Source organism: Mustela nivalis, assembly GCF_964662115.1.
Source record: "Mustela nivalis genome assembly, chromosome: 1".
NCBI lineage: Eukaryota > Metazoa > Chordata > Mammalia > Carnivora > Mustelidae > Mustela > Mustela nivalis.
Genome location: NC_139020.1, coordinates 28,437,559 through 28,581,737, shown reverse-complemented (window position 1 = coordinate 28,581,737; position 144,179 = coordinate 28,437,559). Strand labels below are relative to the sequence as shown.

General features: G+C 37.3%; 1 protein-coding gene and 2 pseudogenes across 3 annotated transcripts; 1 reads left to right on the top strand and 2 right to left on the bottom strand.

Annotated features, from left to right (window-relative positions):
* The first annotated feature begins 34,358 nt into the window (after positions 1-34,358).
* On the top strand, positions 34,359-34,982 carry LOC309841713 (gametocyte-specific factor 1 pseudogene; annotated as a pseudogene). The gene has a single exon. The product of its transcript is annotated as a gametocyte-specific factor 1 pseudogene (transcript).
* A 36,041-nt stretch (positions 34,983-71,023) lies between these two features.
* LOC309841144 (transmembrane emp24 domain-containing protein 2 pseudogene) lies at positions 71,024-74,309 on the bottom strand (annotated as a pseudogene). Its single transcript has 2 exons — positions 73,704-74,309; positions 71,024-71,137 (listed from the first exon to the last, which is right to left on the bottom strand). The product of its transcript is annotated as a transmembrane emp24 domain-containing protein 2 pseudogene (transcript).
* Positions 74,310-89,489: 15,180 nt separating this feature from the next.
* Positions 89,490-143,440, bottom strand: LIPI (lipase I). Its single transcript, XM_082692027.1, has 10 exons — positions 143,221-143,440; positions 126,866-127,251; positions 124,642-124,750; positions 121,590-121,691; positions 115,785-115,874; positions 113,988-114,155; positions 112,207-112,296; positions 104,566-104,677; positions 97,373-97,549; positions 89,490-89,741 (listed from the first exon to the last, which is right to left on the bottom strand). Exons 1-10 carry the CDS (start codon positions 143,264-143,266, stop codon positions 89,654-89,656), a joined length of 1,368 nt encoding a protein of 455 aa, XP_082548153.1. The 5' UTR covers positions 143,267-143,440; the 3' UTR covers positions 89,490-89,653.
* Positions 143,441-144,179: the final 739 nt, after the last annotated feature.

Below are 144,179 nucleotides of genomic sequence, written 5' to 3'. Positions count from 1 at the left end.
ACACAGTGTATTATAGATTAATAAAGGCAATACTAAATATCATCCATGAGAAATTGTTATGAGGTAACTCCAAAAATATCAAATACTAATAGTCAGAAGTTTGTGGGGTGGGGTTTTTGTTTGTTTGTTTGGGGTTTTTTGTTGTTGTTTTTGTTTGTTTTCCAAAATTTTTGTGGCAAAGCTACTTAAGATTAAACAAGAGAGCCTTTCTACTTAGAATTTCTACCTGCCATTTCTCAATGGAATAATATTATTTAAATTACCCCCAAAATTCCACAAGCAGCCTAAAAGCAGAGAATATGAATTATGAGAATATGTATAAGAAATTATGAGAATATGTATAAGAAAAAAAAATGAGTATAAATATGTCACATGAATGACATCTGTAAGAATCATGGGAATTATATTTGGTATTTAGTATTTAGTTCCACTCTGCAGTGTGATCACAAAGAAATGTCTATATGATTCACTGTGCATTATGGGACAATAAATCACCTCATTAGGCTCAGAGATATGTAAAGATTTACAGTCTAGGAATGTCTACTAGACATTATTACTCATTTCTTAGACTGTACCTCCACCAATATTCTTTTTTTTCCCCCTCATAGGGGGATGCACATGAAAAGGATTTACGTTAAGCCGAGCAATGAGGGGGACTTCTGTGTAGCCAGACATTTTAAAGGACAGATCAGCTTATAAAGGGGTAGAATTGTGACCTTGGTCTTTTTGTTGGAGGGAAGTATTCCCCCGCCTTACTGTATTTTCCCCAAAGTACCCTTGCATTGTTTTTCCTTAATCCCTTGCTCCTAACACATCACCCCTCTCCCATAGGAGACTAAGAAAAATGCAAAATATTACTCAGAACAGCAAAATTCATATTAATATTTTCACATGGAATTCAATATGCAAATAAAGATACTGACATCTCCCCCCTAGAGCAGACATCATAGAATCTTAAAAGTAGAAAGGTTTTAAAACCCTAATAAATGGCATTTGTCAAAAGTTTCTTACTAGAGATGAAGGAGATGAGGTCTAGACACACTAAGAAATTTGCCTGAGGCCAAATAGCTAGCCAGGCTGTAGCAGATTTTTTTTTTATTATTATTCTAGGATATGCATTATCTTTATTCCTCTGTGATGTGTATTATCTTTGTTAGTCCCTAGTAGGAACACAATCTCCAATTCAGGGGCCTCATTTTCTCTGTGGATCCCTTTCACATCTCCATTAATATCCCTTAAGAGTATTACAGGAAATGATTTGGATGTTTTAAGCATTTGGATGTTTTAAGATACACTAAAAAAATGCACGAAGTATCAGGGATGAGAACCTCAGAAACTAAAAAAGTAAATACCAGATAAAATTACATTTAAACTTCCTTGTGACATAAATGGTAATTGACTCTCATTTATGTAGTTGTACCTTTCACATTTCTGTATAAAACATTTGGGAAAAAAAAAACATTTCAACACACAAACTGTAAATACATAAAGATGAGGAATGAAAGACAAATAAAAGTAATCAAGCTAAAAACATCACAGCATCATCCTCGGATGATCATAAAAGGTTTCTCAACTGAAGAAACAGGAAAACACAAACATGTGAAGCATGCTCACCTAACTATACTGATAAGGGAACATGGTTTTAAAAGGTTTTTAGAGGGTGGAAATGTTTTATTATGTACTCAGTTAAGTGCTATGGTGGTGTTTCTTCACTCTCAGCTATTTTTAAAATTCCCATAATCTCTATAGATGACAGTCCCATAAATATGGAGGAAAAGAATAAACCCTATAAAGGTAATAATACAATTCTGTTTTCAACTATAAGATATTTCTAAGCACACATTTGCGAATCATGTTGATATGTCTTTAACTTCTTTTTCACCCCACCTGTCCAAGTGGCTAAAGCAAACCTTCACAAGAGGACAGATCTTTTTTTTTTTCTAGCAAAGATTTTTTTTCACATAATACTCCAACATTTCCAATTTCATTTCTCTTGAAAAATATTTCCACTATGTATGTACAATATTACCAGAAGCCAGGCTGCATATATAATCTAAACAGACTTTTTAAAAAATGATACTCATATGTAAATATTACAAACCTTTTAGTTTTCAACTAATTAAAATTATACTTATCAAAAGGATTTTTCTACACATTTACCATGTGGAATTTCATTCAGAATGCATTGTCAAAAAATAAAAAATAAAAATAAATAAAATTTTTAAATAAAGAACGCATTGTCAGTGTAAAATTTAGTAGCTCAATTTCAACATAATTTTTGAATTGGATTTTACATAAAGTTGTAAAGAATTTTTAAACAAAATTTTATTTATGGCTGAAAAATTGAGGAAGTAAATAAAACCTCTAAAATAATTAGAACCCTGATTCTAACCATGTCTACAACCTCACATCATGCATCCCTCCCTTGTTTATCATGCTACAGCCACACTAAGCTTCAGTTTCCCACACATAACAAATAGTCTCATGTCACAGCTCCTTGTCATGTGCTTTTCTCATTCCTTGGAATTGCCTTGTGATCTTTTCATCTCTTAGTCCTTAGTTTGTATGCTCTTTCTTCAAAGTGACCCTTCTTAATCCTAGTCTATTTCACTCTGTCTTCAACCCTTTTTTTGAGTCTCTCTCATGTTTCTATTCATAGTACTTATTATACTATGAAAATATCTTACCTATTCATGTGATTACTGATTTTTGTCTGAGAGACTTTTTAATGATATTTCAATAGGTCAGAGTTCTATAGCTTTGTCTATAATGTTCAGTCACCAGCACTTGGCACAGAATCTGGTGCAACAAATGCTTATTGACTATACAACAAGCTAAAATCAAATAAACCTCAGAGACTAAAGCATGTTCTTGTGTACTCCTACGCTGAAGGTGAAAACAGATTCAGGCTATAAAAGAAAAATACATCCAACTCTATTAGTGCCAAAGTGGGCTGTTTTTTAATCCTCAAATTGGGTTGGGTTTCCCAAAAATCTGAAATGAACAATAGGGTACAAGAAGTTTTTAGGCACATCTTAAAGACTAAATTACTTCATATAAGCTCCAAAATAGTGATAACTTGAACAAATGGAAAAGCAAAAGTTAGATACAGAAACCTTTGCTAGTGACCTCATTCTTCTCCCTGGATTGTTTTAGATGGTTTTTAAGATTCTTTCCTTAACCTTGACATTTAATAAGTTTACCAGAATTTGTCACTGTTGCTGTTTCTTATGTTTCATCTAGGAGTCCTCAATGCCAAAAGGCAAGTGAAAAAAATCTCTACAAAGCTTTAATCTGAGAACAAAAAAATTATATGCCCAGTGCAGTTGTCATTTATGTAGTCTCAAATCACAGAAAAGTATTGTTCAGTAAGACTAAAACTCAGGAAGCATATCACCCAAGTACACTTCTCCTTTAAAAAGTCCATTTGAGGGGCGCCTGGGTGGCTCAGTGGATTAAAGCCTCTGCCTTCAGCTCAGGTTATGATCCCAGGGTCCTGGGATGAAGACCGGCGTCAGGCTCTCTGCTCAGTGAGGAGCCTGCTGCCTCCTTTCTCCTCTTTCTCCGCCTGCCTTTCTGCCTACTTGTGATCTCTGTCAAATAAATAAATAAAATCTTAAAAAAAAAAAAAAGTCCATTTTGGTGGCTTTTCATAAACGCTAGTGGCTCAGTGGATTAAAGCTCTGGGGTCCTGGGATCAAGCTTATGTTGGGCTCTCTGCTCAGCGGGGAGCCTCCTTCCCTTCCTCTCTCTCTGCCTGCCTCTCTGCATACTTGTGATCTCTGTCTGTCAAATAAATAAATAAAATCTTAAAAAAAAAAAAAGTCCATTTGAAGATGAGAAACAGACCAAAATAAAGAATTCACAAATAATTGTATCACAGAAAAAATATTGATCTTAACATTGTATTAGCAAATATAATTAAGTCTTTAAAAAAAAAAAGGATTATACTTAACACGGTAAAAGGATGTAACTTAACACGGTCAACAATCTATGGTCAAGATTTCAATACACATCTGCCCCCAAGAAAGGAGCAGAAAAGACTTGTATGTGTTAAGCATTCTTCATTTTACAAAAGACTCTTTCATTCTTATGTTGAAATTTGAGAAATATGTGTTTAAATATATAATATAGAAGTGTAAATTTAAACATTAAATTTTTTTAAAAATTTCCTATCTTTCAAATTACTGGCAAATGATAAAAAAAAATGTATATGTGACCTAGTAACAAAACAACATGGCATAAATGAAGCCAAAACAGAGAGCCTTAGAAATAAAAAACAAACTCGTATGTCAAAAATTTGGCAAAACTACCTATTATAACAAAAAATGAAAAAAAGAGAAACATGAAAAAATAGACCATTAGAATCCACTGTAAAAACACATGAAGATACATAATCACTATATCATGTGAACACAGTAAGGGTAACTACAGCTACAAACAAGATGATGGACAAAGACATGGTATGGAAATAAAGGAAGAAAGCAAGATTAAAACAATGGTACAGGGGTGCCTGGTGGCTCAGTCAGATGGGCAACTGCCTTCCGTTCAGGTCATGATCCTAGAGGCTCACGACAGAGTCTGTCATTGGGGCTCCCAGCTCTGCTGGGAGTCTGCTTCTCCCTCTGACTTCTCCCCTCTCGTGCTCTCTCTCACTCTCTCTCTCATTCAAATAAATAAATAAAATTTTTTTAAAATTAAAAAAAATAATAGTAACAGAAAGGGATGACTCAGAAAACCTAAAATGCTGAAAGGTAAAATCTATAATAAATATATAATCTTTATGTTCCAAACAGTGCTGAAACATATAGAACCCAAATTCCATAAATACAAGGAGAAATAAAGAAACAGTACAGAGAAACCTAAACATCTGACAGACTAAGTAGAAAAATAAGAAAGGATCCTTGAATAATGACATCAATAAACATGATCAAATAGCTATATACTAAACTTTGTACTACAGCTTCTTTTTAAATGTCGGTCGTCTAATTATAAAAATTACCACTATACTGCCACAAGGCAACTTCAGTAAGGTCCCAGAATAAGCAAGCACAATGTGTAGAACATGGAATTATGGTGCAGTCATAAAGAACATATTTCTCATGTGTCCACAATTTTACCTAGGAGAGGGCCTCCTGGGGCCAAGAATTTTTTTTACTCCTTTGAAGGTTTACAGTTATAACTTAGTTGAAGACCGAGGCTCTGATGCATGACCAAGACCAAATGGGAGGAAAAGGCAGTGAGGCCTCTTAGAGAAATTACCATAAGATTAGGAAAAGGATAAATGTGCTGATGGCTTATCTGCATCGAAATCTGGATGAAGAGGATGTTCTAGGTAGATATATGCAAAACAACTGACACCCCAATCTCTTCTAATCCCACCATCCTATTGGCAGTGTTGTACATCTGGGAAACGGATGCCAAGTGAATTCGAAGGCTTCAACCAAATTAACACTGGGAGATCAGCTGTGGCCTGCAGTCTTCTTAATTAAATGTTAATACTGAAGGAGAAAATATCCCTCCCCTTCTAGACACTGCTGTGCCAGGGCAGAAACTTGGACAATATACAAATCAAAGCTCTTGCTGTGGTCCAGGTAGTCCCATTTCCTCTAAGACAGTTTGCATGGGAGGCGATGTCAAGACTCCCACACCCCACCCCAAGAATCACTGAAATTATGGGTGACACACTTATGTGGAGAAAAAAATTTATTAAGCCATGCATATTACTGGTGACAATAAATCACATTTTTAAAACTTACACAAGCACAACAGAAAATCATTAGTAATCTGTCTTTTATACTTGATAAGAAGACATTGGCAGAAAGTAAGGAAAACAGTCTTCCTTGAAATTGAGGAAAATGTGAAACCTAATGTCTTTAGACATTAAGAACTGGGAGAATTCAAAATGTTAGTGTTACTTTTTAGTTAAATCATAGTGTCTCTGAATATTTACTTTCAATGGAGGGAAGCCAGTACATGAATATAAAAGGAGTTTATTAAGCAAATGTCACTAATTTGCTTCTAGAATATCTTGATGTGACCTTCTGGTAGTTGATTCATCATCCTTATTTTGTTTTATTCATGCTAAAATTAAGATAAGCTTCACTGTATAGGAAGAAAATGTTGGTAAGGGTAGCAGGGGGAAACCAGAGAACAGTTAAGAAAGAATACACCAAAATACTTATTTTCAATAATAAAAAATAAAACTGTTGATAAAATATGAATTAGACAATTGTAAATTTAAAAAATTATGTTTTATTTTAAAACATCTCATGGGTACCTAGGTGGCTCAGTCAGTTGAGCGTCCAACTCTTGGTTTCAGGACAGGTCTTGATCTCACAGGTCATGAGATCCAGCCCCCACCTGCACCCAACAGCCTTCTCACTCAGCAGGGACTACACTTGAAGATTTTCTTCCTCTGCCTGCCTCACACACATGGGAGTTCTTTCTCTCTCTCAAATAAATAAACAAATCGTTAAAAACTAAATAAATAAAAAAAAAATCTCAATTAATTTATCATATCCTTAAACATAAGTCCCAAGAAGAATTACCAAGCTCTCTCCTTGGTGCTCTCACCCTATCACCTATAAAATTTTCATTTCACCTAAATAATACTTTTTTAATGTATCTGTCTATGAATCTATTATATTATAAAGCCCTTAAAATGAGAAAATGTCTTATCTATAGTCCCTAAATAAAAATATGAAAAGAGGGGTGCCTGGGTGGTACAACCAGTTAAGTGCCAATTCTTGGTTTTAGCTCAGGTTGTGATTTCAGGGTCACGAGACTCGCCCCACAGCAGGCTCTGCACTCAAGGCAGAGTATGCTTGAGTTTCTCTCTCCCTCTTCCTCTCTCCTCCACTCCTCAAATGAATAGATAAATCTTTAAAATAATAACCTTTAAAAAATATGTAAAGAATAAATAAATGATTTTACCAATCTTCCTTGATTTCTAGTTCCCCCACCACAAATATGCAAAAATTGTTATATACACAGTTACCTAAAGGCCTATAGTTTAGAGTTTTATTTTGTAGCCTACTGTACTGTTACATGGAACTCAATTTATAACATGCCCATCAGTTATCTCCTCCTCAAGATAGTAACCACAATGTATAATTTTGTAAATGGCATTGGCATTGTAATGTAAATGTAATGTAATGTAAATGTAAATGGCATTGGGCACTTTGGCTCAAATTTATCATTGAGACTCTTAAATCAGGATGAGTAGGATCTAGAGAAGAAACTTCCATTTAAAGAGCCATATTTAATTTTGGTTTAGCAAGAGGTAGATGCAAATTCAAAATTAAGGGAATACGTTCTTTATATAACTATAAAAAAAGGTATGGAGAAGTTCCTCAAAAAATTAAAAATAGAACTATCATATGATCCAGCAAGTCTACTTAGGGATATTTATCAAAAAATGAAAACAAGAGACAAAGAATCTATACTCAGAAAACTATGAAGTACTTATAAAAGAAATTGAGGAAGACACAAAGAAATGGAAAAACGTTTCATGCTCATGGATTGGAAGAACAAATGCTGTCAAAATGTCTCTGCTACCTAAAGCAATCTATATAATCCAATCCCTATTAAAAAACCATCAGTTTTTTTTTTTCAAAGAAATGGAACTAATAATACTAAAATTTATGTGGAACCAGAAATGATTCTGAATAGCCAGAGGAATGTTGAAAAAGAAAGCCAAAGTTGGTGGCATCAAAATTCCAGACTTCAAGTTCTATTACAAAGCTGTAATCATCAAGACAGTGTGGTACTGGCACAAAAACAGGCACATAGATCAATAGAACAGAAGAAAGAGCCCAGAAATAGACCCTCAACTCTATGGTCAACTAATCTCTGACAAAGCAGGAAGAATGTCCAGTGGAAAAAAGACAGTCTCTTCAGCAAATGGTGTTGGGAAAACTGGACAGCCACATGCAGAAAAATGAAACTGGACCATTTCCTTATATGACACACAAAAAAATAGACTCAAAATGGATGAAACACCTCAATCTGAAACAGGAATCCATCAAAATCCTTGAGGATACCACAGGCAGCAACTTCTTTGACCTCAACCACAGCAAATTCTTCCTAGAAACATTGCCAAAGGCAAGGGAAGCAAGGGCAAAAATGAACTATTGGGACTTCATTAAGATCAAAAGCTTTTGCACAGCAAAGGAAACAGTCAACAAAATGAAAAGACACCTGACAGAATGGGAGAAGATATTTGCAAATGACATATCAGATAAAGGGCTAGTATCCAAAATCTATAAAGAACTTATCAAACTCAACACCCAAAGAACAAATAATCTAATCAAGAAATGGGCAGAAGACATGAACAGACATTTCTGCAAAGGAGACATCCAGATGACCAACAGACACATGAAAAAGTGCTCCACAGCACTCGGCATCAGGGAAATACAAATCAAAACCACAATGAGGTATCACCTCACACCAGTCAGAATGGCTAAAATCAACAAGTCAGGAAATGACAGACGTTGGCGAGGATGCAGAGAAAGGGGAACCCTCCTACACTGTTGGTGGGCATGCAAGCCGGTGCAACCAGTCTGGAAAACAGCATGGAGGTTCTTTAAAAAGTTAAAAATAGAGCTACCCTACAACCCAGCAATTGCACTGCTGGGTATTTACCCTAAAGATACAAATGTAGTGATCCAAAGGGGCATGTGCACCTGAACATTTATAGCAGCAATGGCCACAATAGCCAAACTGCAGAAAAAGCCTAGATGTCCATCAACAGATGAATGGATGAAGAAGAAGATATGGTGTGTGTACACACCCACACAACAGAATACTATGCAGCCATCAAAAGAAATGAAATTTCATCATTTGCAACACCATGGATGAAACTAGAAGGTATTATGCCGAAAAAGGTAAGTCAATCAGAGAAAGATAATTATCATCTCTGATATGAGGAATTTAAGAAGTAGGGTGGGTAGTTGTGGGGGGTCAGGAAGGAAAAAATGAAACAAGATGGAAATGGGAGGGAGACAAACCATAAGAGACTCTTAATCTCACAAAACAAACTGAGGGTTGCTGAGAGGTGGGGTAGGAATAGGGTGGTTGGGTTATGGGCATTGGGGAGGTATGTGTTATGGTGAGTGCTGTGAAATGTGTAAGCCTGATAATTCACAGACCTATACCCCTGGGGCAAATAATACATTATATGTTAATAAAAATAATTTTTTAAAAAAATTTATTCTAAAATAAAATAACTTTATAAATAAAGAAAATGAAAACAATCTGATGAGATGTATACATCTCTATGTCCACTACAGCATTATTTACAATTGCCAACATATGGAAGCAACCTAAGTGTTCATCAATAGATGAATAAGGAAAATATGGTATGAATATTTATACAGAGACACTATATATATTATACATAACATCTATTATAAATAACATATTAAATATTACATATTATATATTATAATAGATATTATGTATACGCACACACACTGGAATCTTGCTCAATCATAAAAAAGAATGAAATTTTGCCATTTGCAAAGCATGGGTGGATCCAGAGAGTATTAGGCTTAGTAAAATAAGTCAAACAGGAAAAGATTAACACTATATAATTTCACTTATATGAGGAATTTTAAATCGAAACAAATGAATAAACAAAACAAAACAGAAACAGACTACCAGATATAGGAAATTCACTATTGGTTGCCAGAGATGGGTATTGTTGGGAGGGAAGGCAAAATAGGTGAAAGGGATTAAGAGGTACTTCTACTTATAAAATAAATAAGTCATGAGGATGTAATTACAGCATAGGGAATACAGTCAATAATATAATAACTTTGGTTACAGATGGTAACTAGACTTATGGTGGGGATCATTTCATAACATAAAATAATTGAGTCATTATAATATATACCTGAAACTAACAGAATATTATATGTCAATTATATTTTAATAAAAAAGGAATATATCACTACAGACCAACTTTTTTCATCAATTGTTTTGCCCATATATTTGTAAAAAATTTTCCCCTATAAAATTTTATAATGTGGAAATAATCCATTATGAAATAAAATCAATATGAGATTGGTCCTGATGGATCTGAGATGCATGGGTCAGGTTCCCATCAGTTTAAGTGCCTAACCTTACAAGCCCCTAAGACTTCCTGAAGCTATTTTTCACTTGAAAGCATCATTAACCCAATAATCTAGCAATATCAGGTGTATTGAGCTCATTGTATTAGATTACACTTTTATTTTTATTTACCTATCTGATTTTTAGTGTCATAGAGAAAAATATTAACAGAAAAGACTTCGATCAATGCATTAGTACTGTTTCTTTTTCTTTTTTTTAAAGATTTCATTTATTTATTTGACAGAGAGAAATCACAAGTAGGCAGAGAGGCAGGCAGAGAGAGAGAGAGGAGGAAGCAGGCCCCCTGCTGAGCAGAGAGCCCGATGCGGGACTCGATCCCAGGACCCTGAGATCATAACCCGAGCCGAAGGCAGCGGCTTAACCCACTGAGCCACAGGCGCCCAGTACTGTTTCTTTAAAGATGGCAATATTTTGATTAAAAAAGTCTCTTGTGACTGTTAACTTCCAAATAATTAAAAATGTTTCCTGTGTCTTGCCTCTTTAAATCTTACAGTAGCGCAGTAAGACCTGCATGATGCCTATTTTTATTGTCCACTCATTTCAAGTTTACTTTGTGGAAACAGCTCATGAATCCTGATTCATTCTGCACCCCCAATCCATGCATTCCAATTTAAGGTATTATTAGCAAATTTTAAGTGTCCACTTAAATAAGGAATCTTACTAGTTTGAAGTCATGAGAGGTTTATTTATTTCTCTTATGATAGCAGAAAAACAGCAAATATGATAATGGAGGATTATTACATTTTTCTATGAAGGCATCAATCAGTCTTTTAGAAAGTTCCTCAAGGACCTCTGCTACTAAGCTACTATGAGTTGGTTGATTCATTCATTCTTTCATCTATCCTTTGAAAAAGCATGTCAGAAGCATCTACTAAAAATCAGCATCAGACTAACTGAAATATTAACTCAGCAACTGCCCTCCCTCCCTCTAGAATATGTTATGCAAAAGTAATTTTTGACTGAAATGATGGAGTGTTCATTTGAATCATGTTTGACAGTGTCTAGGATACTGAGCTTGAGAAACATTAAAGTAACCATTGAATAGGATGGCTCCTTTTTTCAGCTTTTATAAACATGACTTGGGAAAAAAATCAATAGTTAAAAAAAAAATGGCCTTCAGACATGGGCAAACCTGGTTTTCAATTTCAACCCCCCCAGTTAAGAGTAGTCTCAGGAAACTTAACTTCTCTGAACTCTAGTCGTTCATGTGTAAGCAAACTAAAAATACCAGTCTCTTGGTTTATAATAAAAATAAAGTGAACTATATGTGAATTTCTAAATATACTAATTTAATATATGAAATTAACTTGATAATTATTAAGGGCTTTTTTAAAAATTATTGCTCTAATCTTAGTGACATAAAATAGCAAATAGTTTATGATGCTCATGAATCTGTGGGTCAGGAGTGTGAAAGGGGCACAAAGGGGAAGCCTTGCCCCTGCCTGCAAAATCTGGAGCCTTCGTTAGGAAGATCCAAGTAGCCAGAATCACCTAGAGATTTCTTCACTCACTTGTTTGGCACCAGGGTTGGAATCACTCAGAAACTGAAAGTATCTCCTGGAGCACCTATACAGTGCCTTTTCTGTGTGGCATTGGCTTGTCACAGCATGGCACTCAGATCCCAGGAAGGTATACCAAAAACCATTCCGAAAGCAAGCAATCCAGAAGAACCAGACGGAAGTTGCATGGTCTTTTTATGACCTAGCCCCAGAAGACATATGGTGTCACTTCCTTCTAAGAACTTTCTTCTAAGTGAATCAAGGTTTCCATGGGAAATCCAGGAGAACACAGACCCCACTTACCAGTGGGAAAAGTTGCCAAGAACGGGCAGAGGCCAATTCCTAACATGCCACATTTTCCTGTTCTCCACCCTAAAATCAAACAAGCTGACCACTGCCAGCGTTTGCTGGAATTGCTTAGAAGCATTCTGCAATCAGGTGAGAACATTTTTTCAGTCACAGCTATTAGAAGTTTGACCAAGTCAGTCCCAGAAAATCAGATTCCTGATTTCAAGCCAGTTAGAAGTAAATTCAAGCTGCTTTAAAAAGGGATGTGTTTATTCTCTAAATAGAGGCTTTAAATTTTTTCCCTTGAGACTTTTTTTTTCCTGTAACCTTAGGCGGTGAAAATTATGTCTAGTCACATGGTATGTACTACATACATTCACTACATGTACTTTTATAAAAAGAATTCGTATGAAATTAAGGACTACACTCTGAATTTCACTGATGTCTTTAATGCCTGCCAGTTACAATGCTATAGATCATCCTAAAACATGGAAGACATTTCCAAATTTTAACAATTCAGTTAGCACAATAAAATTACACATTCCATGTAACACATGTCAATATTTTTTTGCCTTTCTTAGAGCCACTATGAGGTTTGAGGCTTTTATATTTTAAAATAGTTACTAAAAGCATAGTTTCACAAAATCCTTACTGTATTTTTTATAAGATGACTTGAAATTTGCGGAGACTAATTTCATTATCTTTTAACTATGTTCATTTTTCCGTTACAGTGAACTAGAGGACTATCTTCCGAAAGGCACATTTGGTGTGATTGGATGGTTTCAGCTTATTCTCCAGTGACAGGAAAAAGCTCAAATGACAAGCATATGGTAGAAGTGTTGCCAACTGGTGAAGAGCACTCTTGGATCCCATAGACCGTTTTTAGACTTGGAATGTGGAGCTGCTACTGCAGGACACAAAGTAGTAGCTAAATAATTTCTTCTTTCTCATGCTTTGACTTTTGCTCATTTTTGTTCATCTCTGTTTTATGCCATTTCTATTCGTTTCCATTCTACCTGAAATGGTGGTAAATGGCAGTCTTCTCTTTCAAAGATGGTAACTTTCTGACAATTTGTTTATGTTAAGAAGCCTGACACTGATGAAATTTTCAACCTGACATGACTAATCATGGCCTTCTTATGACCGCTAGCTTCTAAGAGCAATGGTGCTCCTTATTTGAACCAAATGGGATGTCATATTAATACGCTGAAATGTCCAGCAGTGAATCACTTTGATCTAGAACTGTGTTGTTCAAGATGAATGGAGGAGGCTACGGACAGCCATGAAGGGTAGGCGTTCATGCTCTACCCAAGATACGAGAGCTACAAAATAGGTTTCCTGAAATTATTTATTTCTTCTGACTCAACCATGTTGCTTGCAAATGGCACTGGATCTGATGCTTTATTCCCCACGTTTTCCCAGGCAGAGGCTGCAGAAATTGCTTCCGTTCAAATGGTTTCTTCTCTTTGTTACTAATACTTCTAAGGTGGCTTATTTGAAAAAGTGTAGCTAACAGCTTCTATGACAGTTAAGAATGTATCTTTTTCTAAAGGCTAAACTACTTCAAAGAACAATTTAATATGCATCATAATTTCTTTTTGGGACCTGACAGTCGCTATTTGGTCCATGTCACATTCTGTGGTCATGAAGTTATGCATCATATTAGTTCAGTGCCACTTTCTTAGGAGCTGGGTGGTTATTGCAGTTGAATGAGGTTTGATTCAAAAGTGAGCAAGATTCCATCCCCGCCCTTCACTGTAGTCTGGTGGGAAGTGGGGAGAGATATGGAGGGCTATTTGCAGATATGTCTGATGCTGTATATAGTTTATCTAAGATATATACAAAGTTAGCCTCAGGATGCCTGAGTGGCTCCGTTGGTTAAGCGACTGACCCCTTCATGATCTCCGGGTCGCGAGACTGAGCCCTGCATCAAGTTCAGGACTCAGCACGGAGTCTGCTTGTTTCTCTCTCCCTCTCCCTCTCCCCACCCCCCACTCATGTATGCTCTCTCTCTCTCAAGTAAATAAATAAATCTTTAAAGAAAAAAATTGGCCTCAATGTTTTTTTGAAGAGCAGGGAGAGACAATATCAGACCTGAAAGTTAGGAAGATTATTCTAAGCATTGTGTGGTATATATCCCTGGGAGTTTGGGATGTAAGGAGGAAATTAAAAGGTTCTTAGATTAGTCCTGGAATGGAGTAATATCAGCTACAATCAAATGTATGGAAGTAAATGCAAACGTTTGCAATGAATACTGTTAAAGCCTAGCATTTGGGTATTTGTGATAGAAGGTGACTTTGAAATATCATGCATAAAAGGAACTGGCATTTGCCAAAAATGAAAAGGAGTGGAGAGGAAGGCACAGAGACAGAACTTGGATTCTGAAGAACTGAAATTCCTAGTTTTATACCCCACCAATTATGTGCCTCTCACAAAAGACATTTTGTACCATGAGACAAATAAATAACTTTAAATGTTTTCAAAATACACCATCTTGGAAAGAGACCTGAAAAATGCTTGAAGTTGCACAAAATACACAGCCAGATGTGGTGGTCCTGAAGGCGAAGAGAAAGGGAGAGGAGGGTTCCAGACCGAGGAAATAAGATCTCATGGGTCCAGGAACAGGGCCCATCGTGCCAGAGGAGACTGTAGTGCCTTATCCCCGCCATAAACACAGCTCTCTTACCCTCATAATAAATAGGAGCCACTGAAGAATTTTTAAATAGCCACGTCTTTCAAAGTGTGAACAAATTTAAAGAGACTGAGCAGGACACAGGGAGATCTGAGAGACTATAGCAAGAGAGCCACCAAGAACCAAAGTGTACACCTAAGGAGAGACAGAACAAACTCCACAGACAAAAAGATTGTATAAATGGCATCACTTAAATTACTGCAGACTTAACTATTGCTATTGTTAGGGGTAACTGAGCTCTGTTAGAGTCACAGCGGGGGGGAAAAAAAAGCTCAGTGTCCAACCTTAGGTAGTTATAACAAAAATGATAACAATTACAATTTTCAGGTCTCAGTGGGTCAAGCCTGGGTGGCTCAGTGGGTTAAGCCTCTGCCTCCAGCTCCGGTCATGATCTCAGGGTCCTGGGATCGAGCCCCGCATCGGGCTCTCTGCTCCGCAGTAAGCCTGCTTCCCCCTCTCTCTGCCTGCCTCTCTGCCTACTTGCAATCTCTGTCGAATAAATAAATAAGATCTTTTTTAAAAATTACAGTTTTGATTTTTTAAATAAACTCTGCTTGCCCAAGACTCATCACAGTACTTCTCATTTATTTCTTATACCAATACAGAGGGGTGACTTTTATTAGCTCAGTTGTATAATAGAGGCCACTGAGGCTCAGAGAGGTTTAAAAACTCGGTCAAAGTCACACAGGTAGGAAGTTATAGTTTAAACTCCTCAGTTCAGACCCAACTTTCAATGATGTGCTGACATCCGCCCTATTCTCTAGCCTCAATGACATCATTCCCTGCAATTCATTTTAACCCACTTACAGAGAAGATGTCATTTTTCAGAGTTTACGGTTTAGTTTGTATCATATTGATTACTTTTTAGGTTGCCCATTACCTGGGGGCCTTTGGGGAGGTTCCTTAATTTATTGGCAACAATATTAAATGAGATGTTATATTCAGTTCCACCCCTGAGACATTTTCTTAAGGTCAAAAAATCCTATCCCAAGTGGGATGATACAGACTGAAAGAGCTGAATATGGTATGCTCACATCTTTCTGTTTTTCCCTTACATATTGATTTTTTCGGAGCTTCGAAATCCATCGACTTCTGGGCCTATAGAAATCTACCCATTAACCACAAATTCTATACTGTACTTCGTTAATCTTGTAAATTCATACATCATGATACAGGAAGAAAAAAGGTAAAGGTAAACATAGCCGTAATGGCTTTTTGTTTATTAGCATTTGTTATTGAAGCCCAGCTAACCTTAAAATGGTCTCAAATCACAAATGAGTCATTTACTTTAAAAGCCTAGCCTAGATTAGCAATAAACAAGGGTGCCCTAGCCTTACTCCATTCAAGTGTTGTGACTGCAAAATAACCTTTAAAAAAAAAAAAATAAGGATGAATAAAAACGCCTTGCTAAATTTCCTTCTTTGTGTCGTCTTGGTTTAGTTGGCTTCAGTAGGTAGTAATCAAAGTGTACTAGGACCGAACTTTTGAAACTATTTAAGGGTTACAATTTTCATCTGAAAAATATAGATTGTTTCCAGGGGGAAAAAAATAAATTAAAAGTGGTTTCTCCTGACATGAAGTTTAATAATAGTTTTCCAAAGTCTCGTCACACACACACACACATACACACACACAAACTAGTTTTCCATTACACATACAGCTTGGGGATCATTCAAAATTTAAATGTAGCCTTTCTCTTAGTTGTTTGGGCCATAATTTATGTTGACTAGTACAAAGCAGGATTCCTTCAATTCATCAGTATTTAAAACTTCCACATGTTTTTTTTTTTTTTTAATTCTATCTATTTATTTTGACAGAGAGAGATCACAAGTAGACAGAGAGGCAGGCAGAGGCACGGGGGGGCGGGTGGGGGGGAACGGGAAGCAGGCTTCATGCTGAGCAGAGTGCCCGATGTGGGGCTTGATCCCAGGACCCTGAGATCATGAGCTGAGCCGAAGGCAGAGGCTTAACCCACTGAGCTAACCAGGTGCCCCCACCTGGGTCTTTTTAAATCCCCATAGATTACAATGTGGAGCGTTGCAACACTCACACATACCCACACACCTCAAATCATGTCTATACTAGGGAAAGAAGGTTATCCAAAAGAAGGGAAAGTTATATAAAGATATTTAAGATATTCATTTTAAAGCAGACATCTAGGAAGCATTAACAAAGTTTTCAGAGTTAATTCTAGGTACACAAGGCAAACACTCCCCCAACTGTCTGCACTTCTACTGTCTGCAACAAAAGTGGTATTAAAGTATACAATCAAGGTCTATAAAATTTACATAAAGGGATGTCACATGAGTTTGTTTATTTCCAGTATAACGAGTAAAATTTATAATGAGATTTTCCTAGGGAGAAGTGTTTTTAAAATGTATATAAACAACTTTGCTGAAATCTGGAATAAATTCATGGTTATTTCTTTGACAGAAACATTTAAATGATGTGTGTTAGTGTGTATATAATATTTTAAATCTAGAAAGTTAGCTACATGGTCTCATCCTAAAATCTGCCAAAGAACCAAGCTTAAATTTGTGAAAAAAAAAAAAAAAAAGTAACACATAACATTCTATATTGCTTACTGTATGCCAGGCACTGGTCGAAATGCTTTACATATATTAACTTATTTAACAGAATGAGGAACATAATCTGTTTCAACATCAGTTAAGTAATTTTGACAACCAAGCAGCTGATATAGAAATAACTGGCTACAGATGGAACTACTGAGTTTACTCAGAAGTAAATGTTTGCCAGCTATTGGTGTGGTGAAAACATAGCCATGATATGACACTTTTATGGAGGAATGAAATGTACTTGCATTTGGAAATATATTAAATGTGAGGACATTTTCGAGTTTTTCACTGGCATTATAGTTTTTAAGAATCTGATCATGATACTACATATGATGCTTTTTAGAAGCTCTCTTCTAGCTCTATCATCATCTTAGCAAGAGCATGGATGACTCTATCTACTGCTATTCAATCAACTGAAGATATATCTGGCTACCTACTACAAATAAGAAATTCAATAGAAGAGCTTAACTGGATAACTCCACCATGAAAATTAGCAGGTAAGGAACGTACATAATGACAAAGTGCTTTGAAATTATTTACCAGCAGAAAACATAATTAACTTATGATTAGGCTTCTCCTTTCATATTGGTTAAGGTAGATGGTAATTATTTGTAAGTAGCATGACTCGATAAAATTATAAATACAAATCAAATCAAAATAAAATAGACACATAAAATAAATACAACATGATTAGATTTCCATACATGGAATTTCATACATGTTTAATTATAATAAGGATGCAGATTCAGTCAATACCTAAAATGGTGCCAACACCCCCAATCATGTCGAAAGCGAACTACCAACTAATTTATGATAATATTGAGGGTAAACCTGCCTCTGTGTGTACATGTTCCCAATTATACTCAACGTCGAATTAAGCAGTCATTATTTTTTCTTTCAAAATCAACATTAATTTATATTTTAATATAAAAAGTACAAACTTTGAGAAAATATAATTTAAAACATTTTCAGTATAAAATATGTTTAATTTAGAATGTAGTAGATAAAATATCCCATCACACATTGAACATAAAAAACAAAATAGAGTATAAAATATTTATGTACAACCCTCTTATAAATAGGTCACTAGTGGAACTGCACTATTTGCTTAATCCTTGGCATCACAGACGAGCTTTAGTTGCTGAATAAGAGCTGGCTACAACACAGGCATCAGACAATCAATTCTCCTTAATAGCAACCATTATAGATTCTGCCTCTAAATCTGAAGCATCCATAAACGTTTTTGCTAATGAGATATTTTTAAAGGCTGGCAAAGGTTATTTACCAGGTTATAAAGAGACTATACTATATATACAATATATTGTGTAGTATATACTGTACAATACCAATATATACATGTATATAAGAACATGCAGAGAGTCAGATTTCCAGAGTTTGAATTTGGCCCCACTGCCTGTTTAAATTACACAGTCTCTGCATTCCTCTACTTCTCCATCTGTAACATGGACACAATCCCACACCCACCTCTTTGAAACATTGTTATTACAGAGTTAAAAACTCAAGACTTTAAAATACTACTACTAAGTATTTACTATTATGAATGGATTTAGTATCAAAATGGTAACACAACTCTGAATGGCAGTAGTTTCCCTCAGACAAATTCATTCTAATAGAAAAAACAGTCAAGTGAACAGAGCTAAACTTGGAAGAAATACTGAATGAAGGCTGAATGTCATTAACAGCTGATTAACTTAAATTCTTACTAGGTAAATGCACTGAATTTAGAATCATTTTCCTTAAATATCATTTCCTCCCCCAAGTCAAGTTTTAGGATACCTTCTATTTGTCCTTGCCCCTTCCTTTTATTTTTTTCCCCACTTATGCAGTTGGTCTTTAGTGTATACCATATGTCCTGATCTTAGGACGCTTTCTATGCTTTAATTTCTCACTAAAGAATATAAGCTTATTATTTTTTATAAAAATTTTTAAGATGAAGTGGGCTATCAATAGCAATATTAGATAATTATTTTCTATTACCTGATCCTTCATTTTTTTAGTAGCTCACACCAATAGACACACATGCAAATCTAAATGGCAAAATTGATTTCCATTGAGAAATAATCATCATAGGATCCAAAATGCTTTAGCAATCTATTCCCTTCCAAATTATAACCACTTAACTTTGATCAACATCAAAGCACAGGACATTTCCATCTCTGTTTCTAAAAATCTTCCAATTGTCAACCTTTCTAAAGGAAAACAAAACAAACAAACAAACAAAAATTTGCATGGACTCTTAGTGTTGACTTAAATTCTTCCTTTATGTGGCCAAACATAAAACTGCTATCAAGCTCCTTATGTTTATAACTCGTAAGGAATTACAAAACAGGGGCACCTGGGTGGCTCAGCTGGCTAAACATCCATCCAAATCTGGGTTTCAGCTCAGGACATGATCTCAGGGTCATGGGATCAAGCCCCAAGACCAGCTCCCTACTCAGCAGGACTCTGCTTGAGATTCTCCCTCTCCCTCTGCCCCTCCCCCCACTCACACTTGCTTGTTCTCTCTCTAAAATAAATAAATAGAATATTTTAAAATATAAAAACTTAAGAAAAATTACAAAACAAATTCAATACATGTATGATCACACAAATTAAAATTAATAACAAATATAATATGATGAATAATACTTTACTGAAACCAGTTTGACAATTAAATTACAGACAGGTATAATTACATATATTTTAAACAGTAAAAATGAAATAATTGTTTTGAATTTTAAATTAGAAATCAATAGTTCTTGTAACATTATGTGTTCTAATGATGGTATAGAATCCAAAGCAACTTCTTTTTAAGTTAACTCTATAATAATGTGTATTTTAAAGAAGTGTTATATTAGGTGGCATGCTATAGCAAAAGGTTAGGATACTGAATTAGACAGCCCTTATTTTCAATTTGATGCATGTTATTTACTCAAATAATCTGAGAAATACTACTGAATTTCTCTGAATCTGCTTCCTCATCTATAAATAATAATTACTACTTGAATAAATCCCAAGGCTTATGAAATTTAATTTATACATATAAAATATCAGTATGGTCACTGTATTTAGCAGGTATTCTGTAATTATTAGCCACAATCAATGTACTTTCTTTTGGATTAAGAAATATTTAAATATTTGCCATATATGCTACAATGTAAAATTACATTTATGTGATTTTTTTAGTAATGTTGTTTTAGGACTTTCCTATATTTCTATAATAAAGAAGTGTAACTTTTTAGGAATTCTATTAACATAGGTAGTTTTTCCTCAATGAATGTTAGTAAAAGAGACTACAGGATTTATATATTAAAAATTTAAAACTTCAAAAACGATGATCTAACTTGAAGTATTTCAAATATAATATTTCATATAGCCACAGTACTTTCTTTTTTTCTCATAACAGAAAGTTAATAATGAAAATATATTTTTTTAATTTTATTTATTTATTTGACAGACAGAGATCACAAGTAGGCAGAGAGGCAGGCAGAGAAGAGGAAGCAGGCTCCCTGCTGAGAGAGAGCCTGATGCGGGGCTCAATCCCAGGACCCTGAGATCATGACCTGAGCCGAAGGCAGGGGCTTAACCCACTGAGCCACCCAGGCGCCCTTATAATGAAAATATCTTACCAATTTTTTTAATTTTAATTTTTAAATTAATTTTAAATACACTGAAATGCCCTAGAACTGTGGGCACTGATGAATAATAGCAAAAGGATACCGGATGATTGCAATAACACAGAAGGGATTAGATTGTTTCTTCGGACTCCTATGAATCAGAAAGCTCATCCATTTGAGTTTTACTAATTTCAAGGAAACAATCATGAGATAAAGACAAAACAGAGCCAAGTTTAAGGCCACCAATATAGCTGTCCAGGCCTTTTCTAATCACATTGGGATGCACCCTAAGCATAGATTTAAAAATGTGGTCTCCAGAACATATATGTAACCACATCAACGACACAGAAGGAGCCATTTTGGGAATGAAACTTCTCCACTTTGTATTTAGATGATCATGTTCCATAAATCCATGGATTCCATATTATTCTGCTATTGGTAATTCTAGACAATCATGCAATTCTTGCCAAAGAGTTCCCAAAATAAAAATTCTTCCATCAGACAATGCCTCAATTTATCTGCTGGGATTTCTCTCATTAGTATGTTTAAAAGCAGGTCTGATTCAGTAACTTTCACTCTCAGTGATCAAACACCAATAAAGGGAGAGAATGTATTTCACACCTGCTGCTTAATTATCTCTTCTAAATTAAATAGTAGAATAAAAACAAAATTTGTCACAAAGTAGGCCTTTAAATGAATGAAAAGCCATGAATGAACCAAATATGGAGAAATAAGCCCATGGAAATTGTGCGGAAATTGTGATCAATGTAATGGAGAGTCAGGATCATTACACAGAACAGAGATCAAGATGTGGCTAGAAAAAAGGGGAGTCTACAACCAGTGCAGAGGTTATACTAGAAATGAACTTGAGACAGAGGAGTGTATCTAATTAGGAGAAAAAAAAAATGAAGACAACTGGAAGATGTAGGTATGGGAAGGAAAGACCAAGGGATCTCTAGAAGTCAGGTGGTAGTTCAAGGTAGAGCTCAAAACCACTGTAGCCATCTGGGCATTAATGGCACGTTGAGCAACAACCTTCTACTTAACATTCTGCTAGAGCAGAAGCCTGTTGCAAGCAGATGGAAGTATATATGCCATTGCTCCAGCCCAAGAAAGGAACTGGACACACAGAAACTGTACCTTTATACCAAGCCTTTATAATAATATATCACACAATCTGCAACCAATGAAAGTGAGTTTAGGGAAATCAAAAACAGAATTTTCTTTGATTGCCCCTCCTTTGCTCCTGTTTCCTACTCTATGCTTGTGCTTAACTATATTCCTTCTTCTTTGGTAATATTTTAATCTCATTCATAGCACTTTGCTAACCATTTGACTTTTATAATAGATTCAACTCCTCTAGACTTTGCTTTCTATACCTTCCATAGATAAAGGTTGACACTTACCAGAAGGTTCTCTTCATTCCTGTCTCCTCTGGGAATCTATCCTATCCTACGTGACCTCAATCCTGGAATCCAATCTGTAATATCTAAGTGGTGATATCTTCTCCCTCAGAAATGGCATTTTCCCAGCTGCCATTAAGAAAAAATCTGACTTTGACCCAGCCGGTCTAAATAGGTTTTGATATATCTAATTAAAACTACAGCTATAGAATCTTAGGTTAGCTGATTCAGAGAACACACACCTTCATTCAGAATGAACCAAATGCCGGGTTCCACACTACTGCTTTTATTTATATATGTTATCCAGGAACCCAATTCATTTTTTTAATTTTATTTTAAGGAAAGAGTTTTATAATGCTTTTACTGGTCTATTAGATACAATTTCTAAAATATCTGCAAGTCTCTGTGCATTTCCATACTACGGGGAACCAGGACGTGACACTAATTGAATAGAATCCTTGGAGACCTAAAAGCTGTCAAGTGTATAAAGATTTCTTTTTGTAATGCAGTATCTCAGTTCATTGCACACAACATCAAAACCCCAAGATCAGAGAGAATGCAAATTATATTTTAACTGATACTTACAAAGAAAAAAGTGCACTCAATCCCTCAAAGTGTTCTTGAAGAAAAAGGATTTATTCAAAATATTGTCTATATTCATCCCCAAACAGTAGAGGCCTATAGTTAACTATCATTTAAAATAGTGGCCTGGTAATTATCTTTGAGTCCTTGGTGAACATTTATTTTTCTTGTCACTATTATTATACACTGAGAGCTTAAAAATACATAAAGTCACCTACCTACAAAAAGCAAAAAGAATGGGTAGTATGAACCCACGAGACTACCTGGAAGAAAGTCATGAACATTAAAGACATTTGCATGCATTTGACTATCTAGTGAAGCATACCAATTATAGAGTTCCCCAAAGGCAGTTTAGTGATAGAAAATTACTTCAAATAGCTTTTTGGTCTCTGTGATTGATTATGTATGACCCAATGATAGCAGTCTGATTTTTAGCATAGACTGAAAAGTAAAAGAAAGCAAACTCAAAAGAACAAATAGATGGAGGACTACATATGCAAATACTTACTGCATAGTGCTGAAAATTAGATTTTGAGCAACCGCAAAATATATTGCTTTTTATTTTCAGACATTGATTTTCATATGAGCTGAAATAACATTGTGTCACCCTGGAAGAAAGACTGGGTAAACATCATCATAACCAGCTCACAAATGAAATTTGCACCCAGAGCAGCTTAACTTGGAAGATAGATATCTGTAAAAAGAAAAGAGCCTGGGTGGCTCAGTGGGTTAAAGCCTCTGCCTTTGGTTCAGGTCATGAACTTAGGGTCCTGGGATAGAGCCCCACATCGGGCTCTCTGCTCAGCAGGGAGCCTGCTTCCCCCCCACCTCTCTGCCTGCCTCTCTGCCTACTTGTGATCTCTCTCTGTCAAATAAATAAATCAAAAGAAAAAAAAGAAAACAGTTTTTTTTTTTTAATTCCTTTGGTTGTTTTTGAGCTATGGACGTAGAAGAAAACTCATTTTACTTCCTTGATAGTTTTGTGCCATCTACAGCTTTCATTACCTTTTGCTCTGAAAGTAAGTTTTGAGGGCCCAGATTCTACTTTTGGATTTCATTTGCTAAAGGAGTTCTCATGACTCTTCTTTTTACCTCATGTGAGGTAACTTCACCCCCCCTTTTTAGCCTTTTTCCTGATTCAACTTATATATTTCATTGAAGGGGTTAAGGAAATAATTATTGAAAAAAAAGGGGTGGGGGCAAAATGGAATCACTTATGCTAAGTCCCCACATCACCAAAGCAAAAATTCAGGACCATTTCAGCTCCAGGTGCAGAATCGTAAACCAGTTAATCAGTAATCTCCTGAGCAGCCCCTACTTAAGTCATCTGCCCGAGGGAACCCTACCATCCCCTAAAGGAAAGTAACCTAGCAATATCCAATCCGCTTTTTTTTTTTTGCCCAGTATAACCACTGTCGCTGCTGCTCCCGTCTGCTTACAAAAGTCCTTCATTTTGCACAACCCCTTGGAGCTTCTTTCTATCTGCTAGATTGGATGCTGCCTGATTCCAACTGATTTCCACACAAATTAACTCTTCAAAATACTTAATATGGTTTCATTTCACTTTTAAAACGGTTTGTTGTTTTGTTTTGTTTTTTTTTTAGGACTTTATTTATTTGACAGAGATCACAAGTAGGCAGAGCAGGCAGAGAGAGAGAGGGAAGCAGAGCTGCAGACAGAGTGAGAGAGCCCTATGTGAGGCTCGATCCCAAAACCCTGGGACCATGACCTGAGCCGAAGGCAGAGGCTTTAACCTCCTGAGCCACCCAGGCGCCCTGTACCGATTCTGTTTCAAAAGAAGGCACAGAGGGAGAAGCCCGAAAGCCTGCAGGAGCCATGAGTGAGTGTTCAGTGGGTAGGTACCTGTTGAGTCCCTGGAGCTCACTGCTCTCCTGCTGCCTCTGGAGGGTGGTGGGTCAAAGTCCCTCTCGCTCTACTCCACGGCCTTCTATGTTTTGAGCTTTCTGACTAGTAAACATTTCTTCCCCTGCCCCGGTAGGGAAGTCAGCTGGAAACACCAGGTCTGACTTGGAAACTGGACCAGCTGCGGGGAGTGGAGGAGTTGACAGTGTCAGACTGGTCCGACCTAGAAACTGGACCGGGTGGGCGGGAGCGTGGGAAGGTCAGACCAGGTCCCACCTAGAAACTGGACCGGGTGGGCGGGAGTGTGGGAAGGTCAGACCAGGTCCTACTTAGAAACGGGATTGAGGGGCGCCTGAGGAGCTCAGTTGGTTAAGTGGTTGCTTTCAGGTCATGGCATGATCTCTGAGTCCCACATGGGGCTCCCTGCTTCTCCCTCTGACCCTTCCTACTCTCATGCTCTTTCTCTCTCTCTCAAATAAATAAAATCTTTAAGAAATGGGACAGAGTCGGGGTGTCAGACTGAGTCCGACTTAGAAACCAGACTGAGGGGCGCCTGGGTGGCTCAGTGGGTTAAAGCCCTCTGCCTTCGGCTCAGGTCATGATCCCAGGATCATGGGATCGAGTCCCACATTAGGCTCTCTGCTCAGCGGGGAGCCTGCTTCCTCCTCTCTCTCTGCCTACTTGTGATCTCTGTCTGTCAAATAAATAATAAAAAAATAAAATCTACAAAAAAAGAAACAAACAAACAAATAAACAAGACTGAATCCGTGGTTGGACTGGGTTCACCTTAGACGAGGACCACGGTGAGGCTTCAGGGGGATAAAATGGTAAAGCTCAGCAAGCAGGCTCATCTTACCAAAGACAATCTTGAATTACAGTGGCCACAGTGGAGAACTTTTCACCTAGAAAAACGCTCATTTATGAGGTGCCCTGGAGAAAATGGGGCTCGGCCAAGCACCCAAGAAAAAGAAAAAGGAAAACTACTTTTCCTCCTCTACAGTTTCTGGTGACCAGATTGAGACTGGCTGGGACTTCCACTTCGCTCCTTAGTCTGCAGACAGGATGCTGGGGAGACTGTCAGAAGGCCAACAAGAGTGGGAATGCTTGCCTAAGTCAGCTCTCCCCATCTCTGTCTGTGCCTCCTGGTTTGTTTGTTTTTCTTTTTTCTTTTTTTAAGATTTTGTTTATTTGACAGAGAAAGAGAGATCCCAAGTTGGCAAAGAGAGAGAGGGAAGCAGGCTCCCTGCTGAGCAGAGAGCCCGAAGCGGGGCTCAATCCTAGGACCCCGAGATCATGACCTGAGCCAAAAGCAGAGGGTTATTCCACTGAGCCACCTAGGCCTCCTGGTTAAAAGAAAAGTGGGTGGCTCAGTCCGTTAGGCCTCCCACTCTTGATTTCAGCTCAGGTCGTTATCTCAGGGTCCAAGATAGGTGCAAAGCTTGCTTGAAATTCTTTCTCTGTCTAGGAGGCCTGGCTGGCTGCTCAGATCATCATCCTGTGGTCCTGGGTTCGAGCCCCATAATAAGCCCTGAATCAGGCTCCCTGCTCAATGCGGCATCTGCTTTTCCCTCTCCCAATTTCCCTCACCCACAACCCCCTCTCCCGTGTGCACTTTCCATCTCTCTCTCTCTCTCTCTCAAACGAATAAATAAAAGATCTTGAAAAAAAAAATTCTCTCTGCTGCTCCTTCATCTCCTCTCTCTCTCTCTCATAAGAAAAAAAAGAAATCTAACTTTAAAAAAAAGAGAGAGGAAGGTAAAATTTTATGTTGTCCCTGCCTTTCTTAATTCAGATTGGCAGGCCAAAAAACCTTTGTAGGAATTAGATCTGTGAATTGTGAATCTGCCTTTGGGTACCACTGATAGTGGATGCTTTCTCTTTTAGGGACAACTATTGCCTTCTTATTTGTCTCATTTTGTGTCCTGAGAATTCGGTCTAGCAACCATCAAGTTGGGCCCCCCAAACAGGGCCTACGCTTTCGATCACTATACCACATATCCTAGAATAACAGGCAGGATTGCAGAGAGATAGTATAATGTTATCACAACAGACATAATAAAGGGAAATTCGGTAAATACTGTTTCTAAAAGGAATATTTTGGTTTTATCTGTACAGTACAATAAGGTACACAGACTGCATAGGAAAAAAAAAAAGGGTTTTGAGCTCCGAGTGATTTTACCTGCTGTGATTATTAATTGCATATGTCAACGTGGCTGGCACTTGGGGTGCCCAGATTAAACATGATTGCTGGCCATGACTGTGAGGGTGTTGCTGCCTGAGATTAATGATTCACAGTGGCCTCAGAATGCCCTCCCCGAGGGGGTGAGCACCACCCAACCTGCTGATGGCCTGAGTGAAGCAAACAGCAGAGAAACAGAGGATCCCTTCCCTCCCAGCCTGTCTGACTGAGCTGACTGAGTCTGCTGCCCTCTGACTGGAATCTACACCACCCACTTGCCTGGTTCTCAGGCCTTCCAACACTCGTTTTCCTGGATCTCCAGTTTGCCGACACCAGATGGTGGGATTTCTCAGTCTTCATAATCACAGGAGCCGATTCCTCAATAAATCTCTTAATAGATCTTATTTTAAAGGCCCTAATTGGTCCTGTTTCTCAGGAGAACTCTAATACACCTGTTTTAATGGTGATACATGTCTCACATACGCTTGTTCGTCTTCCTTTTTCACCTTGGAAAGAAGTTTCTAGTAACATCTTAGGGTGCCACTCTTCTTTAGACCTTGCCTATTCATTATTTTTATCAATGGCATGGATAAAGATATGGGCTGTAAACATATATTGGATTGCTTAACTGAAGATTCAAAAATAAGATGCCTAAGAACTAAGCATCTTAATCAAATTTAATAGAGACAAGTATCAAGTTCTATGTTTAGGTTTATGAAGTGTATTTTTTTGAGAAACCCAAACTTGAAACACGTGACACAGCTTCCTGTAAGTTTCGGTTCGTTTGTCTTGGTCTCCTATTTATAGCAAGTATAAGATCTGTATTTTTTTAAAAGATTTTATTTATTTGATAGAGAGGGAGAGATCACAAGTAGGCAGAGAGGCAGGCAGAGGCGGGGAGAGGCGGGAAGCAGACTCCCGACTGAGCAGAGAGCCCAATTCGGGGCTTGATCCCAGGACCCTGAATTCATGACCTGAGCCAAAGGCAGATGCTTAACCCACTGAGCCACCCAGGTGCCCCTTAGATTTGCATTTGCTTTTTAGTATCTTTTGCAACTGTAGTGGTACTTATAACCTGGGATTTGCTCAATAATAAATGTTAGATGGATTACAAATAAATGAATACAGGAAGGAAAACATAAAAGTATTTTATTTTGCAAAGATCAGAATGAATTAGTTCACCATAAGCTAAATTTCTGCTAAACTTAGGTTAAAACTGAAGAAAAAATAAAGTAAAACTGTAGTAAGAGCTATTACAAAGTTATTACACCATAAAAGAGTAACTAGTAAATTGTTACACTACAAGCCAAATACTATTTTCTGAAACTCTCATTTCAAAAGATACATTAATATAATGCAGAGTATCAAGAAGATACTTCAAAATATGAGGAGTGCTTTAAAATTCATGAAAAATTTAGATAACTTTAGGTTATCCCATGTTTAATTCAAAGAAAAAATTAAGAAATTTTTCCTTATATATTTGCAAGCTATCCAAAGTTAAAAATTCTGTTTTTTTCAGCAGTCTACAAATTTCTGAAAGCCAATTACCTGAAGAAAAAAAAAAAAAAGCATTTTGTCTACTTCATGAAGTGTGTACTTTTGTTTAATAAGATTCAAGCAGGCCACCAAACCCGAGTGTTAGAAGAGGTCTGTTTTCTACTGAATGACCTCTAAAGGGCTTCACAATTCCATACTCAAAGTTATATAAAATTATATATAAATTTATAAAAGTTATAAAAAATTATATAAAATTTAAGTTATAAGTTATAAAAAATTATATAAAATCGTAACAAATTTCTTCTTTACCTTACAGTTAATTTTGGTACTCCTACTGTGATATGAATACACAAGGGGTGACTGACATGGGTATAGTAAATAGGAGAACATGGCTTAAAAGCTTGGAATGTTTTTAATGTAAAGAAAAGTCATGGGTAAAAATAGTGTCATAAGCTTCCAAATAATGATGTGAGGTCAGAGAGACAGGACCTTACACAGACAGACTAACAAACTTGGAAATGTTATTTTTTTTTAAATTTTATTTATTTGACAGAGAGAGAGAGATCACAAGTAGGCAGAGAGGCAGGCAGAGAGAGAGAGAGGAAGAAGCAGGCTCCCCGCTGAGCAGAGAGCCCGATGCGGGACTCGATCCCAGGACCCTGAGAGCATGACCTGAGCTGAAGGCAGAGACTAAACCCACTGAGCCACCCAGGCACCCCCAGAATGTTACTTTTTTAAAAAGATTTTATTTATTTATTTGAAAAAGGGAGAGAGTTCACATGCCTAGGTGGGCAGAGGAGCTGAGGGGGCAGAGAGAGAGAATCTGAAGCAAACTCCATACTGAGCACAGAGCCCAATGAGTCAGTCCCAGGACCCACAGATCATGACCTGAGCCAAAACCAAGAGTTGACTACTCAACTGAATGAACCACCCAGGCACCTCAGGAATGCTATAATTTTTTAAAACGGTATAGTGGTGAGTTGTAAATGGTAAAACAGTAAAAGTATTCTATTAACTATAAATGGGCAGGACTCACAGGAAGGAAGACTGAAAGTAGAGAAGTAAGCAGCGGCAACCATTTCTTGCCTGAATGTCTTGAACATAGCACTGGGCTAACAAGGTTGAAAAGTATCATACTATATGTATAAGCAGACTACATGCATAGTAGCTGAGGTAGAAGATTCCATCTCAAAATCATTATGATTTCAACTATCAGTTTTGACTTTTTTTTAATAGCTTCATATTACAGTTGACTAATTTTAGTTAGTATCTTCTAAAGGCCAAATAAAGGTTGATACATTTCATTCGGTTAAGATGGTGAGAAAACTATAAAGCTTTTTTTCCCCCACCCCTACCAACAGTAAATGGGAATGTGCATTGTTCTACCCCTCACCAACATGAATGATTGAGTTATTCAGAAAAGTATAAAGCTTTTATAGGGTCTAAAATGACATGCAAAATGCTTAGGATACTGCATGGCACAAAATAAGCACTCAAAGTATTAGCTGTCCTTATTACATTATTGTAGTGCTTCAGGAAATAGGTGACCAAGATGTGAACAGTGATAGTAGAAAATGCAAAGACAGACCAGAATAGACACTCTGTGTCAAGAAAAACAGAAAAATGATTGAAAATGAAGGTTTAAGGTTTTATTTTTGAAGATTTTATTCATTTATTTGACACAGAGAGAGAGAGAGATTACAAGTAGGGAGAGAGGCAGGCAGAGAGAGAGGGGGAAGCAGGCTCCCCACTGAGCAGAGAGCCTGATGTGGGGCTCAATCCCAGGACCCTGAGATCCTGACCTCAGCCAAAGGCAGAGGCTTAACCCACTAAGCCACCCAGGCGCCCCAAAAATGAAGGTTTAAAAGAGAAAAAAGTGGGGTTCCTGGGAGGCTCAGTGGATTAAACCACTGCCTTCGGCTCAGGTCATGATCTCAGGGTCCTGGGATCGAGTCCCGCATCGGGCTCTCTGCTCAACAGGGAGCCTGCTTTCCTCTCTCTCTCTCTGCCTGCCTCTTTGTCTACTGTGATCTCTCTCTGTCAAATAAATAAATAAAATCTTTAAAAAAAATCAAAAAAATAAATAAAAGAGAATAAAGTTAGAAACAATAGACTAAAAGCACACAAAAACCAACCAACCAAGATGAGAAAAAAAAAAAAATCAAAACACAGGTAGTGCCACTAATGTGTTAAAATGGATATAAGCTCCTTGCTCAGTATTCACCATTTTAAGGCTCATGTGTTCAAGGGCATTAAGGTAAATACAGAGAATGCCTGGAGATTGGCTAGAGACGTCTAAAGATGAAGTTGGAGAAGTCAGTCACTCACGAGGTATCGTTGATAGTGCCTGGGAAGTGAGTGACATAGAATTTATCAGGAAGCCAAGACCAGAATTTATAAAATGATGACAGTAAATGCAAGTTAATAGCATCTGTAGTGGTAACAAAACTGACTGGCTCTGACTGGCTCAGAGTTCAGTCAAACAAAAAAAGCATGGTACCAAGTAATGGAATAAGGAAAATGCAATGCTGAGAAAGCAGAGGTTAAGGATTTCTCAAAGAAGGGAATAGTTAGGCATACTAAGCAGATGACATAAATCATTTTATTTCTACCTGCCTAATTTTTTTTCTAATCTACAGAAGAAGTTAATGCTGACCTCTCAAGGACATAGTCTAGAAGTTTAAAGGCATTTAAATCCCTGTGAAGTGTAATGAAATTCACAGTAAGATTTTGAAAAATTACAGCTATACAATTGGTATTTAATGAATATTTACTTTAAATCAAAATATTAACATACAAATATTTCCAATGAGTAAAATACCATATGATAGATATAGGACAAGTAAAAATGAGTAAGAACTTCCATGATTATAAGAGAACTGAGCTTCTGAAATTTCAGTAATAAAAGTCACTTTTATTCATTTTTTAAAAAAGAATATTGAAAATTTTCCTGAGCGGGACACCTTCTTAAGCATCTGCCTTCAGCTCAAGTGATGGTTTTGAGGTCCTGGGATGGAGCCCTACAAGCCCCAGCCCTTTATTGGACTCCTTGCTCAGCAGGAAGCCTGCTTCTCCATCTCCCTCTGCCCCTCCCCCCTCGTTTTCTCTCTCTCTCTCTCTCTCTCTCTCTCTCTCTTGTGCTCTCTGTCTCTCTCAAATAGATAAAGAAAATCTTTAAAGAAAAAGAAAAGAAAAGAAAAATCTCTTGAGCAACCAATTTTAGGGTTAGCGTTGTTTTCAAGTCTACATTCTGGAGTAGAAGGAAATGAATGAATGAGCAAACAATATAAATAAGGTAATTTAATACAGCAAGAAATTTCATAGAGGAAATACAGCAGGGATAAAAAAAAGTGGAAGGAGCTGGGCTGAGGGGCTATTTCCATAAGGTTAACTAGAGAAGGCCTCTTTGAGATTACATTTGAACAGAGATGTAAATAATGTGAATGAATGAGCCATTCAAATATATTGAAATTGTACCGATTAGCTCTCAGAAAGAGCCAGTACAAAGGCTTTGAGATGCAAGGGCGAACAGACCAGTTAAGGTCTATGATAGCCTCAACTGCAGGCTGGGAAGGTGGTGAGAAGTGGGCTGGACTTGTGAATTATTTTGATATCATCCAACCCTTGATAATATTAGACACAGAATCCAATCATGTAGAATACCTTCAAGTCAATTTTAAAATCTTTTAATGTGTACTTACTGTGTCCCAGCCCGTGGGATAGATTGAGAACTTCAGAACAACGCATTCCCTTCTTAAAGGACCTCACAGCTCAGCAGAGGTGAACAATGTAACAATTACAATAAGTGTACCTCCTTCAATAATAAAATTTGAGGGTAATCTGTCACTTCATTTGAGGGTGCGTTCGTGGAATCCAGTTTCCAGTTGTTCTGAATACAGTTTAAGCAGATTACTGAGAAAGAGGCACGAAAGATGGGAAGGAAAACAGATAAAAGGGTGTGCTGGCCAAGGATCTGATGTGCAAAGGTATAGGGTCCTAAGCAAGTGGAGGAAGAGCATTCAGGCCCCTAAGGAGGGCAGATGAGAAAGGGTAAAAGGATAGAATCAGAGACTCTGATCTTTCTATTTAGATCCATTGGGTTTTTAGAAATACTTTGGCATAGATCATACCCCAGATGCATTAAATCAATTTCAGGGAGAGTGCTTTGGGGACAAAATGTCCTCGGTGTCTTGAATGAAAAGCCGAGGCTGATAGCTATGATCTCTAAATCCTAAAGAGCCTGCGTTTCAGAGAAGAACGTAAGTTTTATTTTGAAGATATGAAAGACATAGGCATGCAAATGAGATAGATCATAGAAGAGTAAACCGGAGAAAGAAAGAAGTCTAGTATATAATATGGTCCAGGTGAGAGATAATGAGAGAAGTACCAATGGCTAGAGAAATGATGAGAGACAGGGACGACCGATTCCAGAGGTATGGTGACTCACTGGATATAACTAGGGCAGAAGGTAAGAGGGATGGATAGGAGGCGAGCATGAGGCTGGAATATCTGCCTCTGGGGACCAGGCGTGTGGAAATATGGAAATAAGCAGCATATGGAAAGCAGGAAGAGGTGCAGACTGGTGCAGAGGGTGTGAGAATGGAACGAGAAGAGAAGAGGAACTGTTCATTAATGGCGACTGAGAGCATTAGAAGGGAGTCCTACATGGGTCTCTAGCTAAATGAGGTGTTGAAAATATGGGTACAGATCCAAGAGCCATGAAATTACAGGTGTTTCTGATGTGGCTGTAAATAACATCGCTCAAAGAGAGTATATGAGACTAGAGAATGGAGGACCCGCTTCTGGGGGCTGGGGAGGTGAGGAGAGGACGATCCGAACTTAAGAGTAGATGACATTAGAAAAGGCTAGAAAGAAAACTTATGTGTGACTTGAGAGGCATAAAAAGCCAAGCAAAATGGCGTCACGGCAGCTAAAAAATGAGAGAATTTAAATGAGTGGCCAACACTCATTTATCTACTTAATAAAACAAAACAAAACACAGAAATTCAAGGTTGTAAATACATAGAGCTCTATGTACTTATGTATCTATGTATTTATGAAGCAAGTTAGGCAAACATTTTGAGATAAGAGCAAGGCATCTTGGGAGGGACAATGTTCATGTCATCTTGGGAGGGACAATATTCAGTTACTTGGGGCTGTCTGGGGCATTACCAGGAATTTAAATATAGTGTACGTATGATCCACTAAAGCAAACTGAGGTCCCTGGCTGTGGGTTATTCGTATTTCTATCCCTACTCACTCAACATAGACCACAATATCCAACTTACAGTGAGGGACCAACACAGCTCTATAACTTTTTATGGGCAGAATAAAATGGCCAATAAGAAGAGCTCCAAAGTGCCAACACAATGAGCTATGGATGTTACATTCATTCTTTTGGCTTGGGAAACTTCATGAAGAATTTCCGCTAGTCAGTAATGCAGTCCTCCCCTTGAGTATCTGAAGTGATGGTAAGTCAGAGCTACTTGCCTGGATTGCAGAGTCCCTGTGCATTTGTCACGTGGAAGAGAGTGTAAAGAGAATTTCCTAATCAGAGATTAGATTTTATTTATTTGACAGAGAGAGAACACAAAGCAGGGGGAGTAAGAAAGGGAAAAGCAGGCTTCCCACCTAGCAGGGAGCCCTAGGCGGGGCTTGATTTCAGGACTCTGGGATCATAACCTGAGCTGAAAGCAGCTGCTTAATGACTGAGCCACCCAGGCACCCCTCTCATCAGAATTTTGAATATGCACCATGGCTCAACAGGCTTCTCTGAGGGTTCTTGGTAAGAATTTAAGGGAGGGCGCCTGGGTGGCTCAGAGGTTCAGTGGGTTAAAGCCTCTGCCTTGGGCTTAGGTCATGATCCCAGGGTCCTCAGATCGAATCAGGCTCTCTGCTCAGTGGGGAGCCTGCTTCACCTCTCTACCTGCCTCTCTGCCTACTTGTGATCTCTCTCTCTGTGTCAAATAAATAAATAGAATCTTAAAAAAAAAAAAAAAAGAATTTAAGGGATTTCTTGGTGGAGAGAACGTGTCTCAACCGAGCACTTGGATACAGCTTCTTTATCTCCTACATGGGAGAAACTTACATCAATTCCCTGGACCCTGAAAAGCGAATACAATGCCCCTATGATAAAAACCACCAGATTAGGGCCTGCAGGTTTCCTTATCATCTTATCAAGTGCAGAAAGAATCATCCTGATATCGCAAACAAATTGGCTACTTGTCCCTTCCATGCGTGTCACCAGGTTCCCCTAGCCGAAATCAGTCATCCTATCTCCAGCTGTGATGATAGAAGTTGTATTGAGCAGGATGTTGTCAACCAAACCAGGAATGTTGGACAAAAGACTCTGGCTGAGAGCACGTGGCCGTGCCCTCCTTGCGATGAAGACTGGGATAAAGATCTGTGGGAACAGAACAGCACCCCATTTGTCTGGGGCACAGCCAACTACTGTGGCAACAGCCCTGTAAGCAACATGGTTATGGAACATAAGAGTAACCTGGCTTCGGGCATGTGTGTTCCCAAGCCTCTGCCGTATGTTCTGCCGTGGAAAAACAATGGAAATGCACAGGAACTGAACATCTCATCAAATGCCAGACCCTAGAAGACTCTTGCTTCTTCCTGCTACCAGTGCGTTCTTCGTGGTCTGCCCTCCTAATCTAATTATAGAAAGATAAACTGTCTGTGACTTTCAAAAAAAAAAGAAGAATTTAAGGAATTTCTTAATTTGAGTCTGCTAATAAGTTAATAGGACAATTCTCTTTACCAGTCACAGGAATGGCATTTGTAGAGGGAAAGCTTTTGAAGTTCTACCACCAGTCAGTTCAATTTCTACATTTTCAGAAAAAAATTTAGCACTTATTGAAATGCCAGGCTAGTCACATACTGGATAGCAATAAGGAATTTCCTTGCCATATATTTTAGCGTTTTAGTCTTTTTTTCCCGAGAAATGTTTGTTTTCAATCCATTTTGGTTCTCAGGATAGTAAGAATTTTAAGGCATATTTATGGGCTTCTCTTTTGGCCAGTTAATTGTATTTAAGTTTGGTTTTTTTTGTTTGGTTGGGTTTTTTTTAAAACTTATTTATGTATGTGTATTTATGATCTGCTAGCACTTTTTAACTGGAAAAAAAAAGAGTTGTGAATTTTACTTGTAAAGACTTCACTAATCCTTATAGTGTGAGAAACTTAGAATATCAAAGTTAAAAGTGTAAGAAATAAAGTGATCATTTATCTGCTGAATCTCTTTCCAAATAAAAATACAATAAATCCTATACTGCTGTGAAACACAGGAGCTAGAAAATGCTCTCAATAAAATTGTGCTTTGAATTCAAGGTATAATCTACAACAAAATACTTTTTCCAGATTCGGTTTCATGATAGGGAGGCATTGTTTCTCATTCTCTGCATTTTCTGATTCAAGATATTTCACAATTCTGAAGGAGAACCAAAATAGAATAATAATTACAAAACAAAACAAAAAGAAATTGAGGAAGATAATTGGACAACTTATTCTCAGCAACTAGATTTTTAAGAAACAGAAAAATGCACTGGAAATACTGTCTGGTTATTTAAACTAGGCTAAGATCTGAGTGTATACCCTATGGGTGTCATGGAGAAAAAAAAATTACCTTTTGGGGAGCAGAGTGATTAAATTTCGAAGATTTATTGTTTAACCTCAGGAAGACTTTCAGTAACTTTGTATAAAATGTGTACATTTAATGGAAGGCATGCTATGCTTCTTATAAGAATTTGTTCCAAGTCTTTGTGTATAATTAATGGCTTGTCTACATATTTTTTCAATAAAACTATTCATACGGAATGTTAAGTAGGCATTTTCAATACCAGAATGAATGTATCTTTGTGAAGATACCATTTATCTACCATAACATCCAAAGCATAATGAGGAGATTTTGATACACTGCAGATTTAGAACTGACTTGGAAAACAAAGCCCCAAGATACTGTCTTGTCAGCACAAAGTAAATAAATTCATCACAGGAAGTTGAGATTTAAATTCGGAAACTTGTCAGCAATGAAATTAAAGTGATTTTTTTTGTTTTGTTTTACAAGTTTCTTGACTCCAGATTACATGGGTTAGAGAATTTACTTTCCAATAAGAGAGTTGATGCATATAAAACTTGAAATTGAGAGTTCTGCCTTTTAATTAGATAAACTATAAAAAAAGCCACAAATCACTGAAGTGGCAATTGAAAATCAAAGAATAAATTCTTTTCACTTTTTTTAAACAAAGCAACATCTAGATTTTTTGTAACAATAGATCAGAAATTTGGATATTCGCTAAATTTAACTTATGATTTTATATTTTGACAAAAATCACCAAAATATGAAAAGAAAAATTTATTATTTTAATATACCAACAAATAAAAGTTGTTCTTTATTCACATTTTCTGATAGAAATATAGAAACAAAGAATCCCAAAGTAGATAACTAGTAACTGGAAGTGTACAAATCATATATAATCTCTGAAAAAAAATTATCTTTCTAGATGGTATGATTCAGGAAGAGAAGCATGTTCTTTGGAGACCCAGGCAATGTTTTCTGACAGTTCTTAAGTTTCACTGAGGAAACGCAGTTTTTAATGCTGCAATTAAACACCTGATTCTCAAATTATGAAAGCCAAAGTGTGGAGATTAAAAGATAAATTGTCACCCAGAGAATAAAGAAATAGTAATTCAAAGGGATACATGCACCCCAAAGTTCATAGGAGCGTTATCTATAATAGCCAAATTATGGAATCAGTGTCCATCAACTGATGAATGGATAAAGAAAATATGATATATTACACACACAGACACACAAAATGGAATATCACTCAGCCATAAAAAATAGTGAAATATAGCCATTTGCAACAATGTGGATGAAGCTAGAGCATCTTATGCTAAGGGGAAACAGTCAGAGAAAGATATTTATCGTCTTTCATATTTGTCACTCAATAAGTGAAGTTTAAGAAAAAAAAACAATGAATATAGGGAGGGAAAAAGAGAGAGGAGGCAAACCAAAAAGCAGAATCTTAATCAGAGAGAACAGACTGATGGTTAATGGGGGTGGGGGGGATCGGTGAACTAGGTAATGGGGATGAAGGAGGACACCTGTAATGAGCACTGGGTATTGTATGGAAGTGCTGAATCCCTATATTGTAGCCCTGAAACTAATATTACACTCTATGTTAACCAACTGGAATTTAAATAAAAACCTTTAAAACATTTAAAAAATATTGAAAATGAGGCACCTGGGTGGCTCAGTGGGTTAAGCCTCTGCCTTCGGCTCAGGTCATGATCTCAGGGTCCTGAGATCGAACCCCACATCGGGCTTTCTGCTCAGCGGGGAGCCTGCTTCCTCCTCTCTCTCTCTGCCTGCCTCTCTGCCTGCTTGTGATCTCTCTCTCTCTGTCAAATAAATAAATAAAATCTTCAAAAAAATTTTTAATAAAAGGTAAATTTATCATCTGTGAATCATAAATTCTGAACCCCTTAAATCACAAGTACATGTAGAAAGGGGATTCTTACACAGGGATCCAAGGGTAGAAAGGCAAAGTTTTGTCAAAAATCTATACACAAGCTTTGTGTTTGTTTAAGGAGGGTCAATGAGATTAACATATGTGCAAAGATATCTGTGACCTACTGAAAATTAATAAACATTGTAAATTTTGTGCTAGAACTGTGTTTAGCCTATACCAGCTTATAAGCTTTCAGCAATTCTGTGGACTAGTTGTTAAACTGCTGGTAGCTTGAAATTGGTCATGGTGATAATATTCACACCACAGAAATGGGAAAATGCTAGAAATCAGGGCTTTTCTCCTTTCCCCACTCTTCTCCCCCTAGTCAGTATGCTTATACAACACCAGGTTGTTCTCTGTTTTCAGAAGATTAAAAAAAAGAGGTCTGTTATGAATAAAGGTAAATTATATACATCTTTTTTATACTTTTCTCTGTCCACTTGCCTAATAGCATTTTAGCAATATCTAATTGAATACATTAACATTCACATGTCATTAATAACAAATCTTTGTTAATTATTTCCTCTCAGTGGAGGAATATAAATATCGTACCAGATATAGAATGATATCATAGAGTGATTGCATTTAATGATAAAAGAAGGTTAGTCAACTTCCTGGAAAGTTAAGATTTTTTTCCAGGAATTTATACACAAAATTTTAACCTACAAGCAAATATCTCCAAAAAAGTAAAATTTTTTTGGAATTATAAATATTCCACTCCACCAAGCTGCTGAGACATTTTACTTTCTGGTATTTTAAAATGAAAACAAAACACAAGAATGTGTCAATGAAGCAAGTGAAAATCAAAAGGGTACAGACTTTTGCAAGTATCATGAGCTAAAAATAAAATGAAAAAGTTTGAAGTCTTAAAAACAAATCTGTAAGAGAACTAAAAGCCTAAGAAGATATAACCCCAGTAAATTATGAAAAGCTTTGGGGGGAAAAAAGGAAGTAACAAAGTAAAAATCCCTGATAAAGCCAAAAAAGTTTGGATGGCAGTCAAAGGGAAAAAAAAAAAAAAAAAAGCCTGGAAGGAAAAAAAATAAACCTTATGAGAAAGCTTAACTATGGAAATACATCCCCTGGAGAAATATAACAGAGCCACGAATTAGTGGAGGTGGATAGGCTATGCTGGGTGACTAAGGGCTGTTAACATAATTAAAAAGATGCAGGATTTCTGTAGCTGAAGATAAAAAGCCTGAAATATATTATGATGTAGTAAAGTAAATGTATTATCAGTTCTTGAAAAATAGGGGCATATAGAAGAGACAAAGTAAAATTTTAGTGCATGAAGTTCAAATTTTCCATTTGTCAACTAATCTATTAAATATTTTATAGCAATTAGACTAAGAGCTACCAAAAACAGAATAGACATTCAGAGCTCCCACGTTGCAATGGCTACACATAAATCTAGATATTTTTCCAGAGTCTATCCAAAGTCAGAGCTTGTGGAGTATCTTAAGAAACAACCAGGGAAGATTTTTTTTTTAAAGATTGGACTGCATATATAATTGCTCTTTTTGAGATATTTATTCTGAAATTCAGTTCAGAATCCGAGTTTTAACTAGATTTGTGTTTATAAAATAAAATGCAACCAAAATCACTAGCCAATAACTATAGTGGAGTTGTTTAAACAGGGCGTGTACCTTGGTATAAAGTTATTTTATGTAGAGTCATATGATATTTAAATTGAAAATATTAACATTTTTAGAATTTTTTTAGAGATTTTGATGAATAAATTCCTCGGAAATAGAGGTCTTTATTAACAAACTACTGTTAAAGAATTTATATATTATAAAATATTGCTGAACACAACAACAGATGTGAATGACAAAGTCATGTCACATGCTCATTAGTTTTTTGTTCACAGAATTGACATTTTATCAAATAATAAAAATTTTCAAGTTCATTTTCTATGTTCTCAAGCTTCCCTTTCTGAGACCTTTCCCTTCTGGGATATAAGAATTTCCCTAATCTCAGGCATCTGGGAAAACTCTGGGCTCTCTCCACCCTTCATATCATGCAGATTTGTAATTGTCTGCTATATGATCATTTCCAAAGTTGCATTTGACCAATGATATATTATAAATGAAATGCTTTCAAAATAATGTGCCAGTTAAGCTTTTCATATCTAATTGCTGGGTGAGGATCTTTGTCCAATGACCCTCAAAATCTCAAACACTAGTCATTTCTCCAGACTGACTGATTTGGGTCCAGATGAGAATGCTGAAGGTCTATATTTCAAGGTGCTCATAGTAGTAAGTGTCTATTTCCTCAATCAGTAGTTTCATCCAGGAACTCTTCAGCTTTGATTTTCTACTGGGATCCCCCATTCCAAACACACACATTTTTGAGCCCTAGCTTGGGAAACAGACCCTGGGTTTGGATCTAAGCTATGTTATAATAAGAAACTAAGTTTAATCCATTCTCAGTTTCTTCATTTATGAAGTTAGCATCATCAGAGAATGAATATAGATCGGTGACAGTTCATAGAGAGGGGGCAGACTATAAATGCAAATGTAGTAAAGGAGGTATAAATGGTTTTAGGAGTGGGAAAAATACCCTGCTACATGGACTAAGTAAAAAGACATCCTTTGCACCAAAGGTAGTGACTCCAAAGTCACAAAGGCTAGAGAGATAAACCTTACTTTTTTAGTAAACTACTACTTCAGCTCAAATTCCACATAGAATTCCTTACTAATTAAAGCTCCCGAGTGCCTGGGTGGCTGAGTGGGTTAAGCCGCTGCCTTCGGCTCAGGTCATGATCTCAGGGTCCTGGGATCGAGTCCTGCATCGGGCTCTCTGCTCAGCAGGGAGCCTGCTTCCTCCTCTCTCTCTCTGCCTGCCTCTCTGCCTACTTGTAATCTCTCTCTTTCAAATAAATAAACAAAATCTTAAAAAAAAAAAAAAAAGCTCCCAAACATCTATTATCCCTATTTTGTAAATTCATCATTTCTTTATAAAATGTGTAAAACTGCCTCTCAGGACAGCTTTTGCTGCATCCCAAAGGTCTTGGAGCATTGTGTTTTCTTTTTCATTTGTTCCCATGTTTGTTTGTTTGTTTTAATTTATTTGATTTCCTGGAGATCCGTTCATTGTTTAGTAGCATGTTGCTTAACCTGCATGTATTTGTGGTCTTTCCAGACTTTTTTTTGTGGTTGATTTCTGGTTTCATAGCGTTGTGGTCAGAAAAGGTACATGGTAGGACTTCAATTTTTTTTTTTTTTTTTTTTGCATTTGTTGAGGCTTGTTTTGTGGGATCCACTCTGGAAAATGTTCCGGGTGCACATTGGCCCTAGGAAGTTTTTTCCAGACATGTCTTCAGAGGCAAAGGAAAAAACACAAAATTAAATTACTGGGATTACATCAAAATAAAAGCTTCTGCACAGCAAAGGAAGCAATCAACAAAATAAAAAGGCAACCTGTGGAATGGGAGAAAATATTTGCAAATGACATACCTGATAAAGGGTAAGTATCCACAATATAAAAAGAACTTATAAAACTCAACACCCCAAAAAACTAATATTCCAACTCAAAAACAGGCAGAACACATGAACAGATTTTTCTTTTCAAAGAAGACATACAGATGGCCAACAGACACAGGAAAAGATGTTCAACATCACTCATCATCAAGAAAATGCAATTCAAAACTACAATGAGATATCACCTCACATCTGTCAGAATGGCTAAAATCAACAACACAAGAAACAACAGGTATGGGTAAGGATTGGAGAAAAAGGAATCCTCTTGCACTGTTGTTGGGAATGCAAACTGGTGCTGCAAACTGGTGCAACTGCTGGTTGCATCTTTTTGAGAATCTTCAAAAAGCTAAAAACAGAACTACCCTACTATCTAGCAATTACACTACTATTTACCCAAAGAATAACAAAATACTAGTTCAAAGGGCTACATGTACCCTGATGTTTAGAGTAGTATTATTTACAATAGTCAAATTATGGAAACAACCCAACGGTCCATCAACTGATGAATGGATAAAGAAGAGGTGATTACACACACACTCACACACACTCACACACACACACACACACACACACGGAGGAATATTACTCAGCTATAAAAAAAGAATGAAATTTACAATGATGTGGATGGAGCTAGGGACTATTATGCTAAGCAAAGTAAGTCAGTCAGCGAAAGACTAATACCATATGATTTCATTCATATGTGAAATTCAAAAAAAAAAACGAAGAAGCAAAGGGGGAAAAAGAGAGAATGACGGGCAAACCAAGAAACAGACTCTTAACTATAGAGAAGAAACTGGTGGTTACCAGATGAGGTGGGGTGGATGGGTTAAATAGGTGATGGGGATTAAGGAGGGCCCTTGTGATGAGCACCAGGTATTGTATGGAAATGTTAAGTCACTATATTTTACACCTGGAACTAATAGTGCACTGTATATTTACTAACTGAAATTTAAATAAAAACACATATATACATACATATATACATAAACAAACAAACAAACTGAAAAATTACTACTTTAAGTCATGCCCATTTCAGATCTCTCTAGAAATGGAAATTGGAAAACAATAGCAAGAAGCTTTAGCAGGAAAATCTGCCCTTTTTATTGGAACTATAGGCAACAATATTATATACAAAGTTAGAAAAATTTTATAATTGTTTGTTGTCATATTTTATAAACATTGAGCAAGCTGAATTGTGAATCAGAACTGCCTGGTGAATACAATGCTCTGTTTAATATAATTTTCTTACTAGACAAGATCTTTGCTGTTGAAAAATCTTAGTTTTCCTTTGCTAATTCAGCTTTCAGAACCTGGTACTAATACATGTAATTCTTATTAAATGTAGCTGTGCATATGATTTGGGAATCATGAGGGAAATTGTTAGGTTTCATAGCAGCTTTATTTTATGTCCTAGCTACTCATGGCACTACTTTTTTTTTTTTTTTTTTCAGCATAACAGCATTCATTATTTTTGCACCACACCCAGTGCTCCATGCAATCCGGGCCCTAATATCCACCACCTGGTTCCCCCAACCTCCCACCCCCTGCCACTTCAAACCCCTCAGATTGTTTTTCAGAGTCCATAGTCTCTTGTGGTTCACCTCCACTTCCAATTTCCCCCAACTGCCTTCTCCTAACTCCCCATGTCTTCCATGCTATTTGTTATGCTCCACAAATAAGTGAAACCATATGATACTTGACTCTACTTTTTTTTTTTAAAGATTTTATTTATTTATTTGACAGACAGAGATCACAAGTAATCACGAGTAGGCAGAGAGGCAGGCAGAGAGAGAGAGAGGAGGAAGCAGGCTCCCTGCTGAACAGAGAGCCCGATGCAGGACTCGATCCCAGGACCCTGAGATCATGACCTGAGCCGAAGGCAGCGGCTTAACCCACCAAGCCACCCAGGCGCCCATTTGACTCTACTTTTAAATGTAGTCTTGATTTGAGGTTTTGCTACCTACTCACCTGCAAAGTATAAAGATAATTCATTTCTCTGATTGAAAAATTTTGTTCCCTGGGGACAGAAGACTCAGCTTTCTCTCTCCTCTGTTTAGTATGAAAATACAAAAGGATGTGACTTTTAGAGTCTGACAAGCCTGAGATCCACTGTGGTTTCTTCTCATAAGCTGTGAATTGTCAACAAGTTATGAACCCTTTCAAAGCATGGAAACAATTACATTAGCTGGAAACATGAGTGTGATAATTAGAAGATATGGTATCAATATAATTTCTGGGACATAGTTAATTTTTATAAATGTTGACTTTCTTCTTTTATGAAATTCAACATCTAATGATTCTGCAATCAATCCACATGGGTGAGGCTTTCCCCCCAAAATCAAGCAATTCTCTATATCCGCTGAGTGTCCTATAGTTTCACTCACTTCTCCAACTCTCTACCTGGATGCCTACCTACCATTTCCACAAGATTGTCCCTCACTTCAGAGGCCACTCTCAAGTCACCTGTTCTTCTGACCAGGCTATGAACCAATGGTTCCCATGACCCCCTATTGAGGTTCAATTAATTTGCTAGAATATCTCACGGAATTCAGGATATCGTTTATTCCCTAAATTATAGGTTTATTATAAAGGATAATAAAGGATACAATCAATAGTGAAAAGAAGAAATCGATACAGAGGGCAAGGTATGGGAAAATGCTCTGAATGCACTATTCTCCCTAAATCATCACATGTTTAGCAACCCAGAAGCTCTATGAATCCCATCCATTTTGGGGTTGATAGAGGCTTCGTTATATAGGCATGATTGATTAAATCACTGACCATTGGTGACTGATTCTACTTCCCTGAAAATGAGGGAAAGGGACTATTCATGGTGGTTCCCCCTAGCTGCCAGCATCTCCTCTGCCCCCTCCCTTGGGGGTTTCTAAAAGTCACTTCATTGGCAAACCCAGGTGTGGTTGAAAGGCACTAGTTATGAATATGACACTCATTTGACCATTGTAGTGCTAAAGCAATTTCAGGGAGAGAGGACAAGACACCAAATATGATAAATGATGGTTTGATTTCTCCTATTGTTCAGGAATTTCCAAGGGTTTGAGGAGCTCTAGGCCAGGAGCCATGAACAAAGACCAAAATATATATTCTAAGTCAGAATGTCACAACATCTAAATAGAAGTCAGTTGGCAATTGTAAGATAATAGTATAAAAATAAAGTTTGTTGTTGGACCTTCAATTTTTGAGAGCTTATTTTATAGGAAGCAAAATTAGCATTTTTTTCCTCACACACAGACTAAGGAGGCAGAGACAGTGTTCCTACCACAATGGAGACAGGATTCTGTGTACACACAAGAAGAATGTGAGAGAATGGTTTTATTATCAGGTGCTTTCCTTTTACTGGCAGTAACATCTGAAGAACTTTACAGCATATGAAATAGACCTTAAATGGACTTAAGTGCTCGGAAATTTTCATAAGCGTGTTTTATTTCGTCTCTGGAAATCTGGGAACCAATAAAATCGCTTTGCTAATTCATTCAATATGTTCTTTCCAAGTGAAGCTATTTATATTCTAAACTTTATAGATATACATAATTATTAATGCAAAAGCATAGCATCTCATTTGTGACTACATGAAAACTAACTGTATAACAAGGGAAATGTGATTTTGAGACATCTTCAAGGAGGGTCGCATAACTTAACAAATATTTATGAATACCTGTCCCAACTGTAAAAGCATGTGTATCTTGAACAGATGACTGAAGTTAAGTGATCTCCTTGAAGAACTTGACTGTGAAATAGGTTTTAATTTCCATGCAAACTGTAGTACTGTTGTTCTACAAAAGAAAGATTAAAAAGAAAGTACTTAAAAGTGAGAATAAAGATGTAGCTTATTAGCACCTTATTTTGTGAATTGGACCTGCAGAATGAAACCTTTCTTAGGAACAAATTGAAGTTAGTTTTGTATATAGAGTGTAAATTGATAGTGTCCATATTTTCCTCTACTCAAAGAGAAATATGTAATTTGCACTTCAAAACCCCACTACAAATTATTAGCTATGTCCTAAGCAGTTATTCATGTTAAAATTATTCTCACTAATTATCAAATAGGCCCTGGTTCATCAATGAGATGTTCCTATGATCCAAAGTTGAATGATATAGAGAGGCTTGGGAATTTTAATCTTTTGGAAAATCAGTTCTAAAAAGGGAAATACCTGTAGAATACTATTTCAACTCAAGCATGTTTCCATTTTCAACACACTTTATCCTATGTTAACCCCACAAATCCTTCTGACTAGCAGGGAAGAGCCATTGTAATTATGTAGAATTACCCAGGGGTGAATTAAACATGGATTGAAAGAATTCAAGGTTCATAAGAATAAATATATCAGGCATTTCCTTTTTTTTTTTAGGCATTTCTTGATATAATGCTATATTTGGTTATTTTTGTGACAAAAAACATGAATACCTTGAATAAGGTATCAAAGGAAGACACATTCAAAGGCATGATTTTATATATAAGCCATATGATTTTATATATAAGCCATAAAACCCTATATTTAAAATTGTCTTTAAAAAAAAAAAAAAAGAAATAAGGGGCGCCTGGGTGACTCAGTGGGTTAAAGCCTCTGCCTTCAGCTCAGGTCGCAATCCAGGGTCCTGGGATTGAGCCCCGCATAGGGCTCTCTGCTCCACAGGAAGCCTGCTTCCCTTTCTCTCTCTCTGCCTACTTGTGATCTCTGTCTGTCAAATAAATGAATAAAATCTTAAAAAATAAATAAATAAAAACAGACAATTGGACAGCCAATTATTGGCACTATGATAAGATTACGCTGGTAACCTGGTACCAAGAGAACCTTTGGTTCTTAAAAGCCTAATTACCCATTTGTCCGAAGAAGGCCATCATTGCTGCCACCAAATTTTACTCAAAGAAGCAAGTGGTAAAGACTGAAGTAGAATCTCATGGGTATTTAAACCAGAGATTTACCAATTATTACTTAGAGCTGACTTAGAATACACCATCCAGAGGTTGAGATTTTGCCTTCTATAGAAACTTCCGGTAAGATAGGCAGGCCCTCCTGGAGACTGTTACTAAGTAGTTTGGTATTTAAGACAGTGTACTCTTAAGTATCTTGAAAATGATACACATTCTTCAGAGAGCAGAAGTTAACCAATTCTCTTGGATTATTCTAGATTCCAAATTGTTTTATCATTACGATGAAAACATTCCCAATTAGCCTTTGTTTCATTCTCAAAATTTGGAATAACTCCTGGCAGCTGGAGAAATGTTACATGGGTGGGAATATACATTCAAGGTTGATGACTCGCACTTTCTAATAAACTACAGATGGTGGCATATACCCATTTACTGCCTAAACTCACTTTATAAAACCCTGTTAAATAAAAATCAGTGTTGAAAAACTAAGAAATAAAGATAGAAATAGAGAAACTAAGAAATAAAAATAAATCTAGACAATTGCACATCCAGTTATGGGCCCAAAGCACCACATAAACAATGCCCGTGGATGGTGTCCAAAGATGATGCCTGTGGGTGGTGCCCGCAGATGATGGCATACACCTGTTTACTGCCTAAACTCACTTTATAAAACACTATTAAATAAAAAGCAGCGTTGAGAAACTATTTTTAATGACAAACTGTTACACAGGAAAAGAAATATATACATTCTGGGCAGGTGAAAAGAATATACAGCCTCTTACTCTATATGATTCTGGTGTTAAAAACAATTCTTAAATCATTATTTCTCTTTTATTCTCAAAAAACCATAGAAGAGCTTTGAGAAAACACCTAGATGATTTAATAAATAGAAAAACAAATGTCAGGATGCTGTAAGTTAGTGATTTAGCTAGTAGGTGGTAACTTACAAGATTTAAAGTGCTGTAAACTGAAACAAAAAGAACACTTTCCTGAAAACTTTTAAATGCCTGAAAATTATATTGACTGTCCTAAAACCCACACAGTTGGATATATTCTACAGCAGTAATTCAAAAAGATAGCTTTACATACCATATGGAATTTATATTTAGTGAGTTTAAGTAAGGAATTGATTACTCGTTATCAGTGGAGGAGAAGAAACTCACACAAGAACTGATGTGTGTAAATCATGTTAAAATAAATTGATGTAGAAATTAAACAATACCTTCACCCCAAATGTGCGAAGAACAAAGAAAATTTTTTAAATTGGCTACTAAATCCCTTCCCTGAAAGATCTTTGAATCCAGACAGTTGCATCCATTACTGATCCTCAGAGTCTCATGTTTCAAACCACATTCTAGGGCGCCTGGGTGGTTCAGTTAGTACGCATCAGCCTTCGGCCCAGGTCATGATCCCAGACTCTCCGGAACGAGTCCCACCTTGATGATTGGGCTCCCTGCTCCCTGCTCCACTTGTGTTCTCTCTCTCTTATCTCAAATTAAATAAATGAAGTATTTAAAAAACAAACAAACAAAATCAAACCACATTCTTTTGCAGCTATAAGGTAAGCAGACATTAAAAAAGAAACAATCAAATATCTAGGTAGGTAGTTATGGTGAGGGAGATTCATCCACAGGTGCGTTGGCCCTCCCTGGAGTCGGGAGTATGCCACATGATAAGCAGGTCACCAGAACAAGGACAAGGGAACCGGTTGGTAGCAGAGTCCCGATGAGAACAGAGAGCAGGTATAGGTCATGGAATCTATCGTCATTTTTCTCACTTAACAGCTAGCGTTTTTAGTGTCCTGTGAGACAGAGAGAGTGCCCTTCACTTCTGTTTGTTTGATATAAGTCCTGCATGGTTTAAGACTGTTCCTTGAACTTAGCTGTTTGTTGAATAATTCATGATGACTAAAATCTGTCCACAGGTCATGTGTAGTACTGAAGAGGGACTACAGCTATTAAGGTATCTATTAGAAGTCTTACTTTTTATAAAGCCTCTAATTAATTATTGATATGTATCGCTGACAATTTCACTCTCACAAGTTAGAGAGTGAGGAGAGGTTATTTGGCCTCTTGGCTCCTCTCCCTTTGCCTTCCTTAGCCCTCTCCCTGGGTCCACCCACAGGCAATTTTGTGGTTTTCAATTTATTTTATACCTCTGCTAGAACTTCTTTCCATCCACCCGTGTAAGCAACTTGTCTTCTGCCCAACATTCACTCACAGAGGACAAGCTGTAAGAAGTCACACTCTAGATGATAAGGGGAAAGAAGCATCACTAGGACTAGAATGACTGTCTCCTATGGTAAAATGCATATTTCTGCTGGATCTCAGTGCTGTTTTTCATTGAGCCCATGTCACAAACTGGCCCTGAGTTAGGTAGAATAAAGAATGGGACATTGTTTACCCCCAAATTCCCTAACCTAATTACCAAGCTGAACAAGTTAAAAGCTCACCTCACCTTTGTTTCTTCATGTCAGGATGCTTGATGGCGTGGGAAACTCAACTCATAATAACCCATAGTTGAAAACTTAGCAACCGACCTTCTCTCTCCTTGTAGAGTTACGTCTCAAGGCAACCTCCCAGCAAGTCAGCCTTAAGCCCAAGAGCCCAATCATACACCTTAGTGGAGCACTCATTACAGCCAACTTCTGCTAAAACCAATCAAAACCATACCAGAGACCAAAGTTCTGACTAGCTGACTTGCTGCTGTCATGGTTCCTAAAAAAAAAAAAAAAAAAAAAAAAAAAGAGTGTGTCATCTAAAAAAGCTGATATGTAGGCAATGCCCAGTAGCATTTTTTTTTTTTAAAGTTTCAAATTTATATCTTCAGGGCCACAAACCGGGGATAGAGTTAGGCTTACATTTAAAAGGGGCTAAAAATATTTGAAGACAACAGTGGTAACCAATTTTATACAGGAATTTATTTTTTAATACCTAGCGTTCTTTGTGTTTTTTAAATTGTATGATTTGTTGATATAATGCTCTCTTTTTAAATGAAGTGTGCTTTTTTTTTTGATAAAAAGAGAATGCAAAAATATACTATTGACATCATCAAAGCTGTAGGAAAACCATCTGTATGTCCCACAAGCCTCCATCACCCACCTGGTAGCCATTTACCAAAATTGAAATCCAAATACGAGAAAAAGTAAATAGTATTTGTGTCGTACTTGCCTTCCAAAAGCCTTCCAAGCCCAAATCTATAAAATGAGGAGAAACTTCCTAATTATTCATAATTTGCTCTGTGGAGTTGAAACAGATGGATTATAAAGATGATTCCATGATAAACAACTAAATGTGGTTACTACCTTCTGTGCTTTCTTGGTTCATATTTTTATTGTTTTTTTTTTCTTTATAAGCAGATAATTCTTTCTTTTCTGTAGCAATGCAAAATTTGTAACTGCATTGGAAATGTCAGAGTTTTTTTTTTTTTTTCTTAACTCTAGGTATCTATTTTAAAAAGGTAGAGAAAACAAACCGGAAAGTCTGGTGTTGGAAAGGGTAAAGAAAAATAAAGCTTGAAGAGGAAAGACAGTGAGAGTTATTTGAAAACAAAAATTCTTAAGAGATAGGGGCGATAGTTAATTAGATTGAGGTTCTTTTCTAAGTTTCCCTGTTTCTTCATCTCTTGGAAGGCATCTATTGATAGCAGAAAAGAAAGAAAAGTTTAAAAATATAATACTTAAGAGCGCCTGGGTGGTTCATTTGGTTAAGTGACTGCCTTCAGCTCAGGTCATGATCCTGGAGTTCCAGGATTGAGTTCCTCATCGGGCTCCCCAATCAGCAGGGAGTCTGCTTCTCCTTCTGACTCTCTCCCCTTCATGATCTCTCTCTCTCTCTCTCTCTCTCTCTCTCGAATTCTCTCTCTCAAATAAATAAATAAAATCTTCAAAAAACAAACAAACCCAAAATACTTAGGTGTAATGAGACTGACCATTTCATGAAGATGTTACTGAAGCTGCACCTTTTCCAACACTAGTCAGCCTGGCATTATGTATGCATACGATGTGAGGGAAAGTTAACACACATTGTTGGACGGGTGATCGAATCGTGATTCCCAGAATAGAATCAGACACTGATTCATTTTCTTCTTGAGATTCCATAATCTTAGTATCTAAAATTGAAAATTCAAAGGAAGTTTAAGATACACAGTTTTGTTCAAAATTAAAAATCAACAGGAGTCTATTATTACAGATAAATATGTTTTGTTTCACTGTCAATACTGGAAAACATCATAGACTTAAACAATATTTACATAGTTAATATAACCTAATATTGGATATTATAGCACGATGTTGTACAAAACGCTTTTCTAACATTCAAATTGGTCTTTAAAACAATTATTATGGGATAAATTTGCACATAAAAGAAAAAAACAATATTGTGGGTTAAGGAAAAATGTTTCCATTCAGATTATATGATCCTGAATGAAGTCATTATCTCCAAGAGATTTCTGTACTCCCATGAGTCCCAAAGAGAGAAAGAAAGAAAAAAGAAAAGAAAAAAAGAAAAGAATCTCATATTAAGATAATTTAACGAAGGATTATTCACAAAAGACTACTTACAAAGATAAGGGGTTTGGGAGTGGAGTCCAATGTAGGAGCACCAGAACTCTGTGCCGCCCCCTGAGGGCACGCGGGAGAAGAGCAAGGCACAAACGAGTCAGCTGCAAGAGAATGGGGGGCTGGGGGACGCGACAGTAGAAAAGCCTGTCGCCCCAACAACTCCTCAGTCTCATATTTATTAGAAACTGGGTAACAACCAACAAAGAAGCCGGAGTGGATTACACATTGACCATGAGTCTTGTAGATATGTAAGAAGAAAGGCAAAATATGTCTGGTCACATAATACATTACCCATAGTGAGCAAGTTCAAAGGAAAAGGAATGTCTGACTGACTGCTGGTGCTCTCTGAGGAAGAGGAGACAATGGAAAAATGAAGCAGGCAGGGTTCTGGAGTGAGCCAGGCATCCCCAGCTGCTCGGTTTCTAGGACATCTATCATCCTCTCCCCCAGAGGTCTATTGCCTGTACATGTTCTTCTTTTCTTTCTTTCTTTCTTTCTTTCTTTCTTTCTTTCTTTCTTTCTTTCTTTCTTTCTTTCTTTTTTAAGATTTTATTTATTTGAGAGACAATGAGTGAGAAAGAGCATGAGAGAGGAGAAGGTCAGAAGGAGAAACAGACTCCCCAAGGAGCTGGGAGCCCGATGCGGGACTCGATCCTGGAAGCCCAGGATCATAACCTGAGCTGAAGGCAATCACTCAACCAACCGAGCTACCCAGGTGCCCACTACATGTTTTTCTTAAGGCTATTATCTAAGCATGCTTGGTAAGTAGTATAAGTTCTCATAGGTTATATTTTAAGCAGTACGTTGTTCTGAGGGATGGTTACAACTCTGGGTTTGTAGCAGCAGAGAAAATCATTGGGAAGAAACCATCTTTTTTAAAATTTTAAATTAAATTAGCATCATTAGTTTTAGGTGTAGTGTTCAATGACTCATTAGTTCGTATAACACCCAGTGCTCATCACATCATGGGTCCTCCTTATGCCCATCACCCATTGACTGCATCTCCCCACCCACCTCCCTTTCCACAACCCTCAGTTTGTCCATCTTAAGAGGGGAAGGGAAACGTGAACTTCTGACGAGAGACAAAGAGTGGCCAAAGAGACCTAGTAAGGAGGGAGCTTGGGGAATAATCCTTGACCCATCCCTACTCCTTCCTTCTAATCTCTTTAGCATAAACAGAACCCAAAGGGCAAAGGAACCTACTGAGGTATTCAATATAGGTTATTCTACTTGGATAAAAGCAGGGTAGACTGTGTAGTACAGCTGGGGATGGGGACAAACAGAAGAGATCTCTGGCGTTTGTCAGTTGGATCAATTCCGTCAGCCATGGGAGTGGCAGCTTCAGTATCGGAATTGTCCAGTAAAACTCACATGCATTACTACATTGTAGCTCTGCATTTACAATGATTCCAGATACAAGTGCACACGTAAAAATTGTATTATCTTCCACAATATTTTAATATGCAAATACTTTGGCACAACTTTGTGCATTCTTTATTATAAATGTATTTCAAATTATTTCTCCTTTATATAACTTGAGGCACTATATCCATTGCTGAAGGACTCAGATATGTACATTATGTTTTTTACTAACACTTTAGTGTAGTGAAGGGGCCATTCAAAAATGTGTTATGATGTAGAGGTATTAGGTTACATAGAGCAGAAAACCATTGGCTTAGACTTATCACTATTCATTCTAGGGCAAGGAGCACCTATTGAAACATACTTCCTGTCCAATTCCTGTATGAAATGAGAGTTCTATTAACCAGAGAAATTGAGAATGTCTCATGTAAGTAACAAGTGTGTCTTCTACGATTTATAACATTATGCACTCTCTTATTAACTAACAATTGAATAATTAAAAAGCTACAGCCCGCATAATGTGAAAAACATTTGATAAGTTCTTTGAGACAAAAAAAAATATGTAGTCCCTGTTTTTAAGTAGTTGGCAGTCTAGTTACTGAGACCGTAACAGGTCTTATGAAGGACATTAAAAAGAAGAGAAAGAAAGTTGTCTCTTTAATAGTGTCTGCAGTATGGACTTTCCATGCTTTCTGTTAAAATCACATCCTTATGATCTAATAATTAACTGAGCCTAAACCAGCCTAAAGGATAGTTTAAGGTTTAGTTTTATTTTATTATTTACTTATGTATTTGCCAGCCAATGTAAATTTCCAGATCACAGGGCAACCATCTTTTTTTTGGGAATTCTCCCTGGGAAAAGCTGTGGGCAGAGGCAAAGGTCAGTGGCAGCCCCGCAGTAAGTCTACACTGGAAAATATCCAGATTGTCTAAGTCTAAAACTTACTTTTTTCTATTAGTCAGGTCTTAACCGAATCACTTAGTGACTCATTCTTATGAATTTCAGCTGCCAGCCTTTTATCCTAAGTGTTCTCAAAACACTCATTTAATGGACCTTCCTGAAATTGTGCTCAGGATCAATAAGAAGCTCACTGACATTTGGAATTCACCATCTGCTTCTTTTTAAAACCTGGATAGTTACCTATCTTCTGGGTTCTAGCATCTCAACCCCTCTCCATGGCTTTCTCAAATTCACCAACATTGCTTTCAATGTCATTCCTAGAAGACTTTTTGGTTCAGTGTATTTATCTGACACTTGAACTTTGATAGCAATAAGAATCTAATGCTATCCCCCCCAACCTAAACTCACAACTACACATTTTAGATCACCTTTGAGGTCCCTATCTTTAATACTAGAGATCTGTTCTTTTATAAATTTCAGACTTAGAAATAATTTCTACTCTCATCTCTATGAAGTTAGTTGAAATTTTTTACTTGTATTCTATTATTAGCTATTCTATTCTATTATATTGAAGCCTGTATCTCTCCAATTTTCTGATTAGATTATGCTGGAAATGGGAATATGGTTTTTTTTTCTTTTCCTAACTAGGCAAAGGTTCTGATTCTCATGCAAACTGGAGGCACATTAAAACACCCAGGTTCTGAGTTTTTAAGAGACTTCACACCAGTGGACTTCATCTGAGTAGTTCCAGCTTCTAAATTAGGATATAGACATGTGAACATGGGGGAAATCAACTGATTACTTGGTAAATGTTGCCTCTGTGATCTCCAGAGGAAACCATGTGTTTTTGGGCGAGGGCTCACAGAGCAAGAACATTTACCTTGCTTGGGTATCACTAAAGAAGAGTTTTGTAATTATTTATAGAATTCTAACACATTTAAGCCATCTTGAGAGTAGCACTCATGAGGAAAAGAACATATGGAAAGCTTATTGTTTTTTGGTTTGGCATTCCTTTGGATTAAATTTAGCACTTTCTTTTAAACTATCTCTCTTTGCGGGTCATGTGTGATTTACATCCACTTAATTTTCTAGGTGTATATCCAGACCTATTTCCACAGGAGGAAGAGGATAGCCCTATACCCAACGAGGATTCTTTGCTCCATACTGTTCAACTAGAGCACTTTCTAAAGGTAGGTGTCCAAACAATGTTCTACTGAATTCAGATTATTCACCTGGGTATGTTCTGAAAATCCCATCAGTTTATGCCACTGCTAAGCTAAACATAGAGTCTAGCATTCACAGACTTTAGATTCTGACAAAATGCAATAATAATTCTGTGTTGACTTGAAAGGAGTTTTTTTGGTTCATTTTTACTTATTATTTTTATTCTTGTACACACAATCACATTGCTGCCTTGCTAACTACCTTCTAGGAGCAAAGTCATACCCATCACAAATACCCCCAAAGGGAGACATTTATTACTCTTCTATGAATTCTGTCTCTTATTATGCTTTAAAGATGATACGAACTTGAGCCATTACTACATAAATGACCTTTCCAGCAGGCCCCCAAATAACATCTTATGAGATTTCAAATGCCATGATTATGAAACAGTAAAAGACTTAGGGAAATAAAGAACAGCACAGGACATTTATAGAATAAATTAAAACACATATTCTCAATTATGAAAACATATAATAAGTAGTGAGCTTTATTCTAAACACCAATTAAATCAGAACCACCACACAGGGAGTACAAGGACATATTAAACCATACACCAACAAAAACAAAAAATCTTTCTCCCGCATGATGAAATTCAGCATTTACTAAGGAAAGCATAACATCAAATGCCTATAAAAATCCTTCCATCAACTTAAGAAATGTATACACTATTGAGAAGATTTTAAAAAGTCTTTGGACAAAGACCAAAGATGCCAAAAATGAGTATCGGTCAATAGCAAAATAACTACATTTATTAATGTTATATTAATAATACATTGACTACTACTAAGCACTAACATTTATTCATTTATTGAGTCAAAACTCACTTAACATCAACCATATACATCAACATGGTATACCACTGAGAAAATAAGAGTTTACCATCTTCTAATTCCTTTGAGACCTTCACATGCATTCTTTCATGCAATCCTTATAATAAATTTATCAGATATGTACTGACCTTTATAATTTTACAGAGAAGAAAATTGAGTCTTATAGATACTAAGTCGTAATGACAGTCAGATAATCAGTGACATAGTGGCTATTTGAAGTCACAGAGAGTAGAGTCTAATTTAGACCAGTAAAATGATGGTTGGGAGCATAGGCTCTGGATAAAAATCTTAGCTCATCCCTTTAGTGGCTGTTTGGTGATGGGAAAGTTCCCTTACCTCTCTGCGCCTTAGTTTTACATAAGCATCAGTTTGTGCCTCTCTTAGGAGCTGCTAGTACACAAGTTTAAGCTTGTAGGACACTTACAACAGTACCTGGCTTTTGACAAGTATTAGCCATCTTGTACCATTTTCTTCAGCCTGAGCAGTCCATGGTCTGACAGAAATCAATGCCAGCATGAATAAATGGTTATAAACGTACCAGGAAGAAATGTTAAACCATAGATACAACTCTATTTGACTGGAAAGCATATTTGAAAGCTCTGTTAAATTGAGAAGGGGAAGGGTGAGATCACAATGGTGAATCAGTGACTGGAAACTGATGAGGCTTGTCAGAAATATTCTGTTGGAGATCTCAAGTCATAAGACAAAAAGTTTTGACAAAGGGAAGGAGATGATTGACTAGTGTTGGGAAAAAACATCTTCTGATAGCTCAATATCAAGAAAGACAAACACAGTAAAGGAAGACAACATGAAGTAATAATGTATTTGAAGTGCTTTCTAAAGGGTAATGTGTAAAATCTGCTGTATGTAAATTATTACAATTATAAGATCATTATTGCTCAGCTAACACACTCCAGCCCCATCACTTGGCCATGTAAGATCAATTTCCCATGGCTCAGAGAATACCAATAACATCCAATCAGAGATATCAGCAACCTCTGTCTACAGCTGAGTAGACCCTCACAGCTATTGGGTGAAATTGTCTTCAAAGGCAGTTTTGAAGATATTAAAAATCTATCGCCAGTAAGCAAAGCGTAGATTGCCATCAACACTTCTGCTTGCAGTGTGTCTCAGATCACTGTACAAAATGATTATCAATTCATCTTTTATCACATTCCAAACTTATTCCTTCTTCCCGGTGCAAAAATATCTTCTTTGAAGATTGAGGCATCCAATTGTTTCTCTATACCTTTGGAGTCTGGCATCCACTGGCTTTCAGCCTCTTACTTAGTCTTCCATTTAATCCCAAATTCTGTTTATCCGATGACAACCCTGCCCCAGTGCAGTTCCCTAATCGTATTGCTAGTACTGGGTAGAATGTGGTTACTGGGCTTTATTACCCATTTCATTCCCTGAGCTACAGCTTCAAGTGCTTCTCTCCAAACCTTTTCACCTCTAAGCACCTAGGATCAATTTCTTATTTTCTGACTACACTTCCTCGGTTTTTTTAGATCTATCTCCCCGTCACCTCTTCTACTCTTTCTTTTCATCTACACAGATATTTCAGTTTACTGATTCCCCCAGTTTCTCACATTTTCACTTATTCTAAGACTTTATGGGTCCTTACAATATGTGCCTATCCTTAGGAATTATGGTCCTACAATGCATGTATGACCATGGGTCCCCTGTTAGGCATGATGGGAATAAGGATAAATACATCCCAACCCCTGCCTACAAGGAGCTGGTTTCCAGCCTAATCCACTGACAAACAAGTAAAATCCAGAATGGTAAATGTCTAGAAGTTCATCTGTGTGTGCCTTATACAGACTGAGAATGTCAGAGAAAACTTTCAAAAGTGGTTATATGCACTGTGCCCAGAAGAATGAAAAAAATTAGAAATAACTAAAAGTAAATAAGAGGATGATACGGGTATGATGGTAGGGAAAGGACATATCTTCAAGCCAAGGGAGCCTGGAGATGAGAGAAGACATGAGAATATATAGGGAATTTCATTAGCTCAATAAGGTTGGAGAAAATGATATGAAAGGAAAAGAATGAAGGGAGGAGATTAAACTGTATCACAATGGAATAGCAAGGATCTATATAACTTGCTAAGCTTCTTGGACTTCTTGCTTAGGGCTTATAGAAAGACATCGAGAGACTTCGTATAAAAGCATCACATGCCTACACTGTGTCATAGAGCACCATCACAAGATGTATCATATGGCACATCTTGCACTGTGTGCAAGATGTTGAGAAGGGAGGCAAAACTTCCAGTAACAAGAGTTTCTAAAAATCAAGTACCAATAGTTAAGCTGTAAAGAAAGGGTTAGAGAGAGGCTAAGGAGTTGGAAGAGGTAGGCTATGTAGGACAAAGTGCATTGAGGTAGAGGGAAACGCCAATGTTGAGTCTGACCCATAGATCTTGGATGACACAGTGGCTGCTAGTAGCTTTTACAAAATATTTTTTTTTTTTAATTTGACAGAGAGAAATCACAAGTAGATGGAGAGGCAGGCAGAGAGAGAGAGAGAGGGAAGCAGGCTCCCTGCTGAGCAGAGAGCCCGATGTGGGACTCGATCCCAGGACCCTGAGATCATGACCTGAGCCGAAGGCAGCGGCTTAACCCACGGAGCCACCCAGGCACCCCAGCTTTTACAAAATATTAACAATATTTAGTTCACAATAGTGAATAGAGAGGTAAGGAGAAAATTTTTGCAGTATTATATTTCCTTCTTGGTAGAAACCACAGCAAAACTTACCATCAATACTTGATATTTTAACACACCAATGCTCATCTTACTTCCTCGATTAATATTATTTTTCTGCCTGGAAAACTGCTCGTCCCTTCTGGCTGGCAGGTTTCTTGTGGCTATAACCAGGCATTTCTGCTAATACCACTGAGTTGTGTGTTCACTAAGGGTGCCTTGTTTGTTCCTCATTGTATATACACTATTTTCTGTTATCACTATAAACACAAAACTTAATTAAATATTGTGAGCACCGATAATATGAGTGCAAATGTAGTTACAAATGCTATGAAGATTAAATTGGTGCCTTTTCAAATTCACTTCTTAGATGCTGAGTTTGGAGGGTGTGTTTCTAGTAAACGGATAGTTCACGTTAATCATTTGGTTCATGACTAGAATATAGGGGAATGGCTTTAATCTTATCTTAAAAATTAGAAAACAGGAGACCATATGGGGAGTGGACAGTGATTCAGAGTCTGCATAAAACACAACTCATCACACCCAGTGCTCCATGCAATTCGTTATGCTGAAAATAAAAAATAAATTAAAAAAAAAAAAAAAAACACAACTCATCAGTGTCAAACTTTGCTCTTTCATGGAAGCAAACTTATCAATCAATATTCGAAATTTATGATTTCAAAAGCAAAACATTGGACTGAGAAAGCTACCATTGCATGTGTGGAAGAACGGAAGAATCTGTCTGAAGATAGCGGTTCTAGTGATTTCCTTCATCAATGGTTCCCAAATGCAAGCCCATGAAAATCTACACAAGGATAATTTGGAAGGACCTGTGAAAGAAATATCTATGCCCAGCTCCCCACCCCCAGAGATCTAGGAGAAAGGTCAAACCCCTCCTAATCACTGATATATATATATATATATTAGTAACTGTACCATGGTTTCAGTGAAGGCCTCTAACTATGCTTCTTGACTACACAGAATTGTCAATTAAAATGGCTAGAAGGTAGACTCATAAATGGAAATTACCATCTACATCAAATCTTAACAGAACAAATATGATACGATTTCACTCATAAGTGCAATCTTTTTAAAAAATGAACAAAAGGCAGAATCAGACCTATACATGCAGTGAAGAAATTGATGGTTTCCATAAAGGAAGGGGAGTGTGTGATTGGGCAAAATGGAGAAGAGGAGAGGGAGATACAGGCATCCAGTTATGGAATGAGTAAATCACAGGAATAAAAGGCAGAGTAGAATGGTAGAGTAGAATGCGTACTGTAGCATACAGATTACAGTATTGTATAATTATACTATAATAGTGCTGGAACAGGACAGATGGTAGCTATACTTGCGGTGAACATAACATAATGCATAAACTTGTCAAATCACTAAGCTGCACACCTGACACTAATGTAACATTACGTGTCAACTATACTCAAATGAAAAAGAAGAGCATTTCCCAAACTAAATACGGTCTTCTATGATAGAGTCAGAAAATCATGACCCAAGTTTAGTCCATAATAAATGCAGAAACATTCAAGACAGATCAATGCCTGCTCTGTTTAGAGGTTAACAAGAAAGTACATGTATTTTTTTATCTTTTTTTTTTTTTTAAATAGGCTCCACACCCAATGTTGAACTCACAACCCTGAGATCAGGAGTTTCATGTTCTACCAACTGAGCCAGCAAGGTGCCCCCAAACTACCCATTTTTATAATGTACAAATGTGTCTCATTTGATACCAGGTGGTCTTTTAGAATTTATCAGTCTACATTCTTGGGTGGCTGCATGGTTTCAGGAGAACAGCCATGGAAGCAGGAAGGAATTCCTATCTCAGATGATCAGAAGTTAGCAAACACATTTTTCATTTGTTGTAATCACAGTGGGCATTTGAATACTCATTTATTAATTTTTTCATTATTAGATATTACTATGGGAACTTGATGGGAATTGGGAAACTATAGCTCCATCAGAAACAGAAACAATTAGCTATGAATTACAGTTATACTGGTAGCTATGGGTCTCACAAGAGATCTTATAAGGACATGAATAAAAAGATTTCTAAAAGGCAACTATTAATGTTCTGAACAGCTTTCTTGACTCTCGGATTGTTCACATTTGATCTTATCATTTACTCTGTTTTTCCAGAAGCATCTTACATTAATTTCCCAACTACCACTTTTTATTACGTTACCACTGCCATCCTGAATGATTAAAAAATAGAACTCACTCAGTTATGTCTTGCGTGCCATCATCTTCCACCCACGCCAAGAGCAGCCAAATGTACAGCCATCTAGAGAACCTTGAAAAGAGAGAACCCAAAGATAAAAAGGTGATGATGAAATGTTGGTGCAGGATAAATGGGCCATCCAGCATCCTGCTTAGCCTGAGTCTGAATATGTCCAGAGTGCTAGTGCTATTCATGTCTCTTCAACAGTCCCAAATCTATTGATCTTCTGGGCTTCCCCCACTTAGACTGCTAAATATCTAGGAAATACTACTGAACACAGCTGACTCTTAAACAATGCAGGGGTTGGGGCATTGATCTCAGCCTCATGTAGCTGAAAAAAATCTCTTATTAACTTCTGACTCCCCAGGAGCTTAACGACTAACAGCCTACTGGTGACTGGAAGGTTTACTGGTAACATCAACAGTCAATTAACATATATTTTTTAAGTTATATGTATCATATACTGTTTTCTTATTGTAAAGGACACCAGTGAAAAGAAAATGTTATTAAGCAAATCATAAGGAAAAGACATTTACAGTCTATATTGTAAAAAAATCTGTGTATCAAAAGACCTGTGCTGTTCAAATCCATGCTGTTCAAGGGTCAACTGTATTTATGAACTGGTCTTGGTCCTTTAAGTGCTCTTATCTTTAGTCATGTTTTCCAGTGATCTAACTTGGGGTTTACCCTAAATTTTACTTCCCTCAATAAGGTGGGGTTGTTAAGACTTTTGTATTTCTTGCTTATTATTACACCAATAATTGATTTACTGAATTGCACCGTGAGAAAAATTAACTTCCAGTTAATAATAAACATATCCTGTAATCTAGACACATCTTAGCCAAGTACGTTCCCTGGTCTTGCCACGTGCAAGAGTGGGTGGAGACAGAATGAGCTGCAGTGTTACAGCTGTTGCCCAAGAGGCTTACGGGAGATGCAGGCCACTGAGGGGAGCATATGCATTGTACATTTCCCACCAGCAATTTGGGGAAGCTCTGCCCACACCCCATGTATCTTTTGATAGGGGGGTTATGTCTGAAAGAAAGAAACTCTGAACACAAGCATCTAATACTTTACAGTGTTACCTAGAGCTGGACCAGTCCCAAAGCTTTTGCATCAACTTGCTTAATAAGCAACTGTTGCCCAGTGGCACACTGACTGCACAATACACACTATCAAACCTCAAAACAGGATACCAGGGGCACCTGGGTGGCTCAGTGGGTTATGTCTCTGCCTTCCACTGAGGTCATGATCTCAGGGTCGTGGGATTGAGCCCCGCATTGGGCTCTCTGCTCGGTGAGGAGCCTGCTTCCCTCCCTCTCTCTCTCTGCCTGCCTCTCTGCCTACCTGTGCTCTCTCTTTCTCTCTGCCAAATAAATAAATAAAATCTTAAAAAAAAAAAAACCCAGAAGACCAAATTTATATTTTATGTTTCACAAAATTTAATAAAAATATTTTTAAGCTTATACTCTCTTATAAATGCTATTAGATTTTTTTTTTAAATTCCAGGATATGCCAATTAGGAAATTTCTCTCAGTTAAATTTAACCAGCCCCCTGCAAGTGGGCTAATTAGTTCTAAATTACAGTTACACTGGTGGCCATGGGTCTCACAAGAAAGTCTTAAGAGTGTTGCTCCAGCTGTAAAGACATGAACAGAAAGATTTCTAAAACTCAATTATTAAGAAGGAAGAACTGTAGTGGCCTAGCTTTTCATTTGTAGGATTCAATTAATAGTACCATTTAATATTTTATTCTGATAGCAATTCAATTTATAAACTTATAAGGACGTCCACTTGCTGAAACTTGCTGAAAATGTCCTATTCTTTTGATGAAGGTAGCCATTTGGGGCTGAGATTTTGCCAGTGAGACACCCCTTAAAAATCCACTGGGGGATAGTTTCAGGAGATCATTACACCCCTTAAAAATCAAGATTATTGCTTTTAACATAAGTATAAATAATTCACCCACTATCAATGATTTTTGAGATTATAATACATAGCGCTTATGGCTTGTTTCATGGCATAATATACACACACAGGTGATGGATCATCTCACATGGTACATTTAGAAAATACTACTTGGTAAAGTCAGGTTTTGAATTTACCTCCCATCTGATCATTTTCTTAAAAAAACAATTCCACGAACCCTCACCTTCACTCTATCCTTTGCCTCTTGCCTGTTCCTCATGATCAGTGACCTGCAGCATTACATATTTCTGGAAATCCTTCAACATGAAGATAGTACACACAAGAAAATAAGCATCTCTGTCAAACATTTGTTCTATTCACAGGTGTCTTTGCCTCCTCACCTACAGACAACTCTTTATAGGCTTTATATGCACCTTTAGAGGGAGTTTCCTCAAAACAAAAGGCTCATATAATTTAAATTATGTGCTATTGTTACTAGGTAGTATTTTCATTTGTATTTCTCAACTCATAAATTGAAGCAATTAACAACCAGTTGCACAGGATTTATGATATAAGCCCAAAGGTTGTTGCAGAAAACATCTGCTTTATTTTGTCTAATTACTCTTTCTATAATTTCATATATTACTGGACTGGTCAGTAACTATATTAAATAGAAGAAAGAAAGGTTGCTCAAATTTCAACAACAACTAAATGAAGGAGCTGACCCCTTTGAATAAAACAGACACAAGACAGCCTTTAAAAATTAATCATTTTCACTGTTTTGGAAAACGTTAGAAATAATCCATTTAACTATTGCAACTTGATTAACCAGAGAGAACTCATATCCTAACTTAATGAGTATCCCCTCGGGTTAAAAAAGAAAAAAAATTTAAAAATTCAGATAAATAAGTTAATGTTGACATTTATTTGAAGAACTCTTTAACCTCTCAAAAAACATCTTGACAACTAATTAGCCACATACTACCATAATGCGCGATAGTAATAAATGGAAATAATGAGTTTCATTGTAAAGTTTAAGCCAGTGGTAGCATGACCGGGAGTTTTTGTTAACCTAGAATGCATAATTAGCTCTAGAGGGGAAATGAAAGGCAAAATCACTTTAAATATTGGTGTAAAAAAAGGGATAAGAAATTAAAACATAACTTTCTAAACCACTGTTGTCCCATTGCTATTAAGAATCAATGAAATCTATAATTAGGAAACATTATGGAAAGGTTAAAGATGAGAATACATGTGGTCTATCTACAGGAAACCTAAACTGTTTAGGTTAATGAAATCTCTATGACAGTCATATTAATTAGCAGGTTCACAGGAACCTAACTTTTATTTTATAAATGTCATGATAAAAAGTAGTAAGGCTCTATGCACATACTGAGTTCCATCTAGATTACTGCCAAGTGCTCACCTCTTCCAATCTTCTAATTATTTCCCCCCTAAGGATCTGCATGCTATTAAGTATTGCATATTGCTGGAAATCCTTTGTGGGGTAGAAATTGTATTTAATGATATTGTTTTGAAGATAATTAAAGAAATTCTAGAAACTTTCTATTTTTTGGAAGAGGATTGTTGCATTGTCAGTGTTTCATCAATATAATATTATTAAGATGATAGATTTCTTAATTTTCCTCTTTGTTGTTATTTCAGTCTATGTCAACCAAAACCCTTTCTTTCACTCAAAAGTCAGAATGTTGTCCATTAAAAGCCAGTTTACACCAGGAAACAAAAAGCCAGAATCCAATTGTATAAGAGACATTATATACTGTAGAGATAGCAGGGCCAGAAAAAAAAGTGAATCAACATTTAGAAAAAGGACAAAACCAAAATATCATCACAATCAAGCATTACCACCACAGCAATTCTATTTCTATACCATGAGGTTAACCATTTATCCACAGGAAAACAAGCGCTGAAGACAGAATTCTCTGGTAAAAGTTAGTTATTGTTGTTCTTGCCTGCATCAATTAAAATGATATCTAAAAACAGTGCCTCGGGGCACCTGGGTGGCTCAGTGGGTTAAGCCTCTGCCTTCAGCTCAGGTCATGATCTCAGGGTCCTGGGATCGAGTCCCACATCGGGCTCTCTGCTCTGCGGGGAGCCTGCTTCCTCCTCTCTCTCTCTTTGCTTGCCTCTCTGTCCACTTGTGATCTCTCTCTGTCAAATAAATAAAATCTTTAAAAAAAAAAAAAAAGAAAAAAAAAACAAACAAATAGTGCCTCTTACCACTTTTCCTTCTTTCAAATGCGTGAGTATCTCTGATGAGCTCAGCCTAAACTTCAAGTGCACATCTGCCCACAAGGACATAGAGGGATTTGAGTCTTGCTTCACTTTAGAGAGAATTCACAGCTTGGAAAATCCCTTAAATATAGGGTGGTTTTTCAAAAGATGACAGACAAAAAATTCACTTTGCAAAAAATCTACTTTACAATTTACTTTACTTTACTTTACTTACAATTTCCTTTATAATGTGCAGTAGTAGCTCATATTTGACTAACCCAAATGTCGAGGAAAAATTATAAACACTATTAAAAATGTTTTTAAAGATTTTATTTACTTATTTGAAAGAGAGAGAATGAGAGGGAAAGGGAGAACATGAGAGTGGTGAGAGTCTGAGGGAGAAGAAGGCTCCCTGCCGAGCAGGGAGCCCCAACACATGACTCGATCCCAGGACTCCAGGATCATGATCTGAGTCAAAGGCTGTTGCCCAACTGAGCCACCCAGGTGCCCAAATCTACCAAAACATTTTAAAAACACACACACACATTTAATGTTATGGGGTGGGGGGCAGAAAGTAGGTGGAAATATCAGAGTACTCATCCAATGACCAAGTGTTTGACTATCGAAGGCAGATAACTGCTCTGGTTAAGTGCATTACTGTGGTTTTACACGGTGGAAGAACTGGACGACTACACCCTGAGCAACAATTTGAGTCTAGCGTGAGGAGGAAGAGTACAGAGTTCCAAGGTAAGAAAACAGAAGAGCTGGGAAACAAGTGGAATGGGAGAGAATCCCATTCAAGTGAAAGTCACAGAAGGGAATGTCACAGCTAGTGAAGATCTGAAATATTCATAAAAGCTCCATACAGATTATGGGTGACCCCTAAAACTGCCCATGTGTAGAGGAGACCCCATAGACCCCCTGCAAAAAGCAACAGCTAAAGGACTAGAACAGAGAAGATTTCAACTACTGTGCACTAAAAAGGTTTGAAGGTTTGGTGTTTGAGCTACAGATAGATGACTCATACTAGAAGAGTCACTTCTCAAAGAAAAATAACTGAACACAGAGTCTCTACAATGTATCAGCCCCAAATCCAGTATATAATTAGAAACAGCTAGATGTAAAAAGACAAGGAAAATACAATATATCAGAAAAAAGTAGACCATGGGCAGACACATTGAGATGGCCTACATTTGGGGATTAGAAGGCAACGACTTTAAATTAGCTAATATAAAGTATGATCAAGAATTAAAGAAATAGGGCACCTGGGTGGCTCAGTGGGTTAAGCTGCTGCCTTTGGCTCAGGTCATGATCTCAGGGTCCTGGAATTGAGTCCCGCATCGGGCTCTCTGCTCAGCAGGGAGCCTGCTTCCTCCTCTCTCTCTCTCTCTCTCTCTCTCTCTCTGCCTGCCTCTCTGTCCACTTGTGATCTCTCTCTGTCAAATAAATAAATAAAAAATCTTAAAAAAAAAAAAGAATTAAAGAAATAGATGATCCTATGCATACATGGGGAATTTCCAGGGAGAAATAAAAGCTACAGAAAAAAGGAAATAGAACTAATGAACACAATATTGAATTTGAAAAATTTACTAGGTGGGCTCACTGGACGTGGTAGAAGAAAATATCAGAAAATTTAAAGATAGATGAATAATTTTTTTCAAAAGGAAAAATAGGAAAAAATATTGGTTAAACTGTATACTTTCTAAACACAAAATTTAATTAAATTCTCTAAATTAACTGGAATGTTTATTGTCACATAATTTGCTTTTTCCATTACTTAAAACCTCAGATTTTCTTGAAAAATTTAAAATATCCATAAGAACTGAATCAGTATCTTAATGGGTAATACTCAGACTTCTTTCTTGTTATAAAGTCCCCAATGTTACCATGATGAAGATTTAGACTTACAAACCTCTGTCTTGTTCAACAACATCCACCTCATTCAATTTCTCTACTATTCCTCTCTATATAAAAACAAGTTTTGACTATAAACTTGACCACTTAATTACTTAGAGAATATAATATGTCCATATATTTAACCAATACTTATTGATTAAATATTATATTTTCAGTTAAATCCCAGATCCAGGAAAATAGCTGAAAATTACCTAAGTAGTTTTGCTCTCCATTTAAAGAGAAAAAGAGAAGTACACTCAGTCAAGAATCAAAAAGAAATTTCAACTCTCAACAGTAGAGCTACATCATTGCACGGAATTCCCAACTGCTTTTATCATTTAGCTCCAATCCAGCTAATGCCCTGGAAACGACTATACCACATCACAAAGAAATGGTTTAACTTTTATAATCTTTTGGTGTTAACACATTATCAATGCCTTTCAAAAATATTTAATTTACAAGTATTCCTTTTGGAGTTTGCTCATCTAAAATCTTTAAGCCACAAATTGATGAATTTATCTAATTACATTCAATGCATAAAATACCGATTAATGGGGCATAGCGCTTTGAATTATAGAGATAATGTGAAAAGTTAACCAAGTTCATATCATACATTTTTGTATATATATATACTCACACATGTATATTTTTTAAAATACTGTCTTTAGTACTTCTCATCAGCTTTAATCAGATTTTTTCTAGCTTGAGACCAAAATGGCCTACAGTGATTAGATTCCGTGCCTTATTATGCAGAGATGAAATGTTTTCAATAAAAACTTTACATATTTTGCTGATATACTATCCAACCTCCCTAGTAATTTATATTTTGAACTATCGCTTTAGCTCTTCCAAAAAATTTAATGAGCTTCTCCCTTGAGATAAAATAAGTTTAATGAAATTCAAATGCATTAAAAACTTATATTTTAGAATGAAAACTGATGTGTTATTATGATTTTTGTGATCAGGATATAAAATAAACATTTTTAAAAATCTCACTAATTTAAACAAATTCCACTCTGTCTCACATGAAGATCAGCTGTGTTTAAGTTGTTAATCTTTAGGGGTAAAGATCATAGTGTGCTCCAAGTTTGCATATGGATGGGCAGGTGTGTGATGTTTCCATCATTTTATAAATGTATGAAGGAAAGTATTACTTTTTACTAAGAAAGTTAGTCCCTCCTGATACAAGGCTAAGAACTGCTGTAAGTTGCCACCAGATGAGGACAATGACTGAATGTACATGTTGCGTATATAGCCACTAGGGGGCAAAATTTAATTATCGATTCAGATTCTCCCCCATCCTCTTGCCAGAACCGCATCTAGATTTCAGGGACCAGACAGGAGTTTCCTAGGTAGGCTGGAAGCAGCACCAAATGTTAACCGCCGAGATGGACTCACTCTTTCGGCTTCAGTCATTAGTCCCTGAAGATCACTCTTGTGCCCACTTTGTCCCCAGCACAACCAAAAATCCTCTCCAAATCTGCCAGGTCTGTAGGACACACATTTCTGATCTCTGGTCCACAGGATCATCATGGAGCTCTCTTGTCATGCCACCTGCTGAGTGCCCTAGTTTGGCTAAGCGCCTCACCACTTTTTGACAGCAGCGTGTGGGATGGGGTCACTGAGAGACTCCTGTGCCTCATGACTATAACTGGAACACTCCACAGCTGTCAGAAGTGATGCATAAACACGACTTCAAAAAATGAGGTCTTTCAATCCCTTCTGCCATAGGTCAGTACTGGTCCTCAAGGCAGAGCGGCAGGTTAGCCTATAGATAGATGTTGGTGTGGCAGGAGCAGGAGAAGGGGAGGGGAGGGCAGCTAAAGGGCCAGGCTGTGGATAAGAGAGAGAGGTATTCAGGCTGAAAAACTAGATGCAGTCTTTAAACCTTACAGGGAGATTTGGTCCTGTGTTACTCTCTGCCTGTAGTTGCTAACAGTCCTCAATTAAAATCACCCGGAGGGCTTGTGAAGCCACTCTTGGCTGGGAGAGTTTCCCATTCAGTCAGAAGAGAAACCCAAATCGGAGTAAGGTGGGGCAAGGTGGGGTCAGGTAGCTACAACACCCTGAGCTACTCCTGGAAATGTCTCATGACTTTGGGAGAAGGAATTCTATTCAGCTGTGTTGCATACCGAGTCCAGCCACACACCAAGACCTCTTGGAATTTACTCTAACAGCAGCATTGTGTCTTTAGACACTTAAAAACTTACACATCAGAAACAAGCAATCCAATGATATTAATTTGCCCGTGGCTTATATATCAGTCTGAATACCTCCAGCTTGCCTTGCTCTTTTAGACACATTTGGTCCTACAAAACTCTGGTGCACTCGACTCACCCATTGACCTACCACTGACTCGATGTATAAAAGGTATCATCTGTGTAAAGCCACCTTTCTGCATGAGACAATTCAGCCCTTGTTTTCTTATAGATTTGAAATATTTTTTTTTGTTAGCAATAATGAAGAAAAAAGCCAACACCATAAAGCAAAGTATCTGCTTGAATGTTTTGCATTGTTTCATTATTCAGTTGTATGGCTTTACGTAATTGTCTTAAAACCTCAAGGAACACCGACAGGTTGAGGAACAATTCATGTTAAAAGGCTGCCCTCTTGTGACAATGTGTTGTATGTTTTGCTGGTAAAACTTGACCTTACACCCTCTAAATTCCAATTCATAATAGCATTAAAGAGATATAAAACTTCAATGTCCTTTGTAATTTCTTTAAAAAATATATTGTTTATACGACAATTTTAGATGATGAATTGTTCTGATTAGGTAAGGTGTTCCAGGGAGCTGAAACTTAAGCCCATCTCATTATTTAACTAACTTAATATATACATTTCCGATATATACGACCCACTCCTCTGCTTTTAAAAAATTAGATTTTGCTACAGACTGAGGTGCCAGTGGCACACATCATAGAGCTTGATGACTCATCTATGTTACTATGAATGTGAATGTCACCTCCAGATTGAAAAGCAGTTAATCAGTAAACATCACTAATGCCAAGATGAATAGTTCATACCTTCGGGCTTTGAAGGGCTCTAGGTCTAATGCAGGAGCTAGGTAAAGTAAACAAATGATCACGGAGAAAAATCATGAATGCCATAGTATAGGTATATGTGTGTACCACACCTGGAAGTATAGAAGAGAGAGTACTTAGCTTTCCTTTAAAGACCCAGGGAAACAGACTACGAACAGCTAACATTGGAAACACTTGAAATTTGAATAAGACACACAGGGTTGTATTATATGCTAAGCACCCCCTAGAAATTGGAGATATGTTAATGAAAATACTTAATCCCTACTTTTAAGGAACTGAGTTGTAATGGGGGAAACCACACCATAAACAATTTGAATGCAGTGTGGTAAGGGTTCATAATAGTCTGTAGATTTCCTTCTTATCTCTTGACACTGTTTCCTTCTTTTCATTCCATCGCCACTCTGTAGTATAACAGTGACCGTGTGGTGTTTTTATGATGTTGATTTTGGGTTGTTGTGTTGTTTTTGTTTTTGTTTTTCTGCCAGTATTTTTCTAGGTCTTCTTGCCCAGGTCTTTGCCCAGAGCAAAGTTTCACTGGTTTCACTAATTTAGAGGAATGGAAAGAAAGCATTTTATGGAAAGGAACAGTAACTTACAATTCTTTCTGACTTTTAACCTCTAAAAACAGGCCTTGGGGAGAACTTAATCATGGAAGGAGTGGAGAAAAGTATTTGGATGAATTAGAAACACTGGATAAATGTGAAAGGAGACAGATTTTCCCCAGATTAGGGGAAAAAACTTACTCTTCACATTTCTACGTTCCCTTTCTGTGGTTGAGAGGAGGGAAAAACAGAAGGTCCCTTGATCAGCAAAGGAGACCTGGAAGTAACTTCCTAGAAGTATCTCATGAGATGGAAACATCCCAGGGGGGGAAAAAAAAAGACAAAAAAACTACCATGATGTTTAGGCAGAAGGGGCCATCAAGAGACTCGGGAGGGGATTTTCTCACTCCAAATACAAGAAAGAAGCAACACTGGTCTTGTGGGCCTCAGTGAGCCATGTGGGGATGGACAAAGGACAGGCCAGCAGCAGCTGTGTGGACAGATGGTCGGTTAAGGACCTAACTACCATCCACCCCCCCACCCCCGCTCTCCTTACCAAGGCTGTGCTCTGCCATCCAGATGCCTTCTTCAGGGTTAAAGCACCATTCTCCTAGCTCCCAGGTATGCGGACAGCTGACTCCATGCAGTAATGTCACAGCTGACTCAAAACACCCACATTCACAGACCCAAGACGGATCATATCCAAAGGCGGGTCAATGTATATAAAGTCCTGGCTCCTTTACCCCAATCTAGGACAGTTTTAGACCTATCAGAGTCAAGCTACCAAAGAAAAGGGGGGGCTGGGGTGTGGTAATTTATCAAAGACAATGATTATTCCGGATGGTGTGACATCAAAACTGCAATTAAACACAACTTTAATGATTACTTAAATGAAAATTTTAATTATAGTAAGATAAAGAAGAAATTGGTAATAAGCTTTGATCCAGGGCAGAGAAGTCTGGATATATGTCCTTTTAGTACATTTTGATTCTGTGTTATGTCAAGAGATTAAACAAACAAGGAATAGGAAATTCCTTGTGACACATTATATACAGGTTTCAAAAGTTCTATAACTCAAGACAACTTAGACAGACATGAAAAAAGTATGGCCTAGAAAACCCTGTAAGATAACACTAAAGGGGATTTAACTGGTAAAAAGACATTGATATAAAAAATGTATGTGAAGAGCTTGATTAAATTATTTCATGAAATGTGAGAATTTCTAAGTGTGAGAATTTCTAAAAATGTCTAAGAAATCTGAATTTCTTACATGGTATGTATGATTAATAAATGTAAGTAGATATTTTACTTTTATTCACAGCCCAACTTACATATTCAATTTATATATTCAATTATGCTCACATGAAAACCTGAATTTCCTCGATGAGAAAATTGGGGAGACTTCTAACCCATTCTCCTTCCCCATACACGGACGTAAGCACATAGACGTAGTTGTGAGTCAGTGATTTTTCCTAGGTAAAAAGAGAAAATAAAAAGAACATTGAACCCCCTATCATGATCTCTGTTAAACAATGACAACAACAACAACAAACAAAAACAGAACAAATAAAAAATATCCTTATTCTGGGGAATAAATGACAGAGATCTGATGCAATTCCGACCTAGAGAGGAGGGACCTAACTCACTCACGTAGACTATGTGAGTTTGGCAGGCAGCCCCTCAAAGAGCACGAACTGCCCAGATTTACCTTTACCCACGCAGGTCAACTCATTGGGCCATTTCCCTCATGTTCCTACTATTGCTGAAAAGAAAGTCTATTACGTCTTTTTTTTTTTTTTTAAGATTTTTATTTATTTATTTGACAGAGATCACAAGTAGGCAGAGAGACGGAGTTGGGGGAAGCAGGCGCCCCTCAGAGCAGAGAGCCCGATGTGGGGCTCGATCCCAGACCCTGAGATCATGACCTGAACCGAAGGCAGAGAGAGGTCCAACCCACTGAAACACCCAGGTGCCCCGAAAGTGTATTATGTCTTTTAAAACAAGACCCAGATGATGATTAATCCTTAATTGCTTCTCCTGTTTTGCTCCTCACTCCACTTGAGCCCGCCTTCAGGTCTTGCACTAGAGTTTGAACGGGCATCTCAACACACTTTAGAAGGGATGAAAAAATTATGCCGCATTAGAAGACCACACTTTACAGCGCATAAACTTTTCTTTCGCTCCTGCCAGGCTGATGTGGTAAAATGTCAATGCATTGCTGGGCTGAATTTCTCCAACGTCTTGGAGGTGCCCACCTTGCTTACCTAATGTCTTTTATTATCTGACCTCGGATGCCCAGCGCCCCAGCATCAGGGTTGGAGAAGAATAGGAGATAGGTCTTTTTGAAAACATGAGTATGCTCATACCCTGTTCTTACCTGAGTACCTTAAACAGCTCCTGTTTAGAGTAAATTCTTTTCTGTGATACACAAAACTTCATCAAGCCTGCCTGTGTCCCTTCTGTTCTTCCTTCCTAACTCATAGTCTACAAGTCTACCAGGATGCTTTCTCTTCTATACCTCTCTCTTCGCATGTATTAACCCCTAATTATCCATCAAGAACCAATTTTGCTTGTTTGTTTTTAAAAAGAATTATTTACTTATTGAAATGGGACAGATTAGATAACAACTAATTCTAAGTTTAGATCTTTTAACTAAATTTTGCGGTGTTTTCAAACACACCAGAAAAGAAAAGGAAACAAAACAAAACCTCAAAACACCCAAAAATGACATTGTAACCGTTGTCCTAAGGTAAAATACAATCACTTTAAACTGTTGCAAGTATATGCACTCAGGTTGAGAAATTGTTTATCTTAAACATGAAAACCTGTAATAAATTTAAATTAATTATATAAAGCATATTGCTTCTAGTTTTCCCCTTGCAAAGATCCCGAACAAATGTTCAAGTAACTAAGATACATCCGTCACAATACAATCCTGGATTATACGCCACAACCAGATGCTCCTTTAATTTTAAACTCATCGTCAGAGACCAAGAGAAAGTTATTCCATTTTACACAAAATTCACATGGAAGTCCCAAGTAAAACAAAAACGAAATCCTAGTACTGACAGTGATGTTCAGTACCCTGATGAAACAGTGGCCAAAATGCCACTGATCAAAAATAAAATAGTGCTGTATATCATGGCAGTGCAATTCAGGAGGCTGTAATCCTTGGCATCAGATATCTAGGGGTTTTTTTTTCAATTACATGAATGCACACTTCCTATATGACAAGAGTGGAAAAAGCGGATGGGCCTGAGTATGAAGGAAAGAGCTACCATTCACTGCACACCAGAGAACTGGCTTTAGTAAAGACTTTTTATAAGGTTAGGCAGAAACCTACAAATGATTATTAGCTGCTTGTGTCATTAACTCAGGTTGGAGGTGGCTGAGTCCTAAGGTTCAACATATAAATTTAAGGGGATAAATGTTGTTGGGTTAGGGCTTATCTTTAAAGAAAATCACAAGACAGACAAGTATAAAGGTGACCATATGACCAGCCTGATCATAGGCTCCAGTCAGAGCTCTGCCAATAGGCTGGGTAGAAATTGACAAGATTCAGACTGCTGTTTCTCATAAGGACCCAACAGAATGAATCTTTAATGACTCGAACTGTAGGTTCAAGGATCCAAAGAATGCAGTCATTTTAGTTAAAGTACTATCAGTAAAGTACTAGTCTGAACAGACTGCATTTTATTTTATTGTGAACACTAAAGGAAAAAAAGTTATAACCGGGATTGTATGCCTGTATTTCATTTACAGTGTTTGAGTTCTGACAGGCCTGTATAATGGAGGCAGAACTCAACTAAAAAAATATGCCAATCAAGTGTCAGATTTTCACCATAACTTTCCTAGAAAGGTGTTTTTCCCAGTATCTACAAATCACAAAGAAACATGAGCTGTGAATCTATAACTGTACATAAGTACTGTTCTGGAAAAAAAAATAGGAACAGATGACATTAGCATGACCAAGATGTTTGGTAAACAGTGAATTATGATTTTGAGATCATCCAAAAAAGGCTTTTTAAACAATTGTACAGACTTTAAAAGTTTCTTCAGGTAGTAGATCAGTCCCAGTCTCACAGCAACTAGAACAAGAGCTTCAGTGAAGGACCCAGGGACCACTCCACTGCTTGGGTCATCGTTGATCGCTCTGCGCACCCCCTCCTGATCTTCCATGGACGCCTGTTCATGCTCGACAGCTGCCATCATCCCTGCCTACTCATTAATCATTTCTTCCAGCTTGTCCTGGTGAGCCTCTATTTCAATGTCTTGTCCTTTGTGGTTCTCCCCAATATCAATGGAAAACATCACTGTCTTTGGAGTCATGGTAGACATCCTGTTGCTAAAACAAAACCTAATGTGTTCCATCCATGCCAGCAGCAAATGTGTATTTCCCATTGGACTCTCGGTCTCCTTTATAAACTCTTCTATTATCAGGCCTTGTCTTCCCCACATCGATATCAGTAGGAAGCCTCCATCCACTGTCTCGAAGAGGAGGCCCACCGTGGTGCCCAAAGTGACCTGCCCCAAAAAGCACTCCTCTTCATGCCTGTGGATCTCGGCAAAGTAGCCCATGACTGTGACCAGAAGGGCAGCCAGAAGGGTGGCCAGGAGCACCAGCAGCTCAGGGAGCATAACCATGGTGTGAATGGGGCCAAAGCCAGGACCTAGACTGGGGCCTCAAGAGCTGCCACCACCACCACCACCACTGCCTCCCCAGCCACTGCTGCCTCTGCTCCTTCATCAAGAATGAATTTAGTCATCTCTATTATCAGTCAAGCCTTGCCTGACCTCATCCACTGAAGCTGATCCTTCACACCACACCTAGGAGTCATCATTATTTCTGTAGTTATCACTTGGAATTGCAACATATGTTTATACAAGTAGCTTTCCTAATACAATATAAATTCTTTGAGTCTAAGAATTCAAACTTTTCCATTTTTGTACTCTGTATACCTATCATACTTGAGTAAGGCTTATTGATGCGATTGAGATGATTAGGGACATAGTAACCCCACTTCTTTTAAGGCGATGCATGAGGAACATGTGAGTGTTTGTAAGATATTTTAAAGATGCAAAAGCAAGTCTTCAGAGATATACTCTCAAAGAAATATTTCAAGAAATAGCTAGCACAATACTGAATGAGATTAACAAAGTTGGAAGAAAGACAGTACCTGACTTTGAGACTTACTTTAAAGCTACAGCAATCAAGACAGTGTGGTATTGGCAGAAGAATCACTGGGACAGAATAGAGAACACAGAAGCAGATTCACATAAATACAGTTAACTGATCTAAGATAAAGCAGCAAAGGCAATACAATGAAGGGAAGCAAAGACTGTCTTTTCAACCGTGGTTGAACAATGAAACAATTGGACAGCCACATACCAAAAAAAAAAAAAAAAAAAAAAAGTATATCTAGACAATCATATTATCCTTTACAAAAATCAACTCAAAAGGGATCATAGATCTAAATGTAAAGTTAAAAATCTATTAAACACCTAACAAAATAACATAGGCAGAAGACCTGGATAACATTTGACATGACCATGACTTTTTAACACCAAAGACACGATGCATGAAAGTAATAACTGATAAGCTGGACTTCATTAAAATTAAAAACTTCTGCTCATTGAAAGGCAATGCTAAGAGAATGAGAAGACCAAGCCACAGACTGTGAGAAAGTATTTATGAGACCCATCTGATAAAGAGTTTATCCCAAATACACAAAGTATTTTTTTTAAGATTTTATTTATTTATTTGACAGACAGAGATCACAAGTAGGCAGAGAGGCAGGCAGAGAGAGAGGAGGAAGCAGGCTCCCTGCTGAGCAGAGAGCCCCATGCGGGGCTCGATCCCGGGGCCCTGGGATCATGACCTGAGCCAAAGGCAGAGACTTTAACCCACTGAGCCACCCAGGCACCCCCCAAATACACAAATTCTTAAAACTCAACAATAAGAAAATGAACAGCCCAACTGAAAAATATAAAGACCTTAGTAGACACCCCACAAAAAAGATATATAGATGGCAAATAAGCATGTGAAAATATGCTCAACATCGTATGTCATCAAGGAAATGCAAATTAAAATAATAATGAGATTCCACTACATTATCTATTAAAATGGTCAAAATCCAGAACACTGGCAACACCAAATGCCTGTGAGCAGGTATAGCAAAGGGAAGTCGCATTCACTGTTAGGGGCAGTACAAAATGGCACAGCCATTCTGGAAGAGAGTTGAGCAATTTCTTATAAAAACTGATGAGGGATGCCTGGGTGGCTCAGTTGGTTAAGCCACTGCTTTGGCTCAGGTCATGATCCCAGGGTCCTGGGATCGAGTCCCACATCGGGCCCCTTGCTCAGCGGGGAGCCTGCTTCTCTCTCTGCTTCTGCTTGCTGCTCTGCCTGCTTGTGTTCTCTCTCTCTCTCTGACAAATAAATAAATAAATAAAATCTTAAAAAACAACAACAACAACAAAAAACTGAGGAAGGATAGCTGGAAGGCAGGCAGGCAGGGACAAGCACGCCACAACCCCCCTACCTCCCAAGGAAATCACCCTTAAAAGGATCTTATACTACCCTGGTAGGAGCCCTCTATCCTTTGGACAGATAGTAACAAAAACCTGATCTGATCCGATGACAGGCCAGGGAGGGTTAACCAGATTAAAACAGCCCTCCAACAAGCCCAGGAAACCCCTTATACTTAGAAACTCTGATGGGTGGGGCATCTGGGTGGCTCAGTGGTTGGGCATCTGCCTTTGGCTTGGGTCATGGTCTCCCCCGGGTCCTCGGATCAAGTCCCACATTGAGCTCTCTGCTTTGGCGGGAGGCCTGCTTCTCCTCCCTCTCCCACTCTCCCTGCTTGTGTTCCCTCTCTAGCTGTCTCCCTCTCCCTGTCGAATAAATAAATAAAGTCTTTAAAAAAAAAAAGAAAAACCCTGATGGCAACCCTCTCAGCACCGACAGAGAAAAAAAAATTCTGTAACAAAACCAAACATACTCTTGCCATATGATCCAGCAATCGTGCTCCTTAGTATTTACCCAAAGGAATTGAAAGCTTATGTCTACACAAAAATCTACACATGGGTGTTTATAACAGCTTGATTCATAATTGCTACAACTTTGACGTATCCAAGATGTCCTTCAGTAGGTGAGTGGAGAAGTAAACTATAGTATCTCTGGACAATGGGATATTATTCAGTGCTAAAAAGAAATGAGCTACCAAGCCATGAAAAGACATGGAGGAATCTTAAATGCATATTTTTAAGTTAAAGAATCCAGACTCAAAGTGCTATATACTGTATGATTCCACACCAAAGGGGGGGGGGGTGGTAAAAAGCAAAAAGCAAAAGCAAAACTAGGGAAACCGTAAAACTATGGAAGCTGTAAAAACCAAAACTATGGGAAAGGTAAAAAAGACAAGAAGTCAGAGAGAAGCAAAGGATGAGTAAGTAGAGCCAGAGGATTTTTAAGGCAGGGAAAATACTTGTCCGATATTGTAGTGATGGATACTGTGTCATGATACGTCTGTCCAAACCCACAGAATGTACACCACTGAGAATGTTAACTCTGCAAACCAGAATGATATATGAATGCGGATTCATCCATTTTAACAAATGTATCACTCTGCTGGGGGATGTTGGTAAAGGAGAGGCTTGCAAGTGTGTGAGCAGATGTGCTAGAAGGTGGAGGAGGGGCTATAAAGCATCTTCCACACCAAGAAGTTGCTTTGAGACCAAAAAACACAAAGCAAGCCACTCCACACCATTTACTCAGTTCTGTTCAGGGTAACTCAACAACAGGGAGTGGATCAAGCAGTCAGGCTGTCCAGTGCTTGCTAGGCAGCTGCTCTCTGGGAAGTCTGGATTGTATAGAGGGAGGGGTTGCTAGTTATCTACAGTGATGCAATCTGTGTACCAGCGGGAAGAGAGCGGAAGAACTGTGTTATCTCTACTAGTTATCAACAGCTTTAGGGAAGATGAGAACAAGCCTTCCTGCCTTCTGGTCAGGATATACAGTAACCTCCAAGGGACCTAGCACATGTCGCCCCAAGGAAGGTCATTGCACAGGCATAGACACGATGGAGAGCCTAATATGGAGTCAGTATTGTCAGCCATCCCTACAAAGGAAATTTCTGTAACTCCCCCTCCCTTTTGCTGTGAAGCTTAAATGGCTCTAAATTAATAATAATAATAAAGTCTTAGTAAAAGAAAAATTTTCAGGCAGTCTCTGAATTGAGACCATCTGGCTAACAGTCAAGCCAGACGATCAGCTTCTAATGACTTCATAGCACAGTCTTGCCCTGACTCAGACTGTGAACACGGCATGACTTCTCCATAACTTCTAAAGTCGTTGACACCAACGACCCATGACCAATGCCTTGCTTCTTGCCTCTACCGTATGTAAAGGTAGTAGCTAGCCCCCGTGCAGGCAAAGGTGTGTTCTGTTACTAGGTGCTAGACATTGTGATGACTTAATCCTTATGGCAATCCCGTGAAGAAAGCTTGATTACTGCCACCATTTCTTGCTGAGGAAACTGAGGCAGAAAGCTTAAGTAGTCAGATGCAGATCACCAGCCGGTATGTGGCAGAGCCAAGATCTGTACTCTGGAAGCCTGGCTCCTGGGCTTGCACTTGAAACCACAAGGTCCCACAGAGCTGCTGTAGGAGTCCTCCTCCCACAAAGTCAGAGTCGTAGACATTCTGGTTCTCTGGAAATGCACTCACAGGTGCTTAAGATGCGAAGTCCTGAGCAACAACCAATAGCCTTCCGCAGCTTATTTTGTAAAATGAGATTTCGGGGAAGAAAGAGCGACAGTAATGGAGGCACAGCATTTTTCCACTTATAAATTTATTCATCACAACGTTTTATGCACAAACACATAGTTTGTGTGTTCATCGCACAGTTATAAATAGATATACTCAATCTGGTAAAATGCAGAGGAAGTGGGCAGAGTATTTTTAATCTTGATAAAATGCTTCAAAAAGAAGCCCATTCTCAGGCTCTTTGGGGTCAGATATAGGGACGTCTGTGGGCTAGATTCTTTACCGCTTCCTCAGTAGCCTTGAATGTAGATGTTCCATGTTGGGTCTATTTTTGATCCTCAGAACAGCTGGTATACCCAGCACCAGTCCTTCTACCTGATTTAAGTGATCCAATGTCCAGGAAGTTCTTGCCGTTAAGGGATATACTTCATGGGCATTTCCACTGAGATCTTTTTTCTCAGAAACCAATTCCACTTTCCCCTGCCTACATTTGAAAATGCATCCTTTAATTCGTTTCTTCTCATCTCTTTCTTCGCAGTCCATCAATTTTACAGCAGATGATAAACACTACACCCACTACTGCAACCAGGAGTGATGACTGGCATTGTTTTTATGTCACCTTGCAATATCCTGGTTATTATTATTTTTTTCATAATAATGTAAAGGTAATAACTCTTAGTTATTTCAGTCATTTCTAGTTCAAGTAGTACTAAGTAAAGTCAAATTCATAGTACCCTTCTCAATTGAGCAATTGGAATCATTCTTAATACTATTTTAGAGGGGCGCCTGGGTGGCTCAGGGGGTTAAGCCTCTGCCTTTGTCTCAGGTCATGATCCCAGGGTCCTGGGATTGAGCCCCGCATTGGGCTCTCTGCTCAGCATGGAACCTGCTTCCTCCTCTCTCTCTCTGCCTGTCTCTCTGCCTACTTGTGACCTCTGTCAAATAAATAAATAAAATCTTAAAAAAAAATACGATCTTAGAATATGATAGCATATTAAAGGTGTAGAATTACGTAGAGAAAAAGAACTGGTTTAAAAATTGGATTTTAAAAAATTAGATTTGGGGTTTTTTCAGGGGGGCGTCTCATTTCTGCACAATTTTTGAGCACTGGCTGCCTTGTTTGAATGTCTTTTCAAGAACATCTGTATAGAAAACAGCCTTGCAGTATAGAAGCAGTGCCTCCTTCTGGAGCAAAGGAAAAGCTTGTTTACTGTTCAGTATAATATAGAGCACATCCCTCTCTGGGGATAAGTCCAGGCAAGTAAAGTGCTGTAATAAAAGATGGAGGTTTCCTAAGCTTGTAGTTGATGTCTGCAGTGCAAGGTGCAGACATCGCTGGGCCCCTTTGTGTTGCCCTGTGAGAGTTGTGTGCTTGGCTATGCTATTGCTAAGACCAACAGGGTTTTTTCCCTCTGAGCCAGAAGTCTTACGTCTTCAGCCAGCATCTATTCAACTGTGGCAGAAAAAATTGTTAGCTTGCAAGTAGGGAAATGTCTCAGCCCCTTCTAAGTTATTGACAAAAAGATCTAAAAAAAATGTAATCCACATTGTTATACATAGATACAGGTTTGGGGTGAATTAGTGAAGTGGGGGGAGGAAAGAGAAATTAAGAGGAAATGCTAGTAGGAATAGGATTTATGATTTTTTGCATCCCACTTCTTTTTGCTTTTCCATGTTTCTGCAATCGATATGTATATAAACAGAAAAAAAAATCAATGTTTCATAGAAATAACACACCAGGTATACATACTTTATTGCCAATGTGAATTATATTTCTTCCAAAATGGTAGTTCCAGTGTTTTCAAACTTAGGAATATAGGGAAGTGATGAATTTTTCTGTATTCTTTTATACCCTATCGCTTTATAGCATTCTTATTTGTTACAAGGATAGCTGATTCTATTGTGTTTTGTTGGTATAGAGTATTACCATCTACTAATAACTTTAGAAAGGAGGATGCAGAGTTGGTGGTGTCTATAGATGGTAGTAATACATAATATAATATGTTACTAAAGTGTCTTAGATAGCATGCTTCTATAAGCTATATATCATATATACCTTCTTTGTTACCCACCAAATTTATATGTATTTTATATACACATGTTTCCATCTCACATTTTATTTGGGCAAAATTTCCAGGTAAAAATAACTACTAACAGTGATAACAGATTTCCTTACATTGATTCTGATTTCCACAAGAGTAACTTGGCTGTTGCATTGTTGATTAAGTGAAAACCATTGATTTAAGGTAAATATTATCATCTTAAAAATGTTTCATTTTCTTTGTCATTTCATAAAGCTTTATTTTGTCCTCTATTTTTTTGAGCTAAGTTTTGGATTTTGTACTGGGTTGAATAGTGTCTCCCCTCCTGCCGTTCCCCAAATCCACATGCACTCAAAACCTCAGAATGTGACATTACTTGAGAACTGGGTTTTGGCAGATGTAGTTAGTTTAGAAGAGGTCATGCTGCACCTTTCCTCCCTCAACATCCATATTTAATAAGTTGGCTTGCTAATAGTTCCACCTTCAAAATACTTGAGTCTAATCACTACATCCAGCAAAACAAACAAGACCAAAACGACAATGACAAAAACACCATAGACTTGGCCACCATGATCACACAGCCTTTTTAGTGGTTCCTCTGCTTTCCCACTTACCTGCCTAGGGGAGTGGCCTTCCAGTAATGAAATACAAACACTGTTACTCTTATGCTTGAATGATATTAGTGGTTTTATGTTATATTTAGAATAAAATCCAAACTATTCCCATGGCCAAGAAGATCTTTAAAACAGGGCTTCTGCCAATGTCATCAACCTCAACTCCTGCCACCCTGTCTCTGGATTCATGAACTCCCAGCTCCACTGGCTTTTTTCCTATTCTTCCAACACACTTTTGTTCCTCGGGTCCTTACATTTGCTATGCCCTCTGCTGGAAATCCTGTTCCCTAGATCCTTGCATAGGTGGTTCCATTTTGGCCCCCAGACTACCCTCTCAGGGAAACTTTCCTTGACCATTTCAATGAACTCCATCCCTCTCATTTCCCTATATATTTTCATTGTTATTCTTCTCACCACCTCATCACTCTCTGAAATTGCTTTTGTTACCTTACTGATTCTTTGCCTGAAGCCTACCGAGTTCAAAACCTGCTTTCTTCTGCTCATGGCTGGGTCTCCAGCAAGATGTCAGGCACACAATATACATTCGGCGCATGTTCGAAGGAATGAATGTTTGTTTACGTAGACACATCTCATTTACACATTCCAGGTGCAGCACAGAGTTTGTCTTGCCACGATCCATGCTATTTCATGTTTCAGAATTCATATTGCTTGACTTTTGCTGCCCAAGAAACCATCCCAACACAGCGTCTTAAAACCACCACCACTGGATTTAGCTCATGATTTTCTGAGTGTATTATGTTTCTTCAAGTCTGGGCCAATTCTACCCATCTCTGTGTCTGTGGTCAATCTGCTGGATGGCAGTTATTTGGCTGAGGTATCTTAATTTTCCTCCATTCCTTGTCTCATCCTTCCAGCAGCCTAGCTTGGGCATTTTATTATTTTTCCCCTTTTATATAATTTTTTATTTTTATTTATTTTTTTATTTACATATAATGTATTATTAGCCCCAGGGGTACAGGTCTGTGAATCGCCAGGTTTACACACTTCACAGCACTCACCATAGCACACACCTTCCCCAATGTCCATAACCTACCACCCTCTCCCTCCCCCCTCCCCCTGGAAACCCTCAGTTGGTTTTGTGAGATTAAGAGTCTCTTATGGTTTGTCTCCCTCCAGATCCCATCTTGTTTCATTTATTAGCTTGGGCATTTTAACATGATGTCTCTGGGATCCAAGTCAAGAAAGTACTTGTCAGGTCTCAAGTTGGGTTGCATTTGCTATTGTCCCAGTGGCCAAGGTAAGACACATCTGCTCAGATTCAGGGTTTGAAGGTGCTATCTACTGGAATGGTTACAGGGAGATTTGAACAAATTGGGTGGTATTACTGAAACAATTTACCCCAGGTGGAAAACCACCATACGCTGTGTATATTTGTTTCCAATAGTATAGTTTTCTTGGATTTCTGGGCTACTGATTGCTAGAAAGGGAAATAATGTAGGAGAATGTGGAGAGTGGAAATGTTCTTGCTCTCAGAAAAGTATTGAGTCTGAGTAGATAAATGACCACACACCTCTGGCCGGAGAGTGAAATGGAATCACAGTACAATGAGTCAATCTCTTTTCCCTTCCCCCATTCTCAGTTCAGCCATCTGCCTCAATGTACCATTTGTGTCTAGTTATTATAACTTCCTTCTGAAGTTTGGAAGATTATAAGCAATTTTCCTATATTGCAGATATTTTCAATCCTAGATTCTGTGTATTTCCTTGACTTGTTCAAATGAAAGGGAGGTAAGGGTGAATCCATCACAGTTGGCTTCCATCATCATAACCCTATGGTGTCTTCCAAATTTTTCTTTACATTAAAACTGCTCCTATACTCAAATCTACAATTATTAGTCAACTGTTACTTTCTTTGGTACAGATTATGGGGAAATATGGTTGGAATAAGATGGCCCCTATGATCAGTAAATCATTTCACAGAAACTATATCTTGTGTTTCAGAAGAAAATTTCTTCAGGGTAGTGCTCTAGATCTTGTGGTTCTGAAAATACATTTAGCTTGATCATTAAGATAAAGTGTATTTTTAATAAATTCAAATTCTCTTTGTCACTCTCTCTCTCATCTCATACCCCCTCTCAACTTAAAGAGTCTTCTTCTAAGAGTAAACCTACCTTCTAAGTCCTTCCTTCTTCATTTACTTTGACAACCCTCATCTTGAAAACCTTTTTCTCAGACACTTTCCCAAGTAAGCATCTTTCCTACCAAGGGTTAAAGAGTAACACAACACTAACATGTGCGGGACAGTAAAACAAACAAACAAACAAACAAAAACCCTTTGATAACTTATAAGTTCAACTTACAAAGGTCCAGTGATTTTAGAATCTATGCCTGTTGCAGACATATTTTTTCTTTCTTTTAACCTTCAAATTATTTCCTTTCCCAGGGAGTTGTTTTTAAAAGACCCACATTTTATCATTCTTCAATGCGTTTTGAATGATATATGTGGAAGAATTTTTTGGAATTGAATTCTAAATGCAAATTATTCTTAAGCACTCTGTCTTGACTAACATCATCTAATATTAAAATCTGGTTTTACTACATTTTTAGAAAAGAGTTTAAGACACAGTTAATATTAAATTTGATGTACTGTGAGAGCTCGGTGATCTTTAACCAGAACAACTTGTAACATTTTGTTCTTCTAAATAGCCTACAGTCAAATGGTGACTGCCTACTCTTCCTGACTAAGCTAAAAAGAAACTTACTGCTTCATTTAATTTTGCATTTATCATTCAACAAATATTTATGAAACCCCTGAAACAGGCCAGGAATTGGTCTCATCCCTGAAAATACCAGGATGTATAATACAAAATGTCCTACTCGGGAAGATCACATCCTCGTGATGGATACAGACAAGTAAGCAAAAAGTTAATAACCCATGCTTTAACAGGGACATGAAATAGCATCTCTGGGAAACAGAGGAGGTGAAAGCAAAGGAAGTGATTTGTTCAGACGTAACAAGTTAACTATGGAAAAGACCAAGAAAAGGACCAAGTGAGAAGTGAGGACAAATCTGAGTTAAGGACTGGAAGGTGCTAATGGGGATCAAACAGAAAAGCTAGAAAAGTATTCAACGGAGTCCTAGAGAATCTAGGGGAATGATCTGTTGCTTTGAATCTTCAAACATTTTCTGCAATATTATGTTCCATTTGAAACACTTTAATCATGACTGTTAGCCTACATGCAAACACATTCTTCCATGTCCCTGGAGAAATAATTCTACCCTTAGCCAAGAGCCTAGCATTCCAGAAACTTAAGCCATGATACAGAAATCCAAATTCAATTCAACACCATCTGCATAACCAGCTGTTCACCTCCCATATTTCCTTCTTTTTTTCATGTACCACATGTTCATGGGAAAAAAGAAATTATGAATGAAAATGTTATCTGTGCTTTGAAGTCCTACATTTTCATAACCTCAAAGTCATCCACTGATGTTCTCTGACAGCGTCATTTATGCCGTCTGGAGAAGCAGACTATATTGTCTTGAGGCAGGACTCAGGTATTTGGTAACTGTTAACAGGGTCTTCATACTAAGAGCCTAAAAGGGTATTTCAGAAAACCAGCACATGTCTCTGGCAATTTGCTAGAATGGTGACATTCAACAAGACCTTGGCAGCTGGCAGGCACTCGCCAACCACAACACAGTTTCTGTCAGGCTCTTCTTTTTGGACTATGCCTTCTTCTCCAGTGACTTCCTGTGATTTCCTGTTCACATGTCCAACCACTTACTCGTCCTCAAACATTTATTTGCCTAATGCCTCTTACAGACTCAACAGACAATAAACAACGAACATATCTTTCAAGTATTGTCAATTACTCAAAGGCTTTCTTTTTGCTCTTTTACTCCCCGTGGTCACTGAAGGTAATAAAAGTATCTAACTTCTAGGGAATTTTTTTTTTTTAAAGATTTTATTTATTTATTTATTTGTCGGAGAGAGGGAGAGAGAGCGAGTGAGCACAAGCAGACAGAGAGGCAGGCAGAGGCAGAGGGAGAAGCAGGCTCCCCGCCAAGCAAGGAGCCAGATGTGGGACTCGATCCCAGGATGCTGGGATCATGACCTGAGCCGAAGGCAGCCGCTTAACCAACTGAGCCACCCAGACGTCCCTTATAGGGCATTTTTAAGTACTAAGTGAAATAGTGTGAGTCAAGGACTTAAAACAGACTGGTGGGGCACCTGACTGCCTCAGGTGGTAAAAAGCATGTGACTCTTGACCTTGTGATCTTAAATTCAAGCCCTACCTTGGGCTTGGAGCTTACTGTCAATCAATCAATCAATAAGTCAATCATAGACTGGTCCATTGTAAGTATGCATTATGTATTTGCTATTAATATTATAATAACATCAAAAACACCATTAATACATAGGCCATAAATGTTATGGCCCACTATTTACCTAAAGATACAAATGTAGTGATCCGAGGGGGCACGTGCACCAAACGTTGATAGCAGCAATATCCACAATAGCCAAACTATGGAAAGAACCTAGATATCCATCAACAGATGAATGGATAAAGAAGATGTGGTATATCTATATCTATATCTATATAGATATATAGATATATAGATACACACACACACACACACACACACACACACACACACAATGGGATACTATGCAGCCATCAAATGAAATGAACTCTGGGGCACCTAGGTGGCTCAGTGGGTTAAAGCCTCTGCCTTCGGTTCAGGTTATGATCCCAGGGTCCTGGGATCGAGCTCTGCATTGAGTTCTCTGCTTAGCAGGGAGCTTGCTTCTTCCTCTCTCTCTCTGCCTGCCTCTCTGCCTACTTGTGATCTTTGTCTGTCAAGTAAATGAACAAAATTAAAAAAAAAAAAACAAAAAAAAATGAAAACTTGCCATTTGCAATGACATGGATGGAACTGGAGGGTACTATGCTGAGCAAAATAAGTCAATCAGAGAAAGACAATTATCATATGATCTCTCTGATATGGGGGATTGGAGAGGCAGGGTGGGAGGGTTGTGGTGGGCAGGGAAGGAAAAAATAAAACAAGTTGGGATTGGGAGGGAGACAAACCATTAAGAGACTCTTAATCACACAAAACAAACTGAGGGTTGCTGGGGGTGGGGGGTAGGGAGAGAGCTGCTGGGTAATGGACATTGGGGAGGGTATATGCTATGGTGAATGCTGTGAAATGTGTAAGACTGATGATTCACAGATCTATACTCCTGGGGCAAATAATACATTATATGTTAATAAAAATAATTTTTTTAAAGATTTTATTTATTTATTTGACAGAGAGATCACAAGTAGGCAGAGAGGCAGGCAGAGAGAGAGGCAGGCAGAGAGAGAGGCAGAGAGAGAGGAGGAAGCTCTCTGCTGAGCAGAGAGCCCGATGCAGGGCTCTATCCCAGGACCCTGTGATCATGACCTGAGCCAAAGGCAGAGGCTTTAACCCACTGAGCCACCCAGGCGCCCCAATAAAAATAATTTTTTAAAAATACAAAAAATGTTATGACCCACAACAACAATTTTATGAATGTAGCTAATTAAAATATTCTTGTAATTGTACTTTTTCTATTTTGGCCACACATACACACCATTTAAACAATTATCCAGTACATCAGAATGGTTTTACAGCTTATAAATGATGCAATTTGGGTTTTTTTAAGTGTATAGTTTATTAAACAAAATCTAGGATTATACTTCCTTGTCATTTCAGTCAACTAGTGTGGGAACCAAGGTATAACACGTTGGTTTATTGGTGATTTATTTTTTTAAATATAAAGCTTATTATGCCATGGAAACACAAAACAGGCAAATCAGTAAAACAGTAATACAATATTTAATTCGAAAAATCCTAAAATTAGCCTAAAAATAATAAAACTATGTGGTTGAGAGGACTTTGAAAGACAAAGTTGAGTCTGATTCTGTGATGCATGCCGAGTAGGCATTCTGAAAGATAAAGAATCTAAACATCTCATCTCCCTGCTTCCTTTCCTATCTGTTCCAGAACAGTATGTCTTTAAAGCAGCCTGGCATAACGTATTTTGTGCATAATAATCTGTGTGTACCTCTTGTTGTTTCAGAAATTGTTGTTGAAACCTGTGCCTCATTATGATCCTCCAAAAAAGTGCATTTTTCCCCTTTTATTTTTGATCTATGATTTCCACAAATTAAAAAAATATGGTTAAAATATTGTTTGAAGACTATGAACTTGAGGTTAGAGGAGTCAAAGCCTTCTTCCTTTATCTCAAAAAAAAAAAATGGGAAGAATTAGGATTCTCGAGAAGTTACTGCGATCTGGAAACTTCTAAACACTTTGCAAGTTTATGTCTTCAAGTTATCCTTGGAAGATCTTATGGCAAGGAAGCTTTATTATGAGGGTTGTGGGACCCATTAATATGCTATAAGTCTCTCTATTACCTAGAGACCTTAAGCAACCAGGTACACTGGAACAGAATTTCTGCTCCTCATAATGTACCTATAGTGCATTTTATTTAATTTTAAATGTCATTAATATCACAAAATGAGACTCAAAAGTTGCTGGGGCTATCTGGAAAAATAATCGGAGGGGATTAGAAAAGTGAAATTGCATGAGGGTTTGTGGTTTTGTTTAAGAATGTGGGAAATCTGTGAGCAAATGATTACCTGACAGAGTAGAGTGGGGGTCTCTGCAGACTTGAGTCCGAGGCCTGTGAAGTGAAGAGCTCAAACAGACACTGAAGAAACTGTGTTCAAGGACTGTAGGACAGTCTGGGGTACAGGCTGCATGATCGGATCCCTAGACAAAAAAAGTGAGGAAACTTCTACTTATTTCTGTCTGGAACACACATCTAATACTTAAAGGGTCTTCACACAATGGCCCCAATTAGCCATCAAAAGACTTAGGAGGCTAAAGTCATTGTTGTGGAACTAATGAGTCATGGCAGGTATTATAGACTGAACTGTGCCCTTCCCCCCAATTCATATACTGAAGCCCTAACCCCCAGTACCTCAGAATGTGACTATAATTGGAGATGGGGATCTTTAAAGAAGTGAATAAATTAAAATTGAGTCCATTAGGGTGGGCTCTCACCCAATCTGACTGGTGATTTCATAGGAAGAGGAAATTTAGACACATGAAAGAGACACCATGCACAGACAAAAGACCATGCATGTAGGATACAGCAAGAAGGTAGCCTCTGCAAGTCAAGGAGAAAGGCCATAGAAGAAATCAAGCCTACTGACACCTTGATCTTAGACTTAAGGCCTCCAGAACTATGAGAAAATAAATTTATGCTGTTTAAGTCACACTTGCAGAGGTATTTTGTTATGAAAACCCTGCAAACTAATATGACAGGAAGTCAAAAGCAGAGAGACTGGGACTGTAATGGACAGTCTGCTTTAGAAACACATGAAATAAACCTTGGGGGTATTCAGATTCAGGTGAGAGAGAGCTGAGACCCAGGAATCCTTCAATTTCTTCATCAGTAGCAAGGCCAACCTCACAGGGTCTTTTAAGGATTAAATGAATTGAGATATATATAGATATATATATCTATATATATATGTTAATAAACTGTGTAGAAAGACAGTGATGTATGTGTTAGCTATCAGTATTTTTATTATTATCATTACAGGCAGAAACTAGTCAAAATATTGACTTAATCTTCCCAAAAATTCTTAGATTGACTGAGACATGGTGAGATAAGTTTAGCTACTAAAGTTCACACCACCAGTAAGTGGACCCAAGATCTGACCTTAAGCCAAAGAGATCAAATGGAGCACTAAACAGAAGTTATATTTATGTTCACAAGATTTACATTAATCCAAGTGACTTCTCCAAGTGACAAATTTACAATTAAAAGCATATGGTGTCTGGGTGGCTTAGCTGGTTAAGCGACTGCCTTCTGCTCAGGTCATAATCCTGGAGTCCCCCAGTCCAGTCCTGCATCAAGCTCCCAGCTCCATTGGGAGTCGGCTTCTCCCTCTGACCCTCTCCCCCTCATGCTCTCCCTTGCTTTCTCTCTCAAATAAATAAATAAAATCTTTTAAATAAGTGAATATATATATTCACTTATTTTACTACTGCAGTCTGAGATGTAGAGAATGATACTATTTAGACAGTACTGAAGCAACACGTTTCTCTTTTTCTCTAAAAACATAGTAATTACGGGAAATACTCAATGACAAACATTTCAGGTAAACAGCAATAAACAGCTTTTGGAATACATTCAGAATGTGAGGCACCAGAGTGGCTTAGCTGGTCGATCATCTGACTCTTGATTTTGGCTCAGGTCATGGCTCAGGGTTATGAGATCAAGTCTGCACTCAGGAGGAGTCAGCTTACCCCTCCCTCCCCCTCCCCCTGCTTGTGCTAAACCTCTCTAAAATAAAATAGATAAAATCTTTATAGAAAAAAAGAATATATTCAGAATGTTTTATTATATGCACTTTAATAGTTTTCTATATTTTTTATTTTAAAAATATTTTCAGGAAGTAGAAATATCTGAATCCCAGATTGATCTAAAAGAATGCATTGATCCCATTTACAAGTTCTTTAATTCACAAACAAGTTTTTATATTTGATGGAAGAAAGCATTTTATATTTTCTTTGCGGTGCATGTGTGTAGATTGAGAAATACTTCCACATTTTCATCAAGTACAAAATTGTATTTGCAAAGTGGTGGTCTATGGAGAGAGAAGAAAAGAGAAAAAAACAATTATTAGTAAAAAGTGGCAAAGTTGATATTTTTTCCTCATCAACGGTAGGATATTCAATACCTGCGATTGATTAGTTTTCCCAATGCAGGGACAAACCTATGGCCTTGCTTCCATTCCATCTCATTGGGCTATACAGGGATGAAGTAGACACAATATTTAGGAGAAAGAAAAAAACTCTCTGTGTTTCAATTTCTTCTCTCCTTGATGCGTCAATGAGATATTTACTTTATAGGGAAGACATTTTTGGATACTGAAATAGCTGAAGCCTGAACTCAACACTTAGTGGCTGGGCCACTTTTTCTATCATGACAGGCACCATTAAAGAATGGGGCTTAATTGCATACACAGATTTTCTAATAATCTAATCAGTCCTCTTTTCCACCTACAAAAGTGGAGATGATAATCAGTAAAGAATTCTACATCTTGGAGGGATTGTGTATTTGGCATTTGAAGACTTCTGAAAAGTCAAGTCACTATGATGAATCAAGCATCTTGTCTAGTTTTTATCTTCCTATTAATGTCTTTCAAAGAATCTTAAAAACCTTCTTAAAATCCATAAAAAGGTAACCAAGTAGGGTAAGAAAAGATTGGTAAAAGTTCAGGAAAGGAGCTAAAGAAAAAAAATGGTTGAAATAAATGGAAATTTCCTATGTGAGTAACAGCAACTTAGTCAAGGAAAAGGGGTAATTCAGCTTCACGAGTGCTGACAGCTCCCCTTTACTTGACAGATGCATTGCTCTAGTTCAAGATGTACGTTGTTCCCAGGCTCCTTCTAGCTTGGTTAGGACATCACCGGACAAGTTTTTTATATATTCAACAGCATTTGGGGCGCCTGGGCGGCTCAGTGGGTTAAAGCCTCTGCCTTTGACTTGGGTTGTGATTCCGGGGTACTGGGATCAAGCCCCGCATTGGGCTCTCTGCTCAGCAGGGAGCCTGCTTCCCTTCCTCTCTCTCTGCCTGCCTCTCTGCCTCCTTGTGATCTCTGTCTGTCAAATAAATGGATAAAATCTTTAAAAAAGAAAAAAATATATTCAACAGCATTTTTAGGTTAAGTTATTCAATTTTTAAATAACTCAATTTTCTACATTTGCTAATGTGTTTAAAAGTAATAAAATATAGACATTCATTTTTTATTATAAACACGGATACAGAATACCACAGTATCTTCCATTTGAAATAATAAAGGCATCTTATATGTTAGTTTAAAAATAATAGAAAATAAAAATAATCAAAAAGGAGTAAAAAATATGTTAATAAAAAAGATTAAGGCATCTTGAAGTTTGAATTTTAATACTGTAACAATAAGTGTAAAATGGTAATACTTCAATCTTGTAAGAGTTTTAGGTGTCAGCAAAAGTAGCTTTTTGTTGTTCTCAAAGATCATCAACCTCCCTTCATTATTAAGAAGTGTGGCAATGACTTCACCACTTTTCCAAACAAATGTATATATACTTATGTCAATTCTTCATCTATCCTGCTATATCCCTTAATCACTGATGTGCCTGCAGTGTTCTGGATCTCCCTGATTTGCCTCATTTTTCAGTTGTCACAGTAGGACAAGTGTGTCATTAGACTTCTTACAAGGTTACCTCAGCTTTAATCATCGTATTCACATATTTACAATGTAACATCAAGGTGAGTACGATTTTATTTTTTTCTGCAAGAAAAGCTCACAACCCCATTTCCATTAAGATATGTTCAATCAGTAATATAACAAATGCATATTTTTGAATTAAATATTCCACATTTTACAAAGTCTTTACACACATTACAAGACAGTTTAGGCAGGTTTACAATGCCTACCCAAAGTTCACTTTCACCAAAATGTGTGAGAAAAATTAACTTTCTTGATTTTTACATTGAGAAAAACCTATCTACTTCCTCTGCCATGACTCTAAGTCTGACATCATTCTATGTTATGTTATTCCATAGTTCCTTCTCAAAAACCCATAAAAATTTTTATAAAGTATAATTTAAAAGAATACTTGTGTTTTCATGTTCAACTACCACGCAAAGATTATTATTTTTTTTTAATTTCAAAAGGGCACAGAATATTGCATTTCTGATGCTCCACTTACACAAACCAGTGAAATGAATACATTACTTTGATAAAGTATCTAAAATAATAAGAGAAACCTGTGGAGGTTTCTCTTTTGGAGAATTTTGAGAAGACACTCCAAAATTCAAACATAATTCATTTATTTTGTTTTAATCCATGAATTATTCCAAATAATAAGACACATATAAACCTATTTGAAAAAACTCCCCAGGGCTTTTGTACAATATATCACCACATCCAAGCTTATAATACTGCTTTTAAAAATTACTTAAGGGTTCCTGGGTAGCTCAGTTGGTTAAGGGACTGCCCTCGGCTCAGGTCATGATCCCAAGGTCCTGGGATCGAGCCCCACATAGGGCTCCATGCTCAGTGGAGAGCCTGCTTCTCCCTTTCCCTCTGCCTGCTACTCTGCCTATTTGTGATCTCTGTCTGTTAGATAAATAAATAAAAATCTTTAAAAAATAAACAAAAGAAATAAAAGAAAAAAAAAATAAAAGCACAATGTTTAAACACCTATTAGTTTGGGGAAAATAAAAACCAAACAAGAAAAACATTGGGGAAGGCGCAGTCCTTGATGATGCGGAAGAAGCAATGGAACTCTGCTAAGCACCAGTGGGAATGCAAAATGTACAGTCACTTTGGAAAACAGTCTGGCAGTTTCCTCTGAAGTTAAACATACACTTACAGTATGACCCAGCTATTTCACTTCTAGGTATTTATCCAAGAGAAATGAAAACTTATGTTCACATGAAAACCTACACGCAAATATTTATGCTGGCTTTATCCATAGATAGCTATCAAAAACTGTGAACAAACCATATGTCTTCAAACTGGCGAGTGGATAAACGAACTTTGGTATATACATACAATGGAATACTATTCATCAATAGCATTCCATTGGTATAAGCAACAAAATGCATAAAGTTTGAATGTACAAAGCTAAGTGGAAAAAGCCACACTCAAAAAGGCACATGCTATCATGATTCCTTTTTACCTAATGTTCTGAAAAAGGCAAAACTAGAGACAGTGGTTGCCAGGGACCAGGAACAGGGTTATGGGTGCCTGGGGTGGCTCAGTGGTTTAAGCCTCTGCCTTTGGCTCAGGTCGTGATCTCAAGGTCCTGGGACTGAGTCCCGCATTGAGCTCTCTGCTCAGCGGAGAGCCTGCTTCCCCCTCTCTCTCCTCTGCCTGCCTCTCTGCCTACTTGTGATTTTTCTCTGTTAAATAAATAAAATCTTAAAAAAAAAAAAAAGAAAGAAAGAAAAGAAGGGGGTTAGCTAAAGACAGTTTTTGTCATTGATGGAAATGTCCTGTATCTTGAACGTGATGGTCATTCCATGACTCCATGAATGTATACAAATTCATAGAACCACATACCAAAAAGAATACATTTTACCATTCACTCAAGTTTCAAAAAGTAGCTTTAGTCCAACTTCTCTCAGGAAATTATCCCAGGTCTCCTGCACTGTGAATACATATTCCTCTCAGTCCCTAAGTTCAAAGGCCCCGCTCTACTGGAAATGCCCTGAAGGGGAATTGTGCTGTAGCATCAGAGTTTATTATACAGAGATCATTACTGGTTGAGTGCGTACACAGCTTATCTGGACCATAAGGCACCACATTTTTAAAACTCACATTCCCAATAATTTGGCAGTGCTAATTCTCATTAATTGCACATTATCTGTGCAGACAGATCTAAATAGGAAAAGCAGCTAAACGGTTACGGTAATTATCTAGGTAATTAAACTTAAAGCATACATTTCATCCAAGCATCTGTTAGCATCCCCAGCCAGGAGGGAATGTTGAGTTTTCTAACCACCCACAAAATGTATTTTTGGTTCCCCACCCCCTGCCCTGAGTAGAAACAACTGCATCTAAATTTTATAAATTTAGTAAATTTTCATTGCTTACCCACTGTTAAGATTTTACATAAAAATGGAAATTACATGCATGCTTATTTTTCCTCTATAGTATATTCCAATTACTTTACCCTATTTTTTAACCTATTAACCATTGAGTAAACTGGGTACAAGAGCTGTCTATACAAAAATGATTAAGAAGACAGGGAGTCACATATAATGGTGGACACATCTGTCTGCTTTTTTCCCCTTTCCTTTCCCCTTGTAATAAGGGACTTAAAAAGGAGAAAGCAACCACTGTCTGTAGACTCACCACCAACCTATATCAAAGTGTGAACACTGTGTGCTGGGGTAGAAGATTTGAAAATATTCCTCCTCCTTAATGTTCCTTCTATAAATATAGTACAAGGAAACTGTTTACCTGCCAATGGTTTTCTATGCATCGAGAGTCAATATTCATGATAAGCTCGCATTGGGGGGAAGAAAAAGCACCAAAACGCCTAACAATAAAGGAAAGGCTGATCTGAATATCCCACAAAAGACAGAATATAATGGCTGCCATTAATTTATATTTTGGAAGAAAAAAATGCTTCTAATCAGGTCCACGGTATTGCACAGCTCCAAGTACATTACGTTCACCTCATTATCTATGCGAACAGTGATGCCCGCAGCTCAAACAGAAACCTGGCTTGTCATTTAATGTAAATAATTAGATTCACGATTCACTTGTCACATGTGTGATGATAAGTAAGCCTGACAAAATATTAACAGTGATAGCTCCTGCTTGTAGCATTACATTTGAATTAAACTTTCCAAATACTCCACAATGGGAATAAATCACTATATTAATTAGTGAAAAAAATGTTTATTCCTATCAAAATAACAGCAATAGAAGAAAAGAAAACAACAACATCAAAAACCAAGAAAAATCTGCCTTCAAATCACTGCAAGGCACTTCTCAGCTGAGCAACCTCTCAGTTTCTGTTCCCTCACTAATAAAAAGAAGAAAAAACTTAGCTCAGAGAGGTGTTGCAAAGGTTGCAAAAGCAGTGTCTGGGATGTGGTAAATCTTAACACACTTAACCAGTATTATTCATCTTGAAAACGGCTTATGAAATGTTGAAACTATTCAACTAAATGCAACGCTAAATAACTAGGGAAGTTAATAGGAAGTAAGTAAGGCATTCAGGACAAAGCTATAAAATCATTGATTCAAATATTTAACTAATTTGAAAAAGGAAAACGTGTCTAAAGTTATACATCAACCCTCCATGATATATTGGAGTAAATTATTTGAGGAGTTACTACATTGTTCAATCTCAAGTTGTCTTATTAGGCTAAATATTACATTATGGCTATCCAGAACAATAAATATAACCACTTCAAAAACCTAACTTACCCCCAAATCGTTTGAAGTATTCAGATCTTGAAAAATCTGAATTTGAGTGACTCAGTTTACCTATTCATTTATTGCTTTCATTCACAGGTTAACTGCATCAGCCAATCAAAATTATATTGAGTTTTTTTTGTTGTTGTTGTTAAATCAATAAAAAAACTACAGTAAGATAAGTTACAAGCCAATCCACTTTTAATTAATGTTTGCCTGTTTTATCAAAATATTTTCAGCCTTTCTGTAGTGTCCTGTTATTTTTTTCACCATAGAGGTCATATTATCTTCTCGGGTAATACTACTTTCAACATTCTTCATCCTCCTCTCCGTAGGATTGAATTTGATTCCTTCTTGTCACAGAGTAAGTAAGCATAAATCAAAGGATTTACTTCCCTGGCCAATCAGAAGAATCTACTTCCCTGACCACAGAGTGAGGCTCAAAGGTATGTACTTGCCCAGTCAAAGTCAGTGACGTGCAAAGAGACTATAAAAACTCTTTTCCCACCCATCCTCATGGGATGTGAGTTTGGAATCAAGCAGCAGCCAAGTTGGTATTATAAAGACTGAGGATAAAGCAATGTGAATGGCAAAGCCAAGAGCTAGCACAGAAATGCACTTGGTCCTCTGAATGAAGCTAAGCCAGGAGCCATTATCATCATCTTCTTCTTCTTTTTTAAGATTTTACTTATTTACTTGAGAGAGTGAGTGAGAGAGAGAGAACATGAGCAGGGACAGAGGGAGAGGGAGAAGCAGGCTCCCCTGCTGAGCAGCGAGACTGATGTAGGGCTCAATTCCAGGACCCTGGGATCATGACCTGAGCAAAATGCAGACGCTTAGTGACTGCACTACCTAGATGCCCCCCCCCCCCGCCAATTCTCCTCTTTTGATAGAGATCTCATCTAAATGCATATTCTTATCATTTATTAATTTTATTCTCCAAAAATTCTTATTTAGTATGGGCAACATTCATAGAAAGGTAATTAAGGAATCAAATATATAAATACAGAAACATAAAGAGAAATAAAAAGAAAGCTCTGCGGTAAACCAAAAAACAGCGATTTCTAGCAATCCACAAACCCGTGGCTATTGGCTCTCAGTTGACTCTCGTGATTGGAACAAATCACATGTCCCATATCCAAATAGACAGATGACCAACTCATTAAAGAGGTCTTAGTGGTTCTTAGTGCTTTCACAGAGGTTTTTGTGTGGGAATATGAATTCTGCCATAGTGAACACATACATCACTATCGTGGGGACAAGGATAGTAGGAAAACCTCTTCAGTTATGAGAACGCGGAACTAAGAAAAACATATTAAATAGACATATAAATACTGCTGGATACTATCATCTTCAAAAAAAAAATCAAGTTATGATGTGAAGTGGAGATATCTGTGACATAACAGTCAAACCAAGACATCGGATCGTAAAATTAAGGTACAGAGTCAGATTTTCCTCATGTTGTCGTATATATGCTAGAGCTTTACTTCTGCCAATATACTCCTAGGGTTGAATTTCCAGTGATATATAGAATCTTAGATACAACAGATGAAAATAGACTTTTTTCCTCTTTCCAAATAAAAATAAATTTAAGAGAAAGAAAAAAAATCATTGAAAGTCATGATGACTTCTATCTTCTATGACATATGCCTCTTTATACAGTTTTAGCCATTGAGCCCCATGCAAAAATTGTACAGAAGGAATCTCAACCACTCTGTAAATATATATGTATACATAAGAAATTATCGATCAACTTCTGAGGAAGACATCTGTCTCTTTTTTTTTTTTTCATTTTTATTGTGTCTAGTGCAATGATAGTGTTTTTCCTTGGCTTAGGTAATGTGTTACCAAACTAAGTTTCATTCAAACTAATTTTCACCTTTAAAAAAGTGCATTTTGCACCTTTTAGATATTCTAATACATCTAATTTAGATATTCTAATATTTATGTGAAATATAACCTGAAATACACAATAAACAGATGTTTGAATATATAAACTTTTAAAACATTTCTTAGCATACTAGCATACCAATATTTTCAAGCTTAAAAATTATACAATGAGGGGCACCTGGATGGCTCAGTGGGTTAAAGTCTCTACCTTGGGCTCAGATCATGATCTCAGGGTCTTGGGATCAAGCTCCACATCGGGCTCTCTGCTCAGCAGGGAGCCTTGCTTCCCTCTCTCTATGCCTGCCTCTCTGCCTACTTGTGACCTCCCTCTCTGTGTCACATAAATAAAATCTTTAAAAAAAAGAAAAGATTATACAAAGAAATCAAAATCTAGTTTTCTTACCTTTCTGGATACGTAAGTGATTGTAACATGATGCGCTGGATGTTGTAGCCGCCTGGGAGCCATTGCAAATTTGTGCTCGGAAAGTATGTCAAACTCATGCTTGAAATATTTACAACATCATTTAAAAATCGAGCAAGAATCTTGACTTCTTGGAGTTGATTAGATGATGTTCTCTCCCTAAAGAGAGAATTTAATATGTTCAGCATATCAATAAAATATAATTTAACTCTAAAGTCAATGTCACGTTAACAATGCAAGATAGAAAGAATAATTTAAAGGAAAAAGGCCAAACAGTATTTGTTAAAGTATTTGATAAAATAATTTAAAATATGACCCAGCAATCTCACTACTAGGTATTTACCTAAAAGATACAAACATAGTGATCCGAAAGGCACCTGCACGCCAATGTTTATAGCAGCAATGTCCACAATAGCCAAACTATGGAAAAAGCCCAGATGTCAACAGATGTTGACAGATTCATCAACAGATGAATGGATAAAGATGTGATATTATATATATCTATATATAATATATATATAGATATATATGTATATAGATATATATACGTGTGTATATATACACACAAAAAAACCCAGAATATTACTCAGCCATTAAAAAAATTAAATCTCACCTTTTGCAATGACACAGATAGAATAGAGGGTACTATGCTAAGTGAAATAAGTCTATCACAGAAAGACAATTATCATATGATTTCACTCATATATGGAATTTAAGAAACAAAACAAGGGATCATAGGGGAAAGGAGGGGAAAATAAAATAAGACAAAATCATAGAGGGAGATAAACCATAGAGACTCTTAACTACTGGAAACAAACTGAGGGTTTCTCAGGGTGTGTGGTAGGAGGAGGGGGTAACTGGGTGATGGGCATGCAGGAGGGCATGTGATATAATGAGCACTGGGTGTTATATGCAACTGATGAATCACTGGACTCTACCTCTGAAACTCGTCATACACTGATTAATTAATCTAATTAATTAATTGAATTTAAATAAAATAAACATTTAAAAAACTAATTTAAAATAAGTTAAAACAAAATAAAATAAAAATATACACACCTCCATACAAAATTATTTGGGGATACTGTCTGAGAAAACAATGGGACATCTTATCTTTCTGACTTGGTGTCTAGATTGTACATTTAAGATTAAAGAAGTTCCCTTATGCTTCTTTTTTTAGACACCTCAACAACTATCATAGTTCCCTGAGTGGGCTGGATACTCAAATAACAATTTTTCATTCTTTTGTGCCATTTTACCAAGTATTTGTGCATTAAAGGAATAATTATAAAAGCCTCAGATTCAAAAGGAAAAACATAAAGGTAGAATTAAGTAAGTATATTTTTCTGAGCATTTACAGTGCACCCAGAACAGTAATAAAGTTTGACATACTTGACCTTATCTTAACAACTCCCTTTATTAGGTACTATTCGTATTGCCATAACAGATGAGAAAACTAAGTATCAGAGCATACAAGAGCCTTTCCTAAGCTAGTGACTGCAAAGCTAGAATGCAAACACAGTCATGTCAACATTCTTCAACATTCTACTGAAATCGCTCATCTTTGTGTGCCAGGAGCATTGCCTGGAGTCAGTTAGATCAGTATGGATCTGCTTAACTAAAAAGAGAACGCCAAAGAAGAAGGAAATGGAGGAGGAGAAGCGGAAGTAGAGGAGGAAGAAAGAAAAGGAGGGAGAGTGAGAGGAAGGGGGAAGCAAGGGAAGAAGACAGAAGAGAAGAAAAAGGAAGAGGAGAGAAAGAAATTAAAAAAAGAAAAACCGATTGTACTGGGACACCTGGTGGTTCAGTCAGTTATGCCTTTGACTCTTGATTTCAGTTCAGGTCATGATCTCAGGGTCACAGGATCAAGCCCTACATGGGGCTCCACACTCAGCATGGAGTCTGCCGAGATTCTCTCCTCTCCCTCTCCCTTTGCCCCTCCCCCTGCTCGTATTCTGTCCTTCTCTCTCTCTCAAATAAATAAATCTTCAAAAAAAAAAAAACAAAAACAACCTGTTGTATTAATTTCCTCCTTTAAGGCAACAATGATTTGTTGAACAAAGGCAACAACCACATGTAGAACACATGAAGAATGTGTCCAGTTCTTGTGCCATCTTACGTTTATCCCCATCTTTTCCTCCTCTTGATTCTTCAGAACAACTAGGCCCCAAAAAAAGTTGTCATCACACTCCTCAAAGCCCATCTCTGCTCCCTGCAGGCACTGTTATTACCTCCTCTTTCACGGAATAGAACATCAGTGATTCTCTAATTTCTATCCACGGCCTTATCTGGATTTCTCAGTGACACTTCCAAGTCAACGCGTCCAGATGGGAATGTGTGAACTTTCCCTACAATTTCACACCCACTTTAACGATTTCGAATACCAACTGTTTGCTCAGGACCACCAAATCTCTGCCTCTAGCTGAACTCTGTCTGCTGAGATCCAGACATGCGCATGTACTGTTATTCACCATGTCTACTGGGACATCTCAAGGATGTCTGCAGCTCAGTAGGTTCAAATCTAAATGACATCTTCCCCAACAACCCTCCCCACCAAGAAATAAAACAAAACCAAACCCGACAGCTTTGGGATGCCTTGGTGGCTCAGTCGATTAAATGTCTGCCTCTGGCTCAGGTGACAATCCCAGGGTCCTGGGATCGAGTCCCATATTGACCTCCCTGCTCAGTGAGGAGCCTGCTTCTCCCTCCCCCTGCTGCTCTCCCTGCTTGTGCTTTCCCTCTCTCTCTGATAAATAAATAAATATAAGGTGGGGGGGACAAAAACCCGACAGCTTACAAATTTCTTTATCATTTTCAATGGTGCCACCACCAATTACCCAAGCCAGACGATGAAGATTCACTCTTCATATCCCCTCTTTTAACCCTTACTTCCTATCTATCATAAATTCCTACTGATTATACCTATGAAATATCCTGAGTCTGCTATGAATCCACCCTCAGTTTCCATCTCCACTGCAAGCACACAGGATACCACTGTTCCTCGCCTATATTCTTGCAAAAACAACCTCTCTTTTCCATCATCAACCCACTGTGATCGAATTGTTTTTCCAAAATAAAGATCCAGTCCTGGCTGCAACCAGACTGCCCCCAACTAAAACTCTTCAGTGGTTTTCATTTTCCCAGGGAGGAAAATAGAATCCTAGAAATGTCCTGTAAGGTCTAGCTCTTACAAAATTGAGGGGTTTTCTAACTCACATCTCTCTTGCTTTCCCTGCCTCCATTCTAAGACATTATAAAATTCCTTCAGTTCTTAAAATGGGCTACGTTCCCTCCTACTTCAGGACCTATGCATTTGTTGACCCTTCTGCCCGGAATATAGCAAAACATACGAATTTCCGCTCATCATTTAGGTCTCAACTAATACGACATGTCCTTAGAGAAACTTTTAGTGACCTCACTATCCCCTATTTCATGTTTCCATGCACACTACAGTTTGCTTCAAGACATGCTTCATATTTTGTTTATACATTTTTATTTATTTTTTATTACTGTTATATCCTTAATTAACCTGTAACTTTAATGAGGGTAGGACCATGTCTATTTTTCTCATCATAGTATTCTCAGCACTTTGCACAGTCCCTAGCTCAATGGAGATACACATTAAAAATTATTTGAATAGAGGAATGATGAACATTATAATTTTACTTGTATTATGTATTTGTAAAGTCTATCAGCTACAATGGACAGAAATTATATAACGATAGCACTCTAATCTGTCCAGAACTGTATCCTTAATTTCTAGCACAGTTACTGGCCTATAGAAGCTTTCAAGATCTGATATTGGATGATTAAACTGGTTCCTCTCCATGACCTAGCTCAGTAAATGGCACCATAACTTAAATGTTTGCCTCAAAACTTGTTTCTTTTCTTCACTTTCACATATTTAATTAATCATAAAAACTCACCTATTCTAAACTGTAAAAAATAAATAGATAGATAATTTCTACAGATTCAGTCCAGGCCTCCATCATCTCTCACAGAAATTATTACAACAGCCACCTCTCTGGACTTGTGTCACTCTCGTATCTCCATTACTCATCTTCTGAGGGAATCATTCTAACTAGAATGTCCAGAATTGATACCTCCTGTTTAGACTCCTACATTGATGTATTAATATATCTGGCATCATATTGTAATGTGTGGGTAATTTTTAGTGGCATAAAAAATGATTACACTGTAGCATTTGGTATAAAAATCAGGATAAGATCTTAATTTTGCTAAGTGAAAAAAATAATGCACAGGGGTATGTACAAAAAGAAAGAGGAAGGAAATGAAGAGATAGAAGAAGAGGAGGAGACAAAGATGTAGACAATTAGTAAATGTGAACATCCCTGAATGATATAATTATATATGCTTCTCCTTTTTTACTGTATGACACACTTTCTACAGTGAACAAACAGTCCCTTTCAATTTTGAAAAGGGAAACAAAAGATCATTTAAAAGTTTCTGACTTCCTTGGTTTCTGAAACAGTTCAAATCCCAAAGCATGACCAAAGCTATTAGCAAAGCGTTATTAATAGATAAACAAGAAAGCCTATGGCCAGGCTTAAATGGACATATTTACCATGAGTATGTCATCCATGTTTATATTCCTTCATGAAAAATGCACTAAGGCAAGTATGTGAATAAAATGCATCAATATTTCATGGTGTTCTGCACAGACATTTCCTTTGTAAAGGAAATCAAGAATCACAACTTCATTGCCTTCTGAACAAGCTGGCAATAGCTTCTCTAGGACCGTAAGTCTTTGTGCTGTTACTGAACTCTGGTTCTTTCCTGATTCCGTGCCTTTGAAAGCACTCTCTCTCCACTCCTGGACTGCAGTCTCTCCCCTTCAAATGCTCCCTTGCTTCTTTCTCTGTACACCCATAGCACGTAAGTACTCTGCTACTACAGAACTTATTACTCAGAGCTACCAACTCGCATTAGTCTCCTCCAGTATTCTGTGGCTTCCTTGAAACAATAATAGTACGATTTTATCTTGAATACCCATTATTTGGTGAAATGCCTATATACAGTCCATTGGTGCTAAAGAGGTGGATTCAAAAACCAAGAAAGCATGGGTCTCATAAACACAAATAAAGGATCATACACATATGTCTTATATATATGCACATATATACACTATTTTAAGTGATTTAAAGCAATAAACTATAAACTATTATTATAACACTATCAGTGCTCAAAATGAAGTGGCAAGAACTTAAGTTTCTCTTAATAAATGATGGGCCATGGGGTGCCTGGGTGGCTCAGTTGTTAAGCATCTGCCTTCGGCTCAGGTCATGAGCCCAAGGTCCTGGGATCAAGTACCACATTGGGCTCCCTGCTCCATGGGGAGCCTGCTTCTCCCTCTCCCACACCCCTGCTTGTGTTCCTCTCTCATTGTCAAAGAAATAAACAAAATCTTTAAAAAAAAAAAGATGGCCCTTGATGTAAATGAAGAATTTGAAGAATCTGAAATCCTAATTTGATTTATTTAATATTCTTCTTTGGGTGACTGAGAGGAAGTTGAAGAAAGGGGAAAAAAAAACTGATGTTCACTCATCACCAGTCTGATCCAACTACTAAATTATCTGTGCAATGTCATTAATCGTTTTAAGAAAATTAAAGTTTTAAGGATCTAATATTAAAAATATGTTCAGCTCGATGTTTAAAAAATTTTCCCTGACTTTTAACTCAAAATATTATTTCCAAGAATGGTCTTAGTATCCCATGATGAAGTAGTCTTTATGTTACTTCAGTACATAGGTTCTTGATATTTTATCATAATATACTTCTTTTACTATTATTTTTCTTTGTGAATTTCAAGGTTTTAAAGATTGAAGTTCAAAACAAACTTCATTTATTATGAGTTATGGATACTTTTTACACTGTAGTATCATTTTAGATTTTAAACAAAGGTTAAAATTACAAATATCACTTCCATTGTTTGCAATGCTAATGTGCAAATATATAAGTGTGCAGAGATTTTTCCCTGGTTCGCTTTAATGGTTGATTAAGTTTGGACATCATGACGTATGCAGGTCTGAAGCCCAGCACACTTCAGATTTCATCAATTCAGGTACTGTAACTACCAAGACAATGACAACAGCAAACGCTGGACATATCAACTATGTTTCTGGAAATATTAAAGATGTCATCAGGAATAAGACTAAACTTAAACCAAACTGTTCTAAATCCAGGCACAACAAAATAAAATGTATCTTTTATTTCATCATGGTACCAGTGAGCCTTTTGAAAAGTTAGGTTATTTAATAGATTTCTAGAAGTCTAGCACAGCAGGTAAGAAACTACAGTTTTAATAGTAGCACACACCTTCATATCGTTCTTTTGTTTAACAGGAAATAATGAATTTCTTAGTTTGAGTAATTATTAAATACACAAATATGCATTCAACAAACTCAAGCTGAGAACATTCTTTGAGATGACTAGATAACTTTAAAAATATGTATATAGGGACACCTGGGTGGCTCAGTGGGTTAAAGCCTCTGCTTTCGGCTCAGGTCATGATCCCAGGGTCCTGGGACAGAGCCTCACATCTGGCTTTCTGCTCAGTGGGGAGCCACTGCTCCCCCCCCCCCCTATGCCTGCCTCTCTGCCTACTTGTGATCTCTGTCTGTCAAATAAATAAAATCTTTTTTAAAAATATGAATATATACCTACATATACACATATACACAAAGAGTTAAATAGAAGATTAAGTAAAAACAAAACCCTCTTCTATTATTTGTGGGATTTGTGACTGGGAGTGGTTCTCAGAAATGCTGAAACTGGTTCACTCTACCGACAGAAGTTACCAGACATTTATTCACACCACTGTGAACACAGTGTTGCCTGAAAACCAGAGAGAATTAGAAGGCAAGGTAATTTGAGAAGAACACTGGAATGAGAGAATGAGAGGGAAAAAAATGTTTCCCCTATTGTTTGTAGTTCCTGGGTGTGTATGACATAAACAAGTTAGTCAACTTCGTATTCAGCATCTTCTACCACAGAATGAATGTATTAAAATACACACCTGAGATTCTTTTAATATTGAACATTTTAAGGCTCAATGGATTGAAAATTTATACCCTTTGCATCATATTCCAAAGCAGATGCTTAAGAAAACAAAACATTTAATTGATCAAAGAAAAAAAATACCAAATTATACTTACTCATAGATCTCTGGCTCTTTAACCTTTCCAAGGTGGTTTAATAATTTAAATCTAAAACAGCCATCCTCTATAGTTTCAGCCAGAAGAGTCACAGTGAGAACAAAATAATAGGCTATAACACAAAAATACAGAATGCAATTCACATTATTACTTTTTTCCTTATTTTTGGTGTCTATGCAGATACACCTATATGTATATATGTATGCAGTGTAGGCACATATTATATATGCACATAATATTGAGAGCCACTCATTTAGTACATGGGTAATACATTTTATTTTCTGGCAATTTTTAACTAGACTTTAAAATGAGGAATGAAAAAGCCTGCCAGACAGTCATAGGTATGGTGAAAAGCTGGCCAAATAATTAGAGAATACTAACTGGTCTGCACCAAGAAAATTCAGAATTTAGGTCAATGAAGCACTTTTTCTTTTTCAATAGCACAACCAAAGTAAACATGACAATGTTCCTTAATTATCTGATGAACAGTCTTAGGTAAAATTGCTTGACAAATACAACCCCCAGTTTCACTGGCTGTTTAGGAATGACTTTAAAATTAAGTATGTCTAGTTCTTCTTCAAAATGCCCCAGCTTAAAATTGATGAGTAAATCTTCCAGAAGTAAGGATACTGAACTTACCCCTATATTCAGTATTGTCTGAGCCACACAGAAAGTTCTGACTCCCTGGGAGGTTTGTTTGTTTGTTTAGCACAAGAAGAATTTATTAGGAAATACATAGTTCAAATAATTACTGAGGGCCAGAGATTAAGGCTCTGCCAGAAACACCAACCTAAAAATTACAGCCCAGAACTGCTTCAAGATCCCACTACTTCCACCTTCAAACAAGAGCTAGAAGATTAGCTGAGTTTGCAAGTTTAAGATACTTTCATTTCTATGATGGGAAGATGTTGATACATCTGGAGGGGAAATACCGAGGAAAAGGGAGGATTTAAATTCACAACAAAGAGCTATTTTTAAGTGCTCACTAAGTCTACCCCTTTTACCACTTAACATCAATATCCACTCTTCTTCCCATACTTCAAGTAAGATGCCATTATTGCCATTATTACTTAGATGCCCAGCCCCCAGTCCCAAGAACAGCTAAGTGGACCACATTTTGCTACAATCCGGTGTAAGGTGATACCCATTCTTCTAGTTCTATCCCAATCTTGTTGTGATACTGTAACTTAAGGACTAGAATGCGCAGTCCCTCTCCATCATACCTTCCATAAGAGAGGTAGACCATCTTAGAAAAAAAATGTACAAAAAACAGAACAAGGACTATGAAATTTTCCCGTGAAAATACACGTACGAAAATCATGCATGCTAGCTGTTAAATGCTGCTACTAACCAGGCAAGAGTAGTTAACTTCTTGTTTTATTCCTGATGCTGAGTACTACCTCCAATAAGGAAGTGTATTTATCACCGGACCTCATCAATTTCTAGCACAAGACAGTTGAAGACCACTTCTTACTGGAAGCGACTGCTCAGCTTTAGACAAAATACTTTGCTCCACCTCACCCAATAAAGCAGGTGCTCAGACTTTCTCAGGTAACTTCTGGTATCATGGCACGTTGAGATGTTACAGAATAACCCCACCTCTCGCTACAAGTACATGGAAATGAAGAGTGTACAATCCCTAAATCAAATACACAACCAAGCTCAGATGAAGGTAAGGAAAAATATCAGGAAGCAGAAATGCGGAGGAAGTAAAGGCAAAACTTAAGACGGACTACAGCTCTGGATACCTTCAGGACTTGAGAACAGGATGTAGGGAGGCTGCGGCTGCAATGTCAGCTTCCACGCACAGGAGACCTGATGCCAAGTGACAGAGCTGAAATGAAAGTCCCTGCTCAGAGCCAGAGACCTTAATTCTCTGCTTTGCCATTTAAAGAGGAACTTGGAAAATTCTTCCTACTGGCTGTCTATGAGTCTTAGATGGGGGGAAAATTTTACCAAGACTAAATAAAACTCCAGGTAACATGGAATTTTTTAATAAGATTTTATTTATTTCTTTATTTGAGAGAGACATAGAGAGAGAGAGAGATAAGCAGACTCTGCCCTGAGCATGGAGCCGGACACGGGGCTCGATCTCAGAATCCTGACATCATGACCTGAGAGGAACTCAAGAGTCTTATGCTTAACCAACTGAGCCATCCAGGTGCCCTGGTAATAAGGAATTTAAATTAGCACTCATCACTTGGTGAAGACTCCCCAGCCCCTCCAAATTATATTAAAAATGCTCCAAGACTATGCTACATAAATTCTGGAAAAAGCAAAATCCAACTTGCTCTGAAGAAAGAATTTTGAAGAGCTGACTACTGAGTTTTTTATATATTAAAAGAATACATGAGTCTTTATTTTGAAATAGCACAAATATGTTTCTTTAATTTTTAAGAGACTTAAAATGACCACTGAGACTAGAAAATGATAATAATAAATCAAAAATAAATAGATTAATTAATTAATTAATTAATTAAACCAGAAGAAAACTATAGAGTATCTGCCGGATACAATTACACTGACAATAAATGAAGAAAATTTATCTGAAAAGAAAATTAATATCTTCAAAGTGCTGAGTGAAAATACTCTCAATGTAGAATTCTATCTTGAATTAAATTTGCATTCCAGAGTAAGGAAAAGATAAGGTCATTTTCAAGGAAATAAACAAACCGAAAGAGTAAAAAGTCACTAAGAGTGTATTTTAGTAAGACCGGGATTAGACTCAGAAGGAAAAAGTGGTGGAGGGAAAAGATAACAAGAAAAAAGGTAGAAAACTGGGGCGCCTGGGTGGCCAGTGGGTTAAAGCCTCTGTCTTCGGCTCAGGTCAGGATCCCAGGGATAGAGCCCTACATCGGGCTCTCTGCTCAGCAGGGAGCCTGCTTCCCTTCCTCTCTCTCTGCCTGCCTTTCTGCCTACCTGTGATCTCTGTCTGTCAAATAAATAAATAAAATCTTAGAAAAAAAAGGTAGAGGGGCGCCTGGGTGGCTCAGTGGATTAAGCCGCTGCCTTCGGCTCAGGTCATGATCTCAGTGTCCTGGGATCAAGCCCCGCATCGGGCTCTTTGCTCAGCGGGAGCCTGCTTCTCTCTCTCTCTCTGCCTGACTCTCTGCCTACTTGTGATTTCTCTCTCTGTCAAATAAATAAATAAAATCTTAAAAAAAAATAAAATAAAAAAAAAAAGGTAGAAAACTAAAATTGGCAAATAGGGTGAGGATTTGTTGTAATGATAACATTCCTAAAAAATACTGATTGTTGGGACGCCTGGGTGGCTCAGTTGGTTGGACGACTGCCTTCGGCTCAGGTCATGATCCTGGAGTCCCGGGATCGAGTCCCGCATCGGACTCCCAGCTCCATGGGGAGTCTGCTTCTCTCTCTGACCTTCTCCTCTCTCACCTTCTCACTCTCTCTCTCTCAAGTAAATAAAAAAAAAAAAAAATACTGATTGTTAAGTAACATGTGAAATAAAATGCTATAGAACATAATATTCAAGGCAGAAAAGAAAACACAGGTTCAAAGTCTCTATGAGATAAATTGTTGCTGTGATAGAATCAGATAACATTGGGAGTCAAAATGCAATTTTATGCATAAATCGTCTTGAACTCTTATACATCTAAGAAACCACAGCCTCAGACTACATAAAGCTAAAATCTAAACAAAGTTGCTGCCTGCTTAGAAACAAAAGATTTAAATAGGACTCAGATTCCAACATAATAAACAAAAGGTCCAGGATGTGACTGAAAATTGCCCATTATACCGAGAACAAAGACAACTACAACTTTGGTGAGAAGGGACAATGAAATGATACCAATATTGAGATGAATCGGATGCTGGGATTATCTGACAAGGATTTCAAAGAAGCCATCCCCAAAATGCTTCAAAGTCAGTTAGAGCCTCTTGAAAAAATGAATAGAAAGATATGAGCAAAGAAATGGGAGCTGTTCGGGCGCCTGGGTGGCTCAGTGGGTTAAGCCTCTGCCTTTGGCTCAGGTCATGATCTCTGGGTCCCAGGACAGAGCCCGGCATTGGGCTCTCTGCTCGGCAAGGAGCCCGCTCCCCCCCCCCCCGCCTGCCTCTCTGCCTACTTGTGATCTCTCTCTCTGTCAAATAAATAAATAAAATATTTTTTAAAAAATGGGAGCCGTAAAGGAAAACAAAGTAGAAACTACATATGCCAAAGCTATGGTAATATATATAAAACTCACTGCATGTGCATGATGATGGAGGAAAGAATGTCAGCTCTTCATCCACTGCAGGTGGATGATGGAGGAAAGAAATCAGCGAACGTGAACACAGATCAACTGGCCAGCCAATCGCAGCAACAGAAAGAAAAGAGACTGAGGGAAAAACAGGGGCCTCGGATAGCTATGCGGCCACAACAAAGATACAGTATCTGTGTTACCATGTCAGAAAGAGAGAAAAGAAAGCGGCACCAAAGAGTATTCAAAGAAACAATGGCCAGGGATTTTCTAAATTTGGTGAAGAAAACAAATATGCAGATTCAAGAAGCTGAGTGAACCTGAAATACGATAAACCTGAACAAATCTTACCCAGTCGTATCATCATTAAATGTCAGAAAACAAAAAAACAAAGAAAAAAATTGAAAGCAGCCCAAGACACATGATGCATTATCTATAGGAGAACACCAATTTGAGTCACGATGGAATTTTTTTTAAGATTTTATTTATTTATTTGACAGACAGAGATCACCAGCAGGCAGAGAAGCAGGCAGAGAGAGAGAGGGGGAAGCAGGCTCCCCGCTGAGCAGAGAGCCTGATGTGGGGCTCGATCCCAGGACCCTGAGATCACGACCTGAGCCAAAGGCAGAGGTTTTAATCCACTAGCCACGCAGGCACCCTGAATTTTTTTTTTTAATCTGAAATAATGGAGACTAGCATTTTTCACACATTATGTGGCACCTTTTTCAAAGGCCAAAAGAAAGAGCTCAGCTCTGAACCTCATATCCAGCAAAACTATCCATTGAGAATAAAGGAGGAATAAAGGCACACTAAGACAAAGAAACACTTAAGGAATTTCTTATTAGCAGACTCAATCCCTTAAATATTGTAAGAAGGGATTTCTTCAAACAGAAACGAATTGAAGTCATCTTAATGCATCAAAAACAAAGAGGTAAAAATGGGAAGGGAAGACAGCTGCATACAATCAATAGATTACCCTTTTCCTTGTGCATTTTATATACTTGATGATTGAGACCAAAATTATCACACAATCTGCTACTCAAGACAATGAGTTTTTAAAGTGGAGAATGTAAAGAAACCAAAATGCAAGTCAAGTTCTCACACTTCACAGAAAATGTTGATATCGGGAAACTGTGAAAAATCCTATGTGCTTATTGTCATGGTGGTAGACCTCTCCAAATAGATCCACGTCCTAATCTCTAGAACCTGCGAATATGTTACCTTAAATAGCAAAGCATAATTAAGATCTCAAATAGAATTAAAATTGCTAATCAGCTGCCCTTGAAATGGGAAGATTATCTGATTTATCCAAGTGGGAGCAGTGTAGTCACAACGCCTTAAAATCACAATCACAGCCTGTAAAATCACAATCAAAATCACAATCACAGCCTGTAATCACAACGTCTTAAAAGCAGAAGAGGAAGACAGAAGAGAATCTTAAAGAGAGATGTGAAGCAAAAAGGGTTGAAGAGATGCAGTGGGTATGAGGGAAGACTCAAGCCACCACTGGGGAAGAAGAGGCAATGAACCAAGGAACGCAGCCAGCCACCGGAAGTGCAAAAACTCAAGGAAACAGGTTGTCCCCTGAAGCCTCCTGAAATGCAGTCCTGCTGACACCCCAATTTTTGCAGTGACACCTGTGTCAGTCTTCTGACCTCAACAGGACTAGAAAGATAATAGATTTGTGCTTTTTTAAGCCAGTAAATTTGTGGTAATTTGTTATGTTAGTGACAGAAAATGAATCCATATTTTAATGTGAAGAATGGGAAGCTCTTGTAACAAATACCTAAAATAAGAAAGAGGCTTTTTAAAATCGGCAATGAACAGAAGCTTAAAGAACTTTGAGAAGCATGATAAAAAAAAAAAAATAGCTAGATTACCTTGAACACATTGTTAGTGGAAATGCAGATGGTAACACCCCTGCTGGTGAGGCCTCAGAAGGAAGGGACAAGTTATTGGAAACTGGTAGAAAAAAGAATACTTGCCAAATAGTCACAGAAAGCCTAACAAAATTATGTTTGAAATTATATGGAAAGCAAAAGTTGTAAATAAATCTGGCCTTGTTTCTTATTGGTGTTTACGGTGAAACTGGGAGAGGAAAAATGTAAATTGAGATAAAAGTGTCACAGGAAAACCAATGTGGACAGAATGATTTGAAAAATCCTTATCTTATCAGGTTTGGGAAAGATACTGACACTAAGATTCATCATCAGGAAACCACGCTCTAGAGAAAAATCCAAGAGTATGGCTAGACAACACTTTGGCTTAGAATGATCAAAAAGTCAGTAGTCAGTAACACAAAAGGCTCTTTGGAAAGATTAAGTATTTGGTTCTTAGATTCCCTCAACCATCTCAGCAGAAAGCCAAAATAGAGATAGGATTATCTACAAAAGATATTTGGAAGTACCTCTCTTTTAACAGAATGAATCTCTGATATATATGGACATCTACAAGGTTTCTGACAATGTTGTAGTAGCATAAACCATGCCAGCTTAGACTGAAGGAGACAGGGTACAAAATGAAAGAATGCTGTTGGACCTCCAAAATTTTTCAGGCAAGGAACAGACTGTTAAAACTATTCAGCTGTAAGCATAAGTTACCATTGATACAAAAAAAAAAAAAAAAAAATTAAATAAATAAAATAAAGTAAAATAAAAAAGAAGAAAGAAAGAAGAAAAAAGATGACTCTAAGAAGCTAAAACATGGAGTCATGAGCCCACAGAGCCGATCCCAGGGGAAATAAATCACAGGGAATTATTCCCAACCCTTGAAACCAAATGGGATTTGCCTCATTGGACTTTAAAATTGCTTCAGACTATTGCCTCCATTTCCTTTCATTTTTTCCCCCCTTTTGAACAGGAATGTCTAGTATCCTATGCCTGTCTCATCAATGTATTTTGGGAGCAGATAACTTATTTATTTATTTGACAGACAGAGATCATAAGTAGGCAGAGAGGCATGAAGAGAGAGAGGAGGAAGCAGGCCCCGTGCTGAGCAGAGAGCCTGATGTGGGACTCGATCCCAGGACCCTGGGATCATGACCTGAGCTGAAGGCAGAGGCTTTAACCCATTGAGCCACCCAGGTGCCCCACACTTTGTCATTCTTATAAGGCTAATTAGCTTCTGACCCAGCAGTTGCATTCCTAGGCCTTCATAAAGGAGAAATAAAAATGTAAATTCACATAAAAACCTATATATAAATATTCATAGGAGCTTTATTCGTAGCAGCCAAAAACTAAAAATATCCCTGATACCCTTCAAGAGATGAACAATTAAACAAACTAAAAAAATCAAGTCCTTATTTGAATTGGATTCTAATAAATTTCAGAGTTCCTTGAAATTACATGATGGAATTTAAGTGGGTTGGAAGAACATTTTGGAGGAAATATAAATTAGTATATAAAAGCAATCATTTATTCACTTGTTGAAAATATTAACTTACAACAGAATGGACTCTTGCCACTAGTATCCAAAAACACAATGGTCTCTTTTCTTGTGTTTAAAGCATCTTTCCATAGCTCGGCTTGATAACCTAAGATTTGAGAAACATTAGAAACCAGATTTCCATCAAACAGCACACAAAGCTTTCAAATCACTAAAGCAACTAAAGAATCAATGTGTTATAATAATAATTATAATAATAATTTATGATTTTTATAACTTAAAACCACTTTCCAAATAATTTTATAGTCTATTCATTTTAATTACATTATAAATCAAATTCAAGATTCACAAACAAATGCCCTCCCTTAGCTTATCAGAGCTGTGCGGACTCCATACGGCTACAATCCATTTGTAGCAGTTTTTACTATTTTTTACTATTTTTCATAAATTCAGAATTTTACATGTACCTCCTTTTAGTAAATTCAGCAGAATAAAATGATTAGATAAAACAAACACAAAATTTAGTTCCATGAGTACAATTCCCAGTTCTCCTACGTATACACATTCATAGATGTATGATGCATGTGTAACATAAGTAAGTGTGTTGTATAGATAACATCTATATACACTATATTCCAGATACCTATGTTATTAGTACATTTGAAATATTACCACACAAACACATATATTTAAAATGCTTCCTACTTTATGTACTTGTCTGTTCCCACATCGCTACCACCGAACTTGAAATCTGAATGTAATAGAAAGAACACTGAATTGAGAATTAAGGAGTCTAACTCTATTTATCACTTGTGTCCTTACATAATCCTTCTGTTCCCACTGGGTCACAGTTTTTTCACTTTTATGGAAAAGCAATGAGACCAGAAAAGCAATCCCCAACATGAGGTCTGGAGAAAAAAAAGGAATCCTACAAGACGTCTTCTGGACAGAAGGGGTCTATGAGAAAATAGGTCTGGCAAAGCCTGCAGATTGCCTGCCTCTCTTAGCAATTCTCTATGTGCCTTAGTATAAATCTCCAGCCCAAGAAAACTGCAGAAAGCTGTTTAATTCAGCCACTGTTATTGCTTCCCATTTCATTGAGCCCCTTTGGCTTTGGAAACATTTCTAGCAGATCCTGATCACGACACTGATAAGATGTTCCATGTTCATGACAAGCGTGGGGTCTGGTGATCTCTTCAGAAAATCCTGAGCAAAAAACAGCTTCTGAGACTCTTTCAGCTCTACCGTTCTATTTTTATGTAGATTCTTTTTTCCGCTATAATTTCCCACCGCCAGGCTGTCGTTACCGAAAGTTGCAATACGTAACCACTCTTGCCAAGATTTATCGATTTGGAAGGTGTGAACCATATATGATTCATGCCTACTTGCTAATAGCAAATGAAAAGCTAACTATGGTTTACACCTCTCCACTTGCTCCTAAGACTTACCATAAAAATAAAAACCCTCAGTGCCACTAAAAAATGCACAAGTCTCAAGAAAAAAAAAAAATGCAGTCTCTTTCTTCAGTGGAAATACAGGTGAATGATAGTGAGATTCCTTTACAAAGCAAGAGCAAGAATCATTATGGACCACCAAATTTACACACTACATTGAGCACAGTTGCTTAAATTCCCCTGAGCCGTTGATTAAATTCTCTTCACTAAACACCTTAAAAATATTTAGTAGGAAATAAACTGTTTTCTCTGGTTGTTCCACAGGTAATTTTTCCATAAAATGCTAACATGTTCACAAGTAAATATGGAAGCTTCAGGCAAAACTACTAACAATTATGTGATTCATTTTCCATTGAAACTTAGAGTAATTATAAGTCTTACTTACCTAACCTAGGACACGATTTGCCCTTGTTGTAGTCACAGTCTACACATAAACCATCTTTGAAATCTTCATACGAAAGACAAGGAAATGAAACAAAATTGCACTTTGTTTCCAAAGAGGCCATGAACAAGTAAACTGCTCTCTGGTGGTCGCATTTAATATACTGAATTCCTTAAGTGTTAAAAATCAAGCAGAGGAAGGACAGATGTATTAAACCAAGTTCAAGTAAACTAGAGAAAAATTAAAGGTTACATTCTACTCAATACTACATATTTGTGAGTATTAAAAGTGTTGACTACAATGTACAGTTTTATCTCAAGCGATTAAATAAGTAGTGACACTGAAAATATAAATTTAGTAAGCTTTTACATGAGATTTATAAGAAATTTTTCTGAAGTACTAATTACCACAGGAAAAAAATGTTCAATTTCAATAATTTGACAAACTCCATAAACACGGTGCTGCCATAGTTAGTAACTCTGTGCACATCTTTCCCTTCTAACCTCACACTACTAACATTTCTACTCAGTGTCAGAGAGAACCAGGAAACCAGGTAACATTAAAGCTTTATCATGCCTATTTCTTTCTCCAATGGCTCACATCTTTACAACATTTGACCAAACTTCTCTAGCCGCAGTGGCCTTTCGCTGTGTGTTACTTGACAAATTGTCATTGTAGACATCAAAACATTGCTTCCTATGTCTGAAGTGAGCCAAATTCCACACCTGGAGCAGCTGCTCAGCTTCTTATTTAAGAACTGAGTGCAACAGGGCGCCTGTGTGGCTCAGTGGGTTAAGCCGCTGCCTTCAACTCAGATCACGATCTCAGAGTCCTGGGATCCAGCCCCGCATCGGGCTCTCTGCTCCGCAGGGGGCCTGCCCCCTCCTCTCTCTCTGCTTGCCCCTCTGCCTACTTGTGATCTCTCTCTCTCTGTCAAATAAATAAATCTTAAAAAACAAACAAACAAACAAAAACAAAAAAAGACAAACCGTAAGTAACTCTTAATCTCACAAAACAAACTGAGGGTTGCTGGGAGGAGGGGGGTTGGAAGAGGAGATTGGGGTTATGGACATTGGGGAGGGTATGTGCTATGGTGAGTGCTGTGAAGTGTGTGAACCTGGAAATTCACAGACCTGTACCCCTGGGGATAAAAATATATGTTTATAAAAAATTAAAAATTAAAAAAAAAAAGAACCGTGTGCAAGAGACTATGAATCTGTGCTAGTATGGTATCGGAATGATGGTAAAGATTAAATCCTGATACCAGGGGCGCCTGGGTGGCTCAGTGGGTTAAGCCGCTGCCTTCGGCTCAGGTCATGATCCCAGGGTCCTGGGATTGAGCCCCACATCGGGCTCTCTGCTCAGCAGGGAGCCTGCCTCCTCCTCTCTCTCTCTGTCTGCCTCTCTGCCTGCTTGAGATCTCTGTCTGTCAAACAAAACAAAACAAAACATCTTTATAAAAAAAAAAATCCTGATACCAAACTCATGTTACATGACACCCAGGCCATCGGTGTCTCCTTCAACTTACTACTTCGAATGTTTAAAATCATGAAATAAAGCTGTTGAAGTTAATGCAATGAATCCCACCATGACCAGATGGGATACCGACTGCTAAACTTTATGAACTGAGAAAAATCCAATTCAACCATTTTTTTGCCAATTACTCCCCCGAATCATGAGCAAGGGTGATCAAAATCTTCCCCACAGGTTAAAAAGGAAAAAAGTAAATTTGATTTTCTTTCATCATTTGAATCATACGTAATTCATTCAAATGATAATGTAATTCATTCATTGGTATACCTGATAAAATGGACGTAGGACAGCCAGGTTGTGTTTTTCCTCCATTTGGATAAAAATCTATATGTCCCACAGGCTCTTTAATGCCTAAACCTAGAAAGAAAAATACTCAGAAATCACAAAGTGAATATAATCAGGCCAACAACACTTTTACACAATAAAATCTCCTATAAATTCCACTGAAAGTGACTCCTAAAATTTGAATTGAAAATAAAACAGAGGCCATTTTTTTTAAAAAGATGCATTTTTCTGGTATTAATGCCTCACGTTAATTCCTCATGAAAATTGTATGTCATTAATTTAACATATTTACCAGTCACCAATTTACTATGGGTCCATTGCAGTTCCATGAGCCACACATATATAAGAAAGAAAGTAAAACAGAGAAAAACTTCTTTCTGTAGTAGAAATTACATCTTGGTGGAGAAAGACATAAAAAACAAGTGCAGCTACAGTATGTCAGAGCGTAAGTGCTGAAGAGAAGACACAAGGGGCCAAAGAGGACCCTAAGTGCCTGGTCAGGGTGTAGGATGGTTGCACTTTTAAGTAGTTTGGTTAGGGAATCTCCTGCTAAGGCAGTCGAGTCACACAGTGACATGGAGGATGTGAGTGAGACAGTGAGACAAGCAGGAAATTATATGAGCCTCCGTAAAGTACTCAAAGAAGCCAGGTTAGCCAGAGCATTTGGTGTAAGAGGGAGCACTGGAGGAAATCAAGTCATATAGGACCTTTTAGGCAAGTGGGATCATTTGCTTACCCTCTGGAAAAGGCCTAAGACTTGGTACTAGATTCACTAACTAGAAAAAACTACATAAGCTGCTTCAGCTCGAACAAAGTGGGTCAGAGCGACATAAATGTGCAGCTATGTCTTAAGGGCGTCCGTGTATCTGTGGATCCTCCGGGCATTGGGTAAGGTGCGAAGGCTGGATCCACTATTACCAATATGGGGGTTAAAACCCAGGGAAGTCATGGGAATGAGACAGGGTAGCAAGTTCAGAATACTTGGGGAACGTGATAAGATCTGAAAATCTTGCCAGGAAGTCCTGACTCCTGACATTTTGGCTTAAGGCACAAGAAATTTCCTAAACGATTAACTCTTGAAAGTGATCCACAATAGATTAAAATAGCAGAGACAAACACTTGGGTCTGACAGTAGGATTAAGATGCAGGACAGGATTTAGTGATAGTACCTAACAGAATAAGATAGCTGCTGGTGAGGTTCCAGAGCCTGAGGACACTGGGCCTGTGTGTTATAGGGGAGGGGAGTCAGTGTGTAAGGAAAGGCAAAGTACAATTCAGATAACCTCCTCAAAACTCCTTAGAATCCAGTATGAGAGTGATTTGACTATGACCTGCGGAGGGTAGGCTAGCCAATCCCTCTTTACATTCCATCATCTGCTTGCATTCTCTTAAATATGACCAAAAAAAAATTATTATTATTTATTTTTTTTTTAAATTTTGGAGACCGTTACAATTTCCCTATTCTGAATTCAACATGGAGTTCCAAGACTAGGAGTTCCAGGTTGAAGACATCATTTTCTCCAATCCGCCACTGAAGTAGAATCAACCAAGAAGACTCCTCGGGAATCAGGGAGAAGCAAAAGACATATTTATATTAACGTACAAGCAGCCCTTGATTCATTCAGGCTTGTTTTTCCCCTTTACCAGAAAGAAGGGGCAGAGAAGTTTGGTGTGTGTAGGTCATTCATTCCCTTGGATTCAAGGAGGGTAAGGAGAGTAGCTATGGCTTTTTAAATCTTCTTTTTATTATAATTTACTATACAGGCACTCAAACAAGAACATAAATCTATAGATTATTATAAAGCAAAGAGCCACTATTTATAACTATCACACCCCTGTCAAGAAATAGCACCTACAAATCCCTAGCTCTTACCTAATTACCAGCTTCTCCCTTCCTTTATAAATAATAACAGCTTTTAATAAAATAATTATTTTGCTATTCTTTACCTTCCAAGGATGCCTCCCAAAACATCACAGTTTAGATTTGCCCATTTTGGAACTGTATATAAATTGACTCATATTTCATGTAGCTTTTGTGTAACCCTTTTATTATAAACTTGCTTTTTTATAATAATCCAAATTGGGTGTGATTCATTATCCATTTTTATATGTTGCAAAATTGGTTTACTAATATGATGTTTACATAGAATTTTTGTATCCATGGTTATAATAAAGAATGTCTACAAATTTTTTCTGTAATGTCTATCTCAAATTTTGACATTTTTATGACTTTTAAAAAAAGTTATAAACAGTTTCCAATTCTTTATTATTCTTTGAGATCATTTGTGTGAAAGTGGTCTTACTTTTCCCTTAATTGTTTGGTAGAGATGAATAATTTACCTAGAATTTACTTTGTTGGAAGTCTTTAAATTACAAGTTTTATTTCATTAATATTTATAGAACGATTCAAATTTTCTTTCCTAATTTCTCAGTTTGGTAAATGCTTTTGCTTTTTCATAAAAATTTTTCTATTTTATACCATAACATATAATCACACATTTTCATATTTATTTGCATAATGTTGTTCATTACATCATAATATGATCAATTTCATATCTGTAGTATCTGTAAAACTTTTTCTGTTTTATTTTATTTTTTCATATATATATATATGTGTGTATATATATATATGTGTGTATATATATATATACATATATATATATATATGGATTTTATTTATTTTTCAGAGAGAGTGAGGGAGCGCACAAGCAGGGGGAGCGGCAGACAGAGGAAGAAGCAGGCTCCACAATGAGCAAGGTGCCCGAGTGGGACTTGATGCCAGGACCCTGGGATCATGACCTGAGCCAGAGGCAGACACTTAACTGACTGAGCCACGCAAGTGTCCCTTTATTTGTTTTTAAGGTTTTATTTATTTATTTGAGAGCGAGAGAGGGAGCATGAGCATGAGGTGGGGAAGGGCAGAGGGACAGGGAAAAGCAGGGAGCCAGGTGCCAGGCTTGATCCCAGGACCCCAAGACCAGAGCAAAGGGCAGATGCTTAACCTACTGAGCTATCAGATGACCTTTACAAAATTATTACTATTCACTGTGCCTTCTATTTTTGTTCTATTTTTTCTCCCCAAGAATATATTAAATTGGAGGGTGGATATATAAAGTTTAAGCATTCTATATTCCTCCATTTCAGGGAAAGAAGGTAAAAATAAGATATTTTACAAGCCTTGGAGCACCTGGGTGGCTCAGTGGGTTAAAGCCTCTACCTTAGGCTCAGGTCTTGGTCCCAGGGTCGTGGGATTGAGTCCCACATCGGGCTCTCTGCTCTGTGGGGAGCCTGCTTCCTCCTCTCTCTCTCTGCCTGTCTCTCTGCCTACTTGTGATCTCTGTCTGTCAAATAAATAAATAAAATATTTAAAAAAAAAAAAAGACATTTTACAAGCCTCATGTAAGGGTCTCAAAAATACTTCCTATACTCTAAGCAACAGGAAACCTGCCATTAGAAAAGTGACTCCAAATTACCAGTTTACTTCCCTGGAATTTTTCTATCTTCTGAATGTTGGACTATAATTTTTTCCTGATATCCCAGCAAGGATGTTAGTTCAAATTATCCAATTCATAATTTTGGAAGGCCACGTAGTGGTTTTTTTTTTTTTTTTTAGATTTTATTTATTTATTTGACAGGCAGAGATCACAAGTAGGCAGAGAGGCAGGCAGAGAGAGAGAGGAGGAAACAGGCTCCCTGCCAAGCAGAGAAGCCCGATGCGGGACTCGATCCCAGGACCCTGAGATCATGACCTGAGCCGAAGACAGTGGCTTTAACCCACTGAGCCACCCAGGCACCCCGGCCACGTAGTGTTTTTAACATATACAACTGAATAGGACAAGAACTATTGGTGAGTAGATGCACTCGCTGATTAATATTCAAGGAAAAGGCAGTGTCTGCCAGACATGTGCTGACCCCAAGTGGGGTGGATATGCAGCATCAAAATTCTGTGTCCCTCATTTGCAACGGTTGTGAAAAGATTAATCGAAGGTGCCAACAATGTGGCATCAAAGGGTAAGTTAGGTCTGATAGACTGGTCATGTAGAGATGTTCGGTCTGAAAAAAAAACTGAAACAGTTTTTTTAATTAGGAAAAGCCAAAAATGCAAAGAAAAATAATAAACCTGGGTGGCTCAGTGGCTCAGTGGGTTAAAGTCTCTGCCTTTGGTTCAGGTCATGATCCCAGGGTCTTGGAATCTAGCTCTGCATTAGGTTCTCTGCTCAGCAGGGAGCCTGCTTCCTCCTCTATTTCTGCCTACTTGTGATCTCTGTCTTTTAGACAAATAAATAAGATCTTTGGGGCACCTGGGTGGCTCAGTGGGTTAAAGCCTCTGCCTTCGGATTGGGCTGTGATCCCAGGGTCCTGGGATCGAGCCCCAAATCGGGATCTCTGCTTGGCAGGGAGCCTGCTTCCTCCTCTCTCTCTGCCTGCCTCTCTGCCTACTTGTGATCTTTTGTCTGCCAAATAAATACATAAAATCTTAAAAAAAAAAAAGAAAGAAAAATAATAAAAAGTATGAAGAGCTAATTCAAAGGCTACAGGCAAAGCTGAAGTTGGGATTTCAGAAACAAGAGCTCAGAGAACTGCAGAGAACTGGGCAACAGGTGCACTGTGTGTGGGATAAATAAGTGAACTTGGATTCCAAAGAAGGAACAGAATGATAGGGAGAGAGAGGCTCAGTCCCCTGGCATGTAGCCATAGAAGCTGAAAATTTGTGCTCTGTGGCATTTATGGCATCTGTATCTCTCACAAAGGAATTGGTATGAATCACCACAAGGACAATTCAGAGGACTATGGGAGCAAATAAATGACCCGAACCAAAGAGAAAAGAAACCCAAGGAAACAGGGAAATCAGAACAGCCTTAGCATGGCTTCCTTGCTTCTCCGTGGTAGCCACGTATTTTGCCCGTGCCCACAGCCACAGCACATGTAAATTATCAGCTGGTCAGAGCAACAAATTGGGGAGGTGTAGACTCTGGAATCATAAGATTCCAAATTCTGGCTCTGACACTTGTGGCCGTGACCCTAGCTTTCCCGAACAGCAATAAAAAGGGGATGATATTTCCTTATCTCATGGGGACTTCGGAGAATGACATAATTCATTCACAGAAAGCATCTAAAACACTGCCTAAGGTATAGGAAGTGCTCAAGAAGTAGTAGTATCATCAATTTCATATGAGGAAGGGCCTCGGGGCCATCTCCATTCTTCCTTGAAAGTGTCTATCCAAAGCACTCAGGCTCAAACTACCAACAGCCTGTTGGACATTTTCAGGAATATAATTAAAACCAATAGAGAAATTATCTCCCTGTCTTTCCTGGAGGGTATTCTCCATCTGTGCCTGAAATGTTCACTTCTACTTGATACACATCACATGAGAAAGTGAGTGGAGAGAATGGTAACCTAAATATAGAAGGAACATTAGGCATGGGAGAAGCTCTGATCAATTAAAACTGTCAACAGCATGAACAAGGTGAAGAAGTGCTTTGTATTAAGTTTCCATTTTTTAGGATGATAAGACCAGTCCTTGAAACCGGAAAGAGGGTAAGCGGATAGCAAAAAGTATCATTTGATATCACGAGCTCCAAGAAATATTGCTTGTGGGAAATAGGATCATTTGATAATAATTTATATTTTATAATAATTTTAATGTATAATATATAATAATTTATAATTTATAACAATGACTCGTCACTTTACCCACTACTCTTTGCCCTTTTACGTTCTCATCCTCCCCAATGTCTACAACTTTTCATTTTCAAATAATTTAGCAATAAATCCTACATTGTTACCATTGGTATCAGAATGGATAACATCCACAAACTTCGCATCGGTGTAAGCTAATCTGTTCTTAGGTGATTTTCCAGAAAATTTTGGCCCAGCAGGGTCAAGACCTGGAATTCAAGAAAGAAACTATCAGTCGATGAATCAATTCTTACTACAGTGTTTATTAGATCATATGTTTGCATTATTATTACATTATAAGCATGTCTATAGAGTTTTAACTTAAACTTGTGCAAAAACTAATATTAAGATAAATGAAACTAGATGAATAGCAAATATCTTCGTTATCTGAATGTTACTTTTCACCAATCGTCAGTTTATCAACAATCTAATGTTAAGCCACACTTAGAGATGCCTCAACAAAACTGTAGGTTTTATTTTCTTAGCGTTTTTATTTAAGAAGTACTTAGGGATAGGAGCACATGGGTGGCTCAGTGGTTAGACATCTGCCTTCGGCTCAGGTCATGGTCCCAGGGTCCTGGGATGAAACCCCACACCGGGCTCCCTGCTCAGCAGGAAGTCTGCTTCTCCCTCCCCCACTCCCCCTGCTTGTGTTCCCTCTCTCACTGTCTCTCTGTCAAATAAAAAACAAAAATAAAACAAAACCAAAAACAAAAAAAAAAGAAAGGAAAAAAAGAAGTAGTACTTACAGATAAACCACTAGTAACTTTATAGTTAATAGTAAGTAACTATTACTGCCCTGAGAGGGAAGGGAAATGAATAATATCCTGGTCCTGTCTTGAACCTCCTGCCTTATGAGTTCATCCCAGATCTATCTGCAGTTCTAATATGATTTTTAAGTGCCAAATACAATTTGGGATGTGGCATAAAACATACTATTATCTTATCATTCATTTTTCACAAAAGTTTCCCACATACACACAAGAAAAGAAAAATGTATTAAGAGTTCCATGGGCTATAGATATTATTTCTGGTGTATCTGAAATTTATCTTTTTTTAAGATTTTATTTATTTGACACAGAGAGAGAGAGAGAACATAAGAAGGGGAGTGGCAGAGGGAAAAAGAGAAGCAGGTTCTCTGTGGAGTAGGGAGCCCCACATGGGACTCGATCTCAAGACACTGAGATCATGACCTGAGCCAAAGGCAGACCCTTAACTGACTGAGCACCCAGGCGCCCCGTATTTGAACTTTTAAATAGAAATTCTAGGCTCATGACCTACTGGCGAGTGTTAAAAAGGTGAGGGTGTGGGAAGGAGGTAAAATTCAACAAGTTGAGAACTTCTATGCAATGGAAGATACAATCATCTCAAAAAAGATATTTTAAAAAATATATATAATGTTGCTCATCTCAAGCCCTTCTCCTATACTGGTTTATTTAAGCTCACTTAACTGAATGAGGCAGAAATTTCTCTTCTCATGAATAATTCTGATGTAGAGCTACCACATTTGCTGGACTTTTAAACCTTGATGATTGCTTGGCCTATGGAGTCAATCGAACTGGAATAAAGTGTGAGTAAACACATCTTTTTTTTTTTTCTTTTAAAGATTTTATTTATTTATTTGACAGGCAGAAATCACAGGTAGGCAGAGAGGCAGGAAGAGAGAGGGGAGGAAGGGAAGCAAGCTCCCTGCTGAGTAGAGAGCCTGATGCAGGGCTCGGTCCCAGGACCCTGGGATCATGACCCGAGCAGAAGGCGGAGGCTTCAACCCACTGAGCCACCCAGGTGCCCCAAGTAAATACATCTTAACATAAAGTAGGATGACTACGGTGGTTGAAACAGAATGGGCTTTGGATGCTAGAAAATTCTGTATAAATCCTGGTGGGTTAGCTGTTCAAAACTTTTTGACCCCCTCCCCCTACATTCATTCCATTAACCTGTTTTCACACCTAAATAATGGGGATAATATTAAAACTGATCAGAATAAATATAGTAAGGTTATACTTAAGGTTTGTAAACATCCTGTCTGTGCAATTTATTCACCTCTCCCTGCCCCCTTTGCTTAACTTAACTCTATTACTTTTATTGACACTTGAAATCATTATAAATCTTCTATGGACACAGATCTCAATAGTTGTTAAAAAGCTGAATTGATGGGAGAGGGATATGATCTTTCTATTCTAAAATCACCACCATTCCCAAATGGAAGCATGAAAATCCATGTCAGCATTATTTGGTTACTAAGCTTTCTGGACGTAGGAATTCTGTTGCGAAAATATGAGGGCTTTCAGGATCTAGACTCCCTCAGTCTGGAATATCAACTCCTGATTCTCTCTTCTGCTGTTCAAATACAATTTTTAAAATAATTGGAATGTGTCAAAGTTTATGAAAATTAAGTACATGGTTCTTTTTTTTTTTTTAAGATATTATTTATTTATTTGACAGACAAAGAGAGAGAGAGAAAACAAGCAGGGGAAGTGAGAGAGGGAGAAGCAGACTTTCTGCTGACCAGGTAGCCTGATGTGGGGCTCAATCCCAGGACCCTGGGATCACGACCTGAGCCAAATGCAGATGCTTAATGACTGAGCCATCCAGTTACGCTTAAGTACATGGTTCTATATTTAGTTAGTACATGAAAAAAGTTTTATATTTAATGGGTCAAATTTTCCTCTAGATTGTTACAATAATGTGTCCTTAAAATTCACTTGGGGTGGGGCACCTGGGTGGCTCAGTGGGTCAAAGCCTCTGTCTTCAGCTCTGGTTGTGATCTCAGGGTCCTGGGATCGAGCCCCACATAGGGCTCTCTGCTCAGCAGGGAGCCTGCTTTCCTTCCTCTCTCTCACTGCCTGCCTCTCTGCCTATTTGTGATCTGTCTGTCAAATAGATAAATAAAATCTTAAAAAAAAAAATTCACTTGGGTTGCAGAAATCGATTTTCTTCATCCCATTTCTATAGGAGTACTTCAACAATGTTAAGAACTAAATAAGAAAGAAGACTTTAGAATCTAACTAAACAAAGCCTAGCATTTGATTATAAAACAGAAAAAGAATAAATGTGTGTCATTTCTACTATTTAATTATTATGACTGATAACTTTTAAAGAGAATAACTTCTGATGCTTTAAAGAATGCTAAAACACATTTTATCAAAAATATTTTACCTGTTATTCTTCCAAGTTGACCTTGAAATATCTTTCCAACAAATCCACTAATATGAGCCCCTAAGCTCATACCTATGAAATGAAAATTATGAAGAGATGCCCCATGATCCTGCAAGTGAAAATGCAATGTTATGATTTTCATTTCAGAAATCACAAATTATGCCCTGCACATCAATATTCTAGAATTTGTTATTTTTTTCCCTAGTTTAATACATTTCTGGGAGATGGAGAATGGGATTTTATAATTTGCAAACAACTATATCTTTGTTCAACATTTTCCATAAGAGATCTGATCTTTCTCTATACACTCTTAGCAATACCAGTACATTTTTAAAAACTTTTGTTATCTGTTATCTAAACTAGTAGATGCAAAAAAATACATTTAGTTAAAGAATTTTGTAATAATGGTAGTAGACATTTTAGGGTACTTACCTTGAATAAGTGTTTTGTAAATCTCATATTTATATTCACATTAGTCTTATGAGGTATTTATTTTTATCCTATTGCCTCAAACTATTCCTGAAATCTATTAAATGTCGGTTAACATGGTTTGATAATGAGTTGCCCAAAGCCATGTATACTTAACTACTGTAAGGGAAAAAGACGGACATCAAGTTTATAGACTATAAAAACAGATGAATCAATTACCTCCACTGTCTCTCCAGACAGATGGTTTGGTTTTGTCCAAATTGGGGGATGTAAAAATTACACTGTTCCTGATTATATTCAATGGTTACTATATGCCAGGTACTGGTTAAGGATTAATTTCATGGGCGCCTGGGTGGCTCAGTGGGTGCTTCCCTCTTTTTCTCTGCCTGCCTCTGCCTACTTGTGATCTCTCTCTCTGTCAAATAAATAAATAAAACCTTTAAACAAACAAATACAGAAAGAACTATTGCTTTGATATGCTAACACTTACAGCCATCTTTAATTTGTGTAGATGGATATAATTCTGTACCTAGTTATGAAATCTTATTTTTTTTTAATCTTAAAAACTCAGTTATGATGTTTTGTCTTTAAATCTTTTTTATTTTAATTTTTTTAGGGGCATTTAAGTGGCTCAGTCATTAAGCACCTGCCTTCAGCTAAGGTCATGATCCCAGGGTCCTGGGATTGAGCCCAGTGTCCGGCTCCCTGCTCAGCGGGAAGCCTGCTTCTTCCTCTCTCACTTCCCTGGCTTGTGTTCCCTCTCTCAGTGTGTTTCTATGTGTCACATAAATAAATAAAATCTTTTTAAAATTTTTAATTATTTTAAACTCTACGTATACTGACGTGATGTTAGGGTAGTGATTCCATGTGGACCAAGGGGATAAACTATACAACCATTAGGTTCTTTAGATATCCTTTCTAAGGTATGGCCAATGTGTTTATAGTTAAATCAAGTGTAAATTGGTAAAAGTGAGGGGAAAAACATCTTGAAAAGTAGCATTCTTCTGCCGACCTTGGAGGGAATTCTTTGTACCCTTTAGAAATGTCCAGGATTTAGGAGCAGGGTTGGGGTAAGTCAGTTACATTCAGGCCAGTTTTAGGTCACCTGCAGTTTGAATGATCTACATTTACTATGTCAAACCATATGGAGATCAGTGTCTGTTATAGAGAGAGATGTGGTGGTGATGAGCACTTGAGAGAAGGGTGATTTCTGATTTGGAACATTCTGGGGCTTGACATCTGCTTTGAGTCGGGTTGTGCTGAATTTCCAAGGATCCCTGAAATTAAGCAAGCTCACCAATCCAAGAAGCAGTTTGCATGTAATGGACAGGAATCAGACTGGAAGAGTTCAGAGATCAAATCTACCTCTAACCGTCTGTGTGACTTTAAGCATTTGCTTAATCTCTCTGCCTCATTTACTTATCTATACATTTGGGATAACCAAACTTTATAACAATATTTTATATAAGTATTAAATGAAATTAATTCTTTTAAAATTTTATTTATTTATTTGACAGAGAGAGAGATCACAAGTAGGCAAAGCAGCAGGCAGAGAGAGAGGAAAGGAAGAAGGCTCCCTGCTGAGCAGAGAGCCTGATGCGGGGCTCGATCCCAGGACCCTGGGATCATGACCCGAGCAGAAGGCAGAGGCTTTAACCCACTGAGCCACCCCGGTGCCCCTCAAAGCAATAATTCTTAATGTGTATAGGAAAAAAGTATTTATCTTACTACTACTTGGTGGTATTGCACAAAACACTGTATATTATAAAACATATAGACTATATAAAATTCTTACCAAAAGATTCCGAATGTAGCTACTCAAACTCACAGCAACTTTTCTGGTGTTTTTAACTGCTCTGTTGTAAAGGAGAGTTGTAGCACCCCGGTTCCAGTCTACTACAATTACATTTATATCATCTTGATTCAACAAAACCCTTAGGAAGTTCTGAAGCCATTGAGGAGCAGAGCCCGTTGGTCTGTACCCATGAATAAGCCAGACTGTTTTCTTGCTGACGTTGAAATTAATGTTAAGTGAGTTATTCTGCTCAAAGAGGGGCTCAGCACAGTTGAAGTTGTTCCTTGTATACATCATTAAGGAAATCTTCATTTGGGGAGAAAACAAGTCTTTGAGGGAATCCTTTATACCCAGATGAGAGAATTGAAGGCATGATCTTTTATTCTCTGAAATAAGAAAAAAAAAGTCAGTCAAGCTGAGTACTGGGATAGTATTTGATACAATTTCTATTGCTGTTAACAAAGAACAGATTTGAACTTGGAGTGAGGATTTTATTTCATTAGTATTTCCACATAATACTCTGAGCAACAACAATGTTTAATGTGTTGATTATGTAAAAAGACCCTTTGAACAAGAAGCATCCAAAATTTTTTAATAAAATACAAGAAGAAATGATTGGTTTAAAAATTAAGAATTATTTTTTATCTGTACCAAAGAGCAACGGTTATCACCAAAATCATTACTATTGTTAGTAAAGGGGCACCGGGATGGCCCAGTCAGTTAAGCACCTACCTTCAGCTCAGACCAGGATCTCAGGGTCCAGGGATCCAGCCCTACACTGGGCTCCCTCCTGGGCGGGGAGTTCTACTTCTCCCTCTCCCTCGGCTCCTCCCCCACTACCTCATTCATGAGCGCTCTCTCTCCCTTTTTCTTTCTCTCTCTCAAATAAATAAATAAAACCTTTAAAAACTACACTGTTAGTAAAGAAACTATTATGCCCACCACTAAAAGTAAACTAATTCTGAGCTTAACAGAAATCCTGCAGAATAATATATATGGATAATAATCATTCAAGAAAATATATTTCATCTAACCAGTGATCAAATAAATACAAATCAAAACAAAAGGGTATCATTTTCTTCCTATCAAATTCAACAAAAAAAAAAATTTTAATACATAATATTAATATGTTATTTAAAACATAATCATTTTAATACATAATATTTGTGACATGGATGCTGAGAGCATGTGTGAGACAACCTCCTTTTGAAAGTAAAATTATATGGTACACATACATGTGTTAAAAATATGTGTTCTTCCTTATTTTCTTCCTAGGACTTATATTAATGAAATAAACAATTTGTATTAAATGTAAACACATTAATAGCAGGATTATACATAATTGCACAAACACTTAAAATATCTTAAATATGATCGTATAGTATTTTCATTGATGTGTGCATCCTATGGGTCGGCCTATCCATCAACATACCTTCCTACCTACCTACCTACCTTTCTTACCATCTATCCATCCTAGAAGGAAGTTGGGCAGAATGAAATAACTAAGCCTAATCAATAGCAATAGCCATACACAGACAGTGAAACAATGGCTGTTTTTTAATTTTCTTTTTCACAGAGTCTCAGAATTGTAATTTCTTTCAACATAAGCATCCGATCCCAATTTTTTTTTTAAGATTTTATTTATTTATTTGGCAGAGATCACAAGTAGGCAGAGAGGCAGGCAGAGAGAGAGAGGGGGAAGCAGGCTCCCCGCTGAGCAGGGAACCCGATGTGGGGCTCGATCCCAGGACCCTGAGATCATGACCTGAGCCAAAGGCAGAGGCTTAACCCACTGAGCCACCCAGGCGCCCGATCCCAGTTTTTTTTTTTTTTTAATGAGCATATGCTTATACTTTTCTGGAAGTTCAAGTTATTAAAAGATTAGGAGAAATGATCTGTCAATTTATATCAAAAATTCACAAAACTGTTAATATAGTTCATGCCAATAATTCTACTTCCAAGAATTTATCCCAAGAAAATAGCCATTTAAACATATAAAAATGAACTAATATATATTATTTTAGTACTGGAGAAATAGAAGTGATTTAAATGCCCAGAAATAATGATGTGATTAAGTAAACTACAAGTATATTTAAAATAAATATATATTATATATACATATATTTAAAACTATAGACATATAATGCATATTTGATAAATCCATAATAATATGCACAAATTATAATCTACCTTTTAGTTTAGAAAGTATATATGTGATATTATCACAATTATTCAGAAGATAAAGGAGGAAGAAAGTGAAGGAGAGGCACAATGAGTTCCCAGGTTAACAGGTGAGAGATAGACAAGTGAAAACTTTGAAACAAACCTCATTTGTCCTAAGTCCTAGAGAATGAGGAAGTGGAGAGGAGAAATAAATCAAACCGCAGTGCAACATCACTGCTTACTACTCTATACAAATTGCATAGCGAATTGTGTACATCCATCTTTCCACCATCCGAAATGTTTCCATTAGCTGAAACTCTGAGAAGGCCAAATGCAATCAATCAATATACCCAAACTGCTGGTCCGCTTCAAGCCAAGGTAGATTTTACCTGGCTCTCGGATGTGTAATGAAGAATAAAAAGTAGGATCTCTCTGATAAAGTAAGGGACAGAAATCACTTGAAACAATCAACAGAGCAATCTATTATCTACTGCCGATGTAGCAGTAGTTGCAGAAAATTCAACAGCACTCTCATTCCAATACAAGAAAAATCATGTCTCAAAAATAGGAGGACATCAAGAGAAAATGTATTGAGGTAAAAAAAATTAGCATAAAATTAAAAGTGGAATAATGAGATATTACAACTCAAGAAACGAAAAAATGCAAGTGTAAAATAAAAATTTGTATTACATGTGCTAAAACATGGAATGCTCACCTGACAGTAAGAAATGAAGGAAGAAAGACTTGAATTATGAAGGGAAACACAGATATGGGACAGGAAGTGATGATTAAGTGACAAGAAGTTAAAAATCATCACTGTTGCCCTGAGGGGGGTCGGGGGAGGATCTGGACAGGGAGGAGGTTGCAGTTATAATGACTAAGGAAGTAACTGCATTCCAGGATGTGCAAACTGAAAAGACACATCACAATCTAAAGCAAAGCAGTTAATCAGACTCACCAAAAGGCTTCCTAGAAACTAGTTTGTCTTTTGATTGATTGATTGATTGATCAGAGGGAGAGAGCACATGCAGCAGGAGCAGAAGGCAGAGGGAGAAGCAGGCTCCCTGCTCAGCAAGGATCCTGATATGGGACTGCACCCCAGGACCCTGGGATCAAGACCTCAGTCGAAGGCAGATGCTTAACCGACTGAGAAAGAGAAAAATATTCTAAGAACATCAAGGCAGAAAATCCACGTTAAATTAGAGGAATGAAGTCACGATGACTTCAGATTTGTCTTCCAAAACAATACATTAGACAGATAAAAGTGTAATGAATGAAGGTTATAAGTGAAAAAAGTTTGTGGCCTAATGACTTTATATCCTTCCTGTAGTACACCACTCATAAATGACATAGTACAGTTCCTGACATCATCGCTGGTAAATAAATGTCAGATACACTGAAGACAAGATTCACAGAAACTCATAGTATTACTGTAAGATCAAAAGTTCACATGGAAATAGGTAAGACACCAAAACAAGCGTATATATTATAAAACTGAGTGAAACACACATGCAATATCAAAGGCATTCTTATTCAAATGTTTGCTAAGAATATTTAATTATTAATATAAGTCAATATACCAATAAAATGGGACTACAGGTTAAAAGGAGTATAGAGAAATAAGTGTGGTACAAAAATTCCTTAACTGGGGGATTCAAATGATGTCAGTTTTTAAAATTTTTAACAAACAGGCTTTAAAAAGATATTGAAAACCTTAATGTTAACCACTGTGCTATATAAAACAGTACTCATAACTTTGTACACGCTAAAAAAAAAAGTATAGCAAACAGTATACATACACAAAAGAAAATGAAAAAAGATAGAAAGTAGAAAACATGAAACAAAATGACACAATTACACTAGAGAAGAAAACATATATGATACATAAAGTTATGTAATTGTATAAAAATTGTCCATTAAAAAGCAAAGAATCTCAGATTTCATTCGAAAAATAAGCACTGGGTGTTGTAAGTGATTAATCACTAAAATTACTCCTAAAACCAAGATTGCATTGTATGTTAACTAACTAGAATTTAAATAATATTTCTATATGAAACTTGGCTGTAAGTTTAAGAAGCACACAGGAAGTTTTAAAGAAATGGGGGAGGTATATTCTACACAACGTAAAATAAAAGGAAAGCTGGTTGGTGTACTCGATTATAGAGTGTCTCCAATTCATCACTCTTTCTTGAATCCATGCCATTTTCCCTGTAACTTTTGAGTCATTCTTCTACTATCATAATTAGTGATTTGCCTCATTTCTTGATATGGGCACATACAGTTTGCCATGGAAAATAGGACCCCGGTAGACCTAATGCAAGCAGAGGCTTGAAATGGGCTTGCGTGTTATGGAGCTGGCCTCTCATACTTCTGCCATCGCCGTGAAAATATCCTTGGTCTGGCCCGATAGAAGAGGAGAGAGAGGGGCAAAAAAGCCAAGTTGATGGTTGCTGCTTAATCAATTCCCACCTTACCCCACCCAGTGTGAGTAATACTTCTTTAAGTCATATGCTACTGAGGGAATGAGGGTTTTTTTTTTAAGATTTTTATTATTATTTATTTGACAGAGATCACAAGTAGGCATAGAGGCAGGCAGAGAGAGAGAGAGGAGGAAGCAGACTCCCCGCCAAGCAGAGAGCCCGATGCGGGACTCGATCCCAGGACCCTGAGATCATGACCCCGAACCGAAGGCAGAGGCTTAACCCACTGAGCCACCCAGATGCCCCGAGGGAATGAGTTTTTGTTTTGTTTCATTTTGTTTAGCTTTATTGGGACATCATATAATTGATTACATTGGTAATATTAGTATCAGGTAGAGAAAATAAAAACAAAAGTTTTCAAATGATAAAAAACGTTAACTAGTATATATTAAAACTCCTAAGAAACATTAAATTGACTCAATTCTGGTAGATTAAATTAGGAGTAGAAAAATAAAGTTCTAGGTATCAAAAACTTAGCAGAATCCCCAATAAGATTGTCAAATTTCTCAGCAGAAACTTTGCAGGCCAGAAGACAGTAAGACGATATATTTATGTATTTAAACTGGTGAGGAGAAAAAATTTCTAACTTCAATTCTATAACTAGCAAACTGTCCTTCAAAAATGAGAACAAAATTAAGATTTCCTTAAACAAACAAGAGCTGAGGGAGTTTACTACCACAGACTTGTTCTACATGAAATGCTAATGGGAGCCTTCAAGTTAAAATGAAAAGATGTTAGATAGTAACTTAGAGTCATATGAAAATATAAAGAGCTCTGGAAAAGGCAAATGCACGAACAAATATAAAAAACAGCATTTTTGTATTTTGATTTGTAATTCTACTTTTTATTTTTTACAGAATTTAAGACAAATGCATTAGTATAATTATAAACCTATGTTAATGTTATGCAATATAAAGATAAAATTTTTGTCATAATAACTGAAAATGAGGAAAGCGCAGAGCTGTAAAGAAGTAGCTATTTATGTAAAAGTTAAGTTTTTATTGATGTCTATTTTTTAAAGTTAAGTTAGTATCAATTTAAGAAAGGTTGTCATAACTTTAGGATGTTACATATAATCCATATGATAATCACAAAGAAAATAATCTATAGAATACACACAAAGGAAAAGGAAAAGGAAGTCAAAATATGTCACTACAAAAAATCAACTAAACACAAATAAAAGAGGAAATGAAAGACAAAAAAAAGCTATAAAGCATATAAAGCATATAAAAAACAACAAAGTGGCAAAAATAAGTGCTTCCTTATCACTAATAACTTCAAACATAAATGGATTAAACCCCCAATAAAAAGAAACAGATTGAGAGTGGATAAAAAGCCAGCATCCAACTATATGCTATCTATAAGAGATTCACTTTACATCTAAAGACACTTAGGATGAAAAAAACATACTCAACACAGAAAGTTACCAAAAGAGGGCAGGGGTACAACCTAAATGTCCAGTGAATGAATGGATAAAGAAAATGCAGTGTATATACATAATAGAGTATTATTCAGTCATTAAAAAGTATATCCCGCCATCTGCAACAAACGGATAAAACTAGAGGGTATGCTAAGTAAAATAGTTTTTTACAAAGAGATAATTTTATACCAGAGGTTCGGGAGGAATACCTGGGGAGATACATATCAAAGGTTGCAAACTTCCAGTTGTAAGATGAGGAAGTTCTGAGGTCTAATATGCAGCATGGTGACTATAGTTAATAATATGAAACTATTTTTGGTTCTGTCATAATACTGTAAACTTGAAAGTTGCTGAGAGTAAATCTTAAGCATTCTCATCACACACACACAATCTTAATTATGAGAGGAGATGGATGTATGAATTACCTTGATCTTGGCAATCATTCCACAATGTATATGTGTATCAAATTATCACATTATACAATTTAAATATACACAATTATATTTGTGAATTATTCATCCATAAAGCTGTATGGTGGGGAAAGAGCAGATTGGGATGTCTATACTTCTATCAGAGAAAATATACTCTAAGTGAAATTCTTACAAGAGAAAAAGAAAAGACAATGATAGAATTAAAATCGTAAAACTCCTAGAAGAAAACTTAAGAGAAAACTTAATGACTTTGGATCAAAAAGTCATTATTTTTTAACATTACTAAAAATAGCACAGGCAATAAAAGAAAAATAGATGAATTGTACTTTATCAAAATTCAAACTTTTGTGTATTGAAGGATATTATCAACAGAGTTGATGGTTATTTTTATGTATGTTTTATCACAATTATGCTTTATAGACTTCAATTCCTGTCATGAAAGATATCCAGACTCCTCTTACTTCTATGAACAACTAGAATTCTGGGTAAAATGTATATATAAAAGTTTAGACACTGGACAACAAAGGGATCAGAACTGTGATCTCTAAAAGAAAGGAAATAAATTATTTGAACACTAAATCTAATAGCTTTCTGCCTGGAATAGTCTGCCATGCAGGAAGGTTGGACCCAAGGAAAGCAGAGTGGTGTTCCCAAACCAGGGAGAAAGATGGGAGTTTAGGGAGGGTAACTAGAATTAATATCAGATGCCGCAATGGAAGGAGCTATGTGGAGGCAGAGTTCCGAAATCTGCAGTGGGGTCCCCATGAGTAGGTTGCTGAATATAAACCCATGTATGCTGAGAGTAACAGTCCACAAAGAGCTCTAAGCTGAACAATTCAAAGGTCACAAATGCTCTGAAAGACAATAAAGTTCTGGCGAGTCAGAGTCAAAGGACCTTAGAGAACATCATGGATGTTCAATAGAAACCCTAGAAGGGGCTTTTAATTTTAGGTCTTTTTTTTTTTTAAGATTTTATTTACTTATTTGACAGAGAGAGAAATCACAAGTAGACAGAGAGGCAGGCAGAGAAAGAGGGGGAAGCAGGCTCCCCACTGAGGAGAGAGCTGGATGCAGGGCTCGATCCCAGGACCCTGAAATCATGACCTGAGCCAAAGGCAGAGGCTTAACCCATGGAGCCACCCAGGTGCCCCAATTTTAAGGGAGCTTAATTAGCTCTAGCGTAAGAGACCCATCTTTTCTGCTTCTCTTTCTCTCAATTCTGCTTGCTTTGATTTGGCTTCATTTTCTGGCAGGGAGCAGGCAACGTGTCTGAAATACTGAGAGAAAATATTAATGATTATGAAGTAAGCAAGGATTTCTCAGACAAGTTTACAGTAAGTGGAACACATAAAAGAAAAAGCTGATAAACTGGACACTGTCATAATGAAACACGTCTGCTCCTAAAAGGACATTGTTAAGAATATGAATATGCAGGCTTGCGATATGTACACCTGAAAACCACCTGTGTCCGGTACATGTGAGGTGGAGGGAATGTACATTTGTATATACACAGACAGGTAAAACATTCAAGAACTGTCAAAAGAATTGAAGACACTTAACAAAAGATGGTATAATGGCCAATAAGCTCAAGAAAGGATGCTCAACATCATACATCACCAGGAAAATATAAATTAAACCAAAATAATACCTTACTACACGCCCACTAGGATCGCGAAAATTATAAAGACTGACGAAACCAAATATAGGTGAAGATACAAAGCAACTTCAAGATTCCTTCATTGCTGATGAAAGTGACCAAATGGTACAATATTTTGGAAAACAGTTCAGTAGTTTCTTAAAATGTTAAATGACCCTAAAAAGTCACTTTCAACCGTTAGCCCATGAAAAATGAAACACTTGGAGCGCCTCGGTGGCTCAGTCAGTTAAGCGACTGCCTTTGGCTCAGGTCATGATCCCATGATCCTGGGATGGAGGTCTGCCGAGCCTCCTGCTCAGCAGGGAGTCTGTTTCTCCCTGCCCTCTGCTGCTCCCCCTGCTTCTGCTTGCTTGCTCTGTCAAATAAATAAATAAAATTTTTGAAAAAAAAAAAAGAAAAAGAAAAGCACTTGTCCACAATATTTATAAATTTGTAGAATTTATAAAAAACTACATGTCAATCAAAATGAGTATGGATATATAAATTGTAGTATAGCTATACAATGGAATATTACCCAGCAATAAAAAGGAATGAACTATCTGTACATGCAACAACCTTGATGAGTCTCAAAAACATGACGCTAACTAACCAAAAGACTCCAAGAAAAAAAGTACATATTGTTTGATTCCATTTGTATGAAATTCTAGAAAAGAGATATTTAATCTTGAGTATCAGAAAGGAGATTTGCTTAGAGCCAGAGATGGAGAGGGTATTAACTGCAAAGAGTTCACTTTGGGGGGATGCAGTGAAAGGTTTTATACTTTGACTGATAAGACTGTTACATGCTATGTAAAATGCGGTGCACATATTTTTTGAAACTCATCACAGTGTACTCTTAAATGAGAGTATTTTATCGTATTATGTTATAACCTCAATAACCTCAATATAATCTCAATAATTAAGTTAAAACTTACAGCAAATGTCAACTTTTTTACAAAGTGTGAAAAAATACAAAGCTTAGTAGATCATTTTTAAAAGATAGAACACCTCTGGGGCACCTGGGTGGCTCAGCGGGTTAAAGCCTCTGCCTTCGGCTCAGGTCATGATCCCGGGGTTTGGGGATCAAGCCCCGCATCGGGCTCTCTGCTCTGAGGGGAGCCTGCTTCCTCCTCTCTCTCTGCCTGCTTCTCTGCCTACTTGTGATCTCTGTCTGTTAAATAAATAAATAAAATATTAAAAAAAAATGATAGAACACCTCTAATATCAAACATAACAAAGATAGGACAAACATGCCCACAGATAGGTATGTGAAGTAGAGATTATTACAACTCAAGCAATAATTTTGAAGCAAAATTCCCAAATAATACACAACTAAGCACCCATAGTCCACAGCACAGTCCACAGCACAAGAGTAGGACAAGAAAAATTAATTTTAACTAACATTATTTTACATAATTAAAAATAGTATATTTTATTAGAATGATAAAATACTACCTATTTCATTCCAATAGCGGTTATCGTATTAACGATGAAACACTGGTGACATTATTTCCATTAAAATTAAGAAAGTATAAAAATATCTGCTGCCCCATATTCTAACTTAGCAATAGTATAAGAAAAAGAAATATGATATAATCGTTGGATATGACATCATTATTTGTTTCATGTGATACAATATTCTACCTAAAAATATGAAAATAGGAACTAAAAAAAATTAATCCAATGGAAGTTGTAGTATAGACATATAAATATACAAAAACCATTAGCCTTGGCTCATATTAGCAACAGTCAATATAAAATATAATAAAGAAAAGTATTAAAACACACAAAAATATAATTATTAATATTATAAATATATTTTATATTTTCCCAGCTCTCCAGCTTTTCTTTTTGAAAACTTCCCCACACCCCAACACTACGTGAATTTTTGGAACTCACCATAAAGACATGCTCTCCCTTCATCCAGGGCCAATCTGAATACGCAATCAGCCTACACCCAGGATTAGACCACAGGAGGATATGAAATTCAAACACGTCCATTTAGGACCTTTTGGGGGAAGTTGAGAGAGAAAGTGGCTTCCTTCCTTCCAGATTTCAAGCTATAAGGAAACATCCTGAAGCTACAGAAGGTAATCATTTTTTCCCAGTATGATCCAGTGGTATTTAGTGTAAAAAATTTCAGTTATAGGAGGTAATATATTTCTTCTTTCCTTAGCTAGTTTGAACCAGGTTCCTATGATTTGCAAGTTAACTAGCTCTTTGAAAAGAGGAAGAGAAAAAAAGGAGAAGGAGAGATGAAGAAAAGGAGGAAGAGACCGAGAAAAGAAGACCAAAGGGAAGAAAGAAAAATAGAATACCCTTAGAAGAAAACATCAAAGCTTAAAAACCTTACATAGGAACAGAAAAGATCTGAATAAACACTGAGATATATCATGATCCAGAAAGGAAGAGATATTACAAAATCAATTAGACTCATATTAACTTATATGGGTAATGCGATTCTAAATTAAAGTCACAATGAGATGTCTCCAGGAAGGGAATAAATGCCCAAAGAAAATAAATGATTTTTTAAAGATAATAAAATCATAATTTTATAGCAAACAGCTATAACATTACAACAAAAACAGCAAACTGTCAGTTATAATAATAAAATCATAAAAATGATTAAAATTATGTTTATATTATAAACCGATTAAAAAGAAGCCTCTGAAACTGAATCAAGAATTGATACACAGATTGAAACAGAAAGGTAACACCCAGAAATAAACAATATTACCCATGATAAAGATGGCAATTCATAATCAAAGATAATAGATTTTTAAATAAACAAGGACTAGGATAATTGATTCTGGGAAAGTTTTAACTTATATGAACTAGAAGAATATAGTCAATATGTGCATGACCTTAGTTCAAGGAATGACTTTCTAGCATAAAAACAAAAGAAACTATAAAATATGAGACTAATAAATTTCACAGCACACAAATTTCAAACTTCTGTGCATAAACACTGTACACTAGCCAAAAGACAGGGATATATAAGTTAGGGAAATATTTTCAATGCAAGGTATGAAGGAAATTGATATACTTACATATAAAATACAAAGGAAGAAAATACCCAACTGAATATTAAGAGAAAGATATAAACAGATATTTATAAAATAAAATAGGAAAATGGCTCAGTAAGTCCTCAAAGTGTGCTTAATCTTCTTAAAAATCAAATAAAGATTAATTAAAATTATATTCCCATATCACTTTTATTATTATACCCATTGACTATTAACATGAATGTTTATCATGGGATTTTTAACAGTGATTAAAAGCAGATCTTCCTCTTCTCCACCCCAAGGAGAGAGCCTGATGAGGGGCTTGATCCCAGAATTTCGGGATCATGACCTGACGCAAATGCTTAACCCACTGAGCCACCAGGTGTTCCTTGCCTTGCAGCTTTGAATGTTGACCAAGTTAGTAACAGAGAAGCCTCAAAACCCAGCCAAAAAAAGCCAATAAAAAAATCTAACACATTCTGGAAAGGTTTAACCCGACTTCCTCTGATACTCCTCTGAAACCCCACTCTCACCCTCAAAAGACTCCAAGAAAACCTCTTCTTTCCTTTTCCTCATTTTTGAAAACAATACGTATTTGTTAACAGCGATAACAGTACCATCAAAGATAGTAATAATGCTTAGTGGTTATTCAGCACTCACTCCAAGTCAGGCACTGTGCTGCTTTATATTTGCTATCCTGTCCCTCATTTTATATATGAAAATCGCATAATTAAAGAACACTTATGAGTGACATCTGAAAAGCACAACCATACTCGTGGCACAAACGATCATGCAAACAGTTGAGCAACCTAAATTCACTAGCTCCATTATCTTCATGTGCAATAAAAAGAATGAAGATCTTTTGGGGCCAGCAAACTGTCAGGTATGAAACAAAAGACTGACCTTATGCCTACAAAAACACAGGTTTATACGGCCGCACAGTTAATTAAGATGCAAAACTGTAGCCAGAACTTTAGTATCTCTGAAGGCAAGGGGCAGAAGGCAAAATAAGAAGTAAAAGTATGTTTAATCTTCGGGTTCTGAAATAATCAGAGCACATTTAGAAAATATACACGATTTAACAAGTCATAAGTAACCACGATATTCCATCAGTAACTTTTCCAAATGGGCAAATCAACGTTCGGGAAGTTGTGGAAAATGAAGATGACTACACAAACAAAATAAAGTAGATGTCTGGTAAGTCTTTACATCAAGAATTCTCAGGCACCTGGGTGGCTCAGTGGGTTAAAGCCTCTGCCTTCGGCTCAGGTCACCTGGGATCGAGGGCCGCATCAGGCTCTCTGCTCAGCTGGGAGCCTGCTTCCTCCTCTCTCTCTGCCTGCTTCTCTGCCTACTTGTGATCTCTGTCTGTTAAATAAATTTAAAAAAATCTTAAAAAAAAAAAATTCTCAAGCATGGTTTTAAAAATAAGGGTTAAAAAGACTGGGAAAGTTTGTTTAAAATGATACATCCCCAGAGATTCTGATTTGGTAGGGAAATCTGCCTTTTTATTTTTTTAAAAAATATTTTACTTATTTGACAGAGATCACAAGTAGGCAGAGAGGCAGGCAGGCTCCCTGCTGAGCAGAGAGCCTGATGCGGGACTCGATCCCAGGACCCTGAGATCATGACCTGAGCCGAAGACCGAGGCTTAACCCACTGAGCCATCCAGGTGCCCGGAAATCTGCATTTTTTTAAAGATTTTATGTATTTATTTGACAGACAGAAATCACAAGTAGGCAGAGAGGCAGGCAGAGAGGGAGGAGGAAGCAGGCTCCCCGCTGAGCAGAGAGCCCTATGCAGGGCTGGATCCTAGGACCCTGGGATCATGACCTGAGCTGAAGGCAGAGGCTTTAACCTACTGAGCCACCCAGGCGCCCCAGAAATCTGCATTTTAAAATGCATACCCCAGGGGATTCTGATACCCACAGTCCATACAGGTCTACCCCAACTGTGTAATGTGAAGGCCTACACCTGGCAAGTACTTTGAGACAATTACAGAGAAAATGTACATGGAAAAACACACAGTGGATTATACTAACCTAATTTATAATTGAGCAAATCACACACTTATGTTACCTCCTCTGAGCTTTATGACTTTCACTACCACTTAAAAATGAGGAGACCGAGGTTCACAGAGCTTAAGTGACTTGGCCTTGATAAAACAAGCCAGCAGGACTTGAATCTGGATCTTTTAAATGCAAATTCCATGTTCTTGCAGATTACCCTTATCTTAAACTTTTGTACTAAAGCTGCTTGTAGGCATGTGATTTTAGCAAATCAGTAGAGGTAAATTACTAGTCACATGAGATTTTTTAATACAGATTATACAAACTTATACAAATTTAATAAAATTTTAATACAAATATATGAATTTTTATACAATGTAGAGAAAAATAATGATGAATTTGTTGAGGCAATGAGCTAAGTGCCTTGGGTTTTGGAAAGATCACTGCCCTACAAAGCCTGCCAAGTTCTACAAATTTCTACACTCTCCCTTCTCAAAGTGTAGTTCCACACACCCACAGGCGTTAACTGGGAGTTTATCAGAATTGCAGAATCTTTTTTTTCTTTTTTTTAAGATTTTATTTATCCATTTGACAGAGAGAGATCACAAGCAGACAGAGAGGCAGGCAGAGAGGGAGACAGAGGGAAGCAGGCTCCCTGCTGAGCAGAGAGCCCGATGCGGGACTCAATCCCAGGACCCCGAGATCATGACCTGAGCCGAAGGCAGCGGCTTAACCCACTGAGCCACCCAGGCGCCCAGAATTGCAGAATCTTGGGCCTCTCTTCCAGCCTGTGGATAAAAATCTCTAAATGAAACAAGATTACAGAGTATTTTATATTGCATATTACAATTGTTATCTTAGAAAAATGACTCAGTTTTTCTGAATTTCACTGTCCTCAACTGTAAAACAAGAAAGAAGAATTAAGTATCTTTAACATCTCTTCCAAGTTACTGGAACAGGAGATTTGGCAAACTAGGGCCTGAGGGCCAAATCTGGCTGGCAAGATAAGGCAGGTTTTTACATTTCTAAATGGTGGGAAAAAATTAAAATAATAATATTCTGTGACACGTCAAGATTGCAACGAATTCAAATATTATTGTCTATAATAAATTTTATTAGAACACAATGAGACTCATTAGTTTATGAATTGTCTAGAGCAGTTTCCATATTACAATGACAGAGCTGATTAGATTCAGCAGAGACTGCATGGCCCTCAAAACCTAAAATGTTGACCATCTGGCCTGATACAGAAATATTTGCTGACCCTTACAGCTACAACTACCATTTAAGCACTTAGTATGAATCAGAAACTGTACTTATATATAAGTTGAATATATGTGCATATAGATACAAATCTGTAAAGAGTTTGTTCAGCTACTTCTCCATTCCCCTTTTATTCCATTAAAATTTTTTTTTAGATATTTATTTGAAGGAGAGAAAGAGAGAGTGTGAGCTGGGGGAAAAGGCAGAGGGAGAGCGCGCGCGAGAGAGAGAGAGAGAATACTCAGGCAGACTCCCTGCAGAGCACGGAGCCCCATGGGGAGCCCTACCTGAGAGGCAATATGGGCTCCCCATGGGGCTCCCACACAGGGCTGATTCCAGGACCCTGAGATCACGACCTGAGCTGAAATCAAGGTTTGGCTAGCAGCTTAACCCACTAAGCCACCCAGACACCCCTCCATTTAAAAATGTTTAAAACATCTGATAATCCCAGGTTTTCAGATTTTTTTTTTTTTCCCTTTTTGAAGGGAGATGCAATCATGTAATGATTTTCATGTTGAGGAATGTGAGGCGGGCTCTCACATATCAAAATCTCTAGTGGAGAAGGAAGGGGAAATTATAACTTGAATAAAACATACTTATATGAAATTAATTGCTGAAAATTCAATGATTTCCTAAGCATGTGGGATTTCCAGGAAAATGAGAAGGAGCACCAAGAGTTTGCATGGGTTACGAATGATTTCGAGAATAACTGAAATCTTTAATTTCCTTATTTTCTATTTACTGTCATTAATATCTAAAGGGCCTGCTATTCTATTTCAGTCAACAGAGACAGAAACATACATAGTAATTATATCAGAGTTTTCCCGATTGAAAATTTAGGTAATTCCTAAGTACTAATCAAAACAATAATCTTAGAAAGTTTGCCACAGGAGTTTGGAGTATAAACTATGATTCTAAAATAATGCAAATAAGAAATGACACAAAGTTAGGGGGCTGGACTTCAAATTTCTCTGACTTCTAAATTAAGATGCCACTATCATACATTATACAAATATATAAATGCTTATCGAGAAACATCTCAATGAGAAAAATATAATAAACTATAATAATATCACTTAAATTCTCCATTTGCTTATAAAATTCAAACATTTCTAGAATTTGATCAACCCAAATATCCAATTGAAAAGAAACGAGAAATAATTTAAACTTCTAGGTGATATTTTAAGGTTATTCAAGGATGCATTCAAGAATTTTTTTCTAAAAGGAAGTTTAAAATAAAGAAAATCATCTGCCTTTGCAAAGGCACAAAAATCTATTCATCATGAATTTTAAATTTGTTACTTATTATCATAAAGTAGAACAAGTAGTTCTAGTTCTACTTTATTACCAGAAAGAAGTAAATGAGATCACCAATATTAATAAACTTTATTACTATAAATCAGTAAACCGGGAGAATAAAATTCTATTTTATTACTCTAAACCCATTTTTGTTTTTGTTTTGTTATACTTTAGCATAATAGGTTAAAAAAAAAGTTGAGGTATGTTTACTTTGTTTGCTTGGCAATTAGCAACTTAGCTATGTAAAAAGTTTACTCAAAAGTAAGACTACTTGAACACTGAAATTGAAACAACATGTTTAGTAAGTCATGATTCTCAAATATTGAATTAATTTCTCTATTACTGAATTATTCTTTCTTTTGAATTTTTCTGTCCTCTATTTACATCTTCCTGTAAAAGGATTTCTAGTTATTAATTTTCTAGAAAGTAAAAAAAATACAGAATATACAATTTAAGAAACACATATACATACACACATATATATATACAAACTTTCTTCATGATTACCCATTTGATATAATTAGTACCCAAATCATACTATTTTTTTTCATACTATGATATCATAAGATTCTCTATCCCAGATTCCTAAGACTGTACTAATTATCTTACACACAATTTGGTAAGATAAATCAAGTCATTTAGTTCTTACCAGATTTTGCCCAGCACATCAAACAGAGAAAAATATATACTTTCATTTGGAATCCAATAAAAGTAAAAGCAGCACTCTTAACTCAGCAAAAAAGAAATTCTGAAATTCATTAAGGTTTCTCTTTGGTAAGATTGCCAGAGTCTGGTAGGTTTTAGCATAAGATTCCTGACCTTTTGCTCCTCCCTGTTTGTAGAAAAGGTGAGGTAGTTTGTCCTCTCTTATCTGGCTTGTGGTAGTGAGAGGATTTTTAAGTTAAAACTCTAAGAAGTCACCAACAGCAGCCCAAGCTAAATTTAAGGGAAAGAAAAACTAATTATATCTTTCTTTATTCCTCTTAACCTCAAGATTTCAGAAGTGGTCAGGAAGAATATGTCTGTTCAAAGCCTAGAGTAAATGTGATGTTAAAAAATGCTAGAAATGGAAAGAGTCAGAAAATGTTGTGGTTTATGTTCATTCTGATTACAAACTAAGTTGTCTTCATATACCATAAAATCAATAATAAAATCCATATCCATCAAGCTGTCAAATATAAAATATGGCTTTTTCATATCTGTGTAATTTTGCAACCTAAACTCAGTGGCTATTTTAAAATTCTAAAATGGTGGGTTGCCCTTGAGTTCTACAACTGGAAAATAAAAAATATTTTTGTTTTTAATTTAACAAACATTTTAAAATTATGGGATTTTTTCCCCCACATGTTAACTCCATTTTTCCCCTTATTTTCCTTCCAGGAATAGACTTTAGTAGGTCTGGAAAATGGAGAACTGTTGTAAGTACATGCGTGATCAGTTCAAAAATTGTTTGTTTTTTTGTAAATTCAAGTCTCTGTAAATTTCCAAAGATACTTCAGGATCAGAAGTCCCTAATTCATATCATCGATCAGCAGAAACTAATCAAGGTCTGGGAGGTATTTCAAAGAATCCACAAACAAAATGAGGTATTCATTTAAAAACCATGAA

Coding starts and splice junctions, on each gene's coding strand:
- LIPI (XM_082692027.1), bottom strand. CDS start 143,266: ATGAAAGTATATATTTTTCTCTGTTTGATGTGCTGGGCAAAATCTG. Junction 112,297..113,987: donor CAAATCGTGTCCTAGGTTAG/GTAAGTAAGACT, acceptor CTCAAATCTTAG/GTTATCAAGCCGAGCTATGG. Junction 104,678..112,206: donor TGGCAAGAGTCCATTCTGTT/GTAAGTTAATAT, acceptor TTTGTGTTATAG/CCTATTATTTTGTTCTCACT.